General features: G+C 42.0%; 2 protein-coding genes across 4 annotated transcripts; both read right to left on the reverse strand.

The window, feature by feature from the left end:
• Window positions 1-4,195: 4,195 nt before the first annotated feature.
• On the reverse strand, window positions 4,196-72,303 carry EIF2AK3 (eukaryotic translation initiation factor 2 alpha kinase 3; the record flags this gene model as incomplete). Of its 3 annotated transcripts, XM_082672139.1 has the most annotated exons (17): window positions 4,196-5,326; window positions 6,646-6,708; window positions 13,623-13,724; window positions 17,640-17,807; window positions 20,023-20,800; window positions 22,449-22,598; window positions 25,209-25,331; window positions 28,663-28,775; window positions 29,154-29,374; window positions 30,627-30,749; window positions 31,719-31,859; window positions 32,844-33,006; window positions 33,591-33,825; window positions 35,469-35,602; window positions 37,666-37,860; window positions 57,219-57,348; window positions 71,975-72,303. In XM_082672139.1, the coding sequence occupies 17 exons, from the start codon at window positions 72,301-72,303 to the stop codon at window positions 5,126-5,128; spliced, it is 3,369 nt and encodes a 1,122-aa protein (XP_082528265.1). In that variant the 3' UTR covers window positions 4,196-5,125. The 3 variants fall into 3 exon arrangements, with proteins under 3 accessions (XP_082528265.1, XP_082528266.1, XP_082528267.1); XM_082672140.1 differs by lacking the exons at window positions 57,219-57,348; window positions 71,975-72,303 and adding an exon at window positions 55,425-55,453; XM_082672141.1 differs by lacking the exons at window positions 4,196-5,326; window positions 6,646-6,708; window positions 13,623-13,724; ... (2 more) ...; window positions 22,449-22,598; window positions 25,209-25,331 and adding an exon at window positions 26,674-26,719.
• A 58,473-nt stretch (window positions 72,304-130,776) lies between these two features.
• On the reverse strand, window positions 130,777-137,980 carry LOC309834145 (histone-lysine N-methyltransferase SETD2-like; the record flags this gene model as incomplete). The annotated part of the gene is given in 6 exon segments (XM_082672765.1): window positions 130,777-136,782; window positions 136,784-137,068; window positions 137,072-137,123; window positions 137,125-137,245; window positions 137,248-137,382; window positions 137,848-137,980. Coding segments are annotated over 6 exon segments (6,732 nt in total).
• Window positions 137,981-144,179: the final 6,199 nt, after the last annotated feature.

Raw genomic sequence — 144,179 nt, forward strand, 5'->3', positions numbered from 1 at the left:
TCTGGGCCAGCCAACTCTGCATTGTCCGGGTTCCTCTTCCTTGCCCACATTCTGGCTGCTAGCAAGAGATGGGCTGATCCCAACGTCACTGTCATCTTTCCTGACGTGCTCTCTAGGCGAGCTCTAAAAGCTCCTGTCTTTTCAGGAGGTAGGAGACGGGGAGGCTCGCACTGCAGCAGCCCCTGAAGAAATCCTTCCAAACTCAACACTAAAGAGAGCTCCTGGGGACCAGCACAGCTTTAGTCGCTGGACAGGGGGTGTTTTCTGGCCCCTACTGACCAGGCTCAGGCCCTCTGCCCCTCTGCTGGGTGAAGGCCTCTCTATCTCCAGCCACCTCTGCCTCACTTGCTGCAGAGATCCTAAAACCTCATCACATCCTTCCTCGGCTCAGAAACTTTCAATGGCTTCCCATTTTCTCCCGACTAAAGCCCCAGTTTTTTAACCACAGAGACCTAGGAAATTCATCATTTTTGAAGGGTAACATCTGTCCCCAAACCACACCCTCCTTCTTCTAGATTCTATGGAAGTTTCCACACCAGAAATTCAAGAGCTATCTTCTCCTTTACCTATTATTCACTTAATTCCAGTGTCCTGGCCTTCCTGCCTCAAACATACTTCTCAGGTTGCTCTAATTCTCTCCACTCCCACTACCGACAGCTCTCTTTCTCATTCCTACCCTTCCCCACCAAGCCTTCGCTAGGGCTGTTCCCACTGTCTTTCCAATCTTTGTCTTTTTTGTCTGTCGAAGATAATTTTATTTTTTCACCAGATGAATGTTGAGCCATATTGTCTGACAGTAAATAGCAAGACATACATCTATAGAACTACTTTTGGTCCATGCTGTCAATGCCTTAATATTTGCTATTACAGAAACACATGGATCCAATTAATTTAACTGCAGGAAATTGCAAAGAAGAACTGAAACAGTCTTATTTTATTCCACTAGAGATTATGATGTGGTTGATGAAAATATTCCTCATGACCTCCAAAGGGTTTACAAGTCCATCTTTTCTTAGCGCACCAGCCCGTGCAGGGGAATCAGAGAAGGAAGCTACTCTGCTGCTCTAAGAAGCGGCGCTGAGCCAGGGATGAGGGATGCTAAGGCTGTTGGAAGTAGCCAGGCGCAAAATGCCCTAGGTTTATTGGGTTTTGTTGTTGTTTTTTTTGCGGTACGCGGGCCTCTCACTGTCGTGGCCTCTCCCATTGCGGAGCACAGGCTCCGGACGTGCAGGCTCAGCGGCCATGGCTCACGGGCCCAGCCGCTCCGCGGTATGTGGGATCTTTCCGGACCGGGGCTCGAACCCGTGTCCCCTGCATTGGCAGGCGGACTCTTAACCACTGCGCCACCAGGTAAGTCCCACATGTAATTTATTGAATACAGTACTGAAGTGAAAAACAGGATGGCTGTCTGGGTACAGCACTGTTGTAAGTGTATCATCGTTTCCCTTCCTGATTGGCTGGCTGACTTCTGTCCAGCATCATGATAGTTTATCTACCACTCGCCCTGGAAAAGATCAAAATTTAAAATTCGACGTACAGTTTCTACCAAATGTGTATCGTTTTTGCACCACTGTAAATTTGGAAAATCATAGGTGGGGAACTTCCGTATTTACTTCTAGGGGAAAAGGTGAAAAGGAGCCTCCTGGTGGCAGCTGCAGTAGTTGCAGGGCTAGAACCTGAAGCGGGAAGTCTCCTTAAGCAGTCCCGTGCAAATCTAGTTCTAGAAAGAGTAAACGTCACCAGACATAAGCCAGAAAACGTCCAGAGTTCCTGCTTCGCCCTTGACTTACTCCAGGAGTAAGACTGAGTCGCTCTATGGCCGGTGGTTGGATTGAAAGCTTGTTCGGTCCCCATTTACTTGGAGAAATAGAATCACTTTCGGTGTAAATGCATCCAAAGTATCACTGAGAAACAATCTGGGAAAAGAAAACTGTCCGAACATCCTAAATGTCTGCTGTTCTCCTAGGAGGCAAAGGGCAGGCTTGGTTACTGACCTCTGGACCAGCACTCCCGTGCTGCTGCCTTCCTGAATGAGGGAACCTGGAAACTAGAAGCCCTGCGGGCTCCCGTGGCTCCCCCATCGGGATCTCTCCCCTGCAGGCCAGGCTGGCGGCCGGGGATGTAACGCACTCCAGTAAAAGATGGAGAGGGAGGTAGGCTAAAGCAGACAGCATCAGACAGAGCCACATGGATGCTAGTGTCCCAGCCCACTTCTCCTCTCATTTAAATTAAACCCTAAGGTCCTGTTCCTTTAGAAAACTTCCAGGATTTGAGATTTTTGTTTTTTTAAAATTTTTTTTTAAAAATTCAAACAAAGTCACAAAAATTATAATCATCCTCATCTGTTCACTCAGTCCCATGTAATTTTTTTTCATCTTGATCTTTTGTTAGCACTTTTATGAATTCATCAGTTTTCCATTAGAGTTCTGAAAATGCTTATTCATTCAGTTCAGCAGTATAGTCAGTTACCAGAAACCTGTGCTTGTCAGAGTCTTTTCCATGAATTCCTTGAAGATGAAACCCTTTTATAGGAACATTTTTGCAAAAGCATCAGAGTACACCCAGAACTGTCTGTAAATGACAAAAGACTTAAAAGCGGCCACGGTTAAAGATTTGATGAAAGTTCATAATAATTTATGTTTTTAACATCAGGATTGTTCAGCCATCTTTTCTCCTTCACTTTGCCAAATATTTATTGCAGTGACCGGTGCATTTCTTTTCCTCCTTACTTGGCTATTTCCTGAGGGCTGCAGCTATGTGAGTTACACGTTATGTTTTCCAAATTCAATTCGACAAATACGTAATCAAGTACCAGACATTATGATAGATGTTACTGGGCTTACAAGAAGGTGTGTCCCTACCCTCTGGGACCTCAGCTATTTAGGAGGTTGATTTGCACCAGTTACAGGCGCATCTGAGGACTGACAATGGTTAAGTGTTATTAAGTACAAAGCGTTAAAGGGAGAGGCAAGTGTGGAGGGAGGGGACTTGGAAAGATGCCAGAAAAGCAACAACTTGAAGGGAGGTAGGGTTTGGAGTCGGGAGAAAGGGCCCTGGGTGAGAACGCAGGAGACTCCATGCCGGCTGAGGAGTTGCTAGGTGCTGCTAGCCCAGCCCCTTAACTTCCCATGGCTGCTTTCATCCTAGTGGCCAGCAAAGGCACAGGCAGAATTAAAATGAAAGAAGGCCTGATTATATCATGTAAGATATTTGCAAACCTTTGGACAACTTGGTGCAAGGGAATAGACAAAACCCTGACTAGGAACTGGAATTCCTGGGATCTGATCCTAGTTCTGCTCTGATTGGCTTTGTGATCTTGGGCAAATTACACCTTTCTGGACCCGAGTTTCACCATAAGAAGAATGGCAATAGTAACACCCATCACGGCGTTATTATAACATTTTCATAGCTAGCTCTCAGGGTGGTCGTGAGGGTCAAAGGGTCCACAGCTGGGACTGAGTGGGCAGACTGGGAAGAAATCAACAGGATCCCTCGCTGGGGTGAAGAGGAAAAAGGTAACTGAAGCAGGCCGACCAAGAGATGAAGCAGAGAGATGGGCTGGCCAGGAGCCAAGCAGGATGGGGAAGAAAGACGAAGTTAGAGACTCACTGCGAAGTGAGAGTGAGGACAGAGCACACAAAGATCTGCGACATGCGTGTCCAGCTTAAAAATGGCTCAAACTTTGTGGGTCAGACATTACGTACCTGTAAGATGGAAATAATCATGCATCTGACCCTTAAAGGTTGTGTCTAGCTGGTTTGTGCCCTCATGACACACGCCTCCTCATGGTACACGTCAGACACACTGTGATCCCAACACAACTGGCATCGCCAGAGCCTTTGCTCTTCGAGGTCTCCCTTTAGGGCAGGGTGCTCTTTATGCCCCTGGCACTGAGTAGGAACTGAGCTAATGTCTCTGGATTATGAGTCCAGTGAACTGTGAAAAGGACTTGGTCCTGTCAAGTCCTTGGGAAATGACAAGAAGATGCCTGTTTAGAACAGGTTAGGAGTAAGCTTTCTTGAGCGTAGGGTTATGACTGTTCTTAGACCTATGATCCCATTTTATAAACCTGAAAAACTACCATTTCAGGGCTAGTTCCCCCCAAAATAACAATCAACCATAAATCATTTTTTAAAGTTTTATTAAATCATTTAGACTTGAAAGAAGTCACAATAGTTAACACACTTAAGTGCGTTCTATACACCACCAACCCAAATGGATTGAGTTCAGAATTTTTATAAATAAAAAATAAACATATTTACAGTGGAAAATAAAAACATGTTAGCAAGTTAGATGATTAAACTGTTATCTACAGTCAGTTTTGGGAAAAAACCAACCTACAGTATTATATTTAAGACACTTAAGATTTCGTTAGATTTTAAAAGTCCATAATTGAAGAAGTTAGTTGTAATATATGATTCATTTCTTACTACGGCTTTTCTCCTCCCCAAACCAGAACTTTTGACCAATTTACACAAAAAGCTTCATTTTCCCTTTACTGGAGGTAAAAGTACAAAAAGCTCTTAAACGCTCCCTAGAACCATCTAAGGAATAAAGCTATTTAATGCTACAAACGTCACTAGAAAACTAGCTATGGACATAAACCACTGTACAATTTGTGCCACTTGTCCTCCAAAATAATGCAGATTCCTTTTACCCACCAGGGACAAAAACGGAGTCAGCTTTTTTGGAAATCAGTTTCAAAATCACCACTGTCATCTCTAGAAAGTGTACTTCTAGAACAGTATAGTTACTACATGTAGGGACTTTCATTTTTCTGTACTACAAAAATATTTCCATTTTATAATTCTCTCTATACATTTTAGGGGTTGCTTCCACCTCCTTAGACAAAACGTGAGGGCTAGGATGCTTGGCTGGCCGATTTCAAGAGACCAACGAAGGAAAAGGACCACGTGTGATCTAGTGACAGCCCTCTCCTTGAGCAGAGCAAAAATCAAAGAGTTGGCTCAAAGGTTTGAGCTCCAAAATCCAGTTTAAATTTGATTTAGAAAAATGAAATCGAGCAAAGAACAAAATTTTCAAGGTCACGATTTTGGAAAAATCAACATTCCTTCGAAGTGGGCTATTCCGTGTCACCTGTTAGGGAGGCGAGCAGAGCTTAAGGCTAATTGCTTGGCAAAGGGCTGTGGGAGCTGCTGGAGTGTCTTGACTGTTTTGTTCCTGATGAGCTCATGGAGCGAGACCTCTGTCTGAGAACTGTTTTTCCTGGAAACTCCAAGTCCTCGAATATAGCATTTTCAATAATGTTTGCAGCTTCAGGCCGTTCCGTAGGGGATGGGGAGAGCATGTCTTGCACCATTACATACTGAAAGATAAAAACTGTTTTGTAATAAAAGGGCCACTAACCAGCTGCCTAATTCAGAAGTCAGCCAGATGTTTCTATAACTATACTAAGTTTGCGAGCCAGTTTCTGACACAACTTCTCAACTCTGCTACTGAAATACAAAAGCAGCCACAGACCCTATATAAACAGGTGGGCCTGGCTGTGTTCCCATAAAACTTTATTACCAAAATAGGCAGCAGGCTGGATTTGGTCTGTGGGTCATAGTTTGCCCAACCCCTGCTCCAAATACACATGGACCATTTTGGGGTAATTGGTTGTTTTCTAACATATAATAAAAGGTCTTCAGTCACATCTTTGAAACGCAGGCATACTCTGACTTTTAAAATAAATTCATCTTACAATTGTATGTGAATGTACAATTATCTCAAAGATTTCAATTAAAAAATAACCATGCCAGTGATCAGTACCTAGCCCTTTTTACTGATTTTTTGAACCCCTTTAATATAACATGGATTCTGATGAGCCCCCCCCCCGCCCCGGGATTGAATCATCGACTTTGCAAAATACACAACAGAATAGTTTTTGTAAAATAGATTTCACTTTAGGCCGGTATATCTCTATATTGTTATAAAGTTCATTTTTAATGCAACCCTTCGTTATACTTATAATACTGAAAGATCAATTAGACTTTTTCCAACTTGATGACTAGCCACACAGTCTAATTTACCTAAACTTCATTTACTAAGAAAATTCAAGATTTATCAACACATAAATTTAAAGCGATATGTTTGTGGACATATAATGAAATAAACAAAAGCTGCAAAAAGAAACTTGAAAAATTCATTACACAGTTTTCACCATCAAGACCAGCTTAATTTTCCCTTCCCACTTCTTCTGGACCATTTACTGTGTCACCCTGAGGGGCATAACTCCAACACACAAAATCAGTGGAAATTAGTGACTTTTTTAAAAAAAGAAGCCAGTTTTTAAGATCTCTCCCAAATTCACTAAGATAAAGAAATTAATGGCATGATCATAATGGCAACTCTACGGCTGTGAGGGTGAGCTAGGAGCTCAGCCTTATCGAAACACAAGGTTGCTACAGTTCCCAGATGGGGTGTCATGCAGCTTGGAGCACAGGGCACTGGGCCCAGGACCTGGGACCGAGTCACAGCCTTTGGTTTTAACAAGTTGTGTGTTCTTCGGATCAGGTCCTTTTCCTCTCTAGACCTTAGGCTTCCTCATCTGTAAAACGGGGAAACTGATGAGCTGACTGCTAAGGACGCTTCACGTTCTAAGTAAGATTCTAAAGAAAATAAAAGATGAGAATTAATACCAACCTCACAAGGATATTTCTGAGTAAATAGTGGTGGAAATTTGAGATCTCTTACATCAGTTAAGATCTGAAAAGAAAGAAAAGTGTTACTTATCTTTAAGTCTATTTTGATATGTGAATCTATTTAAACATAGAGAGATTTTTTTAAAATTTATTTATTTTATTTATTTTTGGCTGTGTTGGGTCTTATTTGCTGCTCACGGGCTTTCTCTAGTTGTGGCGAGCAGTACTCTTCGTTGCTGCGCGCTGTCTTTCTCTAGTTGCGGCGAGTGGGGGCTACTCTTTGTTGCGGTGCGCGGGCTGCTCACTGCAGTGGCTTCTCCTGTTGCGGAGCACGGGCTCTAGGAACGTGGGCTTCAGTAGTTGTGGCACACGGGCTCAGTAGTTGTGGCTCACGGGCTCTAGAGCGCAGGCTCAGTAGTTGCGGTGCACGGGCTTAGTTGCTCTGCAGCATGTGGGATCTTCCTGGACCAGGGCTCAAGCCCGGGTCCCCTGCACTGGCAGGTGGATTCTTAACCTCTGCCACCAGGGAAGCCCACATTTGTGTTCTTAAGCGGGTAACTTTTTCTACTAGTCACTAACCTCTTGTATTTGATATAAAAAGACATAGTCTTTTTTTTTTTTTTGCGGTACGCGGGCCTATCACTGTTGGGGCCCCTCCCATTGCAGAGCACAGGCTCCGGACGTGCAGGCTCAGCGGCCATGGCTCACGGGCCCAGCCGCTCTGCGGCATGTGGGATCTTCCCGGACCGGGGCACGAACCCGTGTCCCCTGCATTGGCAGGCAGACTCTCAACCACTGCGCCACCAGGCAAGCCCTCTCTTTTTTTTTTTTTTTTTAGTGAAGAAAACCAAGTCAATTATGCTAAATTCTGAATATAAAATTAAACTAGTTATTTGAGAAATTTTCATACAAACAGGACAACAGGGCCCACCGTGTGTGATTGCTCTGAGACTTAAATGAGGTAATTCAGGCAAACTACTTAGCACAGTGCCTGATGTTCCTTCTGTAATGATGATAAAAACCAGTTTTGAGAAATGAAATAAATTAAATATGTCTTCATATTTCTTGAGAAATAAGCTGGAGTGTACTTGAACAAAAATATGAACTGGGTTGGCATTTGTCACTTCCCACTAAAGGGAAACAGATACTTCACTAGAAGAATCTATGCTGCAGGCCCTAGAAGGGAGGGTTTCACCTGCTAATAGGTAGGTCGTACCAAACTAAGTGCAGATAAATGCTTGAGTCTGGACTCATGGAATTAATTTTTAATCACATAACATTCTTAAAGTTTTTATTTTATAACTTAGAATTTAAAAGAGACCTTGGCCATAACTCAATGGGGGAACAGAGAGTCTTTTCAACAAAAAGCATACGCACAAAAGAAAAGAATGGTAGGCTGAACTTTAAAATTAAAATCTGCTACCCTGCGAAAGACACCATTAGGAAAATGAAATGGCAAGCCACAGACTGGAATAAACTAGTCACAATACATATACTTGGCAAAGGACTTGAAAAGACTGTCAAGGTCATTAGTTATCAGAGCAATGCAAGCTTAAACCACAGTATGACTCCATTATACCCCAACAGAATGTCTAAAAATGGAAACACTGAAACATAAGTGTGGAGTATGTGGAGGACCTAGGTCTCTCCTACGCTGCTGGTGAGGATATGAAATGACACTTTCTTATAAAGTTAAACCACTTACCACAGAGCTTATCAATCCTACCTCATAATTACCCGAGACTAAAGATACATATGTATGTCTACAAAGAGACCTGTTCACAAATGTTCACAGCAACTTTAGTCGTAAATGTTTCTCAACAGGTAACTGGACACATGAACTGTGGTATATATACCATGGAATATTAATAAAAAGGAAGGAACTACTGACTTCATAGTGAGTCAAAGAAGGCAGACACAAAAGAGGATAGACATGTATGATTCAATTTATACGAAACTTTAGAAAAGACAGAGAACAGATCAGCAGTTGCCTGGGATCCAGGTGGAGCCTGGAAAGACAGGGGACTGACTGGGAAGGAGCCAAAAGGCAACTTTCTGGGGTGATACAAATGTTCTATATTTTGAATGTAGTGGTGATTATGTGGATGTATAAATGTGTCAAAACTCATAAAAATGTACAAAGTGGGTATGTTGTATGTATGTAAATTATGTCTCAATACAATTAATTTAAAAAAAAGATCTTGGTCAAATCATTGAATAGTCTCTTTTACATTTACTAATGGAATTTCAGAGGGGTTCTGGCTAAACATGGCAGATTTTCTACTATATTTCTAGTAAGCATTTTCACTAAAACAAGTGCCAAGGAAGGTAAAATGTACTGTAAGGATGTAAAATGTACTATAAGGATGACTGCAGTGGAAGAATAGATTACATTTTTGAAAGAGAGAAAGCAGTGGAAGCATAGCAGCTTCTTTAGCAGAACAGGAAGGTAAACCAGGCTGCCTGTGAGGGATAAAGCCAACAAAGAGGGAACTGCTTAGCTGAGCAGAACCTGCTGGGCATGGGGGTGAGGCTCAAGGATGGCAGCAGGAGAGCCGTCGAAAGGTCTGTATACGGACGGAGTGACATATCCCCAGATAACACATAAGGTTTGCTCTCTGGAGAAACGGAACCCAGGCATTCCAGACTTAGGGTTGACAGAACGAGGATGAGTCGGGGGTGGGCATGGAACACAGAAGGATGCAGTGAAGATCTGCATGTGGAACAGTAAGAACTCTCCACACCCCATCCCGACTCTTTCTCAGACAGGAGAATGAGAGCTTCTTCTCTGGAGAAAATGAGGAAAGGCCTATAGATGCTGACATGTGGGAGTTCGGCGCCCCGCACCCCAAAGTACGAACTGGATCGTTACCCCTACAGTGATGTCCACTTCTAGTCACCATTTTAGAGCCCTATTCTTCTTCCATTTTTTTTTTTTTTTCTGTTCTTTTTGGCTGTGCTGCACGGCTTGCAGGAATCTTGGTTCCCGGACCAGGGATCGAACCCGGGACACGGGAGGGAAAGTGCCGAGTCCTAACCACTGGACCACGAGGGAATTCTCCAAGAGCCCTATTCTTAAATATGAATGGACAGCTAAGGATTACCAGCATGAGAAACACACACACACAAATCATTAAAAGACTCAGAGATGCTGGTAGGGAGGGAAGTAAGTGTGACTATAAGGGGGTAGCAAGACGGTGTTTTCTGTGTTGATGTGACAGTTCTGTATCTGGACTGCAGTGGTGGTTACACAAACCTGTACTGAAATAAAATAACATGGAACTACATACATACACTGTACCAATGCCAAGTTTGTGTTGTACTGTAATTATGTCAAATGTAACTGTCAGCAGAAAGTGGGTGGAGGGTATCTCTCTGTCTTTGCAACTTCCTGTGGATCTATAATAATTTCAAAACAGAAAGTTAAAAAAAATATACCCAGAGGAAAGAGACAATATAGGGGGAAGAAAACTTAAAATATATACATACATGTAACTGAGATTCTCAGCAATGTGAAGATACTGAATTCATGTAAACAGAGCGAAATACTATAAAAACGGTACAATCTTGGACAATAAAAATTGGATTGTCACAATAAAGGACTTAGGAAAGTCAGAATAACAAGTTAAGGAACTCCTGCAAAAAACAGTACAGTGCTTCCTTGGTGGCGAAGTGATTAAGAATCCACCTGCCAATGCAGGGGACACGGGTTCAAGCCCTGGTCCGGGAAGATCCCACATGCCACGGAGCAACTAAGCCCGTACGCCACAACTACTGAGCCTGCGCTCTAGAGCCCGCGAGCCACAACTACCGAGCACTGATAAAACTAAAGCCCTAAAGATTCCAGAAACGAAAATGTAACAGGTCCAAGATACCCTATATTAAAAAATCAGGCATCAGAATGGTATCTGCTTTTCAACAGCAGCGCTGGAAGCTGTAAGGAAATGGGGCAATGCTCTCAAGGTTCTGAAGGAAAGTTATTTTCCATCTAGAATTGGAACCTGGCCAATTTATCAGTTACGTATGACAATGGAAAAAAAGGTACATTTTCAGATACCTGAGGACTCTAAAAATTTCTTTCTCATACATTGTTTCTGAGGAATTTACTGCAGAATGTGCTCCAGCAAAATAAAAGAATAGTGCAAGAAAATAAAACAAAGCAAAACATGGAAGCTAGGAAACAAGGGATCCAAGCCAGGAGAGTAGGGAAGTGCATCCTTGGATGACAGCTCACAGAAGGTCTAGGGGGCAACTGGTCCAGACTGGAGAACAAAGCTTTGAGAAGAAAGACTCCAGGGGAAAACAAATTCAATCAATCATCAATCAATCATCAATCAATCTATCTATCTATCTATCTATCTATCTATCTATCTATCTATCTAGGTAAGCTATACTGAAGCACAGAGAAAATATTGTTTGATATGTGACAGACTTTTGCACATTTGTTAAAAATTACGGCAAAGGTTCATAGAAAACTAAGCAATTGAGAAAAGGCAATTCTGAAAAAAAGGATTGTATCAGAAAGAAAAGAAAGTCAGGGTACATTATTTGGTCTAGCATAGAACAATATTTGCATGGCTTAATTTAACCAAAAAATTTTTACATAACTACATATTTTCGAAAATGTGTTTATTGAAATAAAATTCACATAAATAAAATTCACCCTTTTAACCATTTTAAAGTGTATGAGTCTGTGATTTTTATTCTACTCACAATGTTGTACAACCATCACCACTCTCTAATTCCGGAACATTTTCATCACCCAAAGAAAAACCTTGTACTCATCAAGCAATCACTCTCCATCCCCTTCTACCCCCAGCTCCTGGCAACTACTAATCTACCTTGTCTCTATGCATTTGCCTATTCCGGACATTTTGCATAAATGGAATCATACAGTATGTGGTCTTTTATGTCCGCTTCTTTCACTTAGTGTGATGTTTCCAAGGTTCACCTGTGCTGTAGTATGTATCAGTATTTCATTCCTTTTTCATGGCTGAATAATATTTCACTGTATGGGTAAACCACATTTGCTTTGCCATTCATCAGCTGATTGACATTTCGATTGTTTCTACTTTCTGGCTATTATGAAAATGCTACTATGAACATTTGTGTACAAGTTTTTGTGTGGACCTATGTTTTCATTTCTCTTGGGTATATACTTAGGAGTAGAACTGCTGGGTCATATGGTAATTCCATGTTTAACTTTTTGAGGAACTGTCAAACTGTTTTCCACAGTGGCTGCATCATTTTACATTCTTACCAGCAATGCATGAGGGTTCTAATTTCTCCATCTCCTCGCCAACACTTCTTTTCCGTTTTTGTTTTGTTTTGTTTTATTCTAGCCATCCTAGATGGTGTGAAGTGGTATCTCACTGTGATTTTGATTGGCATTTCCCTGATGAATAATGGTGTTGTGCTTACTGGTCATTTGTAATCTTCTGCAGAGAAATGTCTGTTCAAGTCCTTTGCCCATTTTTTAATGGGGTTGTCTTTTTGTTGTTGAACTGTAACAGTTCTGTATATATTCTGGATACTAGAACCTTATCAGATACATGATTCACAAATGTTTTCTGTGGGTTGTATTTTCACTTTCTTTTTTTAAATAAATATATTTATTTTAATTATTTATTTTTGGCTGCATTGGGTCTTCGTTGCTGAGCGCAGTCTTTCTCTAGTTGTGGTGAGCGGGGGCTACTCTTTGTTCCGGTGTGCGGGCTTCTCATTGCAGTGGCTTCTCTTGTTGCGGAGCATGGGCTCTAGGCGCACAGGCTTCAGTAGTTGTGGCTCGCGGGCTCTAGAGTGCAGGCTCAGTAGTTGTGGCACATGGGCTTAGCTGCTCCGTGGCATGTGGGATCTTCCCAGACCAGGGCTCGAACCCATGTCCCCTGCATTGGCAGGCGGATTCTTTTTTTTTTTTTTGGCAGGCGGATTCTTAACCACTGCACCACCAGGGCAACCCTATTTTCACTTTCTGCATAGTGTCTTTTGATGTCCTTACAACTACACAATTTTTTTAAAAAATACTTTGTTTTTTTAAATTTATTTATTTTTGGCCACACCGTGAGGCATGTGGGATCTCAGTTCCCTGACCAGGGATCGAAATCGAACCCGTGTCCCCTACAGTGGAAGCGCGGAGTCCTAACCACTGGACCACCAGGGAATTCCCCATAACTACTTAAATTTTGATGCCATATGATTCCTGATCCTTTAACATACGTTGGGCCTGTTTTATTTTCCTTTCTGGAAGCTTTTAGTGCCTTTACCTCTGGTATTCTGAAATTTAGCCACTTTGACTTTTAAATTATTTTCTTTTTTTCCTATTTATTGTATAGAACACTTGGTAGGTCCTTTTGGTTCTATGTGAGAACTACATCCTGTTCTACCGTGGCCAGGAGTCAACAGATAAGGTCTAACACTGATAAATTAAGAAATGGTGATAAGGACATAAACTTTGGAAATACAGAAGTAAGTACAGGCACAACAGCTGGAAAAGTGGAGGGTAACCGCTTATGAAGTACGGGGAAGAATGTGACAGAGGTCTACTTTTAAAAGACTTTCAGTACTGTTTTCCTTAAATGCCATCATCTTGGTTTATTTTGAGACGGGGGAAAAAAAAACCTAATCATGCTTTAGTTTGCCACCTTTTAAGTATGCGAGTGTATGGCCACTTGTCCTCTGGAAAATTCTTCTGTAACCAACCAACACCGTCACCCTCCCTCGCTTACCCTGTGCTTTGCACTTATTACAAATTTAAGCAACAACAAGGAACAGACAACTCGACTCAACAATTGTTGAAGACTGAGCTTTCTGTGGACGCAAACAGTCTACAAATCCTTTCTGCGTCACTCATGTGACCTCTTCTACGTCAACCAGTCTGCTGGTATTAGGAGTAAGTTACTCTTCTTCTAAAACCTTTCTTTTGTGAATTTAAGATTTAATGTTTTCTTTTTCTACCTTTTTTGAGGGGGGAACACTTACCCTGACCCTCTCCATATGAGTGCCGAACGGGTACAGCAATTCAAACAGAATGAGGCCTAAAGAAAAGATGTCCACTTTATGAGAGTAGTTGTTGCCATGAATCTGAAATCCCAAATAAAGAAGAAATATCAGGAAAACATTCACGGAGATAGTACAACGGATAATACGGCATCAGTGAATCTAAGTGTACGTAGAAATGTTAGCAAAGAGTTAATCATCTCTCAAGCCTCTTTTCTTCAATTCACCACAGCAAGAGTAATTAAAGTACTCAGCATTACAGAAGGAAGCCCAGGTATAGCTCTGAGATATGCATCAGTAAAATAGGCCCAGCGGAAACCTGGAGCCAGGAGCCCGGAAGAGCTGCTCCCCCTTCCCCTGGGGTGAAGCTTTTCAAAGCAAGCACTATCTAAAGCGAATCTCTCATTTCTAACCATCTTAGTCCTCACCTATTTTTATGAGAAAATCTTCATTACTCCAAACCACTAATCAACCGTGGTTAGCCCTCATTACGGCACTTAATTATGGACTTCACTGCATTCTTGGTTGTATTTTTCATGTGTGTTATTTCTTATGCTTCACAACTAGATTATAAAGTCCTGGAGGGAAGGGAACTGCTTCTTTTGAATTCTCACCATCCAGCACTGGGCTAAGTACAGAGAAGGCCCTCAATAAATACTTACTTGTTAAAATGAACAAATGAATTACAACCCAACTACTCTATTAAACAAAGCCTCATTCAAATTAAAAGTGACCTCCTGTGGACTCAGAAGAACTCTTTTATTTGAGAAAATGACTCTAGGCACATAAGGACACTTGGCAAAGGCCAAGGAAGCCCTCCCTTTGGGGGATCACAAGGTATTTGTCAGGGATGAGGAACCCTTTACAACCTCCTCTCTAAACTACACTTGATACCTGTCTCCCTGGTTCCTTCTGAGACCCAGCCTGCCTTTCTGCTTATAGACTATCAGGTGGGAAGTTCCAGTGACTGCAACAGGCTACACCATCTTCCTCCCTTCCCTTAGCTGTTACTGGGGTCTGGGAAGCATTCAAAGAAAATATGTTCAAAACAGAGTTTGCAGGGGTACAGTGAAAAGGACACCTCATACACTATCTGGAGAATATTAATTAACACAACTTCATGAAAGCAACCTGGCAATAAGTGGTTACTACCACTTAATGGTTCTATTTAAATTTCATCCACCCCAGGGTAGATGGAAATGCAGACAGAGATTTGTACACAGGGATGGTTATCACAGTGATATTCCTAACAGCAAAATGTCTAAGTCACTAAAACATCCAAAACAAATGTTTCCCTTCTTAAACTCGCTTTTAATAGGTAACACATTCACATGATTCAAAAAGAAGTATACAGTCAAGCTTCCCTCCTGTCCATCCCTTATCTGCCCAGTTCCCACGTCACTTCCCCTCTACCTACCGCCCCCAAAACTATTTGTTTCCTGTACATCCTTCCAGAGCTCTTTATATAAACATAAGCAAATATATAGCTATCTTTCCCCCCTTTACACACTATACACACATTTCTGCCCCTGGCTTTTTTCACTTAGGAGATTCTTTTTTAACTCTTACCTATCTAAAAATGCCTAATTTCTTTTATATGAATAACTTTATGGCCAGAAACATGATTTGTGGGTCACAGCTGTTTTTCATCCAAACTGTAAATGTTGATTTATTGTCCTCCAGGGTTGAGTGTTATAGAAAACAAGCTCTTTAAGCTGTAACGTGCTTTTTTATCGTACCTAAATACTTACACTATTTTTCCCTTATCTTGAAATTCCAGATGTCTAAGTATAGGGTTCTGTTAAAAAATTTCTTTAATTAAATAAAAAAATAAAATTTATGCATAAAAAAGAAAACACTTGAATAATGCAAACAACTCAAGAAGTCTAACAGGATACTGTACAACAGTAAAATAAAGGCCAGTTCCTATGACTGGTCTCTGATATGACCTTCCAAAGATAAACTAATCCATCAGTTCTCAAAGTGTGGTCTGTGGATCCCTGGGGACTCCAACACCATTTCAGGAGGTCTACAAAGTCAAGACTGTTTTCATAATAATTCTAAGACATGATTTGTCTTTTCACTGTGTTGACATTTGCACTGCTGAACCTTAGCAGGAACCAAGGCAGCAGCACCAAACCATACTACTAGTAATTATGTTCTTCAATGAAAGGAAGGAAGAAAGGGAGGGAGGGAGGGAGGCAGGAAGGAAGGGAAAAAGGAAGGGAGGAAGGAAGACAGTGTCACTTAAAATGTCCTTGCTGAAGCAGTAAAAATTATTAATTTTATTATATCTTCCCCCTTAGGTATGCATTTCTTTAATATTCTGTGTGACAAAATGGGCAGTATTCATAAAGCATTTCTGCTCCACACCGAAGTACAATGGTTGTCTCAAGAGAAAGCATTTGTGCAATTGTTTGAGTTACTATATGAACCAGATGCTCTTTTCATCGAGCTCCATTTTGACTTGAAAGAACAACTGGTAGACAAACTGTGGTTATTCATACTTGGATACCTGACAGATATTTTCTTAAAGATGAACAAAGTGAGAATGGAACTTCAAGGAAGACTGACAGCATTTGTTGCCAAAAATAAAAGTTGAGCTTGGAAGTGAATGTCAGAATTTTGGAAAATTTTTGTCCATCACTGGGAACCTGACAGCTTCCTAATACTTAAAGCCTTTTCTGGTGAGACTGGTGGTGATATTAACCAGAGTGATTTTTTTAATACTGTATAGTGAATTGTGACAACTTTTGGAAAAGATGCATAACTTAGGGAACCAATAGTTTCCAAATGACCAATGCACAATTTTATAAAATCATGCGTGGGTCAAAGGTCCATTCAATGTGCAAAGTGGACCAACGGATGTTAAAGCAACAGAATACAAAATGTTCACTGCTATAGTTTTAGATTCAGGGCAAATGACTCTTCAGAAACTTTTGCTTATTGTATTTTGATATGCTGTCAAAGAAGAATCCCCACAACTACCTGAAAATGGTATTAAAATATTCCTCCTTTTCCAACTGCCTACCTATGCGAAGTCAGATTTTCTTCATATACTTCAACCAAAATAACATAGTGCAAGGGATTAAATGGAAAAGCAGATATGAAATCTCTTTTAAGTCAGACAGTAAAGAGCTTTACAAAAATGTAAGTAAATGCCACTCTTCTCACTAGTTTTCTTTCGGAAAATATTTATTTTTCAGAAAATATCTTGAAGATGTGATAGATTTAATACTGTCATTTTTAACTGAATTAAAAATTTTACAAATTTCTATTTTAATCTCTAATATGGCAAATACTGATGGATAAAATTCCTTAAGAAAAATTCTGAGCTCTCTATCATGTTTACAAGTATGAACAGGCATTGATCAGAAAGTCTGAGAACCGCCGATCTAAGCATATGTAAGCCTGTGAATACCATCAGCGTAGTGGTGGCCAGGGATGCTGTGCTGAAGCTCCCAGGATGCCTTGCTCCCACCACTCTTCCAGTCTCTGTTCAGTTTATGGAGCTTTTCCTTGGAAGACTAAGCATCCCACAAGGCAACATAGCTCAGCCTGTCCATGGTATTTCCTACCATGGTACGTTCTGGAAGCTGCCTGTGGATTATTGTAGAGAATAGCTTAGAACACTACCTCCAGCTGGCTCTGAAAACAGTTCCTGCATAGTTCACACAGGGTGAATGACAATTAAGTTTGGGAGGAGGACATTCAAAATCTCATTCTAAGTTTCTGGTTGCTGTCAGGTTCCGGTTCAGAGGGTGAGCACATTTGATGCATTTTTAGTATTTTTCTTCCTCCACACCCCAATTCACGTTGTGGAATTGTACCCTAGCTGTGTTGCCTGTGGAACACTTCTGCCAGTTTTCATCATTTTCAGCTTTTATTTTATTGGGTATTTTAAACACAGCATGGATGGAGATTCATGGCACACATCTAGCTTGCTGCCACCCTAATTAAAAATCTATTTATTCCTCAGAAGGAAAACGAAAGGCTCACCTGTTCTGGGCTCATATACAGCTTGGTCCCCACTTGTCCTGTGTGTCTGGCGTACCCTGGCATTGGGGTCAGAACCAGCTGGTCTTCTTCATCCTGGTCCATTGCAGTCACCAATCCAAAGTCTCCAACCTTGACCACATCATCCATTGTAAAGAATATGTTGGAAGGCTGGAAAAAAATGAAACAGACAAAAGCGTGGTGGGTGTGTATGGAGAAGGAAAGTGAAGAGAATTATTTAAATGACTACAGAAAATAAATACAAGACACTAGATATTCTCAAGCATGTTTCTCTTTACAATGCGCTAATATGAAAATAAAAACAATCCTTCGATGCTAGACAAGTACTGTGAGTAAAGAAGAGGCAAGGGTAGCAAAGGGAGTGAATATTTATTGAACATCTATTTATTTATTTAAATTTTATTTATTAATTTTTTGGCTGTGTTGGGTCTTTGTTGTGGTGCCAGGCTTCTCACTGCGGTGGCTTCTCTCGTTGCAGCTCTAGGCTCTAGGCACAAGGGCTTCAGTAGCTGCAGCTCGCGGGATCTAGAGCGCAGGCTCAGTAGTTGTGGCGCACGGGCTTAGCTGCTCCACGGCATGTGGGATCTTCCCGGACCAGGGCTCGAAGCCGTGTCCCCTGCATTGGCAGGTGAATTCTTAATCACTGCGCCACCAGGGGAGTCCCTGAACATCTATTTAAATAAATCCTTAGAGATTCACATTCCCTAGGGTCTACGGTACTTAAACCTCAATCTCATTATTCTATATACTCTCCCTTGGCAAGCTCCTCTACACTTATGACCTAAGCCATGATAATAATAATAATAATAATAATAATAATAGCAAATGCATATATAGCACTTGCAAAGAGCCAGAAGCTAAGTAGTTCATTACTATTAACTCAAGTAATACAATGCTTTTAGTCCTATTGGTCCCTCATTTCACAGATGTGAAAACTGAGGCCCAGAGAAGTTAAGTAAGTTGCCCAAGGTTACCCAGCTAGTAAGGGGTGGAGCAGGGATTCAAACCCAGGCTGTCTGGCTCTGTGAGAAAAGGACTTCTGCTCCACTGCCATGTGTCCAATTCTTGCCCTGCTGTAGCTAATCACTACTATTTGGTGAATGAACGAAACAGACTGATCTTCGGGCTTGTGTCTGAGAGGGGAATGTAGGCTGTCAAGGAGAATAAGAGCTCTTAACTACAATCTTGTGTTGCCTCTTCTAATACAGGCTCCCATATACCCCACAACCCCCGTCCCGAGTTCTAAACTCTCATATGCAACTGTTCATAAGATACATCTAACCACGGGCTCCTCAAACCCAAAATCCCCTACATGAAATACATCGTCTTTCCCTAGAGCCTACTCTCAGCCCACATGACCACCATTCATAGCCCTTGAAATAAGGGAAAAGGAAGCCATTTAGCTCACAAAATTGACTTTCACTGGGCTTCAAATACTGCCAGACAAAAAACATTTTATTGCAAAACTCCAAAGTACCATCATACAGTACGGACTTTGAAACAATGAAGTGATTGCATATAATCAACATCTACGGTGATACCCTCCTACTTTCCCTCAAATAACCTTGTAAGAGAGACAGGATTAGACTGCCTTAAATTTCATCTCTCCTCCCTTCTCCGTGCTCTGCTGTCAGCTGTTATCTACCCAACACTAACAGACTTTTTTTTTTTTTTTTTTTTTGGTTCTCCAGCATCTTTCCATTGCCCTATGCTTCCACCAGAAGTATCCTGATGTGACTTTGGGAACTCTCTTCTTCTGGGCAGCAAGTCCATGGCTCATATGGGATGTTACCTGGAGGTTGCATCCAGAACTTGCATGCACCAATGAGCATAATCCCAGCCTCTGGCCAGGCGACTGGTTTAGGGACGCATATGTGTTCCTGGCTTATCGATTAGAAGAAAACCAGGTAAATCAACTATACTCCAATAAAAATTAATATAAAAAAAAGCTCATTTAAATGAAAAAAAAAAAAAGAAAACCCAGGACTTCTGATCAATAGCAGGGGAAAGTGACACTTTTCTCCCCAACACCTCCGAAAGACTTAATACATGGAGCCCTGAGAAATTCTGGCAGCTATGCTGAGACTGATACGTGACAAACACGTGACCAAAATACAAAAAGGTTGGAGGGCCTAGGAGGTTTAACATTAGGCTCAATGATAGGTCAGAATGAGCACAATACATAGTTTTTCAACTGGGAATATGTATATATATAAAAAACTCAATCACTTTGCTGTTCACCTGAAGCTAACACAACATTGTAAATCAACTGTACTTCAATAAAAAGTAAATAAATAAAATAAATGACTTTAATAGGAAAAAAAACCACATTGAAACCCTTGGGTGATGTTCCACAAAAACAGACCTTGAGGTCCCTGTGCATGAGCCCTTTGCTGTGCAGAAACTCCACCGCCTCCGCGATCTGCAGGAAGATGTGCAGACACACGCTCCTCTCTCTTTCCTCAATGGTGCAGCGGCTGTTCAGCCAGTCTTTGAGGTTTTCCTTTCTGCACAGCTGCATCTGGATGTAAAGATACACCTTCGGTGAACTGGGTTGGAGTTTTTCCACAGAGTTTTTAGTGAGATCTAAACTTAAAGTGGTTGGTCTTGAAGGAGAAATAGACAAAGTAGGTTCCGAGGAAGACTTGCTACTGGAATGCTGGACTGCAGTTAGTTTATCAGCACAATGGTTGCCAATAGGCGGTCGGTTCGTTTTGGGCTCTTTGCTGGATGCGTTATCACAGCCGGAATCTTCAAATACTATAGAAGAGGAGGTTCGCTCCCTTGACCTTACATAAGGGGAAGCTTCAGAAGGACAAAGTTCAAAAGAGTGTCCCTCATCATTGCCATCCCTAGTACCGTCTTCCCCCTTGCAGTCTGTAAGGCAGCTGTCCTGGAGGTTGCACACCGCGTCCACCGACTCACTCGTGTCTCTGTGGTCCATTCCGGAAAATTCCAGTGGAGAGAACTGGCTCTTGGATGAACCTGTCTGGCCACAGGAAATCCCGACCGAAAAAGACCTACTGCTTCTTGGAGAAGGGGCTATGATTTCAACGCGTTCCTTTGTAGAGAAAGGATCCATTCTGCATATTTTAACGGATGGTGCATCCGCGGGACTAGGAGAGGTGAGCGGCCAGTCTGTGCTAAGAGTGGGAGAAGTACAAAGGGATGAGAGTGAATACGTGTTGATTAAATTATGTGAACTACATCCTTTGTTTGCTTATTTATTGATTAATGTATTTTTAATGAAGTACAGTTGACTTACAGTGTTGTAACTACATGTTTTGTCTCCAAAGCTTCAACTATAATAAAGCCAGTTACCAAGTGACAACATGGAAATTCAATGAAAACATGCCACACGAGACAAAGAACATCACAGCCCATCCATTCCTGAACTGGAAATCTTGGTTTTAAACTGGAAACAGTTCTCTGGGACTGTCATGCCCAGAACAGCCAAGGTCTATGTGCAAAACACAAAGCACAGAGGAAGACCAAGGCCAGACCCCTTGGTGGCTGTGATTCGGAAGCCCCCATCCCAATTAGGGCTTGAGACACAGGGTCACTTCACCTGGTCCTTCTGTGGTTTGGCTACTGGCTGTGTATATAAGTGTCACTGTAACTAGGTACCTCATGTGGATCTAGGGCTGTGTTTGGTACTTTTAGGCAGGAATTTTACTCCAGCTCTTTACTAAATAGTCTATTTGTAGCCTGCTTTCTTTTTGTTCTCATTGAGTAGTTTTTAAAAACACCTTCCTTCCTAGAGAATAGCATATTTAACATGGGAATTATCTTCAGGTTGCCCAAGTTCATGGGTTTTTTTGCTTTTTGGTTTTTGGCCTCGCTGTGCAGCTTGCGAGATCTTAGTTTCCCGACCAGGGATCGAACCTGTGCCCTTGGCAGTGAAAGTGAGGAGTCCTAACCACTGGACCACCAGGGAATTCCCATAAGTTCATGTATTTTTTTTTTTTTTGATGTGGACCATTTTTGAAAGTCTTTATTGAATTTGTTACAATATTGCTTCTGTTTTATGTTTTTTGGGGTTTCTTTTTTTGACTGCGAGGCATGTGGAATCTTAGTTCCCGGACCAGGGATTGAACCCACACCTCCTGCATTGGAAGGCAAAGTCTTAACCACTGGGCCACCAGGGAAGTCCCAAGTTCTTGTGGTTTTAACTGCAAATAGTTTAAAACTACTTTAGAAAGGAGTTGGAAATTGCTAACTACTAAGAAAGTAAATGAAAATTTAAAATAAAAAATGGAGGGCTTCCCTGGTGGCGCACTGGTTGAGAGTCCGCCTGCCGATGCAGGGGACACGGGTTCGTGCCCCGGTCCGGGAAGATCCCACATGCCGCAGAGCGGCTGGGCCCATGAGCCATGGCCGCTGAGCCTGCGCTCCGCAACGGGAGAGGCCACAACAGAGAGAGGCCCAGGTACCGCAACAACAACAACAACAAAAATGGAGACAAAAGCAGACAATATCTCTTATTGAGAAAGGCTACTGTAAATCCTTCAGTGAATTATAAGTCATAGAGCTCTATCTACCAATGATTTTAGAAATTCATGTTCTGGACAAAAAAGAAAAAAAAGTTCATGTTCTAAAAACTAAATCAACTTTTCACTTAACAAGTGACTAGAGAATGTTCCAAAACACGATGACAGAAACAGTAATCTGCTGTTATTTTTCTTTTAAAAAAATCATCTCTAAAGTTATAGAAAGGATATTTTGTTCATGTAAGCCAAAAACTAGCCTGAAATAAATACTAGTTTTGAAGTCTATGTCTAACCAAGTTACCTTTCATCTTTCAGCCAAATTTCATCCATTTTTTCTTGCCACTTCTCTGGTGGTGCTTCCAACCAAGCATTGAAATATCTAACAATTCCTGGGTGTTCAAGCTTGGCTAAGGCTTTAACTTCTCGCATGACCTTTTCCCGAGCCAATTCCCTGAAACAGAGAAACAATGAAGACCCTGAAGGTTGCTCGAATCTGAAGAAGCAATCATACCAAAGACAGTACAAAACAATAAAATAAAATTCTCCCTTGTTCTAAAACGGGGAACAGACGAGTCAGCCTAGTGGCATAATTCTAAGAAGCCAAAGAGTAAATAAGTCTTTATTAGAAAAAAATGTGTATTTATACTATTTCTTGTTTCTTCCAGAAATAAATGCTTACAAGTACATCTATCCATTCAAATAAAGAGTTCTTAGCTGACTCAAAATGAATGACTAAAGACCCTTGAAGATAATTGCTTAACGCTTGTTAATTAATAGGGGGATGAATAGGTGCAAGTGAAGTATTCAGAAAAGAGAGCTCAGCCTGGCAGCTCCGGAGGATGGAGAAGGACCAGCCCGACAAGGTACAGACAACAATCCGAAAGGCTTGTACGAGCACCTTTGTCTGTTTAAACTCAACTACTGAATATCATAGGCAATGATGTTTAACCAGAAAAGCATCTGGATTTGATCTTCTGCTTTGACAGCTTTTCTGATGGATCTAAGCTCACATTCTAGGGATCCCACCATCACCTGAAACAACATAATAAATAGAAGTTATATCCTCTTCCGTCCCCAAGAGACAGTCAGCTACTCCCACTTTTCTCTCTGTGTTTCATGACTGTTAATGGTCCCACCCTGAGAATCCTGGTAGGTTTCTGAATTTTCCATATTCAGTGACCAAATCCTATCAGCTCCTCCTTTGTAATTCCTGATACTCATTCCTTCCTCATCCATCTCCACTTCTGATGCACTAATGCTCTGTATCTTAGGACTGAACTTCCGCAAAAAAAAAAATCTCCTAATGAACACGCTTGTCTCTTACTACATACCACCTCCACTTTGATCACGTCATTCTTCTGCTCAAAGGCACAACTGTCTATGGAATAAAATCTAAACTCCTCTGCTTGGCATTTAAGGTGCTGGAACCCATCTTTGCCATCTTTCTTCCATACTCCCCTTCATTCTCTCTTTTTTTTTTTGGCTGCACAGTGTGGCTTGTGGGATCTTAGTTCCCTAACCAGGGACTGAACCCATGTCCGCTGTGCTGGAAGGGCAGTCTTAACCACTGGACCGCCAGGGAAGTCCCTCCCCTCCATTCTTACCCTTGCTCCACTTGTGGCAGAATCCTCAACTAACCTCTACATCCCCTGCAAATGTTTCCCTAGAGCCTATGCTCAGGCCATTTCATGTACTTGGCCATCCCTCCCCTACATGTGTGTCCACCAAGGGACAGGTTACCCCTGAACACGGCGCAGACAACACTACCACCACAAGGCTGGCTTTCCTTGACTGCCTTCGGCTACCTCTGCACTTTCTTCATGAGAAGCTACTTACTAAATTAAACCACAAGTCACAGTCTTCCTGGCTTTGCAGTTATTTGAGTATATATACAAAGGTCTCAAATAGTTATAGATTCTTGAGGGCAGAAGCCTTTCTTAATTTTATATCCTATGTGGTACTTTGTACATTTCAACTACTCAAAAATTATACACCAAAGAAAAGAATTAGTCCCATAGTACTCAGACTGTCCCATTCCTATGTCCCTATCTGTTGGACAGCATGTTTAACTGCTAATTAGGAAGACAGTCCAGAAATTAGTGCACATTTAATCAAGAATCCACAGGAGGCTTCCACAATAGATGAAAAGGACGGTGTTACTGAAAGCCCATCATCTTAAGCGTCACACTGTTCTGAGCCCAAAATTCCACTTCTAGGAATCTATCCTAAGGAAACAGACGTGATCAAAATTTTATATAACGGATGAGCAATGTCAAGTTGTTTTTTTTTTTTTTGGCCGTGCCGAGAGGCATGAGGGATCTTAGTTCCCTGACTAGGGATCAAACCCATGCCCCCGGCAGTGGAAGCATGGAGTCCTAACTAATGGACTGCCAGGGAAGTCCCCAAAGTTATTTTTAATTGCAACAAGTTGGAAACCTAAATATTTAAAAATAAGAAATGGTTAAATGAGACATGGCACAAGTATTAATTGGACTATTTTCCAGTCATAAAACACTTTCAGTATATTTTAGCATTTCAGTAACATACTCTTAATAGGAAGGAAAACACTGAGAATACAATGAAGGAAGCAATAAATAAAACTGTATTGTACTGATAAGTGTGCTAAGAACTAGGTAAATTTATGACCAGAAAAAAAAAAAAAAAGAAAATAACTTAAAATGTTAAAAGTGTTTATTACTAGGTAGAGTAGACACGGATTGTTTTTTGTTTTAATACTATTCCTTATTTTCCACAATAAATATAGATTATTTTTAAATGGTGCTATGTATTAAAGTCTATAGTTATTAAAATTCACTATGGGAATGCCCTGAGTTGTTAAGAATCAAAAACAAGGGCATATTTTTTAAGTAGATACAAAGCAGTCAAAGTAGATGACATTTTTAAAAGATAGCTAGTTACCTGGTAGTACTGAGAATATAAGATTCAGAAGGTCAGAAACTCTGTTTTCTATAGTCTCTATGGAGTATAGTAAGGACATATTGCCTATGAGATTAGATAACACAGTCCTAACTCCAAGTTTACTAAAAGTACTATCCATTACCTGTTTGGGAGGCGGATTCTCTTGATAGCATAATTGCAGTCATCAACTTTGTTTCTAGCTTCAAAGACAACTCCAAACCCTCCACGACCCATGCACTGAATCGGTTCAAAATCTGTTAGATAGCTTAAAAAAAAAAAAAAAAAAAAAAAAGTAAATTTTACAAAGTTTGTAATAGTTTTAAATTTTGTACTAATAGTTCAATCTTATTTTATGATATGTAAAAATGTATAAACTAAGTTTCCTAGAACTTATTTTAATAGAGTGCAGTTTAAATTCTAATAGCATTCTTTGCTTTCCTGTCTGTATAAATGAAGCAAAGACATTTTAATTTTGCCCCTGGGAATTTTATAAAAAATTTTAAAACTTCTGCTTAATGGGGAATCACTTGTTAATCACTTATTCTTACAGCAATTTTAGTACTGTTCTGTCCTATCCAATACTTTCCATCATCCATCAAAACAGTTTATCCTTAATTCTCTAACCTTTTACCTCTTGTGGCATTCTGTATTCAAGCAGAAAATGTATTTTCATCTTATGCCAGTGCCTGTATATTTTATGGAAAAGATTTAATCAGTTCCATTACATTTATGTACGTTTTTAGCCAGAAACCTTCTCTAGGAACCAAAGCTATCTGAAATTCGCTGGGGTGCCTCAGGAGTCAGTGTGCTCATCACCAAAGGTATGTGGACAGAAGCTAACTCACCATCTGGCACTTACAGATGGACCTCCACTTTGTAGCCTATGTCCCCTGGTGACCTCTCTGATCTGCTCTGTATATTCCAGCCAACTTGCACCAGGCTCTCTCACAACTTCAGAGCTTTTGCTTCTGCTATTTGCTCCAGTGGGATGCCCTACTTCTTTGGACTTAATAAAAAAACTCTATTTTTCTTTCATTCTGCTCATCTCACCACCTCTATAAGGCCTTCCTAGACCCCTATCTTAATGTTCTTATAGCACTTTGCACATACTACTTGGAACTGTTTAAACTTGGTCTCAATATTTTGCAGTTATTTATAAGCAGCTTTCTCTCTCCACTACTACCGAATTGTAGGGACCTTGACTGCAGGAGAGAATTCTTTTTCCTCTTTGTATTTCCAAAGCCTGGGCTCACCTGGCAAATAGAAGGTCTAACAAATATCTATCGAATAATGCATGAATTAATAAATGAATGAATGCACGCATGCGTGCTGTGGAAGACATTCTTCCAGCCGTGTGAGAGGGAGTTGAATTAGATGATCTTTGGTGTCCCTTAGAAGGCTAACTTTATTACTTTATGACTTGCACACTCATATTAATTTAGCGGTTCGCTCAGCTTTAGAGCATGGTGTTAAGGAGGAGAGACAATAGATCCCAACCCTCCATGGGCCAATTACCTTCACAGAGAATGAAGAGTAATGATCTGTATCCCTAAGAATAGCTAGGCAAGGTACTTGAGTACAAATCCATCTCCCCAACTGCAAAAGCCCATGAAGTTCTTGTCCTACTCCTGGAGAGCCAACTGAATTATCTTCCTACATTAAAGAAAACACTCATATGAAAATGGATATATCTTTGGAAAGGAGAAACATCTTATATATGATTACAGCTTTTATAAATATAAGTATCATCTTGCCTCAGGTCCCAACTTAGGACTTAAATTCATGACTGAATCCAGAGCTTATGTTCTTAATAATGCCTAGAACATAGTAGGCACTCAATAGACGTCAGGTATTATACAGAGCTCCTGTATTTTTAAAAACAATCAGCTGTTCTCTTCATAGTGAATAAAATGGAAGGAAAATTGAGTCTAACTCAGTTTTAGAGTACATTATTCCAATTCTCTTCACAACAGCCTTACCAATATATGCTTAATCACCATACCCCACTCACCCTCCCATCTCCACCTGTCTCTTACTCATGATTTATTATGACGCCCTCTTGAATCATCACAGCCAGAGTTAGTTACTTACAGCTCATGGCTTTTTTCCTTATATGTTTATGTTTTCTCTAGTATCACCTTCCCCGGTAGACTTTAAGCTCCTGCAGGGGGTAGGACCAGTCTTTTTATTTCTCCCAAAGCCTGAGATACTGCACAGAGTTGTTCAGAAAGATGTTGAATGAACGATGAATGGCTTGGGTACTGAACTCCATGGAGTTGACAGGCCCCTCTCCTCTCCCTCACTATAAGTCAGCATTTTTATTAGCAAGGGTATTAAAGCCCTTACCACTTGCTAGTCACCTAGTACGTTTTGCTAAAACATACGGATTACAGCCAATTCTCAACTTTTGAGAAGATGGTATGAATGCAGCTTAGATTAAGTCCATAGATAATCAAAATAACCCACATTTTAGCTGTAATTTTCCATCTTTTCTGTCATAAAGCCATTTCCCTAGATATTTATTAAGCAGTAAGTTTCATATAGAGCTTCTCCTTGTCCCTGTATCATGAAAGTGCTAATAAGCATGATATCAAAACGAAGGGGAAAAGTAGCAATAATCCATTTAAGAAAATTGAACCGCAGCACCATTCCTTGTCCCACAAAGCATGAAAATCTGTACACCTGACAGATCTGCTTACAGATTTTCTACTTTTATTTTACTTTCAAATTATTTGAATTGGCTGATTTTTAAGTAACCCAACTCCCTCTTCTGTTTTTAAAAATGATCTATTCTATTGGTGTATTTCTCCCCAGTTTTCTGCTTCTTATTTTAGACAGAATAAGGATGAAATAAATAACTGAGGATTAAGTAACATAGGAGATTTATGCCATATTCCAATAACATAAAAATTATTGTTTGGTATTAATGCCAAGCCCAGTACATGGTAGACCCTCAATAACTATGTCATCTGAATAACAACTCAATTCGGTGGCTGTAATTCTTTTTTTTCTTTTCCTTCCAGTTTTATTGAGAAATAATTGACATACATGGTGGCTATAATTCTAAACTTTTATAATGCTCTACTTCTATCCCTCTTCTATACCACCTTGAATCAGTTTAAGTAACTTGAGGGATATGTCTGTTTTATTTACCTAGTCATACATTTTTTTTAAAAAAAATTAAACAATATCTTAGTTTAGAGGTTGTTTCTTCTTTCTTAAGTGAAATACAGTCGGCATACAGTATTATGTAAGTTTCAGGTGTACTACATAATGATTTGACATTTGTATACATTATGAAATGATCACCACGACAAGTCTAGTCATCATCTGTCCCCACAGAAAGTTACTGCAATATTATTAACCGTATTCCTTATGTTGTATATTACAATCCCTGTGATTTATCATATAACTGGAGGTTTAGAAGCAGATGTTGAATGAACAACTATTCTATTCTTCATCTATGTCACTCACCACTCCCCCTCTCCCTTCCGAACCATCCATTCGTTCTCTGTATCTAAGGCCATTTCTTCCTGGATTTGAACAGTCAGCATCAGAAACTACAGCACACATACATTTTATGAAAAGACTCATACCGTGATACGTATCCAGAATTTTTTATGTCATTCCAGCTACTGTCATTCGCTTCTCCACTGACAGAATCGTATTTATTTTCAGTTTGACACTGAGTTTCAGATTCTTTCCTTTGCTGATAAGGTGGGGGAGACAAAAAGTCACTCTCAGTACAAAGCTGAATGGAAGTTAGCTAACAATATTAGGCTATAAAACACTGAAGAATAAATAATACTGAGAAAAATAAATGTATTATAAGAACATAAAACAACAGCATTTCCTTTGTCAAAGGGAAAGGGCATGATCAGGGTGGAGCCAGACTGCAATGGGTAGAGGAGTGAAGGGGACAAGGACGTGGAGGCAAGAGTATGGGCAACAATGATTTTAGGGTAAAACTTAAGGAAATGGACCCCTTGCTCCTCACATGCACACACGCACATGCGCACACCCCCCCCCCTAAGTTTTCTATAGTCCCAACACTTTGAAAAGGATGAGATTCTAAAAAATGTCTTACTCTGTGAGGATGAGGATGGAAGAGTCTGCGCACAATGAAAGTTGTTGCTACGATACAAAACAGAATGGTTCCAACTATTTCTTTCCACCAGTGTAAGAGGAGCACGGGATCCTTTTTGCGGATACTCTTGCTGTAATTCGGGTTGTCGAGAAATCGGACTGTGATCTGTGTGCTCCGTTTGTTCCTTTCCCTCTTGTAGTATGGCAGGTAATAACCATTATCTTCAACAACAAACATTAAAAGTGGTTTTTTTTAAAAAGATAAACCAATATAGTTCCACCTTTAATTGCTAAAAATTATCTAATTTCCTATGACTTTTAACACTAATTCCTTTTTCTAAAGTTTCATCTCCTCTTTAACACATCTTTCTATTGAATAATAAGACTAAAAACAACCCTTAAGGGATACTCCGTTCATTATCTCATTAATAATTCAATCCTTTAAATGCAAAAAAGAAAAAAAAATTAGATAGTACTCAAACCTCCTTTGCGGATTTGAAACTTTACTTTCATTTAGCATCAACAAAATATCAAAATTTTACCATGACGAGGAAAACATCTCCACCGTGCCTCTCTGGTTCCTTTCAGGCTGTCAAAATGAATTTGTCCTAGAAAGCAGCCTGTCCTTTTCACCTTCTATTTTATACCACATGGGCAGATTACACAATTCTCTTTTACCTTGTATTCTCATCAATATCAGATAGACAGCTGTCTGTAGTTCAGAGCTCTCTGATTTTCGTTAAATCAATTTAAATTCTACAGTAATTTCCCAGTTTTATCATCTAGGGTAACTGATGAGGAGTCTATGTTTTTGCCTAATGCAGATCTGAGCAATTTTCTTTTTTATATCCAACTGTTCAAAAAATTTTCATAACTGAATATATCCTAACTTTAAATACACAGGAATGTGTTTCACGTCAAATGTCACCTATTCTTGACTTTTGTACTAATTTTCCTCGTCTGAAAACAAAATTAAAATAACCCCATTTTATAGCATTTTCACATAGCTCTATGGGAAACACCTATCTTCTTCATTATGCAGACTGATATTATATAGACTATATTATATAAGCTCATAACTAAATAAGAGCTAATAACAAGAACTAATGCTTATTGAACACTATTATTTGCCAGGCATGGAGCTAATTAAGACTGTGCATTATCTCATTTGACCTTACCACAACCCAATAAATAGATATTAGGATTACTATACCTTTGTTTTACAGATGAAGAAACAGAGACACAGGTAAGTTAGGTGTGCCCAGCCTAGCATGTGGCAAAACCCTGGCAATCTGTCTTTTGAAGCCTTGTACCCTTGGCCACCATTCACAATACCTGCCTCCCAAGATATTTATTTTCTGCCCTCCAACTGGCTACTTTGCATTTGAATTCTATTAATTAATTTCAAATTAGTAAATTAAAATAAACAGAAAAATAAAAACAGCATTTTCAATCCAAGTGGAATCACACTTACCATATGGATACTGCAAGATTGAAAGTGCACCATTACTGTACTCTTCGTGAGAAAACTTATCATTACTAAGACATTTGTCAAATTCATCAGACCCCACCAAGACAGGAGTTCTGGAAGGAGAATCTAAAAGAAAATGGTAAAATCTTAACTGTTATGACTTTAATGAAAATGTGTGTGCCTCATTCATCCAAAAAAAAGATATTCAAATAGCACAGCTCAGTTCAAATATGTAAGTCAAAAAAACGGCCCAATGTTCTTTCCCTTGAAAAGCACAGTCTTGTAGAGAGATGAGTCATTTAAACGAGCAATTAAAATATGATGTGATATATGTGATAAAAAACATATACAAGGTACAGAAAGATGGCTGAAGGAAATAGATGGCTTAGTATTTGAATTCAACTCAATTTGAGTATCTCAAAGAACATGATGTGATAACCAGATGTTTCATAAATATTCTTTTTTTTTAAAAAATAAAGTTATTTATTTTAGGCTGCTTTTGGTCTGCATTGCTGCGTGCAGGCTTTCTCTAGTTGCGGTGAGCGGGGGCTACTCTTCACTGCAGTGCACGAGCTTCTCATTGTGGTGGCTTCTCTTGTTACTGAGCATGGACTCTAGGCGCACAGGCTTTAATAGCTGTGGCACGTGGGCTCAGTAGCTGTGGCTCATGGGCTTAGTTGCTCCATGGCACGTGGGACCTTCCCGGACCAGGGCTCAAACCTGTGTCCCCTGAATTGGCAGGCAGATTCTTAACCACTGCGCCATCAGGGAAGTCCCATAAATATTCTTAATATAAATATGTTAAGAGCTAAATGATATCAAGGCGTGGTCAGAGAATGGTTAAAGAGTTTTTCTAAGCTGTCTAGAGGAATACTTTACTGACATTGATTTCTATAGAAGTAGCTGCTGTTTCAATGAAATCATGTTCTAAAGGATAATTAAAATTCATTAACGTCTGAAATACCTTCCCAGTTTATCAGAAAATATAGCGTATATAATAGTTGTGATCTCTGTGATATTCAAAACTAGGGCAAAGCCCATGATTAGGCCTCTGAACATCTTAATAACATTTATAAAAGTTCATAATTCACTTACGAATTAAGGGTTTCCATTTGATTGTTGGCAAAGGAATAATTGCATTTTCACTGTTGACAGATTCCAAGGCCTTGGGACTCGTAGGAAACTTTTCTGAAATTCTGACTGATGACTGCAGATACAGCTGGCCTCTGTACATTCCTGAATCAACCAGAACACTGTCAGTTAGGTTTAGAATCAAGCACTGATGATTTTTTTTTTATAAAAAGGTTCACTTTGATTTAATAAAATTAGATGAATTCCAGTTATTTATTCATGTGCTACATAGCTCTTTTCAAAGAATCATGCCTGAAGCACTCAAATTTGACCCAAAGGTTATTCAACAACAACAGGGGAGGAAAGTTACACACAAGTTTCAGTGTTTCTCACTATATAATTTTTGGTAATTACTGAAAAACTCTTCCAGTAGGAAAATTCAAACAAAAGAAATCGTTGTAGTCTTATGAAAGTAACAGCTTAGATGAGGTAACCTTTTCCTTAAGAAAACCTAAACACCTATCATTCAAGAGATACTGCTAACAATTCAATTAAATACTATCATAACACGTGTGATATGTTATTTCAAATTCTTGCATTTCACTGAGATTGAGGGGCGGGTAGCGCATTGACGGGGCTTAAAGAATCTTATAAGTATCTGACCACAAAACTAGTTCAAATAATTAAATTTGAGGGTTTTCAAAATGTAGAACATTGAAGGCTTTCAACCGCCAAGCAGCACACCAGAATTTTGTTTTAATTTTTCAGATAAGTTGTATAGATGCACAGAAAAAAATAAACATACCTTTAAGGGGGAGCAAACTGATACAGATGCAAATACAAATGTAGAAAGTTTTAGACTCTGAAGATACATAAGTAATGTGAAATCATGCTATGTAATGGCAACATTTTTAAGCCTTTCAAATATAGGTCTCAGAGAAAAAGAACCCGCTATAGTAATTAAAAGTTTCAGAATTGGATAAATGAAAGAAAATTGCAGGAATAGAGATCAAAGTACAAATCTTAAGGCCAGAGAATGTACTTAGGAATTGAAACTACTACAGGCACACCTGAAGTAGAGAGAGACAACGTAGGAATAAAATCTAGATGTCAACATGTACTACTGCTAGATAAGAGATACCCACTCACCCAAGTAAACACTGTTTTCTGTGGCTCCTCGGGCGGCTTCTACGATGTCTTCTTCATCCTCTAAAACCCCGTCATTAGTGGTGTAACTTGTATCATCAAAAAGACTGATGGGAATGACTTTGCCATCCTTAACCAACCAGGCAGATGCAATGGGAGTACAAAACTAAACAAAAATGGAAAGGAAATTTTAAACAATTTCAAGCAGTATTTCTATGTATCCCAACTCCTGAAATACCCTTTAAAACCACATATTTCTTTACAAATTTTCACTTTTCCAGCTTTACTGAGGTATAATTGACGAATAAAAAATGTATTTATGGTGTACAGTGTGATATTTTGATATATGTATACACTGTGAAATAATCAGCACAATCAGGCTAATTCATATATCCATCATCTCACGGTTATTTTGTATGTATGTGTTTTAAGAACATTTAAGATCTATTCTCTTCATTTCTGTTTAATATTCTGAGGAAACTCCATGATGTTTTCCATAACATCTATGCCAATTTACATTCTCGCCAACACTGCACGAAGATACACTGTTGTACACTGTTCACCAACATCTTCACCAACCTTTTGACTTTTTCTTAATAGTCATTCTAACACATCTAAAATCACAAATTTCTTAGAGCACAGAGAACAAGCTGAAAATCCAAAATGGCAGTCACTTCCTTCTACCCAACATGTTTGGTCAAAGTGAGAAGGAAAGAAACATATTTATAAATTCTCAGTGGTTCTAGGTACCTGGTATTCCCACTCCAGATGTCCTCCTTTCTTACTAAAGGCCATAACTTTCCAATCAGCAACGGAGACCTTTATCACTGTGTCCATCACGGCAGCTTCCTGTTCTTCCACGTCTGAAATAATTTTAGACTGTTCTTTGTTTCCACTGGGCTTTAAGGTGCTTTCAATAAATCCGGCTCTAGTTTCCATGTCTGGAATATACCGAAGTTCAAAGTGGCCAACACTGAAATTCCACCTTAAATTTACAAAGGTGTGTTTTAGAAATTTACATTTAAATAAAGGACCAAATAATTAAGAACTCTTCTAGAGTGAAGAAGCAAACACTAAAATTTGGTGATGAGAAAAGGAACAACTCAACACAATCTTCTGGAAAGGAGCATGCTTGCTGATTTATGCCACAAGAGGGCGTAACTTGGTTCTGACCCTTTAGAAACAGTGGTTCTGAGAGTTGTGACCTGACAACGGCTACAGGACAGATTTTTCTCTTGAAATTAACAAATGTTCACATTTCTAAATCAGGGTAATTTTCTCAAAACACATCAGTCACCCTAAAATAAGGTAGCTTGCAGTCTGCCTTACTTCTTAATTAAAGTCTGACACATTTTGTTCAAGTGCAGAGAAATGAACACATCCCAATAAACCAATGCAAAAGACAAGACGAAAGCTACTGATTTTAGATTTTTATGAAAATACAGCCTCGAAAGGCAATGTGACCCAGTATACCAAGCCTGAAGGTCATACCACCTCAGCTTCAATCTCAAATCTCTACTGACTGAGATCTGGCCAGTCATTTAACCTTTTCTGAGTTTCAGTGTCCATATCCATAAAGTGGTATTAGCAATGTTTCCTCTATAACTAATACACAGGAAAATCACTTATCTGTTGACACTATAATGGTCTTGACACTAAGATATAAAATGGCCCCAGAATTCCGACATCTGTTAAAAAATAGATACTTAAGGAATATGGATCTTAGATGCCAGACTCTTCCCATTCTGATAACTCAAATTCTGTTAAGTTGAACATCTGCTCCTATGCCAGCTGAGCACCCAGCAAGCACTCAAACACTTAAGGAAACAAAATCCCATCAGGATAAAGAAGGTTGGGTCACCAGCAGATACAAAGTCCAGGGAGTGTAGAAAGAATACATTCTTCACTGAATTTGAGAAAACAGTTTTCAGGAAAGGAAACTGAATTATACTGCATCAGATTAGACAACATCTGAAAGTCTGATTCACTTTCAAAAGATAAAGATGGGATCTCAAATTCTCTTTACTGCGCAGCAATTTAAAATTTAAATATTAGGTTTTGAAAAGTCAAGCATGAGATTTACCACCAGCATATCTAATTCAATCACATTACTTTAAATGTAAAAATTTACATTATTTGAAAAAGGAAACAAAACAGTATTTGACCAAATAAATTAGGCTTTAACACTTTAAGAAAATACACTAAAATATTATTTTATAATTGAGGTGGTGGTCACACAAACCATGAAACTACCTACTAGAGAGAACTGCAGGGTCAAACAGACCCAAAGCACATCAGCTTTGTCTTAAGAGTTTTCTGCATTCTGCAAAGAACTTGGATCAGTGAGATTGCTATGAAAAATATCATTAACCTAAGACTAAGCTAATATAGAGTCACTGTATGGGACTCCTCTTCATTACCATATCCTGAAGCACATGGTGAGAAGTTCACTTCAGGATCTGTTAATAATCACGAAGCTGTTTTAAATTTAGGGGCTTCATTTCTCTTAAAAGAGTAGTATGCTTTTGGGGAAACAAAATAGTTCAGAAAATCTCCACAAAGAAAAAAGCTGATGAATTCTGGTCTTGTACTTCTAAACACCAACAGCAACATTATCTGAATACACACTTCTCACTGCCACTACGAGGGCCGACGGCTCTAACGGTTTTCTGGGTGCGCTGCAGAAGCAGGATATCTTCTTCTTGTTCCATTTCATCATTATCCCATTGGCGACAACCCAAAGCTGAACAGATGTACCTCACCTGAAAAGACAGATGTAAAATTAGTAAAGAGAACAAGTTACAGGAGATCAGAGACAGTAATTAAAAGACTCTCAACAGTTTTATAAAAAGTAAAAGGAAATTGAGGAAATGTGTAAAAAGTAGCCAAGCATTAAGAAGCAACAGCTAGGGGGCTTCCCTGGTGGCTCAGTGGTTAAGAATCCACCTGCCAATGCAGGGGACACGGGTTGGAGCCCTGGTCCAGGAAGATCACACTTGCCGCAGAGCAACTAAGCCCGTGAGCCACAACTACTGAGCCCGTGCTCTAGAGCCCGCGAGCCACAACTACTGAGCCTGCGTGCTGCAACTACTGAAGCCCACGTGCCTAGAGCCCGTGCTCCACAACAAGAGAAGCCACCGCAATGAGAAGCCCGTGCACTGCAACAAAGAGCAGCCCCCGCTCGCCGCAACTAGAGAAAGCCCACGTGCAGCAAGCAACAAAGACCCAACACAGCCAAAAATAAATAAATAAATAAATAAAATAAAAAATACACAGTTTCTGTTAAAAAAAAAAGGAAGCAACAGCTATACTATATAGCACAGGGAACGCCACTCAATACTCTGTAATGGTCTATGTGGGAAAAGAATCTAAAAAAGAGTGGATATATGTGTATATATCACTGATTCACTTTGCTGTACACCAGAAACTAACAAAACATTGTAAATCAACTGTACTGCAAAGAAATTTTTTAAAATAAATAACCTGAAAAAGAAAAAAAAGCAACAGCTAGATTACCACCAACTCCTAAAAATGAAACATTTAGAACCATAAAAGTACCAATGAATATTTATTTCGGGGAATAAGTCTTACTTTGAGCATTTCCATGGAAGAAATGGATAACTAGTTGTGATCTCTTAGTAATAAATATCATTAATAAAATTCTAGGTGAATTAAAAAAAAAACACCTCAGAATTTCCATATGACGGAAATATTTAGTTTTTAAAAATCTGAAACTTTTCTAACAGCTGCAGTATTTTCAAGTACTGCTTTGAAAACTTCACTCAAAGGAAAAGGAAGATTCTTTGGAATGATGTGACCAAATCCTCACAGAAAGAAGCATACCTGCTAGAATACCAGAATTTTGGAGCAGCACATCAAATCAGAGACCCAGGTGACGGGGTTCAATCCCATTGTTTTACAGATGAGAATACTGAAGGAAACAAAGGATCACAAGGCCGCCTCAATACAATACACATGCAGGTGGCTGGAGAGGGCAGAGACGATGGCAAAGGGCCTATGGGCCTAACACTCAGACAAGGGATCCTTAAAGTTTGAAAAACTTGAGGGCCAAGGATCTTTTTTCTATTCTTCCTTATTTTCGTCTTAAGTCTATATACAAATATTCAAGTATCAACGTATTAAGGGGTTAAAAAGAGATTTTTACCTTTCCAAAAGGCATGGTTTTAATTAGTTATTCCCCATAATGGAGTTTTAAGACCCAATCTTAGAAGCAGATCATCTCCTAAGAGCTAATAATGGAGAAAGTCTAGGTCATTAACAGTATGACTTTTTCTTCACACAGATCTAAGTCAAATCTGACCTTGAAGTTTCTGAACTTTTGAAAGTCTTGGTTTTCTCATCTGTAAAATGAGTACAAACTTGCCTCTTGCACCGTCTTACGATAGGCTCAAATAAGTAGAGAAATAAGTAGTAGCAATTAGTCTTATCATCAGGGTTATTATTATTCTTTGGAGGGTTCCTCATCTATCCATATGAAAATTGTACAATGTAACCATTAGAAATATTGTGATGATTTCAAAATAAGGCATGAAGAATGCACCTGACATACAGTAGACCACAGTTATTCATTCTCTTCCCCCTGCTATTCCTGGCTCTGCTGTTCATTCTGTTATCTTGGATAAATTTAGTTTCTCTTAATAATATTCCCCCTTTCTACTTCACAGTTCTTTTATCAAAAGAAATGATATCCTCAGGGGAAAATTATTACAAAGCTCAACCAGTAATAGTATAGTTAAAGAAATTATCTCTTCTATTCCTATTTATTTTGAATTTCTCCCCAAACAAACTGAACATTTTTACTCACCTTTCCACTATATGCACTGAGTCCATATGTAGTGAGAGACTTTCCTCCAACCAAGACAACATCATCTCCAAATTTATAAGAAGATTCAAGAAGCGATTCAACTGTAAACGGAACTGTTTCCATGCTCTCACGGTCCCGGTCCCACTGGAAGAGGTCTCCATCCAGGGAAGGAATGATCATCTTATTCCCAAATACCTAAAATAAAAAGCTAACTTTTAAAAGGATTTTATGAATGGATAAAAAAGATGTGGGTCATGTAAACAATAGAATACTACTCAGCCATAAAAAGAATGAAATATTGCCATACTAGAGATTATCATACTAAGCAAAGTAAGACAGAAAGAGAAAGACAAATATCATATAATATCGCTTATATGTGGAATCGAAAACACGACACAAATGAACTTATCTACGAAACAGAAACAGACTCACAGACATAGAGAATAGACCTGTGGTTGCCAAGGGGGAGAGTGGGTGGGGAGGAATGGTTTTGGGAGTTTGGAATTAGCAAATGCAAACTAGTATATATAGGATGGATAAACAACAAGGTCCCACTGTATAACACAGGGAACTATATTCAATATCCTGTGATAAACCACAGTGGAAGAGAATATGAAAAAGAATATATATATGTATAACTGAATCACTTGGCTGTATAGTAGAAATTAACACAACATTGTAAATCAACTATACTTCAATAAAATAAATCTTAAAAAATAAATTAATAAAAGGATCTGAACTGTAAGAGTAGGAACTAAAAGCCGTAGTCTCTCACCGGAGGTACTCAGGCCTCCTGAGCAGCATACGAAACGGCACAGTTCATCCACCAAAAGCAACTTAAAAGAACCACCCATCTCTCCTGGGACCCACAGGTACACTCCAGTCTGGTTTTCCTCGAACTCTGTTTGCCACGAGCCAAGCGTGTTCCATAACAATAAGGGAATTACTAAGGAGAGTTCTGTGACCAAGTGAGTTCAAGAAGAGGTTACTACTGGGCTTCCCTGGTGGCGCAGTGGTTGAGAGTCCGCCTGCCGATGCAGGGGACACGGGTTCGTGCCCCGGTCTGGAAGGATCCCACATGCCGCGGAGCGGCTGGGCCCGTGAGCCATGGCCGCTGAGCCTGCGCGTCCGGAGCCTGTGCTCCGCAACGGGAGAGGCCACAACAGTGAGAAGCCCGTGTACCAAAAAAAAAAAAAAGAAGAGGTTACTGTGGGAGTTCTTACAGTGATTACTATGTTAACATATAATATGATTTTCTAGTAAAGGGAGAGTTTATGCAGCACTTTCCAAGTCTATTTTATCCAGGCCAATTACCATCATAGGTTCAGATCCAAGGAACACAGGTTGATTTACCCAGCATCCCGTTCTTTCTTTTATTCACTTTCTCAGATCTGCTATGAGCTAGAAGCCTGGTAACCAAGCTTACTGATTTAATGCTCTTAGCTGTCCTTCCTTCTTTTATCAATGTTAACTGAGGGCCTACTACATGCTAGGGACTCTTCTGTTGCTGAGGATACACCAGGGAGCAAAACAAATTAAAAAAACAAAACAAACCCTGCCATTGTGGAGCTCAAACTCTGGTATCGGGAGATAAACAACGTAATAAATAATTACAGAGTATGTTGGGTGTTAAATGCCATAGTGAAAAAAATAGAACAAGATAAAGGGGGAATGGATAAATGTGTGCATGGGAGGGGACAGGACTTGTCAGTAACGGTTAAGTTCAGGGTAGGCCCCATTGAGAAAGTAATATTTGAGCAAAATCTAAACATAAGCATTAACCCTGCTGATACCTGCGGAACAGCCTTTGCAAAGGCCTTAAGGGGGAAGTGCACTGTGAGGAGGAAAGGGAACAGGTTGCAGAGGCAAGGATGGAGATGGGGAGAGCAAGTAGAAGGCCGGAGATGATAATGGTGGTGCTGGTGGTGGGCTACAGTGCAGCTGTTGCCTGCGGTTAGATTTGGGATATAACTGGAAGGTAAAGCCAACAGGATTTCTTGGTGGATTCCCTGTACGGAATGAGCGGAAGAAAAGCGCTCAGGATGACTCTGAAGATTTTGGCCAAGAAAATCTTGTTTCTTGAGAAAGAGTTAAATTAGTACATGACTTTGTAACACTGGCCTTCTGGCATTTCAAAATAGACACAACTCGGGAATTCCCTAGTGATCCAGTGGTTAGGGCTCGGCACTGTCACTGCGGTGGCCCGGGTTCAATCCCTGGTCGAGGAACTAAGATCCCGCAAGCCGCACAGCGCGCCAAAAAAACACAAAAAAACAAAACAGACACAACTTGACTTATTTCAGCTAATGACACGATTATTTTCCTGATCGTCAAGGCTCAAAAATCTGGAAAAAGAGACTATGAAAGAAGCATGAGTTTAAAAACCAGAAAACCTCCAGACAAATGTCGATTTGCTTTTTTAAACAAAATTTCTCTATGGACTTCTTTGTTCCTTAAGCAGCAGAATTCCTTTCTTTAAAGGGATACTTACGGGGATATTTTAAAGAGATCCTTTTCAGTCACAAAGTGTTCTCCGTTGATGCTCAGCTAATATATCCCTCCCCCTCCCCCACCCCAGCTGTGCCCCACACCCCTGGGGTTCTAGAAGACAGGATGAAAAACACGACTCTAATCCACGTCTTTCCTTCATTTTGTAGTTCAAATCCTCGTATCTCCTGCCTGAACTATTATAACAGCCTCTTTACAGTTCTTAACTGGAAATTCCCTCAATCTAATCTCTGCATATCTTCTAGATTAATCCCTGAATCAGAGTTAAGCTTGTTATGACACTATTCAAAAATCCTCGACAGCTCTCCATTATCTTCTTACTAAAGACCCCAATTCCTAACTCGGACATACATTCAAAGTCCTCTAAACGTGACCTCAAACAACCTTTTCCTTGTTGTCTTTCACTTTTCCCCACGTGGGTGGAAATCAGGTGTCATTACTTAAGCAGGATGTTTAATGTTTTTACTGTTATTGTTCAGTTATGTCACTGTCAATGTCATTTCTTCTCCCTGGAACATCCTCCTGTACCAACCCTGCCCACTGAAACACTATCTAGCCTTCAAGCTAGCATCACTTATGTTTTTGCTGTGAAATCCAAGAAAATTGTAGCAGCGTAAGTTCGCTGACAAAAGTCTTAATACTGCACTTTTTGCTGTAACTGTAAACTGAGACACCATTACAGTCTCAAAAATTGTTTATTGTACCTCTAACAAATATTTATCAGGTATACTAATGTGTATACACTGATGTTTATTCAGTGGCTGTAAAAGTAATGCACTCAAACCTAGTGCCCAGATTTTGTTATCTAATTCCATTCCCTGCCGAAAGAACAAAGGCTCCTGAGAGAAACGGCTGCCTCCAGGGCTGGGGCAGGGCAGGTACAAGATGAGCCTTTAACATCTTATTAGTCTAAAAAGTAAAGATATGCACAAAAAAAGACGGAAACATGTCACTGACCACATCTGGAATTTAAGCACCAGAATGATTAAGTACTGAATTATAAAACATTGAAAAAAAATAAGGAATTTATGCACCCGCACTGATAACAAATAGATAAAATAAACAACATATGGGGGAGAAGAGAGGGCTTTTACTGCAATGAAATGCCAAATGTCTACTGGTAAATATGAAGGGAGGACTGGAGTTGGAAAAATTAGCATCTTGCAGACATCACAGTAAAGACTGCAACAGGCAAAAATCAGCCACGGTGTTAAATCTAGGTGAAAATGTGGATGAGGAGCAGGATATCTGCACTGTCTTAAAGTATCTTCCCACAGGGCTTCCCTGGTGGTGCAGTGGTTGAGAGTCCGCCTGCCGATGCAGGGGACACGGGTTCGTGCCCCGGTCCGGGAAGATCCCACATGCCACGGAGCGGCTGGGCCCGTGGGCCATGGCCGCTGAGCCTGCGCGTCCGCAACGGGAGAGGCCACGACAGTGAGAGGCCCGCATACTGCAAAAAAAAAAAAAAAAAAAGTATCTTCCCACAGACTGCTTATTAGTTACAAAAAGTTAAGAAAAACAAAACAGAAACAGTCACTATATAGTGGAGAATTCAGACAATACCTTGACTGGATGATCAAATGAGTGACAGACGTGATACTCTGAGAGAGGATGCAACACCAGCCATGCAGAGTTCTGAGCCAAGCATACACAGCCTGGATCTAATCACCGGGAAACATCAGACAAGCACAAAATGAGGAAAGTTCTATTTTTTTTAAATATCAGTAAAAGATAAGAGAGACTATATTCTTCAAAAATGTCCATGTCCCTATATACACTACCAAATGTAAAATAGATAGCTAGTGGGAAGCAGCCACATAGCACAGGGAGATCAGCTCGGTGCTTTGTGACGACCTAGAGGGGTGGGATAGGGAGGGTGGGAGGGAGGCTCAAGAGGGAGGGGATATGGGGATATATATATACACACATATAGCTGATTCACTTTGTTATACAGCAGAAACTAACACAGCATTGTAAAGCAATTATACTCCAATAAAGATGTTAAAAAAAATGTCAACGTCATACAAGATAAAGTCTGTGGGGAAAAAAATCCAGATTAAAAGAGGTTAATGTAACAAGTAAATGTATTACCTGACCCTAGACTAGATGCTGTACTGGGAGTGGAGAAAGCTATAAAAGACATTATTTAGGTCAACTGATGAAACTGGAATATGGACGGTAAAGTGTCCATATAAATTTATGAAGCTGATAACTGTACTGTGATTATATAAGAGAATAGAGAAATTTCCTATTTCTATTAGGAAATGCACACTGAAGCGTTAGGAGTAAAGGGCTACGTGGATATTTACCTTTAGATGTTTCAAGGAAAAAAGAGTATGTATGGGGGATCTGGAGATGAGAGAGAGAGGCACAACTCAAATGATAAAGGAAACACGTTTTGAGCAGATAAATCTGGGTATATAAGGGTTGGGTTTTTTAATACCAAAAAGAGTGCAACTTTTTGTAGTGTGAAATTATTTCCAAATAAGAGGTTAAAAAGAAAAGAAAGATACTCAAGAGCCTTGAAGGGGCTCTGTAACTAAACTCAGAAGGCTAGACCATTAAACTGAAGGCTCATCATAATTCTGGATATTTAAAGATCTCCAACTACTACTTTTATTAAAAAAACATTTGATTTTTAGTAAGCTCTCAAATGACATCAGTATGTATGTATACCATACATACATATGTATACCACCTCATATTATCTTAGAATTCTAACATTACTATTTTATTCTTTGCTTTCTTATATTTCTTGATAACAACAAATAAAAGATTATATTTTCAAAAATTAAAACTTTTTATTTTTATCTTTTGTAGAATGTCCAACTTGAGGCTGTCATTAAGAACAGATTTAGGTCATCGTTTATATACCCTACAGTAACAGTATTTGTAGTATTTAGCCAATGTGATCTCCCATTTTAAGTTACATATCAGTTAGAAAATCAAGTGTTTACTGTTCTCTACCTCCCATATTATGTTAGGCATTCTCTATTCCATTTACTAGAACAATAAATTCAAATTGTGATAAAATTAAAAAATAGGTATTGTCTGGTAATGTCAACAGTACTACTGGTTGAGTACAAATAGGGAGAGCAGGTGTGTGTCACTACAAGAAAGAGGAAGAGGGGTTAGTGGGTCTCTAGTAAACAAATAACATTTATTTTTACTTGTTTCCTTTTCCATTAAACAACTTCTTTTCCCCTAAAGAAGTAGCAGGTCCTTAGGGAACACAATGGCTTCTAAGTGCAACCGCCCCCAATCCCCCCAACAAAAAAACAAACCGGAAAATCCATCAAACAAATAGGAGCTAAAATTCATCATTGCTTCCAAATGTAAAAGAAAGCAAACTTATTTGCAATTAAAAATATGGCTTAAACAACCTAAAAGATTTCACGTGATTGACCATGTTGAGAAAAACTGCCTTATTTTAAAAGAAGAGTGCAAAACCCAAAACAGAAAAGCATTATGATTCAATACTCAATCATGCCATATTGCTGGACTGTGATTTTAAAGTTCACTTTTAAATAGCTGCTCTTCACTAATTGGCTGCTTATGACTCATACCCACGGCTGCTAACCTCTGCACCAATCGCTGTGAAGTCTTTCAGGCTGCATCTGTGAAAGCAGATGGTGTGTTTTCCTTGAGAGCCACAAGAAGAGATATATGCCTGCAGTTCAGGTAGAGAGATGACATCACCCCTCAGAAGAGCATTACCTCACCCTCCCAGCATAGGAATGAGTCACCCGGAGAGTCAACTGCAAATCTCTTGGTATAAAAAAATGTGGGTTATGGTGATGCATTTTCCCATTCCACTGATTTGCCTCTGGAAGCAGCTATTTGTTCTGATTCGCTGCTCTGCATCTCAAACTAATTATGTGACTTGCTTCCCACTTCAGTCATTTTTAAAAATACAAATGCTTGTCATCTGGGGTTTTTTCCTCTATTTGTTTTTCCCTATTAATAATTTCAAAATAAAAGGTTTGTCAAATCAGCTGGCAAACTCGCTACCTAAGATCCAATCAAGGTCTTCAACCACGCAATCACAAAGCAGTTTAGTAAAGTAATTCAATTACCTTTTCTGAACAATCTCTAACTGGCATAATGAATACCAGTGGCACATGTAATCAAGGACTCTATTTGAAATCAGAATGTGAGATAAGAACTCTATTTTCAAGTGGCAGAAGGAACTTCAACTGAGAAAATAAAGGAAGTACTACTACTAAAATGAATATAACCAGCAATAAAAACAAAAATTCTTCTAATATGCAAAAATATATTTTCATTCAGTTCTTCCTTCTTTTTCTATGCAACTACCTCCCCACCCACCCATCCGCAACCTCCCACCATCAACACATACACTTTTGGGGGTACATTCAACTTTATTTTAACTTAATATGAAAGTTTTAAAACATAAAATGTAAAGAGATGCATATAATAAACCCCCATGTATCTGTCACCCAGTTTCAACCATCATCGACATTTTGCTACTCTCCACCCATCCACTACATATATTTGTTAATGAAAGTATTTTAAAGTCAATCACAGGCATCATGTCATTTCACCTATACATACTTCAGTATTCTTTGCTGAGAAGCAACTACCATGCCAATGTTACATCTAACAGAAATAAGAGTAGTTCCTTAAAATCATCTAATATTCAAATTTCCCTGATATTGCAAGACATACTACATAATTGGTTTGCTTCAACAAGGGACTTAAACTCCACATATTATATTTGATTCTTTTTTTCTCCCTATAAGGGCCCCTTTCATTCCTTTTTCCGTGCATTGATTTACTTGAGAAACCAGATTATTCACCCTACAGAATGTCCCACAGTTTGGATTTTGCATGTCACTTAACTTGTTCCTTTATTCCCTGTATTTTCTAAAGAAGTGTAATTAGGACTGGAGCTCTGATCTGACACAGGTTTGATTCTTTTGGACAAGACTACTTCACAGGTGGTGCTATATACTTCCTATTATAACAGAGGTCAGCAAACGACAGCTCACACGCCAAATCTGACCCAGTGCGTGTTTCTGTAAGCAAAGTTTTATTGGAACACAGGCATGCTCATTCATTTCTGTATTGTCTATGACTGCTTTCCCACTACAACTACAGAGACCGTATGGCCTGCAAAGCCCAAGATATTTACTATCTAGCCCTTTACAGAAAAAGTTTGCCAACCCGAGTTGTCGCATTTGTTACTATTAATCAGTGGATTTAAGGGAGTCAGCCTGACCCCTCCATTTTAAAGTGTCCCACCAACTTTTCACCATTTTAGTATCAATTGATGATCTACTACTTCAGTAAAATAATAAAATAATGACTTCTAATTCTATCATTCTTTCCACATTTATTAGCTAGAATTTTTCTATGAAGAAGAACTTTCCTCATTCAGCTGTGGAAGCTGGATTTGTATACACTAGCATTTTCTCAAGTAATGACTCACATTAAACACTTTCCAATCCACAAAGTTGTATCCAGTGTGTACCCTAACCAAGAAAGAGGGAAAACGATCACACTGGCCCTGACGGTTATAAAAGCCAAGTCCCAAATACAAGCTCAGCAGCAGTAAGAGTTAAAAGGGAGGAAGGGGGAAGAAACCGAGTGAAAAAGCATGTGGAGAGATGCAGATTCGTGAGACAGAGATAAGGAACAATGGAGATAGACTATCTGGGAAAAGGATGGAAAAAAACCAACTACTCTAGAATATTCATGAAAGGGACACCCTTCTCCCTCCTACCTCAGGAACTCCAAGCATCCCTGGTATAATACAACAAATGATACTTCCAATGATGAGCTCAGGACTTAGTTAAAAGATAAAAGTCACCGAGATTGGGAAGATGTAAAATACATGAAAAACATTTCATTGAAAGTGTTAAATTGTTGACTTTTTTTTGATACCTGGAAATCCCCTTTGCCCAGAACAATTACTTTCCTTGCCATGCTAGCTGTTTCAGAAACCGAGGTAGGGCGAGGCAACAGCAGGCACCCAACGTAGGAAATGGAAACGTGTCCACGGGGAGGTGACTGCGGCTCATCCAGCCCCATCCCTGACTCCACCAGCCACTCACTGATGTGACCTTGGACAAAAACTAACACTCTACTCTTTTACAAAATGCCTCAAATTAACTTACTGCACTGGAGCCTCAAAAGCACTCTCCACAGCTTTTTGAAAAGGTATGTCTTCTGATCCCTAAACTACCAATGACTGTTTCTACCACTCTGAGGATCCACAGGCCTCCTGCTTTCCTCACTCCTTCCCCTGTCCCCTCAATCCTTCCAGAGTCAAAACAGAAAGGGTTTTTAACATTTTCTTTTGCTGTAAGACTTTCATTGAGACTTTGATGAATCACAGGGTTCTCTTTATGAGGCATCTGCATTGTTAAGTATCTACGTTTAGTAAATATTTATAAAGAATTCACACCAACTAACCATTGGGGAAATGTGGAAGAAGGCAGGAAAATCCCTAACATCCTACTAAAGCCAATCTCTCCTTGAAACCCTTTCTTCTCTCTGACTCATCACTCTCTACCTGAATTTTAAAATGTTATGGAGGGACGTCCCTGGTGGTGCAGTGGTCAAGAATCCGCCTGCCAATGCAGGAGACATGGGTTCGAGCCCTGATCTGGGAAGATCCCACGTGCTGCGGAGCAACTAAGCCCGTGCGCCACAACTACTGAAGCCCGCGCGCCTAGAGCCCGTGCTCTGCGACAAGAGAAGCCACCGCAATGAGAAGCCCGCGCACCACAACGAAGAGTAGCCCCGCTCACCACAACTAGAGAAAGCCCACGCGGCAACCAAGAACCAACGCAGCCATAAATAAATAAATAGACAGATAGATAAATATCCTTCTAAAAAATTTTTTTTTAAATGTTAGGGAGTCTGAAAATTTGGCTGGAGGTCATCTCCTCACCCTGCTCTCCTTCCAGGTGATTGCTCCTCTCAGCTCCCAGGACACGAACACTTCTAACTTTTCTCTTCAGCCCAGACTTTTCCTCTGAGAGCACCAGACCCACATATGCACAGGCTTTCTTAACATCTCTGTTAAGGTCACTCAAGGTCAAGGTCACTCGGCACTCAACGCATGTAAACAAATTTATTTTCTCCCTCTCTATATCTGTTCCTTTTCTTTTTTCTTTTTTTTAAAGGGGCCGGGGAGCAGTCTCGGAGGACACTTTTATTTTTATTTATTTATATATTTTTGGCCGCACCAGCGGCTTGTGGGATCTTAGTTGCCTGACCAGGGATTGAACCCGGGGCCCTCGGCAGTGAAAGCATGGAGTCCCAACCACTGGACTTCCAGGGAATTCCCCCACCTGTTCTTAATTTACTACTAATTTCTCCTTTGGTCTTTTCATTTCATAAAGACGTCCCTCCTTAAACTTCTCTTCAATCCATCACTTCACTTCCCTCACTTCCCGGTCACCTTATCATCCCCATCTGTACTAGACCTGGTCTCTTAACTAGTCTTCCCACTTCTGCTCTTCTTCCTCTTCCAGTCCATTCTCTACGGTCAGTAGAGACTGACTATATAAGTGGTCAGTAGTCAGCAGACTACAGGAGAGATTGATTCTAGAAGGATTTTAGGGATTCACCTGCTTTCTCCCAGATTGATCATTCCTGCTGCAAGGCCTTGATGCCAGCCGTTCCCTCTCCCAGAGCAGTCCTTCCCAGCCTCTCTACCCATTTCTTGCAGCTCTTGCTTCTCATAGGATCTCAGTCGTAAACATAATTTCTTCTGAGAAGCCTTCTCTGACTTCTCTGACTTCCCAGCTGGGAGGTCAGGTAACCTTGCTAAGTCTCTCTTAGTTCTACCTGTCCTTGTGACAGTTACCACAACTCAATTATGATACTGACATTATAATCATTTCATATCCGGCTCCACAGAGTGTCATGTAAGTTCCATGATGGCAAGGATCTCATCTGTCCTGGGCATTGTTGTACCCCAGCGCACAGCCCTGCAGGATCCCCTGTCCCCTTAAACACCAGTTCAGTTTTGGATGTGGTAAGTTCAAGTACCTTTGAGTCTCTCACTAGGGTTAAGAAGCAGTTAAGCGCTCACAATGAGCTGAGCGCCGTGCTAAAGTCTGCTCTCTATATGAGGTCTTTGAGTGATTATTCCTGATAAAGCACATTAAGAATGATAATGATAAGAGCAGAAAATGCAAACACATTGGTAAGTATTGAGGCATTTCAAAAGGCATGAAATATTGGAAAGGGGGCAAGAAATAAGCACAAGGATCTAGGGTTGAGTCTCCGTTTTACTCCATCAGACAAACCTCTGAACCATTTTGAGCCCCAATTTTCTCATCTGGAAAATGGGGGTTAATAAGAGTATTTTATAAGGCTATGTTAGGGAATAAATAAGAATGGATTTGATGTCACTTTGCAAACTATAAAGTGCTACTCAAGCAATACTTGTCAAGTAGATGTAATGATCCAGGGCTGCTATTTTGAACCTCTAAGGTAATTCGTGTGTGAGTGCATATATACGTATACTTGTTAAAGAAAAAAGTTAAAAACGAAAATACAAACTCTTAATCTGACTATCTATAAATTCATCATGAGCCTTCTTTTATCCTCAATAAGGAAACTTCAGAAATGACTATGGTTCGTTAACACTAAATTTCACATATTGCAAAAAAGCTTTTAGAATTCAAACAGTCGCTCCAAAAGTAAATTCAAGGAGAGAGCAGAAAGCTTAATTATGCCATGTCAGTAACAGTAGGCCCTTGAATGTGCGTTTGCACTGCATGAATCCACTTACAAGTGAATTTTTGTCACTAAGTACATACTCCAGTACTCCACGATCCACGGTTGAATTTGCGAACATGGAACCGTGGATACAGAGGCCCACGGAGAAGTTATGTAGGATCTTCCACTGCATGAAGGGTTGGCACCCCTATCCCCAAAGCTGTCCAAGAGCCAACTGTATCTCTTTCCCAATCCTGAATTCACAACACCCATCTAAAAACAAAGTCTTAAAACTATATAAAGATGAGTTTGATATAAGAATTAAATACATCAAACTGTGACCAGTCTTTGACTCACCAGAAATCTCTTATCAGCCCTAAAATTCTCCTTTGAATATAGAAGTTCTGAAGGTTCATAAAGTACTTTATTGGCCAAAAAGATAAACAATATTAAAGAGAAGTTAACAGGCATATTTTTGTATATTTTAATTCTTCAAAAATGTTGCACTATATATCGAACACAAAATGGTAACTCTTAAAGTAAAATGAACAACTGACCAGACTACTAGTTGACAAAATTGACTATTTGTAACTTTATGAGAAAAAAAAAAAAGATGTTCCAACACTGTTGTGTTGAGGAAACAATTTTTTAAACATTTCCCTAGATTTCAAGGAAAACATTGAAATTACCATGACGGGGAAAGTAAAGGAAGCTTATCTGCTGAAAGTAAAGCGTTCCCAGGAATCATACCTCAAAGACTAAGGAGGAGGCATCATGGTTTACAACTAGTTACGTGATCTAAACGTGAGGGATTATGAGATCTTTCAGTAGATCTGGATATTAGTCGAAGAAGGCATCCCATGTGACATGCTTAAAAGGAAATGTAGGTTAAAAAAAAAAAAAAAGAAAGAAAATGCAGAATAAAAAAGAAATCCTGAAGTGAGTTGGTATTTATGATCATCAAAGATTGTGAATTATTGACCAAGAGCAGTGAGATACCAAGTAGATAGTTATTATTTCATTCTTTCTTTCCTTAACCTATAGTCAACCTACAAAACAAAATACCTCCAGGAAAACAACCAGGTTAATTTTTGAAGTATACTTTTTGCATTCACGGTGAAAAATACAGATTTAAGTACCTATCTTTGCCTTCACTTAGATTATTATTCATTCGTAAAGGAGATAAATAATGTGCACAAGAAGTCAATTTCCTACAAAACAGAGTCAAATCAATGTCTCACTTGGCAACATGTGTGCTGGAATAAATCGATTTAGTTCACAGCACTGTTTTCAGCCATGCTAAGGGATTAATAAAACAAAATTAAATCAAAAAACGGTTTCATTTCTATCATTAAAAGAAAAGCAATTAACCTAAGCAATTATTTAAATATTGGCTTGCTCCGTGATTGACAGTGACTTTTCCAAATAAACCACCATCTGAGAGGGTGCTCATCTGAGGCTCAAATTGTGCTAGTTTATGTACAGATGAAAGACTGCCAGATGAGCAGACATCTTTCAGTACAGACAATCTTTAAAACAGATTACAGATCCTCTTCTAATAAAGCAATACTCAAAACGGTCTACTGACGGACCCTCGGTGAACAAATCAGGTAGCCATTAAAAATGTGCTCTTTTCAAAAGATCCCCCCCAACCTACGAAGGCCCTTCTTCATGACTGCAGCCTGACTCTGCAGTGCGCAGGCTGGAAAGCTTCCGCATCATAGCTGTCTGTTTCTGCACCTGTCTGAAACAGAAAGGCGGTGTGTCCCTTGGGGAGAAAAATGCCTAAAATAAAATAAAACAAAACCCCAAACTCTAACTATAGACTTATAAGAGAGTTGTTTGTTCTTTTTAAGAGGGAAAAAAAAAAAAAAAAGGACATTTTAACAGAAAACTGAAACAAAAAACAAATATGGTATCTCTAAATAAGGAAAAGGTAAAGGTATTGTCTAAGGACAGACTAGTTATATATACACAATTATAATATGCATTCTAAATACAGATAAGGAAGAAGGTCTTTGTATTTACAAATATGCTCCAAAACACAGACAAGTAGACAGTTCAAGGATATTATGTCTACTTAGATTTGGTGAACTGTGATCCAAATGCCACCCAGAGGGCTTCCCTGGTGGCGCAGTGGTTGAGGGTCCGCCTGCCGATGCAGGGGACGCGGGTTCGTGCCCCGGTCCGGGAAGACCCCACATGCCGCAGAGTGGCTGGGCCCGTGAGCCATGGCCACTGGGCCTGCGCGTCCGGAGCCTGTGCTCCGCAATGGGAGAGGCCATAACAGTGAGAGGCCCGAGTACCGCAAAAACAAAACAAACAAACAAACAAATGCCACCCAGAGACCCCAAAGAAAAACTATGCTGATATGTCACAAAACAGAATTTTAAGACAATCAATGAGGAACCGCTGCCAAATCTCCTCAGTGCTTTTTCAAGGCTGAATCTGCATATAGATTAACAGTGGAAAGCAAATCAGATTCTACCTCAGGTGGCCCTTCTGAAAGTTAAAAACAAAATTCTTAGCTATGATCAAAAGTATTAGATGTAGAACCTAGGGGCACATGTTAAAGGTAGCAGAGTAAACCTTAGGTTCATCATTTACTCTAACACACACACACACACACACACACACACACACACACACACACACACACACAGTTTTAGCTCGGTTTGTTCAGTATTCTTTTGAGGAAGCTTATAAATACCTAGTCAAGAGGAAAGAGGGGCAAGTCAGGTCTGTGTCCCATGGCGCCTCAACCTTCCGGCAGCATACATGCATAATGCAACTGTCAATCTCTCTTATCCTTTGGGAACTTATTTTTTTTCCTTAACATAATCAAAACATGACTAAAGCAAAATAATAAACTATTTTATATGCTTTTGGATCAGAAAAGGTTAAGGACATCATGAAAGCAGGCTGACAGGCAATGAGATATGTACCTAACGGTAATGGTTTTGTGCCATTTTTAAAAGAATCCTTAAATGCAGTAAAAGGGGAAGTTAAAAAATTCCTCTAGATAATTTATATGGGTGTGTCATGTGTTCGATGGTACCTGAGTCCTGAAGTTAGGACAATCTTTAGAAATTTAGTCCCTGGTGGTCAGTGATTAAAACTCCGTGCTTCCGCTGTAGGGGGCGTGGGTTCGATTCCTGGTCAAGGAACTAGGATCCCACATGCTGCACAGCACAGCCAAAAAATCTTAAAAAACAACAAGAAGAAATGTAGTCCAATCCATAATTTTACAGAGAAGGAAATTAAAGCTCTACTGAAATAATGAGCCGGGTCACAGAGCCAGTTAACAGCAGCATCAATACTAGAACTGCAGCCTCTGAATCCCAGTGCCTCCTCCACACCCCACGGCCTACAAGGTTCCTGTGATGCTCTTACTTTATTATTCTAGCAAAAGTACGTGTGATCCATAACCAATTCCTCTATCATTAATAACTTAAAAATTATTATACAGTCTATCAAATCCTTTAGCCTTCAGCTTCTCATTAGATAAGTCACTTTAAGAATCAATGCACAGAGAATACATCTTCCCTGGCCTTCTGAGTTTAGTTGGTTTCATCCTTGTACCACTCTTGATGAAAGGGTGGAGAAACTGACATTCTAATAGAGGAGTCTCCAAACGGAGCCTCCAATTGTCACCTGGGTGGTTCCCGCTACATCTCCCCACCAGTTCCTGCCTGCTGTACCCAGCTCTCCTCTGCACACTACCTGTCCTCGCAAACGCTGAGCTTCAGACAGAGAAAATTAACTATTTCTCCCAAAAAGTTAGGGACCATCATAAAATTGTCTATCAGATGCATTTAGAAGGGTACTGCATCCAATCCGGGGCATTTCAAATAGCAGTTTTTGTTCCTCTTTTGGTGGTGTTTTGTCCAGCTTCTGAACATAACTTCTAGATACTGAGCGATACATACCTTGCTGAATAACAGGTGACCCAAGCTCGAAATACAGTCCTCTCTCCTTGTTAATGTTTATAACCTTACGAATACTCTCATAATGGTGATATTTCTATTATATACTAGATCAGTCGTTCTCAAAATGCGGTCTGTGGATTCTGTTTGAGGTGCAGAGAGTCAAATGGTTTTCATAAGAAGGTGCTATTTGCCTTTCCCTGGGGTGCTATTTGCATTGATGGTATAAAAGCAACGGTGACTAAAGCATGAATAAGGTAACAGACTCAGTCCTCACATCTTCACTGTCACACACTCGCAGCAAAAAAAAAAAGAAGAAAAAAGTTTCACTCGAGAATGTTCTGATGAAACAATAAAAGTTAAACTGTGACCTGAGTACATATATTTTTACTATTCTGCCCGACTAACCAGGAGGTGTGCATTAAGGACTTCTGCCACAAACTGAAGCATGTTTTGAGGAAAAGCACTTGCGTGACTGAGTTTTGAGCTGAAACTAGTGGCATTGCTCACAAAGCTCCATTTGCACTTGAAAAATTGAGAGAAAAGCTACAGTGATGAGACTTGCGTATTTGGCAGACGTTTTCTCGAAAATAAAGTGAACCTCTCACTTCAAGGAAAACAACTGACTGTGTTAATGATAAAATCCAAGTTTTCAAGCGAAAATTAGAATTTTGGAATAGCTGTATCTACCCATGTGAGCTTGACAGCTTTCCAGTACTGGAAGACTTTTCTGATGAGATCAGTGGTGACAGTAAAAAATTTGAGTTTACAAAGTATTCTATAAGGAAATACGTCAACATTTGGAAGATCTGTGTAACTCAATGAATCAATATTTTCCAAATGATGTTAGAAAACCATGCACGAGTAAAAGGCAAGACAGAACAATGGATGTTACTGGTACAGAGTACAACAGTTCATTAATATGGTTTCACATTCCGCGGTGCAACTAACCTTTCAGAAACTTCCACTTTTTCTCGTGTAGAACCAAAAAAGAATGATCACAATCAACTGAAAAGGCTACTAAAACACTCCCTTTCTCCCCCTACATACGGATTTTATTCTTCATACAGTTCAACCAAAACAACATATCGAACGCAGAAGCATATAGGAAAATCAAGTTGTCTTCTATTAAACTGGAAATTAAAGAGATTTGCAAAAATATAAAACAACGCCACTTTTCTCATTGAATTATTTTTTGGGGAAATACACTTTTTCTTTCTTTTCTTTCTAAAGATTTTTTGATGTGGACCATTTTTAAAGTCTTCATTGAATTTGTTACAATATTGCTTCTGTTCTGGTTTTCTGGTCCCAAGGCATGTGGGATCTTAGCTCCCTGACCAGAGATCGAACCCACACTCCCTGCACTGGAAGGTGAATTCTTAACCACTGGACCACCAAGGAAGTCCCCACTTATTCTTCATAAAAATATATTATTTATGCTACGTGCAATGCAATGGGGTTCTTTTATTTTTTTTTTTTGCAGTACGCGGGCCTCTCACTGTTGTGGCCTCTCCCATTGCAGAGCACAGGCTCCAGATGTGCAGGCTCTGTGGCCATGGCTCACGGGCCCAGCCGCTCCACGGCATGTGGGATCTTCCTGGACCGGGGCCCGAACCCGTGTCCCCTGCATCGGCAGGCGGACTCTCAACCACTGTGCCACCAGGGAAGCCCTGTTTTAATTTTTAATATGGCTTAAGTTTAGATAGATATAACCCATGGGGAAGAAAGCTCTTTGGATCTCTTCGTAATTTTTAAGAATGTAAAGGGTCCTGAAACCATAAAGTTTGAGATCCACTGTACTGGATGAACAGCCTGAGTTGTAAAAGGGAGGAACATACAAGATGTAGAAAGAGCTCCAGAGCAGGTGGAGTGGAGTACAGTCAGGCAAGCCTGGTTTAATCCCAGCTCTACCATGTAGTCGGTCTGTGACTTCAAGCAAATAACTTCTCTGAGCTTTGTATTCCTCTTCTGTAAAATGACACCAGCATATCAATCTCAGGAGGATGGCTGTGAGGATTACACGGTGTGTAAAGTACATTGTGTGTATATTACAGCTCTGGGAACAATGCTGTCATTAGCATATCTACACAGTAAACACACAGTCTCAAGAAATGGTCCCAAGAACATAGGGCAGTAGTGATCTAGTCCATTTTTTTGTGTGTAAAGTAGGAAATTAAAACCTAGATAATGCAAAGAGGTCTCAGAATTCTTTCCCTGAAATGGAAAGCGGTCAGTGAGCTTTGCATTTATTGTGTAAAGGTGACACAAACTTTTAAAATATGCTTGCAATTCAACATTTCAAAGCATTCTACCCAAAGGATCAAGGGTTGGGGGTGAGTGGGAAGAAGGATACTTAAAACAAGAGAGACCTAACAAACCACAGAAAATGGTAAGGACTGGGGATGGTGAGAATATTCAACTGTAGTTTAAAAAACAGCTAATGTAATTGCTATTGTAAGAAAATCTTCAAGCTCGACTAGCTGCTTATAATTTAAACACGCTCAATGGCACTCAGGTTATTACGACTACTTGTCATATCATGCAGTGTATGTTTTTGTGAGTGTGCATACTTTAGTTTATAGAAACACACATGCTTTGCACCACTACAACACACTATAATGTTACCTCAGATGTAAACAGCTTACAATCTTCCGATTTTGCTCATCACCTTTCATGTCTAGTTTGAAAATAAAGCACAATGTGCATACCCAAGCATAACCTCAGGAGGACATAAATAAATGAATATTCAGGTCTGAGTAATAATTCATTTGACTATGACATCCAATTCAAACTTTTGAAGGCAATTTACAATCAAAGTGTTATTTATATTAATAATTCACAAGTTCACAATTCTCAACAGATGTTTCCGGTATACTGTCCGGTAAGCAACAGGCACTCTGAAAGTCTAGTCAAGGCTTAGCACACAGCGAGTGTGGAGGCTAGGCAGTGCCACCGCCCTAAGTACCTGCCCGGGTACCCCAGAAAGGAATCCAGGCTGGATTTTCTAGAGAGCAGCGGGGTCACTGGGAGCAGTTTTCCCATCAGAAAATTTCTTCACCACTCATCAGGTCATTCTCAAGCCCCTCGTGTTAGGTTCTGTCTTTTCCAAACTTGATACCAGCTAAGAAGCTTTTTGAAAGGGAAAGATTGATGATGAAAGGGAAAAAAAAAAGAGTACCCTAGGGAGTATCCCATAGGGACACGGTAGAAGGCTGAGGGTATTCTGGAAAACAGGTGACTGCTTCCACGTCAGCAGTCGTAACTCAAAAGAGGGACTTATTTTAAATGATTTAAACAAGAGGGTAAAGCTCCAGAAAAGGAGAGAGATTTAATCTATTAGAGTCTAGACAAAAGGTCAGGTTGGGGGCTGTGCTTAAATGAGGGGAGTCTAGACTTCCCTCATTTAAACACAGCCCCGGACTTCCCTGGTGGCGCAGTGGTTAAGAATCCGCCTGCCAATGCAGGGGACGCGGCTTCGAGCCCTGGTCTGGGAAGATCCCACAGGCCGCAGAGCAGCTAAGCCCGTGCGCCACAAATACTGAGCCTGCGCTCTGGAGCCCGCGTGCCTAGAGCCCGTGCTCCACAACAAAGAGAGGCCACTGCAATGAGAAGCCTGTGCACTGCAGCGAAGAGTGGTCCCCGCTCGCTGCAACTGGAGAAAGCCTGTGCGCAGCAACGAAGACCCAACACAGCCTAAAATAAATTAATTAATTAATTTAAAATAAATAAATAAACACAGCCCCCAACCTGCCCCTCATCAAGGTGGGCAGTGTCCTTACTTTACTGATGGTGACACTAAAGCTCTGAGGGGCTAAGTCACCTGTCCAAGTTTTGGAGTCATATGCCAGAGTAGTTTTGGAAGCAAGGTCTCTTTTTTTGCAAATAATCCATTTTGTCTAAAATTACACGCCAAGAAAACTTCAGATGAATTATGTCTACAATTAGGATGTACAACTGAGGGAAAAATGTAGTGAATAATTTATGGGATTTTGCAGCATGCATTCCTAACTATTAAAACACAGTTATTTATATTTGTTTTATGATGTCTAGGGACCCTGTGATGATGATGACAATAGGAAGAAGAAGAAATTATGATCATGTTAGAGCTCAGATAATGAGATTTACTGATATAGCAGATAGTATCCTCAATTACTCATTTATAAAATTAACTCATTCCATGCCCAAAACAATCCTAAGAAGTAGGTGACATTACCCACCTCATTTTACAGGAGGGAAACTGAGGAATACAAAAGCTAAGTAAATGCCCCAAGGGGACATAGCTTGTCAGAGACAGACATGCCCTACACTTAGGCAATCGGACCCTGAGCCACAGCTCTCTAAGCAAATACCTACTATTAATAGCAGCAATGGATGATTTTACCTAAGTTTTCCGGTCAACATATAACAGAAAATTCTCACCTCCGGTTTGCTAAGGCTGGACGACACCAAGGAACCGGATCCCACGTCCAAATCCCACTGCTTTTGACCATGGTTCTCAGGATCCAGGGCAGCAATTCGGCCGTCTAAAGTGCTGATAATCACTAAGGATCTGTAAATTTAAAAAATCATAGGACAGAGTTAAAAAGATATCGAAGACATACACTCAAAAGGAACCAGCCTCTCCCCAGGCCTCTATCTGTAAGGGGGTGAGCACCTCCTCACGACACTTGTAGCCTTTCCGCCGCTCTCTGTCTTGAGCCCTCCAAGACAACTGCACTATGCCCTTTATGGGTTTGTTCCACTTATGAAAAGCCCCAGTCTCCGAGGTCACCCCTCCTTCCCACACTCTAATCCCCACATGGAATTCGACATGCCCTGCTCTGTCCTCTTCCATTTCCCCACCTCCTAAAGCCTTCGCCCTGAAACAGCGTCCCCTGAATGTTCACTTACCTCCTTGCTCTGACAGAAACCTGGGTCTCCCTGAGCACACTGCTTCAGAAGCTATGAGAATTTTCTTCTCCATAACCCTTACCAGGCCCAGTGATGGCGTAGGCACACTCCTTGCGCCTCGTTACCATTTCTGAACTATTTACTTTCTCTCCGCTCTAAAAATCCTCAGGTTCAGGTCATTCCATCCATTACTCCTCCTAATAATTGTCTACTGACCCTTGGGTCACTAGCCCCGTCCCTTGAGGTTTTTGGCTCCTGGTTCACTGTCACTATTAACATGTTCTGTGGGTTTTCATTATCTGTCTACCTCACCTCGGTCCCTAAGCCCTCGTCATTACCAATCACAACTTCCCTGTCCCACTGAAATTTCAAGCATTCCAACCCCAGTCACCAACCCCTCTTTTCCAGCTCACCTCCTCTACTTCCTTGACTCCAAAAAACCTCTGACCCCACCAGAACCCTATCAGCCACTGATCCTCCCGCTGTTCCCCTGAACCTGACTACCATTATGCCTTCACTTCTTTCTTATCCAGTTTAAATTCCATAGTCCTTCTTTTTTTTTTTTACTTTTTGGCGGCACCGTGCAGCATGCAGGATCTTAGTTCCCCGACCAGGGATCGAACTCGTGCCCCCTGCAGTGGAAACCCGGAGCGTTAACCGCTGGACCACCAGGGAAGTTCCCATAGTCCTTCATTTTAAGCACTTCCTTGCTCACGCCCTCAACTCCCTACCCGCTCTCTTACATCTCACACTGAACTAGCAGAACTCCAACCCTGGTTCAATGAAACTTTCTGCCTTCGCTCAATCTTGCATCTGTGCGGTTGAAGAAAAATATAACCATGCTGACTGGTGTCACTCTACTCATGACCATCATCATCTAAAGGGCTCGAATGATGCTCCACAATCATGACACGTTTCCCTAGTCTATTCACTCTCCCACTGTCCCAGGTCAACTATTTCATTTTGCCTTTGCCCTCAAACTTCCTACCCTAGCTCTTCCAAGCTCGTGCATCTCAGGGACTATGCTTCCTAGATAGGTGTTTACTAAGGAAAACAAATAATCAAAAGAGATCCCACCATCCCATCTCTCCATGTAACAGCACCTGGACCCATGAAATACCTCCCCTCTTACTGCAGGTGAATTGTCCAGGACTCCATCCACTACCAACACTCCCCTTAGGCAGTAGGTATCTCCCTGTGCATACATAGGGACTCACTCCTCAAAAACCTCTCCTCTTGCTCTCCCATCAATTATTCCCCCTCCACCACAGCATTCCTCTCAGCCCTCAAACCTGCCATTATATCCCCCAACTTAAAAACCAAACCAGATTAAATAGAATGATCCATTCTCCCCGCTCCAGCTTCCAATCCATTTCTCGGCCCCCTTTGGAACAAAACTCCTTGAAAGAGTTGTTATGTAGTCTGGGTCTCCAAATCCTCTCCCCCTTTCTGTGCTGAACTATTTCTAGTCAAGTTCTTCCCTCCACCCCTTCATGGACAGGCTCCTGTGATACACTGACCTTCACACTGACAAATCCCATTCACTTGACCATCCAGTGACATGTGATCAGCTACTTCTCCTGCTCTCCATCAACTACTCTTTTTTTTCTATTTTATTGATGTTTTTTCACTTAAGTTTTTTTTTTTTTTTTTTTTTTTTTGCGGTACGCGGGCCTCTCACTGTTGTGGCCTCTCCCGTTGCGGAGCATAGGCTCCAGACACGCAGGCTCAGCAGCCACGGCCCACGGGCCCAGCCACTCTGTGGCATGTGGGATCTTCCTGGACTGGGGCACGAACCCGCGTCCCCTGCATCGGCAGGCGGACTCTCAACCACTGCGCCACCAGGGAAGCCCCTAAGTTTTTTTTTTTTTAAATTTAAGTACAGTTGATTTACAGTGTTGTGTTAGTCTCTAGCGTACACCAAAGTGATTCAGTTATACATACGTGTGTGTCTGTGTATGTTCTTTTTCATATTGTTTTCCAATATGGTTTATTACAGGATATTGAATATAGTTCCCTGTGCTCTACAGTAGGACCTTGTTGTTTATCCTCTATCAACCACTCTTCACGCGGCTTCCAGGGCACCATCTTCTCCTGATTATTTGTTCTTAGTTCTATGCTTCCTTGTAGCAGTTTCATTTCCTGCTCCCTCCTCACCTCTCCTATCTCTGAAAATATTCTCTACCTACACGTACTTTTCTTTGGTGGTCTCATAGATGAAAATATCATCTATATACTGGCAACTTCCAAATTTCTATCTCTGGTTCCAGGCCCCTTCCCTGAACTCTGGGCATACATATGTAACTGCCTGCCAGATTTTTTTTTCTAATAAATTTATTTATTTTATTTATTTATTTCTGGCTGCGTTGGGTCTTCGTTGCTGCACGCGGGCTTTCTCTATTTGTGACGAGCGGGGGCTACTCTTCATTGCAGTGCGCAGGCTTCTCATTGCGGTGGCTTCTCTTGTTGTGGAGCACGGGCTCTAGGTGCATGGGCTTCGGTAGTTGTGGCACGTGGGCTCAGTAGTTGTGGCGCATGGGCTTAGCTGCTCCACGGCATGTGGGATCTTCACGGACCAGGGCTCGAACCCATGTCCCCTGCATTGACAGGCAGATTCTTAACCACTGTGCCACCAGGGAAGTCCCACTGCCTGCCAGATTCAGATTGTCCTACAGGCTTCTCAAAGTGCACATATCCAAAATCAATATCCCCAGACTGATACCCCCAATTCCTCAAACACATCATGCATGATTTTTCCTCAGGGACTTTGCAGCTACTGTTCCTTTGCATCCTGCAACATATACCCCAGATACACGACAAGCTCTCAATAAATATTTGTGGAATGAAAGGGTTTGTTGAATAATTGTTCTAGGAATTTGTTAGGTATACCGGTCTGCTTCTGAAAGACCATGCAAATTCCAAGCACATACAGTTATGTTCCTGGTTCAGCTTATAAAATGTAACTTTTATCTATCCTACTTCATATACAATACATACAAATTCAAAGTAAAGCTACAAGTCGACAAACCAGTTCAAGTACACTCATGTGAAACCTTTCAAAGAACTTAATTGTTTAGCAAATGAATACACTTATCAAGTGAATAAAAGTGTTAATTTAGTTCCCCAACTATACACTAATTCTCACTTTGAATTTTTCAAATGGTAACTCAGTCTCAACTGTGAAAATAAAGATTTTTTGCCACACTACAAACTAGTAATTTTCAATAACACAACAAAAGAAAAGTAACAATTCAACTCCTTTCCCCATGCATTACCCTGCATTCTCAAGAGATCTACTGGGAGTTGGATGAGGAGAATATGAGCCAAAAAATTATGTTATGATGAAGGTATAAAAAAATTCATACCTGACAAGCCAGAATGGAAAAGAATATGAAAAGAATATATATGTGTGTGTGTGTACATATACATATATATATGTACACACACACACATCTGAGTCATTTTGGTATACAGAAGAAATTAATATAGCATTGTATATCAACTATACTTCAATAAAATTTCCAAAGAAAAGCCTCATACCTTAGATGTGTCAATTTACAAATAAAAGCAATAGACTCTAATTCAGTTAGAGATCAAGGGTTCAGAGCCAAGTCAACTCTTTCCTAGTCCTACTGCAGAAAGATCCGATTTTTCTGTTCAATAATCATTAACCATAAATAAATGGTAGAATGAAAAACCCTCTAATTGAGACAAAACTTAGTATACGCAAAGTGTAACCCATGAAGAATTAAGGAGACCACCGGAACACTTCAGACGCTATTTCTTTAAAATTCAGAACCAATGTTGTTCATTTAATCATGCTAGGCATTCCACTGTTAACAACAACGAAAAAGCTACACTTTTTCCGAATGTGTAGTTATTTGTGCTAGAGGTTTATACAGAGAAAAATGGTAAAATTTTAACTTTCATTTTCAAAACAAAGAAAAACCCAACAATAAAGTATGCATATGTCTTATGTATATATAAAACACATTTTAATAAGTAATTTGGAGTTTAATATCTAACTATCACTGAAAACCTGTAATGTGAGGTGTGTTGAACTGAGTCAAAGATTCTGCTTTTTAAAATAAACAAGAAATTTTCAGATGATGAACTACTATATTTAGAGAATATGTGTGAATTCTAGCAATAACTGAAAGAAAGACAAACACGTGGGCAGGAACAATTAAGTACATCACCCTCTTAACTGCTATTGATATTTAGTATAATCTGATTCTTTGACTTGGATGGCACATCCGTAATTCTTTTCACCTCTCTTAATGGGAACAATAGAAACTCCCATAACAAACCCTGTCAGGTATCAAAAAAAAAATTCTTCATTCTCCTCTGCTACAAGTTATGGGTTCTGTCCCAAGCACATCCCTGGAAGGGAGTTTCCCCCTCTGCCATGGCTGGAACTGGGCAGCACCACTCGGCCAAGGAGATATGTAACGATTTAGACTGTCAGACCGTATCACATTCTTGGAGAGAGAAGCATGAAGGAGACAGGCTCTGTTGAAAAACAAAGTCCTCAGGGTGTATGCAGGACAGTCAGAGGTGGCAATAAGATATGGCATTTAGAACAAACATCAGTGAGAGCTGAATAATGAGCCTGCCACCGCCCCCCACCCAAAATCAGGGAGAATCTAAGGCCCTTTATCTCCCCACGATCCACTCACCCTATTTGGAGGTTTCTATGAGCAAGATGAAAAACTCTTAACGTATTTAAAGATCAAAGGAACTGCAGAAGCAGCATTTCCTGTGGAAAGAATCAGAGCTTTGAAGTCAGCCCTGTGTGCCCAGCCCCATGGCTCTGCTCTTGTTCTGCTCACGGCTCCATTCGAATTGCTTTTTCATGGGTAAAACAGGACTATTTCACTCAGCTCAGCATAACTCAAATTTGCCTGATTATCAAAATAATCTGGAGTGCTTGTTAAAAACCAGTAAAGGTAGGGCTTCCCTGGTGGCGCAGTGGTTGAGAGTCCGCCTGCCGATGCAGGGGACGCGGGTTCGTGCCCCGGTCCGGGAGGATCCCACATGCCGCGGAGTGACTGGGCCCGTGAGCCATGGCCGCTGAGCCTGCGCATCCGGAGCCTGTGCTCCGCAACGGGAGAGGCCACAACAGTGAGAGGCCCACATACCGCAAAAAAAAAAAACAAAAAAGAAACAACCAGTAAAGGTTCACAGGTCCCCTCCCCAGAACAGGGTTGGGAGACGACAGCTTAACAAGTACCTGAGGTGAGTCTCAGGATAAGGTCAGTCTGGCAAAGAGTGATTTATCTCAAAGGGCTATTGCCTAGGAGTAAAAAAAATAATCCATTACCTGGATGAAGACGGTCTATTGATCAACTCTGTCAGCAAACCCTTTTGAAACTTCTCTCACTTAACACATTGCTTCGGTTTACAAAGGCATTTGTTTCAATGATTCAACAGCAAGCACCCTTCTCTCACCCATAACCCCATTCTTCAAAGATCCTCTCAAGAAAGGTTTGCAATGACCTTATCCGATGGCCAGGTTCATCCCTTCGTCAGGCATCCCTGCAGTGGCAGCTGGGACACTGCTGCCTCCCATTCTGGCCCAGTCCTTGCCCCTCCTCACCTGCCATCCCGACAGCTCTCAATCTCTAACAAGCGGGCCGAGGAGTTCCAGCTTTATCCAAAGCCCGCTGCTTACTCTATGTGTAATCTGACAGCTACTTATAACCAAATACAAAAGCTGTATTTTTTCTGAATATGTTGTAACTTGTGCTAGAGGTATATACAGAGAAGAACAGTAAACTTCTTTCATTTTCAAAACAAAGAAAAAATCCAACAGTAAAATATGCGTATGTCTTATGTATATATAAGAACACTATCTCTGCATTTTCAGCAAGACATCACCACAAAGCCTTCAGAAAACTTCCCTTCCCTCTCCCAGCTTTCTGCATCCATCCCATCACTGAACATCTAAATCAGAAATCAGATCCACCCTTGCTCTACATTTAGACAACAGTCATGTACTCTGGGCTCTACTTCTATAGCTTCCTTTAAATCTTTTCATTCTTCTTCAGTCTCACTGCCCTTGTCCTACAACAGATTCACATGTCTCATTAGAATATCTTCAGAAAGACTTTCTGCCAGGCTTCCCTGGTGTCTCAGTGGTTGGGAATCCGCCTGCCAATGCAGGGGACACGGTTTCGATCCCTGGTCCGGGAAGATCCCACGTGCCGCAGAGCAACTAAGCCCGTGCGCCACAACTACTAAGCCTGCGCTCTAGAGCCCATGCTCCACAACAAGAGAAGCCACCACAATGAGAAGCCTGCACGCCATAACAAAGAGTAGCCCCCGCTCGCCGCAACTACAGAAAGCCCGCGTGCAGCAATGAAGACCCAATGCAGCCAAAAATAATAAATAAATAAATTAATTAATTAAAAAAAAAAAAAGACTTTCTGCCCCTGGTCTCGTCCCCCTTGCTCTCCCGACTGCTTTTTTGTTTTTTTCCCAACAGCTTTGTTTCTATAATAGAGATCTGATAAACTTCCGAAGTTCCCTGCGCCCAGTGAATAAGGCCACACTGCTTGGTATAGCACTAATCTGGCATAACCTAGGTTTCTAACCTTTTGAACAAAGTTCCCTTGTTAATTTGGTTTTTGTCGCATGTCTTCAATGATTTCATGTGCCCCTAAAACATCACTTCTAATGAATTCCCCCCATCTTTAGAGGAACTATTTAAGTACCAATCAAAATATTCAAGGCTTCTGGAAAGAAGTAGCTAAAATTACTAATTAAGTTTGGTATAATTCCAGTTCAAAACTGAGAAACTTGACTTTTTAATTAGCCTTCTCCTCAGTGAATGTCCAGTTTCCATTAGGTTATTTGGAAAATAAGGGCGATCTCATGGATCCCGCATAGGCAGGTGCATAGGGGTCTAGGAGCCCTGGCTCAGAAACCACTACTCTGAGCCCTTGCTCACGTCATCCCTGCAGCTGAGACTGTCCTTGACACTTCACTTTCAAGGACTCACTCACTTGACGTCTCCATTCTCTTCACTCTCAAACTCTTCTTATGTCACTTTTCATCCATTCTAGTACAGCTAATTCTCTAACACATGTATCTCCCTCTCAGACCTGGAACTCCAGGACAGCCCAGGGGCCCATTTATCTACCCTCAGCACCTAACAGTGCAGAGCCCCTAATCAAATGCAATAAATGTTGGTTGAATGAATAACTCTTGCTAGGGCAGATACTACTATTCACATAAAACAAAAACAAAAAAGAAGCTAAGAAAGATGTGAAAAGATGCACTTGCCTAAGGCACCAGAAGAAGAGGTTCTGGACAGAATTCTGAAGCCTAAACTTCAGGGTTTTTAACTCTATCGTTCTGTTAGCCATATGTCTGCGTAAGTGGCAACTCCTATATTACTATAATGTGCAGCTTTTATTCCTCCCAGGAGTCTCATCAAGATGCCACATATCCTGCTACTGCTTTGATTTTGCCCTTAACCGAGCAGAAATGACCTTAGGCCACAATGGATACCCAATTTTAAAAAAAATTTTGTTTGCTCTGACTTCTGTCACCCAGAATACCTGGCTGTTTACAATTAAGTTTATCCGAGTCTGATAAGTAAATGCTGAATTCCTTCATACAGTAACTTTGAAGGGGTCTTAATGCCTGTATAAATTTCCCAGGTGAAACAGACGCAGGTGACAGTAGAACATTGTATCAATTAAATGGTTTCTACAGTAACAACTGCTTATTTTAAAATTGTACATTTCCTGTTGTGGGGAAAAAGAAGTCACAAAGTTAAAAATGTGATTGGGTTAAATCTGCTCTTTTGATGTAACCAAGAATCCTCTTCCTAAAATACATGCTGTCACTCAAGGAAGCACAGATTCTTGTTGAAAAACAAACGTACTAATTGTACTTTACTTCTTAGTCCTCACCTACTAAGTAAATCTTCCAATCAAACTTCCTTTATTTAAACCTGTCACAAGACTAGCCATGCCCCAAATCCAAACATAGTGCCGAAACGTACTAACTATATAACTTTGACATATCACCTAAACCTTAAAGAAATACAATCTAAGTTTTCAATGTTATAAACCACATGAGAGCGGCAGATATCATTTTCCAGTTAGATTAAAACATTTTTCAAAGCACTTTTTCTGCTTTATCCTAGGAAACCTTTTAAATAAAATGGTTAGTGACAGAGCAGCGTGAAAAAAATTAAAAATTAATCTCCCCTCTCACATTTAGTTCTGAAACCTACCAGCTCTCCTTTCTGTATTTTAAAACGTTTTGTAATAAAAATGTACAGGCAGCTCCTCTCTTACAAAAAAAGGAAAAAAAGCAGATGGAGTTTCCAGGCAGTATTTAGGAAATGAAGGAACATGTGGAAGCCACAGCTCACAGCAGCTGATAAAGACAGGTCGCCTTCTGCGCCCAGGAGTGTGAATACAGAACCATTTCCTCAATCCTGTCACATATCATATCCAGAGTCCAGGTGTCAGTTAAGCTAAAAAGACAATTATAGGGGCTTCCCTGGTGGCGCAGTGGTTAAGAATCTGCCTACCAATGCAGGGGACATGAGTTCGATCCCTGGTCCAGGAAGAGCCCACATGCCGCGGAGCAGCTAAGCCCATGTGCCACAACTACTGAACCTGCGCTCTAGAGCCCGTGAGCCACAACTACTGAGCCTGTGCTCTAGAGCCCGCAAGCCACAACTACTGAAGCCCGTGCACCTAGAGCCCGTGCTCCGCAACAAGAGAAGCCACGGCACCGCAACAAAGAGTAGACCCCACTCGCAGCAACTAGAGAAGAGCCCATGCACAGCAATGGAGACCCAACGCAGCCAAAAACTTAAAAAAATTTTTTAAAAAAAGACAATTATAGACAGGTAGGCTAATCCATTACTCACCTAAAGCATGTTTATTTTGGCTTACAGCCTGCCTTGATACTTATGCACAAATTCTTTCTTCAGTGTGATTTGTAGTCAAATTTAAAAGTCTGGGGTCAGAAAAGTGAGCAGATAACTGAGTTCCCCTTCAACAGTGTATCCTAAGACTCTATTATTCAATAGTCATTTTAGTTTAAAAAAAAAAAGACTTGATTATGAATCTGAAGATCTGAGGAAGACCACAGATTTCTGTACCACTGATTCAGATCAGATCAATTTGTAAAAGGACAGAGAGGAGAAAGAAATAAAAGGGAATTCTATGGAGAACAGTATGGAGGTTCCTTAAAAAACTAAAAATAGAATTACCATATGACCCAGCAATCTCACTACTGGGCATATACCCTGAGAAAATCATAGTTCAAAAAGACACATGCAGGGCTTCCCTGGTGGCGCAGTGGTTGAGAGTCCGCCTGCCGATGCAGGGGACACGGGTTTGTGCCCCGGTCTGGGAAGATCCCACATGCCGCGGAGCAGCTGGGCCCCTGAGCCATGGCCGCTGAGCCTGCGCATCCGGAGCCTGTGCTCCACAACGGGAGAGGCCACAACAGTGAGAGGCCCACGTACCACAAACAAAAAAAAAAAGACACACGCACCCCAATGTTCACTGCAGCACTATTTACAATAGCCAGGTCATGGAAGCATGCTCTATGCCCATCGACAGATGAATGGATAAAGAAGATGTGGTATATATATACAATGGAATATTACTCAGCCATAAAAAGGAACGAAACTTGGTCATTTGTAGAGACGTGGATGGACCTAGAGACTGTCATACAGAGTGAAGTCAGAAAGAGAAAAACAAATATCATATATTAACGCATATATGTGGAATCTAGAAATATGGTACAGATGAACTGGTTTGCAAGGCAGAAATAGAGACACCGATGTAGAGAACAAACGTCTGGACACCAAGGGGGGGAAAGTGGCAGGGGGCAGGGGCGGGGGCGGGTGGTGGGATGAACTGACATATATACACTAATATGTATAATATAGATAACTAATAAGAACCTGCTGTATAAAAAATAAATAAAGGGGCTTCCCTGGTGGGGCAGTGGTTGAGAGTCTGCCTGCTGATGCGGGGGACGCGGGTTCGTGCCCCGGTCCGGGAGGATCCCACATGCCACGGAGCGGCTGGGCCCGTGAGCCATGGCTGCTGAGCCTGTGCGTCCGGAGCCTGTGCTCTGCAACGGGAGAGGCCACAGCAGTGAGAGGCCCGTGTACCCCCCCCGCAAAATAAATAAATAAATAAATAAATAAATAAATAAATAAATAAAATTAAATCATCTTACATTTGCAAAGTATTTTCAGGTTACAACTCATTAAATCCAAAAATTTCAGTTTACAGGTGCACAAATTAAAGAAGCACCATTAGATGAATGTCAAATTTAGTAATACTTTTGTTAGAGGGAACTCAGAGGCAAAAGGAACACATATTTTACAAATTAGTGTCATAGTTAAAACTAGTGCTTTACAACTTCCGGGGCTGTCAGATGTCAATATGAAGATGCTCATCCCATCACAAGAACCCCAAGTGACACCTTGCAGCTTGTTATTTGTGCTGAAGTCGGAAAACTGGTAACTCACAACTTATGCCAATGTGCGTGCATAAAACCGAACAGTGAGGTGAGATTTTGACTTTCTTCCCAATTTTCTGCACTGACCATCTCATTTAAATTTCAACTAAACGTAATATTTAACAGGACAAGCACTGACAAGACTGCTACCAGAAAAACAAGTTTATTTTAGCTACTTTTTAAAGGGGAAAAAAGTAGTTTACTCACTCATTCAACATGTTTGAGATGCAGAGTAAGCATTTAGACTGAAACCAATGAAAATTTCAACAAGATAAAAAAAAAAATAAACTAGCGAGACTCATTCTGCTTCTTGGCATCAAAAGACAACATGCAAAAACAAAGACCTTCATTCCCCATCTCCCTCTTTTAAAAAGTTTTGCAAGGACCATGGTTTTTCACAGCTGTTTGCAATAAAGGCTTGGTTAATCCAAATTTGTTCCCCTAATCTTCCTTCTTTAAATAAACAGGATATTGGTCTATTATTATAGAACTGATATTCTCTTTTTTTTACTTTTTTCTGAAGAGCACTTAACAACAAAAGTTTTACAAACATTGCATACTTATCTCTTGTTGATTCTGCCAATCTACTTACTCAAGATTTCTCGGGCTTCCCTGGTGGTGCAGTGAAAGAGTCTGCCTGCCGATGCAGGGGACACGGGTTCGTGCCCCGGTCCGGGAAGATCCCACATGCTGCGGAGCGGCTGGGCCCGTGAGCCATGGCCGCTGAGCCTGCGCGTCCGGAGCCTGTGCCCCGCAACGGGAGAGGCCACAGCAGTGAGAGGCCCACGTACCGCAAAAAAAAAAAAAAAAAAAGATTTCTCAAACTTTCCACACTATCTTAAGTTACCAGGAAGACCCTTAAACCCTGGCCTATCTCTTCCCAGCCAATTCTGTTTGCCAAAGATCACTTACTCTCTGGCAGGCAAAATTCCTCTATTTTCACTCTTCTTTCTGAGAAAGAAGTGGTCCTCTTGCTTGCCAACTACCTTCGCCTCCTCTTCTATTCCTTTCTTTTTCAGCCTGTCTGTATAGGCTCCCACCCTCTGAATGTATAAAGATCAGAGGCAGAGGTCCCATCAGGTTTAACAGTGAGGGACTAAGGAAGTGGAGCCAAAAAGGATGAATCTTTTTTTTTTTTTTTTTTTTTGCTGCAGAGCGTGGCTTGGGCAGTGGAAGCGCAGAGTCCTAACCACTGGACCACCAGGGAATTCCCCAAAAGGATGACTCTTTAACTCCTATAACTGTGCTCATCCCAAATCCCTCATCTTCTCAGTCCTCACCCTACGCCTCCAGCCTAGCCAGCTGTATCTTTGTCTCCTTTGCTGGCTCATCTTCTCTAAAACATAAGGCATTTCGTGATCTTTTTATCATGAGTCTCCTCTTCACACAGTTTCAACCATTTGCCCTGACATCTCTCCAACTGCAGTCGCTTGTTTCCTACCTAATCTCTCCCTCTGGATGTCCTGCCAGCACCTCCAAGTCACCACGTCCAACACCAAACCCCTTACCTTTTCCTCCCTGCTCCCCTAAATCTTTCCACTTTCCCACCTGTGCTCTCACCTTTTAGCCACCCTGTTCTCCATCTTCAGACGGCGGTACCCAGGGAGGAGGAATCAATTCATTTGCCAGGAACCAAGGTTCTGCTTCCGATCTCTCAAATCTACCCCTTCTGTTCTATATCCACTGGACAGTAGTACACCTCTCATCGGCACCGCTATAACACGCTCCTTTTGGTATCCTTTCCTCAAGTTTTCAGTACACAGCATTGCTGGAGAAATATTCCTTAAGCACAAACTTCAATCAGGTCTGGCATTCGAGATACTCTACACCAAGACTTCTCAAACTGTAGTGTGTATGTGAATTGACGCTGATCTTGTTAAAACGCAGATACTCTTTCAGTGGATCTGGGCGGTGCCTGATTCTGGATTTCTAACATGTTCCCAAGTGATGACGATGTTACTAGCATATGGCTGTATACACACAATGTGCCCCAACCTATTTTTCTAGCCTTATCTTCTATCCCTCGCTGCCCAGCACACATATGTCTGTATCTCTCTCGTACGCACAGGTCTCACACACACACACACACACACACACACACACACACACACACGCACACAGATGCATACAAACAAAATAATGTTCCCTAAACATACTTCCCAGCTTTTGCACCTCTTGCTGTCTCCTCAAGTCCAGCCTCTGCCCATCACAGTTCTACCCACTTTTCAGGAAACAACTCATTCTGCCACAACATTTTCTCATCTTCTCTTCTACCTCACCTGGGTACCCCACCCACTGAACACTACAAAAACCCTGGGACACTGATGGCACGTAATTTGCATGGCTTCTGCCCTGTACAGTCATTATGGGTCCCCTTATTTAATCCTCACTGCTGAACTGCACTTCCTCTTGGAGGACAGGGGCTATCTGCCTAACCTCTGTAACCCCAGGGCATCCTGGGGGCCTCTTAAGTGCCAATAAATACCTGCTGCAGTGGATGTGTATTTTAAGAAAAATGAAACATGTTTCTCTACTTCATGTAACTTACTTTGAGCAAGTGCTTCAGAAGTTTCTTTAAGAGAAACAAAAACACTCTTTCTGAATAGCTAACTCATTAGCAAAACCTATGAAAATTTTGCCAGACGTTTGCCACTTTAAAAACATCTGCATATAAACATTCAAGGGGTGCTTCTAGAATTTTAGTACGTATCCTAGTTATGGTAGTCTCCAGGCAAAATCTCAAGGTTCTGATATTTAACTGAAAAATTAAACCTCATTTGTCATAATCTAGTAATTACCACATTGTAAATTTACAATACATTCTAATCCAGATTCTGGATTAATTTATCTGATGCTCCTGTTATCATTCCATTTATTAAATCACTTTCCCCCTGGGTGTGCTAAGATTAGTCATCTGCAAAATATTTTACCATTAAAATGCCTTACATTTGTGTCCAGACTTTGAAAAGTGCTTTAAAACATGTATCTTGAAATAACGTTTTTAAGGAGATGAAGCAACTCAACCAAGACAGCCCTATATTAAATGTTTATATAGTAAACCCTATAAATATCAAAGAACTACCAAAATTCAAGAACACACCCATAGCTCCTAAACTTTAGTGTGTTCAAGAATTGTCTGGAGTGCGTGTTAAATTTGCAGATTCCAGGTTCTTACCCTGAGAAAGTCTAATTCAGTAAATCTGGAGTCGGACTTAGAAAACTGTACAGTTAACCAGCATCCCCAGGTGCTTCTGATGCAGGTGTTCCGCAGAACTCAATTACAGAAATACTGACCTCAACCCTGGTCCGTGGGCACTACAGGGATATGTTTAAAGGGAAACGTTGAAATCTCTTTGTGAAGTCCTTTCCCCAAACAGCTGTCACACCAGCACAGACATAAGGTTATTCACGAAAGAAAAAAAATGGGGTCTGTAAGTCCCTTGGGGTACTAGTAAAGCTCGAAAGCAATGCAAGAGGGAAAGTGACGTTTCTCTCCCACCTCGACCTCCATTCTCCGAGCATCCTCCAGGTACCTTGGAGGATGCTGCTTGCGCCTGGGAGCTAGAATCGGGCGCCGGGGAGCGGAGCGAGGCCAGTCTCCGGTCCAGGGGCTGGCAAGGCGGCCCCGCGTTCTCCCCCAGGTTAGCAGCAGTCCTCCGCCAGCGAGAGGCCGTGGCCGAGGGGGGACCGCGGCCACCAGATCCTCCGCGGCGCACGCGCATAAACAAGTAGACTCCCGGGGTCAGCGGTCCGGGTGCTCTGCCCGCGCCCCTCACCTGCGGCACGGCCGAAGATCGGCCTCGTCATCCGGTTCCGGCTCCCGCGGCTCCTGCTCCCCCGCGGCCGCCGGCAGCGCCTCGGCGTCCTCTACCGTCACCTCCGCCGCAGTCACGGCGCCCGCCGCCTGCACCCGCACGGCCGAAGTTGGAGCGGCCGCGGCCCCCAGGCCGAACGCCGCCTCCACTGTCGATGCGGGGAAGTCGGAAGCGCGCCGCGCGGCCACCGTCCCCGTCACGAGCCCCAGCTGCAGCGGTGGTAGCAGCAGCAGCAGGAGCAGCAGCAGCAGCGCCCGTGCCAGCGACCCCGGGCGGGCGGCGCGCTCCATCAGCGGCCCGCCCCGCGCGCGGGCATGGAGGTGCAGCCGCCGGCGCCCGCCTCTCCCGCCGCTCGGAGCCCCGGACAAGGGCGAGGACGTGCTAGGGACCTCAGCCGCCGCTCCGACGGTCAGGACGTCCAGCCGCGTTTCTCAGGCCACGTCTTAGCCCGGCCTCAGCCACCGCCACCTGAGTGACAGCCTCCCTCGGACATCGCCCATTGAGCAAACGTTCCGCGCATCTGCTCTTTGATTGGCTGCGGCCTCTGCCACTCTGGGCTCCCAGGCTAGTCCTGTTGGAGAAGGTGGGCTTTCCCTGGTTGTCAACAGCACGCCTGCCAATCAAATTGTATTTCCTTAGCCCGAGGCCCGGCCCTCTTCCGGACGCGGTTACCAATGAGAAACGCGCCTCCCGGCAACCTTCTTACCTGATTGATGAGCTCCGCAGTTCCCAGAATACCTTTCCCCAGAGCAGATTGGCCATTGTGCTGGTTGGCCTCGCCCCTCAAAGCGAGGCGCTAGAGAACACTTGAAGATCAGTGGTGGAAGCCGATGCCCCTCAAAAGTCTGAGATAACTTCTTCTTGATTGGTTGGAAGCGGCACTTAATACGTGGCGGATTCTGAATGTGGAGAGGAAAGTCCCGAGTGAAAGGAAGAGTGGGAGGCTAGTCCCTGGTGGCGGGGAGGCGGCCGACCTTCAAGGGGTTACCGCTGTAAAACCTGGTTCTTTTGGATAGGCAAAAGAAGAGCAGGGAAAATGAGTGACCGCACAAAACGTGTAGTTCCTGAAAGTGGAAGGGGTAACGTGAGTTGAGGAGACGATCCTGCGTTTTCCGCGACGGTGTTGAGAATTACGGCTGGTTAGAGATGCCGGTGACCTACGTGATCCAGTCTATCCGACACGCCCCTTCCTCATTATAAAGGAGAAGGAGCCCTGGGCCGGTGCACTTACGTCATTTTTCTAAAGTCACATAGCTAGTTATTTACAGAACCGTGACTTTCATCCAAGCCTTCTGATCCTGGTCTGCCATGCTTTGTACCTCACTATAGAGCAAAGAAAGAGTTAAAACCGCAAAAGGCCAAACTGGAGAAGATTTGAATGTTCGGCTAAGGCTTTCGAACTTTTCATGCAGTTAAGGACACCGTGAAGATTTTTGAGTGAAGTGATAAGAGTTGTGGTTTAGGAACAACCAACTTCTGTGGATTCTTCAGCAGTGTTTTCAAAAGAAGAGCACCAAAGATTAGAAGACTGGTTGGGCAGCTATAGCTGGGAGGCTATGACCCCATCAGAATTCTGAAGTTTTTTTTTTTTAAGATACCGGCATACAGACATGCTCTTAATTTCTTGTGTCCAAAAGCAAAAGAAGCAAAACCCCCCACTTCGCCTTCCACCTCCCACATTTCATTGTTGCTCAGTACAGCGAAACTCTGAACTCCTTGTCTTTAATTCCTCTTCTCTCCTTGTCAAACACACTACAGTCGGGCTTTGGGGCACACAACTCCACCAAACTGCTCTAGCTGTGGCCACCGTTGCTAAATTCAAAACACAATTCTCCATCTTCATTTTATCAGCTATAGTTAACCCAGCACATCAGTCTTTCCTATATAAAAACACTTTTCACTGGTTTTCCTGCTTCCACGTGGGCCAAATCATAACCCTCATTACCACCCCCATTTCAACTTAATCTCTTTGAAAGTCTTCTCTCCAAATAAGGTTACATTCGGAGGTACTGGGGGTAAGGACTTGAACATATGAATTTGAGGGGGGACACAATTCAGCCCGTAACACCCAGATACTCGTGAGACTTGTTCCCTCACTTCCTTCAAGGCTCTGTTACCTTCCGAGTGAAGACTCTCAGGACCACCCTTCCTAAACTCCTCCCCTGGTTTATTTCTCTCCTTAAATCTTAAAAACTCTACATACGTGTTTGCTGTCTGTCTCCCTCCACTCCTATATAAATTCCATGAACATTTACTCATTGATGTATTCAAAGAGCCTAAAAACAATACAAAGTGTTTAGTAAGTGTTTAATAAATATTTCTTGAATGAATGAATATCTGAGGACAGAAGGGAAAGGGATAAATGGAAGAGATTATAGTTGCTATAGATAGAAGGGGGCAATTAAGGAAGCAAGATCCCAGAGTATCTGGGGAAAACAGAGACTGCTATGCCTTCCATGTTGAAAGTGGAGATTAGAGAGTACCCCTAGAGAATAAATTACTTTGCAATGAAGAGAAAATAGATGAGAGAGCTCAAACTAGTTGATCACTATCTACTCAACAAAACAGGAGATAAGATCTCCTAAGTAAGAGGTTATAAGAGGGATGTGTCAGAAAATTAACCTGAGGTGAAAAATGATTGTTGACTACTTGTAATGGCTCATTTGAAATTAGCTAGTATTGATATATATATTTTAGTGGACCTAGTCCTCACGGTTTTGTAACTTTTTCAAAAAATGATCATGTCACGAGCAATAATCTGAGCTAATGAATTAGGGATCTGCTTGCCACCTGTAAATGATGTGGAAGTTTTGTTCATTCATGTGTTCACTTACCATTCAGGGAGTACCATGTAGCCACCTGCATGTAATGGGAATAAAGATGTGAACAAAACAGGCATGGTCCTTGCCCTTCTGAAGCTTAATATCTATCTAGTTAGGGAGACAGACACTAATAATATATTATTAAAACCAAGACAAGTGCTATGATGAAAAGGGCACAGGCAGAAGGGCAGTGGTGGAAAATGTCAGGAGAGTCAAGCTTCATACTCAGACAAAAAAAAAAACCATGCAAATATTTCCATTTTGGAAAAAGAAGAAAGTCCTGAGTCATCGTCATCCGAGTGGGAAAAAAATAACTGGGAGGGGAAAGAGAGTCTGCCAGTTTTAGAACAGCGAGCAGAGCCGCAGTGACTGCATGGGAGCTCTGGAAAGTGAGTCTGAGCACCTCAGGGAAGTGTATGAAAAGTTGGGACCAGGCGTGATGCTGATCAATGAGTCTGAGCCAGGAAAAGAAGCTGGTGGTTCCGTCCCTGAGCCAGGGCTGCCCAGAACAATTAAGATTCTAAAACAGCTTGGTCAAGAAGGTCAGGAAAACAGGTTAGAGCTTTAGTATCATAAGCTCAGTCCATGAACAGAGAATGTCTGTATCTGTTGAGATTGTATCTGGTTGTAATTAATAAAAAAAAAAAGGCCACATAATGGCTGAAACAAGGAAGGGATTTATTTTTCTTAGTGACACGGCAGTGCCACATTGGTTTATTTAGTCTTACGCTCCTTCTGTTTTTCCACTCTTCATGTATGACTTTTGTTCCTCGTGCTTGTCATCTCATGATTTCAGGATGGCATGCCCAATATCATTTCTTTACTATGGGTAGGAAAAGGGGAACAACAGAAGACATTTACCACCTGAATTTGCCCTCTTTTAAAGAACTTCCCTGGAAGCCCCAAGTAGAGGACTTCCACTTACAATTCAAAGGTCAAGACTATGTCACATAGTCTGCTAGGATAGCATACTGCCACTCTGAACAAAACTGGGGTTCTGCTAGTGATGATGAGGAGGGAATTTGTAATCTGCTTTATCGAAGTATAGTACATGTACGATAAAGTCTTCCTATTGAAAGCGCATGCTTGGATAAGTTTCGACAAATGCATACACCACAGTCAAGATAACAGAATATTTCATCACCCCCAAGGGCATCCTCACATCCCTCTGCGGTTAGTCCCTCCTTTCACTCCCCAGCCCCCAGGTAATCACTGATCTGTTTTCAGTCACAATGGATTTTCTAGAATTTTTAATAAATGTCATCATACAGTATAGACTCTTTTGTGTCTGGCTTCTCTCACTCCTTATACTTTTAACTTCATGCATGTTGTTGCATGCAGCCATACTTTGTTCATTTTTACTGCCGAGGAGTGTTCTATTGTATCTAGGCCACGTTTGTTTATCCATTCACCTAGTGGTGTACATTGGGATATTTCCAATTGTTGGCTATTACAAATAAAGCTACTGGGACTTCCCTGGTGGTCCAGTGGTTAAGGCTCTGCGCTCCCGATGCAGGGGGCCCGTGTTCAATCCCTGGTCAGGGAACTAGATCCCACATGGTGCAACTAAGAACCTGCATGCTGCCACTAGAAGATCCCGTGTGCCGCAACTAAGACCCGGCACAGCCAGATAAATAAATATTATTAAAAATAAATAAATAAAGCTGCTATGAACTTTCATGTACAACTCTTTTGTGGAAACATAGGTTTTTATAACCCTTGAGTAAATACCTAGAAGTAAACTTACTGGCTCATGTGATTGATGTATTTTTAACTCTATGACAATTTGCCAAATAGTTTTCCAAAGTGGTCGTACCATTTTACACTCCACTAGCCATGTGTGAGAGTTCAAGTTGTTCCAAATCCTCACCAACACTTGATATTGTCAGTCTTTTAACATCTGCTATTCTAGTGGATATGCAATGGCATCTCATTGTGGTTTTGGTTTGCATTTCCCTGATAACGAATGATTTTGAACATCTTTTAATGTACTTATTGGACATTTATATATCTTCTTTTGTGAAATATCTGTTCAAAGCATTTATAAATGAAAGAATTTATATAGGTAGGCACCCAGCAGTTTGCCATACAGTGAAATATGCTGTGTCCGTGGGCTATTGCCATAAAAATAATAAGGAGCCATCCCAACAATGAAGTGGCTTTAAAAAAATTTATGCTTTCACACCCTGTGCCTGAGGATTGAATGATGTAGCCAAAACACTTTATTCTTATGGCAATGGCAGAAACACAAAAAAAGATGAGTGGAAACTTACAGGCTAGAGTCAGAACCAGAGTACTGAAAAAGAAATAAAAGGAATCCAAATTGGAAAAGAAGAAGTTAAACTGTCACTGTTTGCAGATGACATGACACTATACATAGAAGATCCTAAAGATGCTACCAGAAAACTACTAGAGCCCATCAGTGAATCTGGTAAAGTTGCAGTTTACAAAATTAATACACAGAAATCTGTCACATTTCTATACACTAACAATGAAAGATCAGAAGGAGAAATTCAAGAAACAATCCCATTTACCACCACATCAAAAAGAATAAAATACCTAGGAATAAACCTACCTAAGGAGACAAAAGACATATACTCCAAAAACTATAAGATGCTGATGAAAAAAATTGAAGAAGATACAAACATATGGAAAGATATACCATGTTCGTGGATTGGAAGAATCAATATCATCAAAATGACTATAGTACCCAAGGCAATCTACAGGTTCAATGCAACCCCTATCAAATTACCAATGTCATTTTTCACAGAACTAGAACGAAAACATCTTAAAATTTGTATGGAGACACAAAAGACCCTGAATAGCCAAAACAATCTTGAGAAAGAAAAAACAGAGCTGGAGGAAGCAGGATCCCTGACTTCAGACTATACTACAAAGCTATAGTCATCAAAACAGTATGGTACTGGCACAAAAATAGAAATATAGATCAATGGAACAGGATAGAAAGCCCAGAGATAAACCCACACACTTGTGGTCAATTAATCTACGACAAAGGAGGCAAGACTACACAATGGTGGAAAGACAGTCTCTTCAACAAATGGTGTTGGGCAAAGTGGACCAACAAAAAAAAAGAAAAAAAATGAAATTAGATCATTCTTTAACACCATACACAAAAATAAGCTCAAAATGGATTAAAGACCTAAATGTGAGACCAGACACTAAAAAACTCCTAGAGGAAAACATAGGCAGAACACTCTCTGACATAAATCTCAGCAATATCTTCTTCAATCTGTCTCCCAGAATAATGGAAATAAAAACAAAAATAAACAAATGGGGGGCTTCCCTGGTGGCGCAGTGGTTGAGAGTCTGCCTGCCGATACAGGGGACACGGGTTCGTGCCCCAGTCCGGGAAGATCCCACATGCCGTGGAGCGGCTGGGCCCGTGAGCCATGGCCGCTGAGCCTGCGCATCTGGAGGCTGTGCTCCGCAACACGAGAGGCCACAACAGTGAGAGGCCCGCGTACAGCAAAAAAAAAAAAAAAAAAAAAAACCATAGGAAAAAATACACATTGCCTTCAAAGAAACAATAGTAAGATTGACAGATTACTTAGACGAAGACATGACAATGTTAAAGTGGTGTAAGAAATGAACTGACAACTTATAATACTGTACTCAGTGAAAACGTCTTTTAAAAAATGAAAGCAATACAAAAACTTTAAAAACAATAAAAGAACCTGGCTGTCAGCAAACTTAGAGTAAAGTAAATACTGAAGGGAGTTTTTCAGATAGAGAGAAAATGATCCAAGATGGAAATCTGAAAATGAAGGGCACAAGAACTAATGATTATTGAAAAGGGTAAATTTGAGGATAAATATAAATGAAAATTATTGTTTTGTAGAATAATGCTAATGCCTTTTGGAGCTTTAAGTAATACATAGAATTTAAATGTACATAATATTAAAATACATGGGCTTCCCTGGTGGCACAGTGGTTAAGAATGTGCCTGCCAATGCAGGGGACATGGGTTCGAGCTCTGGTCCCGGAGGATCCCACATGCCACAGAGCAACAAAGCCCGTGCACCACAACTACTGAGCCTGTGCTCTAGAGCCCGTGAGCCACAGCTACTGAGCCTTCGTGCCACAACTACCAAAGCCTGTGCACCTAGAGCCCGTGCTCTGCAACAAGAGAAGCCACCGCAATGAGAGGCCCGCACACCACAACAAAGAGTAGCCCCCGCTCGCTGCTACTAGAGAAAGCCCCGTGCACAGCAACGAAGACACAACACAGCCAAAAATAAAAATAAGTAAAATAAATAAATTAAAAATAAATAAATAAAATAAAATCCTTAACAATAGCACAAAATGTGGGAGTAAGCAAATGCAGTTAATGTAGTCAAAGATCTTTGCATTGTCTGGGAAAGTAAAGTACTAATTTATGTTATACTGTATTAGGTCAAGGATGCATGTTACAATCTTAGGGTTATCACTTAAAGAATAGTAAAGGTTGTATAACTAACAGAGAGAGGAAATGGAATAATAAAAATATGTGATTTATCCAAAGTGGGCAGGAAAATAGGAAAAAGAGGACAAGAAACAGGTGGGACAGTTAGAGAAAAAAAAACAGTAAGTGGTAGTTATAAATGCCCGTATATCAGTATCTACATTAAACATGTATGGGATAAGTCCTCCTGCTATAACACAAAGCTTATCAGACTAGATAAACGGTAAGAGACACACCTTACCTGTAAGGTGTACACGCAAAACTTGTACATGCAAACAGTAGCAAAAAGAAAGCTGATGTAATCATAATTATATCTGGAAAAGCTGATTTTTAAAATGACTTAAAATTTTTAAAAAGTAGACTTTAGTACTCTAGGTTTACAGCAAAACTGAGCAGAAAGTACAGAGTTCCCAAATACCTCCTCTCCCCACATACCCACAGCCACCCCCTCTATCAAAATCCGCACCCTCCCAGAGTGGTACATTTGCTACAATCAACGAACCTGCATTGATTCATCATTGTCACCCCAAGTCCAATGCATTTACCCCGTGAACCCAGCAAGGAGGTTGAAAGGTTTTGGTTATACTGAGTTTGAGGACCTGAGTTTGGATTCCTTGCTCAGTATGCTGAGCAACAGTGAAGTGTTTCTAGGGAACAGGGGATTTCAAATGGACATTGCTGATCAAGTACAGGATGAATACAGGAAGGATCATTCTTTTGGCCAAGATAGAAATCAGTATTCTGACAAAACATGTATACACCGTAGGGCCCATCCTGCTGCAGACAGCTTTGATGACTACCTGCCCAGAAGAAGTGACGATAGCTTTGGACACAAATGTTGAGATCATTGTGATTCACACTGATACCATGATGGGTGTCAGGATGAGTAGTAGGATGGTTCACACTGGGATATGGATTGATATGGGGGCTGGGATTGCTATGATGACTGAGGCAGTAGAGACTATGACAGAGGCTATGATTACAGGACAGGCAGTGGCAGGAAGACCATTTGATCATGCACCGTAGGGATGATAACTACAGAGAAAGAGGGGACCACTATGAAGACAGATATGACAGACGAGATGACCGGTCCTGGAGCTCCCGAGATGAAAATAGGCATGATGATAGAGGTCCTCCCACCCACAGACCCAACGTGAATGTAAAGCCTCAGGGTACTCCCAAGGAAGATGATTCCTCTGCTAGCACCTTGCAGTCCAGACGAGCAGCCTCTGTCTGTAGAGGGGCAAAGCCTAACTGACACAGTCGCTAGACACGTTCCCCCAAACAAGAACTTCAACCTCGGGAGAGACACAAAAGCTGCCCAAGTAAAGAGACTCAGGAAAGGGAAGGGTTGAGGAGAGGAAGTAAGTCATCACAGACGGACCTCAGCCGCATCTGGCAGAAATGCACGAAGAAAAGAGAAAGAAGTCTTTAGAAAAGGAAACATTCAATAAGGAGGAAGATTGTCGCTCTCCAACTTCCAAGCCTCCCATACCTGAGCAGCCTCCAAAGGTAATGCCAGCCCCTCCACCAAAGAAGAATGCTTGGGGGAAGCTGATCTCAGAGCTCAGACATAGAGCAACAACAGTAGTTCCGGCTCAGCCATCTGAGGAAGGACCCGCAGGGAAGGTGAAAAGAAAATAGATGGGTGAATGTCCCAAGAGGTCAGCGTGCCAACTCCAGCCCTAATCCAGTACGGGGAGGGAACAAAGACGACCAGAGGAGTAAGGTGGGAAGGATGGTAAAAAAGGCGCCTGAGCCAAAGAAACCTGAAGAAAATCCAGGCTTCAGGTTCAGTTCTGCAAGCAGTCATGCTACTCTCTCCTTTGATAGAGAACATGAAAATGAGGGCGATGATTACAACGAATAGACCTCTACATCCTCTGCATTCTCCTAGTCTCTCTCTGCCCTGGAACATTCGAGAGCAAATCAAACCTCTATTCTGGCAAGATAAAATAAAACTCACCATCTCCTAGTGGGGAGCGGGGGAGGATCAACCCGCTAGGATGATTGAACAGTTCTGTGATTGAGGGATTTTCCGGGATCTTCTGTTTTAAAACAGGTAAAGTTCTGGGCAAACTAGGGTATATTGGTCCCCTTTTATGGCAGCAAAAGACCAGGGATCTTGTGTGTCACAGATAAGCCCTAGGCTTCCTTGTAGTCTCTGTTTTGCTGTATTTCTCACCTTTCAACACGGCCCCAACTCCACTCACTGTCTGATAACCCAATTTACAGCTCTCCTGCCTGCCTGCGCCTCCTTTCTAGGACCACAGCGGCTGTTACTCTCTGTCCCGGTAGTCGGACCCAATCTCTCTCCTAGGCTATGGCCCCTAATTCTTTTAGGACTCTGCCCTAGGATTTTGTATTAAAAAGAGGGTGATTATCTATCTATCTATCTATCTATCTATCTATCTATCTATCTATCTAGATATAGATATATTCATTCTATATATGTAAATGTATTTCTATATAAATAAATATATATTTCTATACCTATCTATATCTGTATCTCTCTGGAAGAAGAAAACAGGTCCCAAGGTTGCTTCTGGAAGAACAAACAGGTTGGCCAAGGCACCAGGGTGGGAGGATAGGAGGAAGACTGTTTGCTTCTTTTAGCAGCTTTATTGAGATATAATTCACATAACATACAATTCACCTATTTAAAGTGTAGCATTCAATGGTTGAATATATCGACAGAGTTGTGCAACCAGGAAGGAGGGTTTAAACTGTGTATCCTTTTGTATCTGTTAAAGTAGGTGCCCAGGAACAGTCCTCGGAGCTTTCTGAAAGACTGTCTCCCAGATTGTAATCCTCAGGTTGGCTTGAAAAGAACTTTACATTTCTTGGTTAAAAAATAAAAATAAAATAAAATAAGGCCTAAGGCACACTTCAGGCCAAAGGACCCCTCAGGATTTTCACTGGTTGGTAACTTTTGTTGTCAGAGGATGGAGGGGGACTCCTCAAAAGACCACAGCCTGGGATCCAGATCTCGCCCCTCTCGTCTCCCCAGGGAACTTGCCTCTTTGCAGAGCACTGATTTCAGCACAGCACTCTGTCAGCATTTTCAGGCACCTGTCACCAAGCATGGCATCCCAGGACAGGGTGTGTGATCACAAGTTTAGTCTCATAACTCCCTTCAACTTTGCCCAAGCTAGAGCATTTTTAAAAAGGTGTTTATGATTATCTTCAGTGTCATTTCTTAATTCACTCTAATTTTCTACAGTGAACCTATGTTACCTCTATATTTTTTAAGTTAAAAATAAAACACCGTCCTCATGGTGCCTCCTACAGGAAGCCTTCCTTGACTACTCCCTCATTTCCCATGGTAGGTTTGGTACCCTTAAAACCCTATTAGTTTCCATAATACCCATGCTCACTTCTAGCACAGCACTTACTATAAGGTATTTTAATCACCTGTCCAATTACTTGCCTGCCCCTTAGACTGTGATTTCCTTAGAGCAGGTACTGTGCCTTTCAAAACTGGGTCCCTAGGGCCTCTAATGGGGCCTGGTGCACAGAAGGAGCTTTCCCATTTCTACCCCCCTTAATAGTCCTGCCTTTAACACCCACCCAACCCAGGCAACAACTAACCCCACACACATTTACAGAGAGCCCAAAGAAGACTTCTTCCCTGTCGTCAACTGGTTGAGTAAACTTTGCTGCCAACAATGAGAGGATGGAGGGGAACTCCTCAAAAGATCAAGGCCCTGGTGTAGAGGTCTTCACCCTCATATCCCCAGGGAATTTGCCTCCTACATATGGACGTGTTTTACTAAGCCCTGAGTACCCAACACTATGGAATAAATATGAGAAAATGAGGATTCCAGAAGGACTTGGTGGGCACGGCCATCTCAGGAATACTGGAAATCAAGGGAAGTCCTCAGGCATATTATTTGGATGAGAGCTCTATTCCTCCGGAATGAAAGGTAAAGGAGAGGGGGCAGGAAGTTAGGAACTAGACCTAGAACTTGAGACAAGATACAGACTGGAGGTGGGAAGGCAGTGAAAGCGTGAATCTCTGTTTTGGAAGACAAATTGATAGAGGAGGAACAGAGCATCATATAAAAACTGAATTTACACAAATTATACTTGGCAGAAAGGAAGAGAAAGAGGGAAAGAGGAAAAGAGGGAAAGAGGGAAAGAAGCAAGAGTGGGAGGGAGTGGAGAAAGATGATACAAGAGGATAACCCCGTAAATAATATAGATTTTTATATTTTATTAATGTACAGGTGGTCCTAATGAATATTCCACTCAGTGTTGTTCCAGAAAAGTTTGAGAAGGGAGAAGTGACGTATACTTTACCTTTAGTGTACTAGGATACTGCTTTAACCGCTTTTGGGTTACCAGGGGAGCTTTAAAAAAATATATATAGCTGCCTGGATCCCACCCTCAGAGAATCTAATGTAATTAATGAGTCAGAGATGCAGCCTGGGCATCAGACTGGTTAAAAGCTCCCAAGAGATTTTTTCCCAATTTTGTTTATTATGCTAAAATACACATAACATAAAATTTACTGTTCTAACCATTTTTAAGGATGAAGTTCAATGTTATTAAACACATTCATAATGTTGTGTAGCCATCACCACCATTCATGTCCAGACCCCTTTTCATTTTGTAAAACTGAAACCCTACACTCATTAAACAATAACCTTGGCAACCACCATTCTACTTTCTGTCTCCAAGATTTTGACTGTTCTAAGTACGTCCTATAAGTGGACTCATACCATATTGTCTTTTTGGGCCTGGTTTATTTCACCTAGCATAGTCTCCTCAAGGTTCAACCATGTTGTAGCATACGTCACAATTTCCTTCCTTTTTAAGCCAAGTAATATTCCATTGTATGTATCTAACATATTTTGCTTATCCATTCATCCATTTATGGACACCGGGGTTGCTTCCACATTTTAACAATTGTAAATAATGCTGCTATGAAGATGGGTGCTTTCAGTGCTTTTGTGTATGGACGCAGAAGCGGGATTGCTAGATCATATGGTAATCTGGGGGAAGGGAATGATCCTACAGGAAATCAGTGTTCCTCTACCAGCCAAGGAGGGGATGGAGGCTGGGCAGACAAAAACAACAAACGTCTAGTACTGAGGAGAGGAAGAACTCTAGGGTGGGGCCTTAGCATGGCCAACTGTGGAGCTAGAGTTCCAGGAAGACTTAGTGGGCCTTAGAGGATCAATCTCTGGGGTTATGACTTGGGCCCTGGATTTTCTCTTCATTGGTGAAGCCTGAGAAACAAGAGCTGCACTAGAGAAATAGAGGCCCCATGACTGTCCTGCCTCTTCCTGTTCAATGGAGGTTTTAAAATTACCTGGACATTCCGTGTACAGATGAATGGGTAAAAAAGATGCAGTATAGGGACTTCCCTGGTGGTGTAGTGGTTAAGAATCTGCCTGCCAATGCAGGGTATGCGGATTCAAGCCCTACTCTGGGAAGATCCCACATGCCTTGGAGCAACTAAGCCCGTGTGCCACAACTACTGAGCCTGTGCTCTAGAGCCCGTGAGCCACAACTACTCAGCCTCCGTGCCTAGATCCCGTGCTCTGCAGCCAAGAGAAGCCACCGCAATGAGAAGCCCTTCTTGCTGCAACTAGAGAAAGCCTGTGCACAGCAACGAAGACCAAATGCTGCCAAAAATTAAATAAATAAATTTATTTTAAAAAAAGATGTGTATACACACACACACACACACACACACACACACAAAACGGAATACTACTCAGTCATAAAAAAGAATTAAATACTGCTATTTGCAGCAACATGGATGGACCTAAAGTTTACCATACTAAGTTAAGTAAATCAGAAAGAGAAAGACAAATAGCATATGATACCTCTTATATGTGGAATCTAAAATATGATACAGATGAACTTACTTACAAAGCAGAAACAGACTCACAGACATGAAAAAAAAACATATGGTTACCAAAGAGGAAAGAGGGGGAGGGATAATTAGGAAATTGGGATTAGCAGATACAAACTACTACTATATATAAAATAAACAACAGAGTACTATTGTATAACAAAGGGAACTATGTTCAATATCCTATAATACACCATAATGGAAAAGAATCTGAGAAAGAATGTGTGTGTGTGTGTGTGTGTGTGTGTGTGTGTGTATAACTGAATTACTTTGCTGTACAGCAGAAACTGTAACCGAAAGTTGGGTCTGGCTGCTCGCTGCTCAAAAGCCAATAGAGAGGCAAGGTTGGTGGAAAGGAAGGTTTGCTTTATTTTAGATGCTGGCAACATGGGAAGGGGGTGGGGAGGGTGGACTCCTGTCCAAAGGCCAACTCCTCCCCCCACCCGACAATCAGGGAGCAAGAGCTTCTATAGATGGAGGCAGGGTGCTACAGGCAGAAACAGCACAGTCAGCTCTGACAGTCATCTTGAAGTTGGCCACGCGGTGGTCTGATCAGCATCCTCTTGATTGTTTTGCAGTATGCGGGCCTCTCACTGCCGTGGCCTCTCCCGCTGCGGAGCACAGGCTCCGGACGCGCAGGCTCAGCGGCCATGGCTCACGGGCCCAGCCGCTCCGCGGCATGTGGGATCTTCCCGGACCGGGGCACGAACCCGCGTCCCCTGCATCGGCAGGCGGACTCTCAACCACTGCGCCACCAGGAAAGCCCTCTCTTGATTGTTTTAAGTACGGTTAATCTTCAGTTCCAGGGTCGGTTTATTCCCATTTCCTTGAGGCCAATTCTCGGAATTGCAGCCGCTTGTGTCATGGCTACAGTCTGGTCATCATGTAGTTAACTTCTTCCACCTGATGGGGGTTTTAGTATCTGTAAGACAGCTCAGAGGATATGGCTCAGAATATTATCTATAGCCCTTAAGAAGGAACTAAAGGGCCTTGACTTTGCTTACTGACTAACCTATTATTATTTTGTCCTGTTTGCTTTTCTTTGCTTCTGCATTTTCTCACTTCTCTGACTAAACTTATTCTTTGGCTAAAGTTTTTCCATAGACAAAAGGCAGACTGAGGACGTCGGGGGCAAGGACCAGAGGGTCCTGCTCCATTTCAAAACTCACACAACATTGTAAATCAATTGTACTTCAATTAAAATAAATAAACAAACAAACAAATAAATAAATAAATAAATAATAAATACCTGGACATTAAAAAGCAGATTTCAAAGTAAAAACAGAGAATGAACAACACGAAAGATTCCTGGACAGGAGGACATGCAGTGACTCATGGTAGCTCAAGGCAAGAGCTCTGCTACCTGCTCACGACAAAGAAGGTTCCATCCATTGGCCCAGTGGACGAGGGTTGTGTTTTCAGTCCCCCCAGTTCACCTGAGCCCACCGACTCACATAAATCCCCCTGTTTGAGAGGCTTATATGGCTTGTTGAGGGTTGTTGCACGGTGATGTTGAATTGTGAAAATGTAGAATAATAACACTCCTGATCGCCAAACCAGAGCGTCTTAGATAAACTCAGGAGACTAGATGTAGGTGAAAGCTAAGGAAGTTATTCAACGCCAGAGTGATTCATCCAGGAAGCAATGACATTTTCTTCCTTAGATATCGGTAAATATACAATAAATTTGCAGCTAAAGATCAACTTCAAGATGTCTTTTCTGGGTGCCTCCAGTCCTAAGGCTTTTTTTTCTCTCAAGAGCCAAAAAGTAAAAATAGAAACCAGAATGTGTCTTTCAATTATAATTTTGATGCCTCTGTCACATGTTGTGTAATTCTTGGCTTTCACCTTCTAAAGCTTTGATGCTGAGATTTGAAGAACGGGTGGCTGTTATCTTTATTCATCGGGTTTTTTTAAATTTTTAAAAATGTATTTGGCTGGACTTCCCTGGTGCCGCAGTGGTTAAGAATCCGCCTGCCAGTGCAGGGGACATGGGTTCGAGCCCTGGTCCGGGAAGATCCCGCATGCCACGGAGCAACGAACCCATGCGCCACAACTACTGAGCCTGTGTGACACAACTACTGAGCCCACGTGCCTAGAGCCCGTGCTCCACAAGAGACGCTGCTGCGATGAGAAGCCTGCACACCACAACAAAGCCCCTGCTCGCCGCAACCAGAGAGAGCTGTGCACAGCAACAAAGAGCCAACGCGGCCAAAAATAATAAAGAAATAAATATATATATAATAAATAAATGATAAATATTGGTGAAATGACCAATGATTAAATGAATGACTAGAAAGAGTGGTGTTTTCCTGCACTTGTTCTGGAATTGAGACCGTGGGGGCCTCCACCCTTCCCTTAGTGCTGAGTTCAGAGACCCCCCCGCCCCCAGGAACAGGAGTCACAGCCAGTACTGCCCCGCACCTTACAGCCTTCCCCTCACAACCACATTCTGAGACAAATGATCAACAACGGCTGAGCAAAGTGGATGGCTGTCAGCCCGCTAAGTCTGCTCTTCTTGTCCATCTGTAGAAACTCAGGCTTCCTCTCTCGCAGCTGTGCTTTGAGGTAAGGAGATGTTTCCATATTCTTCCTTTCCCAGCAGCCTGCAGCATCCTGGAATCCTCCTTTCACTTTGAAAGCAGCTTCCTTGCAGCTCTTGAACTCCAGAAGCAGGGAACGTGTGCTTGTAATAAACTCCTCCTATTGGCTCGGTGATTACGTTTTCAGTAGTGTGACAATCACCTGACCCTGGAGGCCAGCCCCTGTTTCACTCAGAGAGGCCAACAGTGACTCAGATATGGATCTGTTTTTCTGAAACCCCAAGGCAGATGGGGCTGTGGCCAGGCTGCCAGTGGGTGGGGCGCGGAGGATCTGTGCTTCCTTTGCCAGTTTATTTTGGTAGAATTGGCAGAAGCTAAAAAGTGGAGATCAGAGAGAGGCTGTAAGGTGGGAGACTGTCCTCTCCACCCTATCCCTTTGACCACCTCTCCGATGACCATCTCCCTCTTTGCTAAATCGGGGGAAAACTGCCCTTTCATAAGAAAACCTTTTTTCTTTTTTTTTTGCCTGAGAGGCATGTGGGATCTCAGTTCCCCGAAACCTTCACCCATGCCCCCTGCAGTGGAAGCACGGAGTCTTAACCACTGGGAAGGTTAAGGGAAGTCCCCCTTTCATAAGAAAGGGGGGGACTAAGTTCTTGATCTTAGTTCTGAAAAGAAGGCAGGAAGGGTGGTTTCCACACAGAGCTCAGGCCTCCCACATTTCCTCAGAATTTTCTCTAAGTCAAAAGGCCAAGCACGTCATGAACTTGAATGTGTACCAGGTAGCCAGCCATAAGCAGCTCAGCGGGGAGCAGAGATAACCCCCAACTAAAGGTTCTTTCAGGGTGGGAGAGCGAATCTTCTCTCTGAAGGGAAACTTTTCAAGCACAGCAAACTTCTGCCGTGGAAGGGCGTCTACAGGCGCCTACTCAACTCTGGTCCAGCCTTGACTACGGTATGGTATCACTGCAGGCATTTGGGTGTATTTCTTAGCTTGTGGTAACACCAGAGACTTTGTTTTTTCCTTCTGCTTGTCTGTGATGGTTAAAGGAGGAAACTCTAATTGGTCCTCTGCAAAACCAAAGCATATAAATAACCAAAACCACGAAGACAGAAGCTTTCAGAAAAGCCCTTTGAATGTAAACCCCAGCTCTTATGCCTGGTTCTTAGTTCATATTACGTTTCCCAGAGCTGTAAGGGCCTCACGGAACTGGTAGCCTTACTTATTTCTTTTTTAAATGCAAAAGGCCCTTTGTGCCCACATACGAGGATAGGACTTTGTACATATGCCTTTCTTGTCATACAAACCAAATAAATCCTTCTTCCGTGAACAAAATATGGGCATGGACTTGATGGGTTCCAGGAGTGGTGAATTGGGCTGCATCACTGATCAGAAATTGTGGGAGATGCAGCTATAGAGCAGGGGACAGAGCGTGAAGGGCCTCTCATGTCAGACTGAGAGCTTTGTTCTGCAAGCAAAAAGAACAGAAAACTGGGGATTCATAGGAAAAGCGTCTTTTATACAAGATTACTTTATAGTTATTTCATGTGTCCCATGAAACACTAATCTCAAGAATTGCTTCTTGAAAAAAAGGGTCACATAGATAAATAAGTTTCCGAAAGCCAGTCCACTCTAGTCCTGGAATCTCCTGGAGGTTCATTAAGCACAATTATTTTAAAGTCTCTGAGATGTCACAAGAAACTGATCGGATTCTGCTTAATCCAGGGGGAGAGAAAAAAAAGGGGAGTATATGGATGAGAAACTGATTCAATTTTTCGAGTCCATCTCACAGCAATGAATCTATAGGTAGCTTTTTTATCTGTACCAGAATATTGTCCAACCAATTTAGTATCAGGCAAATATAACTCACATGTTCAAACCCTACAGCAAGTGACCTCAAAATAAAGTTCCATGATGGTAATATTTTAAATACTCAATGCTCAGCGCCTCTTAAGAGGAATCTTGGGTTTCTGGAGATTCTTCCATGCAAATATTCCTGGGATGTTTACAGGTATAGTCCCAGAGCTCCCTAGGCTTGGCCAGTTTGTGGTTCTAGTTAAGCTCCTTTTCCTCTCTTTTAGGAGAACAAAAGGGCTAGAGGGACCATGCTCAGACCCACGCCCAACTCACATGGTCCCGCTCTGCAGGCTGCCTGCCCTCATTCACGAGACCTTATAGATGACTCTTGGTCATATTTGTCTCCTTTCTGGCCATCAGGGAAGCTCATTTCAGAGGGGTTGCTCCTAAGAGAACTGCAGGGTGCCCAGGTCATAATTTTCCCCTTTTTTATACCTTTTCCCCTTCTCAGAGCATTAAACACACTAGCATCCTGTTTTGTTTTGTTTTTTTTTGCAGTACGTGGGCCTCTCACTGCTGTGGCCTCTCCCGTTGCGGAGCACAGGCTCCGGACGCGCAGGCTCAGCGGCCATGGCTCACGGGCCCAGCCGCTCCGCCGCATGTGGGATCTTCCCAGACCGGGGCACGAACCCGTGTCCCCTGCATCGGCAGGCGGACTCTCAACCACTGTGCCACCAGGGAAGCCCAAGAAAGAGTTATTTTAAGGAATTGGTTCATGTGGTTTGGGAAACTAAGTTTGAAATTTTCAGAGTAGGATGGCAGGCTGGAGACCCAGGTAAGATTTGATGTTGCAGTCTCAAGTCCAAAGGCAGTTTGGAAGCAGAATTCCTTCTTCCTCTGGAGACCTCAGTCTTTTCTCTTAAGGCCTTCAACTGATTGAATGAGGCCCACCCGCATTATGGAGGGTAACCTGCTTTATTCAAAGTCTACTGATTTAAATATTAATTTCATCTAAAATATACCTTCACTGTGATATCTCGACTGGTGTTTGACAAAACAAACAAACAAAAAAACCCTGGGTACAATGGCGTAGCCGAGTTGACACACAAAGTGAACCAACACAATCAGTTGTGATGTGGAGTTGGGTTCACTCTGCCAGGCTCCTGGGTCACTTGCAGTGACTTTCGGGCTGCCTGTCCCTCTCTGCCATCTGACATCCAAGGGGCCAGACCCCAACTAAACTCTTAACTCAGGTACAGCCGAGGTAGTGTATAAAGTAGACAGAGCCCTTCTCTTCAACCCATCAAACCAGCTTTGGTTTGCATGATCTGTTGTAATTTTGTATTAAAACCCCTTTTCCAAAGAGTTTCTTCATTCTTCAAACACTGAAAGCTTTATGTTTATTTATTTAAAAACTCAATAGAATGACAACATGGAAATGGAAAGTAAGTTTCTCACTACCAGACAATAAAGGAAGACAACCACACCATCCAACAGCCTTGATGTTCAAAAAACTGAGATCAGGGCATGACAGGAGATTTTGGGGACATCAATGTATAATGGGAAAAAATAGGCCATACACAGCCAGGGAACATGTGTGATGCTCTGTGGGTCCCAATGTGACAGAGAATATTTTCAGCCATAGTGATTTGGTTAGACCTACCTAGATTGTTAACCTCGGATTCATTCAAGCTATTTTTTTTTTTTTTTTGCGGTACGCGGACCTCTCACTGTTGTGGCCTCTCCCGTTGCGGAGCACAGGTTGCGGAGCACAGGCTCCGGACGCGCAGGCTCAGCGGCCATGGCTCACGGGGCCAGCCGCTCCGTGGCATGCAGGATCCTCCCGGACCGGGGCACGAACCCGTGTCCCCTGCATCGGCAGGCGGACTCTCAGCCAGTGCGCCACCAGGGAAGCCCCATTCAAACTATTTTTGGGGGTGAGGTTTTATGATTTAATCTACTAAATATTCTCTAAAATTCACTTCTCGCTTCCCATTCTAAAACCTTACCCTTTTCTTTTCTTTCTCTTTTTATTTCTTGCATTTTTTTTCTTTCAGTCTTTCCTCTTCAGAGATGCCAATGTTAGAACTTTTTTGGAAGCCAGGCCTCTGTCACTAAATAGTGCCTGGTGACGTCACCCAAACTGATTTTGATAATTGCTTGTTTATTTTACACAGTGAACTAGCTCAGGCATCATAGATCCATTGTGAAATGTTAACTTTTCTAATTCTGGTTACTAACAGTGTAGATACAGGGAATTAAGGAGGGTGGGACCACTTAAATCTTATATCATCTAACTTAAAATGGTCTCACTATAGACTAAAGAAGGCCACGGTGAGGTTAATGCCAGGGAGGTGGGGGAGGGGCGGTGTAGATACACTTTGGGAAATGAACAACATTGTTCACTTACGTGGTTCATCTTCAAGTCTTTTCAGGTGGGATCTGTCCAGCTCTCAATGAAATACCAGTTGTACAAACATTTCTGGAGAAGACACTGTATTGATGTATGTACCCTGTAACCCAGAACACCACTTTTTTTCTTCTAGCTTTATTAAGAGAGAATTCACAGATAGCACTGTGAAAGTTTAGGAATACAGCATCATGATTTGACTTACATACATTTTGAAATGATGATAGCAGTAAGTTTAGTGAACACCCATCATCTCATAAAGAGACAAAATTAAAGAAGTAGAAAACACCTCCTTTTCCTTGTGATGAGAATTTAGGGTTTACTCTCTTAGCAACATTCATATGTAACGTACAGCAGTTATATATGTGTATACATATATTTACACATTCTATACATATACACATTCTATACATATATACACACATTCTATACACATATATACACACATTCTATACATACATATATATATATATACACACACATTCTTTTTCCTATTCTTTTCCATTATGATTTATCACAGGATATTGAATATGGTTCCCTGTGCTAGCCAGTAGGACCTGTTGTTTATCCATTCTGTATATAATAGTTTGCAACTGCTAATCCCAAACTCCCAATCCAGCCCTCCCGCACCCCAGGCACTGGTAGTTTTTAAATCTTCCTCCGTAATTCCAACATGAAGTCAAATTTGAGAACCAGTGTCTGACCAGTCCTTCTCAAGCTCTAATATTCATACAAACCACCTAGGGACCTTGTTAAAATGTAGATTCTAATTAAGTAGGGGTGAGACCTGAGAGTCTGCATTTCTAAAAGCTCACAGGCGGTGCTGATTATGTTGGTCCATAGCTCACATTAGATTTACAAGGTCCCAGGGACTTCCCTGCTGGCTCAGTGGATAAGACTCTGTGCTCCCAATGCAGGGGGCCTGGGTTCGATCCGTGGTCAGGGAACTAGATCCCACATGCATGCTGCAACCATAGTTCACATGCCACAACTAAGGAGCCTGCATGCCGCAACTAAGGAGCCAGCGAACAGCAAGTAAGAAGCCCACCTGCTGCAACTAAGACCCGGCACAACCAAATAAATAACAAACAAACAAACAAATAAAACAAGGTCCCAGAGAATCTGGGTGGGATATCAGATTTCCAATGGGGGTAAAAGCCAAGATGAAGTGTGGCCAGGTGCAGGGGGTACTGTGAATTGTGTCCCTCCCCAACAGTTCCAGCCTCTTCTAGGGTGCCTTCCTGTATGGTAGAGACAAGAAACCTAAAAACCACATTTCCCATTGCATCTACGGCTCTGAATCTGATTCCCATTCCTCTGATCCTAAGTACTCAGGTGACATTTGAACTCAGGACTGAGTTAAGTGGGAGAGGTGACAAGATAAGAGGCACCCATCTTGCTCTGTGGATGGTAGCAAGTGTTCTAGAGCAGGGGGGCGAGGAAGGCTACCAACGCGGCAGAGTCTCTGGTGGTCCATTTCCTCAGCATGGATTTGGGAGCTGTTCCTGAAAGTCCAACCTTCTAGACCCTGAGCCTTCAAGCCTTGTAACAATGCTGTAGGCTTTAAAATATTCCAAATTAAATCCTTTTTGCATAAGCCAGTTCTGTTCTTTGAGCTTACACCTTGACCCAGACACCAGGTATCCAAATTATAATAAGAGATAGCAAACCAGTAACACTGAATGAGCCAAGGGTAACATCTGGAACACAGGCAAAGTGGGGTCAAAACAGATGCAGGAGACGAGTGGCGGAGCCATAGGACGTCCATGGACAGGCCCGATGGGTATCCAGGATCCTTGTAAGGACATGGACTTCCCCTATATGTGAAAGTCCCCCACCTTTTGTTTCTTGTTTTTCAAAGTCAAAGACCTTTGAACTGGCATCTAGCCCTTAAGAACTCCTGGAGGTATCAAATGTTTCTTTGGGGGATCCTGAAGGAACATCTTTCTAGAAGGGTGGGGAGACTCATAACTGGTATCAACGAAGGAAGCATTAAGAGATTAAGAAGGGGAAACTCCCTTATTTTCCCAGGATCCTATGTGAATGGGGGAGTCTCTTGAGTTTGGGGTCAAGCTGTAACTTGGATCCAAGCTACCTCCTCTTTCTTCACATGTTGACCCCAACCTTAGGAACCAAGGAATTACTGCCAGACTTCTGAAAACCCATGCCATCACCAAGCCTTTGGCTGTAGGTAGAATAAACAATGTATCACACACATATGACAATCCAATAAATGTAGAAATGGCATCTTTAATAAAATTCAAAGATATTTAAAATCACTGAAGAATTTATAGCAGATATTTCATTGTGAGTTTCATTTGGTTCACAAATACTGGAAAAAACAACTGCTAACTAGTAGAGATCTACAAGCTTTTTTTTTTTTACATAAGTTAAAAAAATGAGCCCTCGTACTTAAGTATTGATATCATTGCCCACTCCTTCTTGAAGTAGGGATTGTTTGCTCACAGCTCTTTCAGAAGGTCTAATAGGAAGAGTTTTTTCACAGCTGGGCAAGCGAGGAAAAAGACCAAGGAGTCTGAACAAGGGTGCAACCTCAGGGCCCAGCTGCCTGCACTTCACATGGAGATTCTTGGTCTATATCCAGTTTGGAACCTGGGTTTTGGTTTTATTAAGAAGGCTCCAGGGCTTCCCTGGTGGTGCACTGGTTAGGAATCCTCCTGCCAATGCAGGGGACACGGGTTCGATCCCTGGTCCAGGAAGATCCCACATGCCACGGAGCAACTAAGCCTGTGCGCCACAACTACTGAGCCTGTGTTCTAGAGCCCGCGAGCCGTAACTACTGAGCTGCGTGCCACGACTACTGAAGCTTGCAGGCCTAGAGCCTGTGCTCTGCAACAAGAGAAGCCACCGCAATGAGAAGCCCACGCACCACAATGAAGAGTAGCCCCCGCTTGCCACAACTAGAGAAAGCCCGCGTGCAGCAACGAAGACCCAACGCAGCCAAAAATAAATAAGTAAAATAAATAAATTTTTAAAAAAACGGATCTTTAAAAAAAAAAAGAAGGCTCCATTCTATCTCTAATTCAAGGTCAGAGAAGTACGAGAGAAGTCCCACTTGGAAGGTATCTGAGGTAGCAGCATAAAGGTAAAAACACAGACAAAATCCTGGACTAGAATACAGTCATTCACTCATTCAACAAACAGTCTTGGCTATCAATTATATGTCAGGTAGAGAACTAGAATCTCTGGGGATGATTGATACCACTCTTACCCCCAGGAAGCTTGCAGTTGAGTGAGGGAGAAATGCAAATATATTGGTGACCAAATACAAGGGTAAAAGTATCAGGATGGGGCATTGTCAATTAGGACCATGTTGAAAGCGACAGTGACCTATAAAAAAAGAGGATTCGGTCATTTATCTTTCATTTCATATACAAACGTTACTTCAGGCTAACCAAAGAGTAGACAAAGGAAGACTTATCTTTATAAACACCTGTATTTGTTCTATCAGAGCCTAAGTATGACACAGGAAATGACTGCATCCCACTGAGGTTAGAGGAAGGGATGACGCTGGTGACAGTGCCTCGTGATTCACCCGGACTAGACTTAGGTTCTCCTGAGGGTGGCTGGATGGTTGCTGCCCGCCCTCCCCAGGTGCTGCCGTTCTCAGGTGCTGTGAGTCATCATCACGGGATGCCTGTCTGCTCCAGCTCTGGTTCCCTGCGAGATCAAACACACTAGCCACAGAGGCAATTGTCCACAGAGCCCTGAGCCTTGTTTCCCTTGAAAACCCGTCACAGTCACTGCAGCGTATCCATTACTGAGGTACAGGCTGTGCGCACTTGTCTACCCCGTTCCATTTTGCCTGGAACTGAGGGCTTTCATGGGATGTGGGATTTTCAGATCTAAAGCTGGGAAAGTCCTGGAAAACTGGGACAGATTGTCTACCTTACGACCCCAGATATTTTGAGAAGGTACAGTAGTTGGTTTGAAATCCAACTGAATCACTTTCGCCCACTTGGTCTTATTCTTTCTACCTTGTCCCAGGCCACAGCAGTTTGGGTGCAAAGTAGAATAAATGCTTTTTGCAATACCTTGTGTGATTTATATAGGAGGATTTGATGGAAAAGCACCTTGCAATAAACACACACACACACACACACACACACACACACACACACAATCTAAAAGCAACAGTGCCATACAGCCTACGGCTCTGGTCCCTCAGCCCTTCGCACAGTTATCTGTCATGTGAGCTTGATAAATATTTGATATACTGTTGAACCAAGTTTAACTGAGTACAGGGTTGGATCATATTCAAAATCTCAGGGCCAGAAAATCTGGAGAAATTGGGCTGTTCCAGAAATTCTTCACAGCAGTAAATACAACAAGACTTCATAGTGGAAATATAGCGGGTTATCATCACCTCTGGTGACCAAATTGATCTTTCAGTAGAGAGGATGGTCTGCCACCTGGTGGTAACTCTTAGCATTGTTCCCTGGTAAACCACAATTCCTGTGTTGGGTGAATTTATTGGGCATAGAATTCCTGAAGGAAAGGTAAGGGCTGGGCGAGTCCCAACGCTATGACTATATTTCTAACCGCTAAAATAGAGAAACCTGACAGATGTTTTAATGATTTTTGAGTTCTTTTAGGTAATAAATCTCATAATGGGATAAAGGAAAAGATAAAGAAAACTAAAATCTGTGGAATACTGAACGTGAACTAAACATTCTATATAAATTTCTTCACCTCACAACAACCTTGTAATATGGGTAGTATTATATCTATTTTACACGTGATGAAACGGATACTCAGAGAGGTTAAGACATTACTCCGAGATTAAACAAGAAAATAATGGGTACAGCACAATTCTTCCTGGCTCCAAAGCATGAATTCAGGCTGTTACGCTGCATTTTGCCAAACAATTAAAAGATCACTTAAAAATTAACTTTATTGTAGTGTAGTTTACATAGTATATCTGTTTAACATTTTATGTTGTAATACTTATAGACTCACAGGAAGTTGCAAACATTTTATACCTTACCTAACGACAGTAACAGTAGCAAAACCAGGAAATTGATATTGCTACAGTACATGTGTGTGCACTTTTTATTTTATCACGTAAAAATTCACGTAAGCACTACTGCAATCAAGAGACAGAACTGTTCCATCACCACAAATACCCCTGAAAATCATGCCGTTTTGTGTACCTCTCAGCCTACAGGTAGTGATGCTGTGGGCTAGAAATGCCAAGGCTATAATGTTCTGGACAAGCCCCCTCAGACGTTTCCCCTTTTGGAACCAGTGTCGTGGCTGGACCGGCCCTTGTGGTTCTTATTATGATTACAAGACACACCTTGTCAACAACCATCAGGGAACTTTGTAAAAACAAGGTTTATTACCCACAAGTCCTGGAAGGCACACGGCATGTCTGGGGCCACACAGCAAGGTCACAGGGAGAGAGAGAGAGAGAGAGAAAGAGAGTACGGACCTGGGGTTCTGCCTTTACTGGGCTCGAGGATGGGTTGCCTAGGGTTTCTCAGGTTTACTCTTTTCGGAATTAAAGTGTGGGAAGGGAAAACGGGGTCGCTCACTCAAATGGTCAGTTGTTGAGGTCAGCCAGGGGTTTCCAAAAGGGGAACTTCATGGTTGGGGCAGCCTGGCTCCTTAACTGCTTGTGTAATAAGCAGTGTGTTTGCTCAAGATGAATGACTTTGAAGTAGATGCCGCAGCAATCGAAAGCTTAATGTCAGACGCGTACATTTTACAATCAAAAAAGCTGTGTAATTGTCAGTTACTTACACTACACGCACTCAAAACTCTCCCTCCCAACACTCCTAAACCTCGGCAACCGTTAATCTGCTCTCCATCTCTATGATGGCATTTGACAATGTTATTTAATCGGAATCATACAGTATGTGACCTTTTGAGATTGGCTTTTTTTCACTCAGTGTAATGCTCTGAGGTCCATCCATGTTGTCGTATATATCAATAGTTCATTCTTTTCATTGATGAGTGAAGTTCCATGGAAACGATGTGTCACATTTGTTTAACCAGTCACCCACTGAAGGACGTTTTAGTTGTTTCCAGTTTTTAGTATTTTAGTTTAGTTTAGTTTCCAGTTTTTAGTATTACAAATAAAGCTTTGATGCACAGTCACACATAGGTTTTTGTGTGATCGTGGGTTTCCATTTTTCTGAACTAAATGTCCAGGATTGCAATTGCTGGGTCATATTTTAGTTGCATGTTTAGTTTTTTTAACTAAAGTAAGTTTGCCAAGCTGCTTTCCAGCGGGTATACCATTTTACATTCCCACCAGCAATGTAAGAGAGATTCACTTTCTCCACATCCTTGCCATCATTTGGTATTGTCACCCATTTTTATTTTAGCTGTTTTAGTAAGTGTGAAGTGATATCTCAATATGGTCGTTACCTGTGTCAAGCCAAAAGACACAACCAAGATAAAAAGCGAGAGAAGGTGGGCTTCCCTGGTGGCGCAGTGGTTGAGAGTCCGCCTGCCGATGCAGGGGACATGGGTTCGTGCCCCGGTCCGGGAAGATCCCACATGCCGCGGAGCGGCTGGGCCTGTGAGCCACGGCCGCTGAGCCTGTGCGTCTGGAGCCTATGCTCCGCAACGGGAGAGGCCACAACAGTAAGAGGCCTATGTACCGCAAAAAACAAAACAAAAAAAAGCGAGAGAAGGAAGGATTTATTACTTTCATCAAGTAAGCAGAACACCAGAGGTCTTTTCCAAAGCAGTGTTGATGCCGAAAACTCGGCCTCTGTGCACCAGCGCTGAATTGAATCCCGGAGACGGTTTTGGGTGAAGTAGAAAAGAATAATTTTATTGCTTTGCCAGGCGAAGGGGGACACAGTGGGCTCCCACCCTTGAAACTGTGTGGCCCAACCCAGGGGAGTTTGGTGAGGAGTTTGATAGCAATGGTTCAAGGGTGGCGCTGCTCATAAGGATCAGGGTGTGTGCAGGGCCTCAGGTGGTCTCCTGATCTTCTCTGAAGAATGCTTCATCCAGGGGTTCCACCTTCCGTTTGTTGGGGGTTTTCTTTCTGTAAAGAGCTCAAAGATATTGCTATGTGTATCCCTTGAGGTGGAACCAGGACCCTGCTCCAAGGCTGCACTATTGTTTCTCAGCTGATCCTCCCTTGTCTCTGCATCCCCTCCCTTCCCTAATTAGCAACTGTTTGAACCTGCCCTTTGGGACTCAGGGAAGGTCAAGGAGGCTGAACAGAAAGGCTCCTGGGCACAGGAGCCCCACAGGGTCCTGCTCAGTTTCACTGTCTCCTCAAACAGCAAAACTGGGGAAGTTTTAAGCTTCATGAAGGGGCTTGAGCAGGAGAGAATTCAGCACAGAACTGGGGCAAAGGATGACAGTGTCCAAACTTTAGTTGATTGAAGTCATGAGGGTCAGAAAAGGTCAACATCATCATTCCATCCTCCACCTAGGTGGGGGCCGAGTTCCTGTAGAACTCAAATATAAGTATCAGATTGTGATGTATATCCCTTACGGAGGGTGAGAAAGGCCTGTCGAACGGCAGAAGGAGAGGTGAGGGGTCCTTGAGGGGTTTCTTTAGAGGCTAGATATAAGGGTTTAGTGAGGAGAGCAAAGTTAGGGATCCAGTGTTGGAAAAATCCTATAAGGCCCAAAAAGGAGAGAATTTGTTCCGCTGTTTCCGGAGGCTGGAGTTCACAGATAATCGGGGTGCGATCGGCTGTTAGACCTTTTGCGGTAGGGGTAAGGTGGAGCCCCAGGTAGGTTACAGAAGATACAGATAACTGAGCCTTGGCTGGGGAGACCTGATAACCGCGAGAGCCAAGGTAATTGAGGAGATCTGCAGTATGTTGTCTTGAGAGGCTGAGAGATGGGCTACAGAGGAGGAGGTCATCTACATATTGGAGGAGTGTGCTGGGGGTAAGGGAGCAGGAAGTGAGGTCCCGTGCCAGCGCCTGACCGAAGAGGCGAGGACTGTCGCGGAAGCCCTGGGGAAGAACTGTCCAGGTGAGCTGACTGGAAGTATGAGTATCCGGATCTGTCCAGGTAAAGGCAAAGAGGAAATAGGAGTCGGGATGTAGGGGGATAGTGAAAAAGGCATCTTTGAGATCCAGAACCGTAAAGTGGGTTGTGGATGGGGGGATATGGGAGAGCAAGGTGTATGGGTTTGGTACTACTGGGTGGAGAGGAATTATGGCCTCATTGATTAGTCGCAGGTCCTGGACCAGGCGATAATCCCCAGAGGCCTTGCGGACAGCTAGGATGGGGGTGTTGCAGGGAGAGTCAGTGGGGATAAGAAGTCCCTGGTTTAGGAGTCTGGTGATAATAGGTTGTAGGTCCCTAAGGTGAGTCTCAGAGATGGGAAATTGGGGCCCTGATGGAAATTTGGAGGGGTCCTTCAGGCGGATGAGGGCGGGAGAATGGTGGGTTGCTATTATGGGCTTTGATGTATCCCAGGCCTGGGGGTCTATCAGGTTGGGGGAGATGGGAGGAGGGAAAGAGGAGGGAGGGGGTTCTGCTACCAGACCGAGGAGGGGGAGCAGGAGTTGAGAGGAGGGGGCCTTAGGATCAAGCCTGGCCAGTTGGAGAGAGGCCCCTAATTGGAAGAGAACATCACGACCTAGCAGAGGAACCGGGCAGGACGGTATGACTAAGAAAGAATGAGTGAAAGGGAGCCTCTCGATGTAACATGAGAGGGGGCTGGTCTGGAGTCCGAAGGACGGTTTGCCATCAATACCCATGACCGAGATCTGGGAAGGAGAAACTGGCCCGGAGTAGGTAGGCAGGACCGAATAGGTAGCCCCCGTGTCCACCAGAAATGAGATGGACTTACCCGCTACCTGTAGCGTTACCCTGGGCTCGGCGAGGGTGATGGGGGTCTTCGAGTCCAGGCGCCGTCAGTCGTCAGCCAATCCCAGCAGTTCGAGTGGTAATGCCGTTGGGTCGGCCTGCCCCCCGCGTGGAGACGCTGAGGGAGGGCCAGTCGTAGGGCAGTCACTCTTCCAGTGGCCCGTTAGCCCGCAGCTGGGACAGGGCTTAGAAGGAGGTCGGGGATTGGGACATTGGCGAGCCCAGCGGCCTTCTTTTCCGCATTTGAAGCAGGCCCCCGGCGGGGTTGCCTTTTGCGGACCCCGTGGATGCTGTGATCCATGGGAGATGGCCGGCCTTAGGGCGGCTACAAGAGCTTGGGCTTGGAGGGCTACCTTCTGGTGCATCCGAGCCTGTCGGCTGGATTCTGCCAAATCCTCACGGCCGTTATAGACTTTAAAGGTCATCTTTACCAGATCTCGAATAGGGGTCTGAGGGCCGTCTTCTGCCCGTTTTAATTTCTTTCGGATGTCCGGGGCTGACTGGGTAATAAAATGGGTGGCTAGGACCGCTGCCCCTGCCGGGGTGTCGGGGTCCAGCCGGGTGTAGAGAGTTAAGGCCTCTGTAAGGCGATTGAGAAAGATAGCTGGATTTTCGTTAGGTTCTTGGGTTATCTCTTTTAGTTTTTCAAAATTGACTACCTTATGAGCGGCGGCCTGCATGCCAGCCAGGAGGCACTGGATCATGAGGTCGCGTTTACGACGGCCATCTTGGCCATCCTGATAAGTCCAGCCTGGATCGGTGCCGGGTACGGCAGTCGCTCCGACAGGCATGGAGTTGTCGGTAAGGTGAACCTGATCTGCGTGGTTTCGGGCAGCAGTTTGAATTCTTTCCCTCTCGTCAGGGGTCAGAGTAGAAGATAGGATCACAAAGATATCGTGCCAGGTTAGATCGTAAGCTTGAGAGAGGTAGCGAAATTCTTTGATGTAGCGGGAAGAGTCGGCAGAAAAGGAGCCTAATCGCTTTTCAATTTGAGAGAGGTCCTGGAGAGAGAAAGGGACATGGACTCTGACCAGTCCTTCAGCTCCTGCTACCTCCCTCAGAGGGCAGAGGAGATTTGCATCTTGGGAGTCGTGAGCGCGTGTATGTGCACTAATTGGCGAAGCAAGGGGCGTGGGAGGAGAAACCGTTGAGGGAGGCGGGGGAGCGGTTGGAGGGGCCGGAGCGGGTTCGGGAGGAGGAGGGACCGCTTCAGGGTAGGGTGGAGGATGGAGAGGAGTTCTGGAGGGGGGAGAGGCGAGAGATTCGGGTGGGTCGGCTAGTGGAGAGGGGTCATCGTCAAAGGAAATTAGGGGCTTGGGTGTAGGAGATGTACAGGGAAGGGCGGGAGCGTAAATACCAGAAGGCCTGGACATAGGGGACCTCAGACCATTTATTTGCCCGTCCTGCGGCAGTAATTATCTAGATCACGGAGGATGTTAAAATCGAAAGTTCCTTCAGGAGGCCATTTGGATTGACTGTCTAGAGGATAAGGCGTCGGCTACGGAGATCTTGGGAGAAACCGAGGGCTGTAAAATTGGCTAGGAGACACCCCAGGGGCGTCTTAGGATCTGGTTTCGATTGTGAGGTTCCCATGACCCCCAGTCTGTCCCTGAGTGAATGGAGAGGGAGAGAGGCGTCCCTGGTCTCAGTCTCCAATTCACGGCAGGTCGGAGGGCGGTCAGGCGATTGGGACGTCTCCACAGTTGCCCGAGGCCCGGAGAGAGGACGGAGGAATCCCTTACGTGGCCGCGATTAAGGACAGGGAGTCCGGTGGGCAGGGACTCTGGGGGTCGGAGGGAACAAGGGAAGGGGACTTACCCCGTTTTCTGCCGGATCGGGTGGATGAGTAGAGGTTCCCTGGTTGTCTCCTGGGGAAGGGGAGGAGCGGCCCGCGCGGTAACCCGCGGGGCTTGGTACCCCTCCCGGGTTTCGGCACCAAATGTAAGGAACGGCACCAAGAAACGGGGGAGAGCTTAAACAAGCTTTATTTGGGAGCGCCCCCGGGCGAGGTTCACTGGTCCGAGAGAAAGGGGCCAGAGAAGTCCGCCCGGGCGAGGGTTTGGGCAGAATTTACAGGGGAAGAAGGGAAAGGGGTGTGGTGAATCCGGGAGGGCGCAGGGTATTCCTTATTTGGTGGTCTTTTCGGGTATCCTGGGGGACCGTTAGTCCCGCCCCTCGATAGGCGGGAAGGCTGGGCCGGGTGGAAAGTCTCCAGGTCAGTTTCTGGAACTGGGTGGTACGGAAAGTTTCAGTCTGATGCAACCTGTGAGTCTGATTGCGTTCGCCTGCCTCGGGCCAGTTGGCCTTACAATTCTTTTAAAGGTTGTGCCCTGCCCCTTTCCTGTCTGAGTCATCAATATTAAATATAATACTTTTACTGTACCTAGTTTTACTAGAAATCAAATAAGACCTTATTACTGTTAAAGTTTGTCAGCAAGAAAAATAATGGTATGAAAACGTTTTAAGTAAATAAAGTAGAAGTAAATGAGATAAGAGCTTTAGGTAAACTCTTTAGGAATAACTGTTTTGGGAATGTCTACTTTAAGGATAATATCTCCAGATTTTGGTAACCTGAAACAAAACTAAGTTAAACTACGAGAATTTCTTCACTATCTGGGTCATTACAAGTAGGATAAAATACTAGAACATTAATTGCTGGGCAGGCTTAAGCTTACCTACTTTTGTCTTAAGAGAAACTGAAGCTGTTTATTAGATACATGTCTTGTATCACACTGAAGAAAGAAATTCTTTAAGAAGGTGTATGTTTCTAGCGGTTATAAAATACGTTCATAATTGTCAATCAGGAAATGCTGGTATGACAGTTTACTTGCTTCTTGGTTTTTGCTAGAGATTAAGATTCTAAGGTTAAGCATTATAAGGGAAACATTTCAGTATGCAAGGAAAGTAGGATGTGTGTTTTCAGACAAAAAAAGAGGAATGAAAATACATTTTGTTAAAAAAAAGGTCATTTTGTCCTAGAGCTGGTTGTTTCTAAATGGATACATAAAGTTGTCAAATGTTTGTGGCAAGGGAACACTGAGAGTTTTGTACATGATCAGGATTGGCCTAAATTAGATAAGATTGAACTTAATTAAGAAAGTGAATTTTAAAAGTAAAGTGGTACAGGGCTTCCCTGGTGGCGCAGTGGTTGGAAGTCCGCCTGCCGTTGCAGGGGACGCGGGTTCGTGCCCCCGTCCGGGAAGATCCCACATGCCGCGGAGCGGCTGGGCCCGTGAGCCATGGCCGCTGAGCCTGCGCGTCCGGAGCCTGTGCTCCGCAACGGGAGAAGCCACAACAGTGAGAGGCCCGCGTACCGCAAAAAAAAAAAAAAGTAAAGTGGTACAAAACCTGAATTTGGTTCTCTGAAAGGACAAAGTTTTCTTAAAATATTGAACTGTTTTTGATAATAGATTGTGAGTTTCTTTGTGTTGAAGTGATCTGTATTTGCCAGTGAGATCTTCTATTGTCACTTTAGTTAAGTGAATGGGTATTGTTTCACAGTGACCTGTGATTCTATTTGACCAAGTGTTGTAAAACTTCTTGATATTTTTGACAACCTTCCCAAAGATAAAATCCTAAATGAAGCTCATTTGACCTCTAGCTAATTTTGAAGTTTTCCAAAGGGTCCCTAGAATACCTCAAAATATTTGTTTTCTCTCCATCTCAGAGAGAGGAATATTAAACTACTTAGGCTTCTTTGGTATGTTAAATTACATGGGAAGCACTGTCAAATAGGTGGTGATAAAACTTCTTAGATTGTACCCTATGGGTAAATGTTACCAACATACATATTCTAGAAATTATATGGAACTCCTAAAATTCTGGTAGGTCCTGGTAAAAATTATATCAGTCATAATTTTAGTAATTATCTTAAATTGTTGTGTGTCACAGCAGTAACCAAGTTTTCCAATTGCATTATAATCAGGTCTTTAACCTTGACTTTTTAAGTCTTTTGACGTTTATAGGCAGTTATTATTGTACTCTTTTTGCAAAATGCTTCATCTTCAAGAAGATCCACAGAAAGTACTTTTTGCCGTGAACAGATTTCTGATAATTTGCACATCATACTGCTGAACTGGGTAAGAACTTAGAATTCTAATAAACTGGATGGCTTCGTGTAACTGTTACTGAGATCAAGGACTAGTCACAGACTAGTGAACAGACTATGGTTATAATTTTTGGTTTTTGTCTGAAATATTGCTGGGTTTTAATCTGTTTTCCAGATATAAGGAAACCTTTAAAATATACCTCTGTAAGTAGAACTGAAACCTTATCTTTTCTCTCTACCAGATGCCTCCAGAATTTGGAACCACTTAGGCTCCCAGCAACTTTATCAGGCCTGTAAGGAAGGCCACCTCCTAAAAGGTACAGGAACCTCACTGTATTTTGGGGACCTCGAGAAGAGAGGAATTCGCCTAAAGCCATCACCCAAATCTATAGATATCACAGGTTGAATCTATGACATACCTTTGGTATGGGTTTCCTATCCCTGAGGTTTTTTTTTTTTTTTTTTTTTTTTGCGGTACGCGGGCCTGTCACTGCTGTGGCCTGTCCCGTTGCGGAGCACAGGCTCCGGACGCGCAGGCTCAGCGGCCATGGCTCACGGGCCCAGCCGCTCCGTGGCATGTGGGATCTTCCCGGACCGGGGCACGAACCCGTGTCCCCTGCATCGGCAGGCGGACTCTCAACCACTGCGCCACCAGGGAAGCCCTCCCTGAGGTTTTTAAAGTTCAATCTGAGATTCTTTATGAAAAGTTCCAGCACAGCCAATTTAAAAGTCTATGTGGTCAATTACCCAGACTTACTTTGCAAACAAATAAGTCTTAATTTGGCTATATTTGGTAGAAATGAGGGTATTTTAGAGAGAAAAAGATTGTTTCAGTGACTACAGAATTCTAGTTTTGTTAATTGATGTCTGTATTTACTGGCGCAGACTCACTTCCCAGATAACTCCTTGTTAAGTTTAGTCATTAAAAAGACACTGTTTCTGAAGTTTATCACAGTAATCTAACTTTGGAAGAAGATCAAGATGCATCATGACCTGCAACCAGGTTATGCATATTGGAAAAGACATCAGATAAAGGACTCTTTTGGGCCACTTCGGAAGGGACCTTATCAGACCTCTACAACTGAATGAACTGCAACTCCCATTTCTGACACCTGACTTAGACTAAGACCAGCACTACCAGACCAGGATGAGAATATTACATCAGAAGTAGACAGCTGACCCAAGATGACAGAGCAGGTCTGTATACTGATTACTTTGACAATTGCTCACGCTTTTGCAAATGAACCAAATGTACTTCTTGGGCTCAATCCCATGCAAGTTTCAAAAAAAAATCAATCCAATTGCTGGGTTTGTGGCCAATTACCAGTACTCCCAGGTTGCCTTAGTGGATCTCTCCTCTCCAAAGCTCTAACTGGATGGTTCTTAGAAATTTTATTTCAAACGAAACTCTAGCACCATGCAAGCTAACATTGCCACCAATATCACTAAGTGATACCCTCTTACCTGGGCAATTAACGGTGCATGTTCTGAACCTGGCCATAATACTCCTTTTTTATTAGATGTTGAATATTGGGTAGCTCCTAACAGGACCCAATGGATTTACTGAACAAGTTTATGACCTTGGCTCTCCCCAGGTTGGTTAAGAAGATAAAAAATTGGTTTCCCTTGGGCTCAAGGTCACCTATGGCTACCGTGGAAACAGCCCGTGTCAATCTGTAATGTGAGTACTCTGGTTACTATCAGTTTTCCAAATGGCATGACCATTTAGCCATGATATTTGTTTACTCATCTTATGACCCATGAAGTGTCAGATTTCTGCTCTGAACAATCCTCTTCCTAGTTTAGGGGAAATACTAGGAAAATGGTTTTGTTCAGGAGGATTTTGGCTTAAATCTTTGCTCATGATATTGCTACTACTACCAATTTAGTTTGTGGAACTTATAAGTTGATACTTTCCTGCCTTTCATGCTGTGTCACCTACTCGTACTAAGATAATGTCTAAATGACTTGAAACTATAGATCACATCTGTAGTTCTATATAAAATAATGGACATACCCCACACACATGTGAGGAAAATTGGCTTAAGTCTTACTGGACAACTTAGAACTGAATGTCAGTCCTTGCCAAACATCCTGCTAGTACAACTCCCCCGAAAGGAGAGAATCAGGCCGTTAAGGCCAAGCATCAAGGGACAGGCAAGCAGCCACCCTTGTTTTGAGGGACCAAATATTTGATCACCTAACACTTTCTACTGAAAGGTTATTTCACAGTTTCCCCCCATTGATCATTAAAGTTCATATTTTATGGCAAGACAAGAAAAACTTAAACTTTTCCCTGCCCTTTGGTGGCCTCTCTCCCCACTACTGTACATTGTGTATCTGCATTATGCATGGGCCAAACCTTCCCCATTGGCAGAGATACCTGCTCAACCATAGAGAGCAACACTCTCCTAGCATCAGAAAGACAACTCCTTAAAAGACAGTATTCCTTCTTGATCTTGTAAGGGGCCAAGATGATGCTTAGACTTGGATTGTGTAAACTGTCAACAACACGTCATCTAAAGGTATAGCCTTCTGTCTCAACAAACTTCTATAACTGAGCCTTTACTTCACTTCTCAGAGCTTTCTGAGATGCTCTTCCTGGGTCGTAATATCCAAATTTGGCTCGAATAAGTTTCCATTCCTTAGGCTGACTGATTTTTGTCAACATGTCATAGTGGCTTGCTTCCTCACTTATGTCAAAATGTTTCAAATACTACCTCCTCAGAGACCTTTCCTGACCCCAACGGTCCTACCTAGCATAGCAACACTATTCCCAACTCCTTAGTTTTACTTCTAGCATTTAATATTTGAAATTATATTATGCATATTTATGTTTTGTCACTTCACACTAAAATGAAAATTCCCTGAGGGCAGGAATGTTTTGTAGCTCATTTACTGCCATATCCTCAATGCTTGGTAACATACATGGCACAGCGCAGGAAGGAGTGCTGTAACCGTTGATCGAGTGGAATGAATTCTCTTCTCAAAACTCGTGCAGCGCTTGTAGAAATCTTCTTGCATGTTCTTAACCTAGAACTGTAGTTATTTAATGCTTATTCATCCCGCAAGCCTGTATGCTCTCAGAGGACACGAATTATGCCTTATTAATTTAGGGGTACACAGGAGGCATTCAAATAATGGCACTACCTCTAAAACTCCAAATATCAACTGTAAAACTTGGCTTTCCATACAGGGACTACTATCAGGATTTCATATGAATAATAGTATTATTCAGAAGGAGGAAAATACATCACATTTAATTTATAATGCACTCCTCTGCATGTAACGAGATACAGTAAATACAATTAGGTACCTGTCTTTATTTTTAAAACAAAGCCATTTTCAAAATATAAAAAAATGGGCCTCTTTTCAAAGAACCATTTAAATATGGCTTTGAGAGCCACAGTATTTTATTTATAAGAAATAGATGGTACAGGAAAAAGCATTCATAGATGTTTACGTAAATAAAAATGTTAGTATCCTTCTGGCACCCTTCTGGGGCAGACCTTTATATTTATAGAAAAGTTACCGTAACTCAAAAGTAAAATCAATAATGGCCTTTAGTGGAATTTGTATTTAAACCTGAATTTGAGCAAGCGATGTAGACTGGTAACTTATGTGGGATCTGGACCCACATATCTGAAATCTGAGGTAGAAAGCTAAAGCTTCTCGTGTCCATACAGTTTGTCAACAAACGTACCCCAGTCATTCTAGTATCTCTATAAGGTGATCTACTAGCAACACCAGTAAAGTGAGTTATAGACATATGCTAAGCAAGGGCTGACACAGCTGGATCCTCGTTCAGATTCTATAAAAAGACGCTAACTACCTATGCCAAAAGATAATAATGTGATCCAGGATTACATTTTAAATGATGAAAGAGCTTCTGGGAAAAAAATTCGTGATGGAATGACAACAGATATCAGGTACTTCTCAAATTAAGAGAAGTACATAACTGCATTCCAAATGAATTAAAACAAAAGCACATTTACAGTGGAGTTTTTTCCCCACCAAACTTACCCGTTTCAAAAGTGGTCAGGATTTGGGCAACATCTTTCCCAGCAAACACTTGAAACAGCAATGACATCTTTTAAGAAGGTTTTTGTTTGCTATTGCACAGAGGTTGATTTTTTTTTTTTTTGCGGTACGCGGGCCTCTCATTGTTGTGGCCTCTCCCGTTGCGAAGCACAGGTTCTGAACACGCAGGCTCAGCGGCCATGGCTCACGGGCCTAGCTGCTCCGCGGCATGTGGGATCTTCCCAGACCGGGGCACGAACATGTGTCCCCTGCATCGGCAAGCGGCCTCTCAACCACTGCGCCACCAGGGAAGCCCACAGAGGTTGATTTTAAAGCCAATACAGACAAACGAGTTCAGAAAAAGGAGCGGTCTTCAAATCCATTCAGCAAATGCTGCAAGTCAGCTTCTACTTGGACAATGAAATGGAGAAAATCTGTGAAACTCTCCATTCGGTGTCAGTTTTACTGTTGTGTTGCTAGCAACCATTTCAGGTAGAGGAAGCCAAGTCCCATACGTATGGGGAAAGCAAAAGCAGAAAAACATTGTGAAGGCTTAGCAGTTCTGTGACTTCTAATGATTATAGACCGAGTTCAATTATGAGCCATGTTGCTGTGCAGTATTCTTCTGAGTTTCATGTCTCAAATACAAAGGAGCACATGGCTGCCTTGGGCAGATGTACTGGAATTATCTTCTTTTAGTTTACTTTTTCTTTTCTCTAAGGCCAAGTAAAAAATGTGAGATATTTTCATATACCACAAAGGTAATACAGCAGGCTGGAGTCACTCTAATCAAATTGGGGGCAATTCCTTTGTAAAATCCACCGATGCCTTCTTTCCTTTAGAGAGAGAAAAGAAGATATATACATATATATACATATATACACATATATACTTAATTTCCTACAGAGCTAGCCTGAAGATAAAATCATAACCATCTTTCAAATGCCTTTAAATGTGTGAACATGTAGGAGTATTAGCTGATCTAATGTAGGCATTAAACATCTCATAACTAATAAAAATGCTAGACAACACTAAACATAGCACACAAAAATAAAACTTTATTTTCTTAATGCCTAGAATTGGAATAAAGCCTTGAAACTTTTCACTTACATTCTCAATATATATATTTACTAAAGTGAACTGAATTTAAATGTTTAAATACTCTGTCCTGGCCTTTTAGAATTAAAAAGAAACGTGGGGATGTATACTATAACAATTTAAACATTCCCACACTGAAGACATGCATGTCTTCCATACGTGGAAACAAGTGTTTGCAAAAGTTCTGCTACCAGTAGCAGATGTGGGGCCTTTTTTTCTTTTCTTTTTTTAAATTGGAGTATAATTGCTTTACAATGTTGTGTTAGTTTCTGCTATGCAATGAAGTGAATCAGCTATATGCATACATATACCCCTCCCTCTTGGACCTCCCACCCCCTCATCCCACCCATCTACGTCAACACAGAGCAAGGAGCTGAGGTCCGTGAGCTATGCAGCAGGGTCCCATGAGCTAGCTATTTTACACATGGTAGTGTATTTATGTCAAACCTAATTTCCCAATTCATTCCATCCTCCCCTTCCCCCCGCCAACATGTCCACACGTCCGTTCTCTACATCTGTGTCTCTATTCCTGCCCTGGAAATAGGTTTACCTATGATTCCACATGCACTCATTAATATATGATATCGGGTTTTCTCTGACTTACTTCACTCCGTATGACAGACTCTAGGTCCATCCACATCTCTACAAATGACCCAATTTTTTTCCTTTTTATGGCTGAGTAATATTCCATAGTATATATGTACCACATCTTCTTTATCCATTCATCTGTCCATAGACATTTAGGTTTTTTCCATGTCCTGGTTATTTACAAATAGTGCTACAATGAACATTGGGTTACATGTGCCTTTTTGCATTGTGGTTTTCTCAGGGTATATGCCCAGTAGTAGAATTGCTGGGTCATAGGGTAGTTCTATTTTTAGTTTTTAAAGGAACCTCCAGACTTTTCTTCACAGTGGCTGTATCAATTCACATTCCCACCAACAGTGCAAGAGGGATTCCTTTTCTCCACACCCTCTCCAGCATTTATTGTTTGTAGATTTTTTGATGATGGCCATTCTGACTGGTGTGAGGTGATACCTCATTGTAGTTTTGATTTGCATTTCTCTAATAATTAGTGATGTTGAGCAGCTTTTCATGTGCCTCTTGGCCATCTGTATGTCTCCTTTGGTGAAATGTCTATTTAGGTCTTCTGCCCATTTTTTGATTTTTTTTTTTGTTTTTTGATATTGAGCTGCATGAGCTGTTTGTATATTTTGGAGACTAATCCTCTGTCAGTTGTTTCATTGGCAAATATTTTCTCCCATTCTGAGGGTTGCCTTTTTGTCTTGTTTACGGTTTCCTTTGCTGTGCAAAAGTTTTAAGTATCATTAGGTCCCATTTGCTTATTTTGTTTCTATTTTCATTACTCTAGGTGGTGGGTCATAAAAGATCTTGCTGTGATTTATGTCAAAGAGTGTTTTTCCTATATTTTCCTCTAAAAGTTCTATAATGTCTGGGCTTACATTTAGGTCTTTAATCCATTTTGAGTTTATTTTTGTGTATGGTGTTAGGAAGTGTTCTAATCTCATTCTTTTCCATGTAGCTGTCCAGTTTTCCCAGCACCACTTATTGAAGAGGCTGTCTTTTCTCCACTGTATATTCTTGCCTCCTTTGTCATAGATTAGGTGACCATATGTGCGTGGGTTTATCTCTGGGCTTTCTATCCTGTTCCATTGATCTATCTTTCTGTTTTTGTGCCAGTACCATACTGTCTTGATTACTGTAGCTTTGTAATATAGTCTGAAGTCAGGGAGCCTGATTGCTCCAGCTCTGTTTTTCTTTCTAAAGATTGCTTTGGCTATTAGGGGTCTTTTGTGTTTCTATACAAACTATAAAACTTTTGGTTCTAATTCTGTGAAAAAAAAACGCCATTGGTAGTTTGATAGGGATTGCACTGAATCTGTAGATTGCTTTGGGTAGTATAGTCATTTTCACAATGTTGATTCTTCCAATCCAAGAACATGGTATATCTCCCCATCTGTTTGTATCATCTTTGATTTCTTTCATTAGTGTCTTTTTTTTTGTTTTTAAGACTGTTTGGAATTTATTCTCTTAAATAAGAATGGTAGCATTTGTTAAAAAAAATTAAAAGTACAACACCTTACTTTCACAGTAATGGAAAAACAAAGTTACACAATTAAATAAAAACTCACAAAGAAACACACCAAAACTCGCAACAGCACAGGTTAAAAACAAAGGCAAACGCAAGGCTTCATGGCAGGAAGCCTGGAGGTGGACAGGCGCACCACTCTGGCACAGCTCTGGCCTCTGTACCACGCCTGGGGACCCGCCTGCCGCCCTCTACCCCAAGCTTAACGGACCAGGAAAAGTGGGGTGCAGAATCCCTTAATTCACTGGTCACGCCTTCAAGTCCATGCTGAGGCCCCTTTCTGGAGAGACTAAGGATTCCACTGTCCTACAGACATACTAAACACCAAGAGACACCAGGGAGTTGTGGTAACAGACCTGGGGTGGGGGGAAGGGGCAAACACAGGCCTGAAAGCAAAGCGGTCCCCTGGGGTTCCTGAGCAAGAGCCCTGCTCCCCTGGTTTGTCTAAGTCGCCTTTCTTGGGTTGGGAGTGTGCACTGCTCACTTCCTGAGACACTTGTCCCTGCGGTCCCCACCTCCCCCAGGGTGCCTGGCTACTCTGCTCTCCCCAAACCCCGACCGGAACACTAAGCCAGGTCAGTGACACAGTCCCCAATGTAAGCCAGAACGAAGGAACAAGAAGCTTGGGAAAAACCTTCCCTAGTATTGTTATTATTATTTAGGGCACAATACATAAACGTGTACTTGTATATATGAAACTAAACCAGAGCAAACATATGTGTGTATATATATAAATGTTCACAACACCATCTACTTTGACTCTTGGGGTAGGGTTGGGGAGGGAAGCTGGATTCGGATTCTCTTTGCTTTTCTAATAGGCTTTCCAGAAATGCCTATAAGAGAAGAGGGCTTGGGAAGCAGTGGGAAGATCTCGTAACTTCCTCCTGCTGGCAGGAACCCAGGATCGTACCGCGTGGCTATTCTAGCTGGTGTGGGAAATGCCTTCATTTCCTAATGGCTCATTCAGCATCCAAACCATGGAACCCAAAGGTGACCATGCAAGTGACCACGGGCATGCACCAACCACAGCGAGGCAGCCTTTTATGCTAAGATCCTCTTTCCATAAGACGACAGACAACGAAGCCTTTCTCCCGTCCCATGTCTGTGACCTGTACTGGAAGCAATGCTTTTCTGTTCCCTATGATACCCCAAGCCGGTACACTTCAGTTTTGGTTACCCACTATGTGAGGTGTAAAGGGGATTCCTCTGGATGAAAAGAGGATCTAAAAACCTTCAACCGAGGGTCTTGTATTCAATGAGAAAACATCCCACTGGGGGTTTTCTTTCTCTGTCTGTTGTTATCCAAATGTTTCCTCAAGTCGGGGAAGGTACGATGAGGCCAGGGTAAGAAAATCTGTGCCAGGTCCACTGACCTGCAGCAGAAATATAAGAAGCTTTTGAAACAAAGCATTTACTGATTTTGAGAACAGAAAAGAGGGTTTCTATATTAAAAGATGCTAAACCAGGCAGCAGCTGGAGGCCAGGTTGCCAGAGACAGATGATGCTGGACTAGATTCTAACTCGCAGGTTGTGTTTTTGGCAACAGCAGTCATTTTGGTATAAGACGAGAAGAACATAAGGGAAAAGAGGGAAATGCCCACCAGTGTCTTCGTTTTCTGAGTTCAGGTCTTTTTGTCTCCTTAGGTAGGTTAATTCCTAGGTATTTTATTCTTTTCGTTGCAATAGTAAATGCGACTGTTACCTTAATTTCTCTTTCTGATCTTTTGTTGTTAGTGTATAGGAATTCAAGAGATTTCTGTGCATTAATTTTGTATCCTGCAACCTTACCAAATTTATTGATTAGTTCTAGTAGTTTTCTGGTGGCATCTTTAGGATTATCTATGTATAGTATCATGTCATCTGCAAACAATGACAATTTCACTTCTTTTCCAATTTGTATTCCTTTTCTTTCTTTTTCTTCTATGATTCCGTGGCTAGGACTTCCAATACTATGTTGAATAATAGTGGTGAGAGTGCATATCCTTGTCCTCTTCCTGATTGTAGAGGAAATGCTTTGTTTTTCACCACTGAGAATGATGTCTGCTGTGGGTTTGTTGTATATGGCCTTTATTATGTTGAGGTAGGTTCCCTCCATGCCCACTTTCTGGAGAGTTTTTAAATCATAAATGGGTGTTGAATTTTGTCAGAAGCTTTTTCTGCATCTGTTGAGATGGTCATGTGGTTTCTACCCTTTAATCTGTTCATATGGTGTATCACAATGACTTGCTGATACTGAAGAATCCTTGCATCCCTGGGGTAAATCCCACTTGATCATGGTGTATGATCCTGTTAATGTACTGTTGGATTTGAATTGCTAGTATTTTGTTGAGGATTTCTGCATCTATGTTCATCAGTGATACTGGTCTGTAATTTTCTTTCTTTGTGATATCTTTGTCTGGTTTTGGGATCAGGGTGATGGTGGCCTCATTGAACGAGTTTGGGAGTGTTCCTCCCTCTGCAGTTTTTTGGAAGAGTTTGAGAAGGATAGGTGTTAGCTCTTCTCTAAATGTTTGATAGAATTTGCCTGTGAAGCCATCTGGTCCTGGACTTTTGTTTGCTGGAAGATTTTTAATCACAGTTTCAATTTCATTACTTGTGATTGATCTGTTTGTATTTTCTAATTCTTCCTAGTTCAGTCTTGGAAAGTTGTACCTTTCCAAGAATGTGTCCATTTCTTCCAGGTTGTCCATTTTATTGGCATAAAGTTGCTTGTAATAGTTTCTTATGATCCTTTGTATTTCTGTGGTGCCTGTTGTAACTTCTCCTTTTTCATTTCTAATTTTATTGGTTTGAGTCCTCTCCCTTTTTTTCTTGATGAGTCTGGCTAAAGGTTTATCAATTTTGTTTATCTTCTCAAAGAACCAACTTTTAGTTTTATTGATCTTTGCTATGGTTTGCTACATTCCTATTTCATTTGTTTCTGCTCTGATCTTTATGATTTCTTTCCTTCTACTAACTGGGTTTTCTTTGTTCTTCTTTTTCTAGTTGCTTTGGGCATAAGGTTAGATTGAGATTTTTCTTGTTTCTTGAGGTGATACTGAATTGCTATAAACTTCCCTCTTAGAACTGCTTTTGCTGTGTCCCGCAGGTTTTGGGTCATCGTGTAAGAAGTACAGGTGTAAGACTGATAAAGTTAAGTAAATCCTGGGCTTGACTTGGAAGAGTCGATATGAGCTCATAAGTTACTTTATCTTAAATAAAGCTATAAAACAATTAACAACAGAATCTCCTAGCTTTGTTTACTGAAAAGACCTAGAAATAATGACCAAACTAGTAATGACTGGATTGTGATCTCTATATACCATTTCCCACTAAAAGGAACTAAGGCTCCTTGAAGAAATGGGTGATTTCACCTCTGGGGCAGGAAATGTACAAGGTGAGCCTGGAACATCTTGGCAACTATGAAAGACAACTCAACAGGATCCAAGAGCCAATGTGGATTGGTTCTCACTGGCAGAGATGATACGATTTAAGCATCAATGAAGATAACAACTGGAATGGTTTGAAACACATCAGGTATGTTTAAATGCATGAGTTCATAATGATATTAAAATAAAATTCATTGATCAACTTAGAGGATGCCAAGAAATCAACTTGTTACTTTGAAATTTGGGGAAAAAAACAAAGCATTTGTTCTGCTTTCTCTACATGAACTGTATTTCTGGGTAACCAACTTGCTGATGAAGGAAAATTTCTCTATAGAATGTGTGTGTGTGTGTGTGTGTGAGTGTGTGTGTGTGTGTGTGTATTTTATAGCAATATATATTGGTATAGATAACAAATGAAGAAAGTGATAGGATATCCCTCTTTTCAACCCTGCATGATTTTAGGGCTCTAGCAATGGCCATCAATGACCGATAACATTCCAGCATGAGAAGAACACTATGTGCCCCCTAAGGAAAGCACATAACACTCCCCAAGAAGTTGTTTTGCAAGAAAGAATCAAACCTGGATCTGGGAGATTTAGGGGTAAGATGGCAGAAGAGTAAGACGCGGAGATCACCTTCCTCCTGACAGATACACCAGAACTACATCTACACGTGGAACAGCTCCTACAGAACACCTACTGAACGCTGGCAGAAGACCTCAGACCTACCAAAAGGCAAGAAACTCCCCATGTACCTGGGTAGGGCAAAAGAAAAAAGAATAAACAGAGACAAAAGGATAGGGACGGGAGGGAGTGGGAGGGAGCTGTGAAGGAGGAAAGGTTTCCACATACTAGGAAGCCCCTTCGCGGGCAGAGACTGCGGGTGGCGGAGGGGAAAGCTTCGGAGCCACGGAGGAGAGCGCAGCCACAGGGATGCAGAGGGCAAAGCGGAGAGATTCCCGCACAGAGGATCAGGGCCGACTGGCACTCACCAGCCCGAGAGACTTGTCTGCTCACCCGCTGGGCCAGGCGGGGCTGGGAGTTGAGGCTCAGGCTTCCGTCGGAGCGCAGGGAGAGGACTGGGGTTGGCGGCGTGAACACAGCCTGAAGGGACTAGTGCACCACAGCTATCCGGGAAGGAGTCTGGGGAAAAGTGTGGAGCTGCCGAAGAGGCAAGAGACTTTTTCTTCCCTCTTTGTTTCCTGGTGCGTGAGGAGAGGGGATTCAGAGCTCCCCTTAAAGGAGTTCCAGAGACGGGCGCGAGCCGCGGCTAAAAGCGCGGACCCCAGAGATAGACATGAGATGCTAAGGCTGCTGCTGCCGCCACCAAGAAGCCTGTGTGCGAGCACAGGTCACTATCCACACCCCCCTTCCGGGGAGACTGTGCAGCCCGCCACTGCCAGGTTCCCGGGATCTAGGGACACCTTCCCCGGGAGAACACGCGACGCGCCTCAAGCTTGTGCAATGTCATGCTGGCCTCTGCCACCGCAGGCTCGCCCCGCATCTGCACCCCTCCCTCCCCCCCCACCGGCCTGAGTGAGCCAGAGCCCCTGAATCAGCGGCTCCTTTAACCCCGTCCTGGCTGAGCGAAGAACAGACGCCCTCCAGCGACCTACACGCAGAGGCGGGGTCAAATCCAAAGCTGAACCCCTGGAGCTGTGCAAACAAAGAAGTGAAAGGGAAATCTCTCCCAGCAGCCTCAGAAGCAGCAGATTAAAGCTCCACAATCAACTTGATGTACCTGCATCTGTGGAATATCTGAATAGACAACGAATCATCCCAAATTGAGGAGGTGGACTTTGAGAGCAAGATTTATGATTGTTTCCCCTTTTCCTCTTTTTGTGGGTGTGTATGTGTATGCTTCTGTATGAGATTTTGTCTGTATAGCTTTGCTTCCACCATTTGTCCTAGGGTTCTATCCGTCCGTTTTTTTTTCTTTAATTTGTTTTTCTTAATAATTATTTTTTATTTTAATAACTTTATTTTATCTTACTTTACTTTATCTTCTTTTTTTTTCCTTCCTTCCCTCCTTCCTTCCTTCCTTCCTCCCTCCCTCCTTTCTTTCTTTCCTTCTTTCTTTCTTTCTTTCTTTCTTTCTTTCTTTCTTTCTACGTCTACTAATTCTTTCTTTCTACTTTTTCTCCCTTTTATTCTGAGCCGTGTTAATGAAAGGCTCTTGGTGCTGCAGCCAGGAGTCAGTGCTGTGCCTCTGAGGTGGGAGAGCCAACTTCAGCACACCGGTCCACAAGAGACCTCCCAGCTCCACATAATATCAAACAGTGAAAATCTCCCAGAGATTTCCATCTCAACACCAGCACCCAGCTTCACTCAACGACCAGCAAGCTACAGTGCTGGACACCCTATGCCAAACAACTAGCAAGACAGGAACACAACCCCACCCATTAGCAGAGAGGCTGCCTAAAGTCAAAATAAGTCCCAGACACTCCAAAACACACCACCAGACGTGGACCTGCCCACCAGAAAGACAAGATCCAGCCTCATCTACCAGAACACAGGCACTAGTCCCCTCCACCAGGAAGCCCACACAACCCACTGAACCAACTTTAGCCACTGGGGACACACACCAAAAACAATGGGAACTACAAACCGGCAGCCTGCAAAAAGGAGACCCCAAACACAGTAAGATAAGCAAAATGAGAAGACAGAAAAACACACAGCAGATGAAGGAGCAAGATAAAAACCCACCAGACCTAACAAATGAAGAGAAAATAGTCAGTCTACCTGAAAAAGAATTCAGAATAATGATAGTAAAGATGATCCAAAATCTTGGAAATAGAATAGACAAAATGCAAGAAACATTTAGCAAGGACCTAGAAGAACTAAAGATGAAACAAACAACGAAGAACAACACAATAAATGAAATTAAAAATACTCTAGATGGGATCAATAGCAGAATAACTGAGGCAGAAGAACGGATAAGTGACCTGGAAGATAAAATAGTGGAAATAACTACTGCAGAGCAGAATAAAGAAAGAAGAATGAAAAGAACTGAGGACAGTCTCAGAGACCTCTGGGACAACATTAAATGCACCAATATTCACATTATGGGGTCCCAGAAGAAGAAGAGGAAAAGAAAGGGACTGAGAAAATATTAGAAGAGATTATAGTTGAAAACTTCCCTAATATGGGAAAGGAAATAGTTAATCAAGTCCAAGAAGCACAGAGAGTCCCATACAGGATAAATCCAAGGAGAAATACGCCAAGACACATATTAATCAAACTGTCAAAAATTAAATACAAAGAAAACATATTAAAAGCAGCAAGGGAAAAACAACAAATAACACACAAGGGAATCCCCATAAGGTTAACAGCTGATCTTTCAGCAGACACTCTGCAAGCCAGAAGGGAGTGGCAGGACATAGTTAAAGTAATGAAGGGGAAAAAGCTACAACCAAGATTACTCTACCCAGCAAGGGTCTCATTCAGATTTGACAGAGAAATTGAAACCTTTACAGACAAGCAAAAGTTGACAGAGTTCAGCACCACCAAACCAGCTTTACGACAAATACTAAAGGAACTTCTCTAGGCAAGAAACACAAGAGAAGGAAAAGACCTACAATAACGAACACAAAACAGTTAAGAAAATGGGAATAGGAACATACATATCGATAATTACCTTAAATGTAAATGGACTAAATGCTCCCACCAAAAGACACAGATTGGCTGAATGGATACAAAAACAAGACCCATATATATGCTGTCTACAAGAGACCCACTTCAGACCTAGAGACACATACAGACTGAAAGTAAGGGGATGGAAAAAGATATTCCATGCAAATGGAAACCAAAAGAAAGCTGGAGTAGCAATTCTCATATCAGACAAAATAGACTTTAAAATAAAGACTATTAGGAGAGACAAAGAAAGACACTACATAATGATCAAGGGACCGATCCAAGAAGAAGATATAACAATTGTAAATATTTATGCACCCAACATAAGAGCAACTCAATACATAAGGCAAATATTAACAGCCATAAAAGGGGAAATCGACAGTAACACATTCATAGTAGGGGACTTTAACACCCCACTTTCACCAATGGACAGATGATCCAAAATGAAAATAAATAAGGAAATACAAGCTTTAAATTATACATTAAACAAGATGGACTTAATTGATATAAGACATTCCATCCAAAAACAACAGAATACACATTCTTTTCAAGTGCTCATGGAACATTCTCCAGGAGAGATCATATCTTGGGTCACAAATCAAGCCTTGGTAAATTTTAGAAAATTGAAATCGTATCAAGTATCTTTTCCAACCACAACGCTATGAGAGTAGATATCAATTACAGGAAAAGATCTGAAAAAATACGAACACATGGAGGCTAAACAATGCACTACTTAATAACGAAGTGGTCACTGAAGAAATCAAAGAGGAAATAAAAAAATACCTAGAAACAAATGACAATGGAGACACGACGACCCAAAACCTATGGGATGCAGCAAAAGCAGTTCTAAGAGGGAAGTTTATAGCAATACTATCCTACCTTAAGAAACAGGAAACATCTCGAATAAACAACCTAACCTTGCACCTAAAGCAATTAGAGAAAGAAGAACAAAAAAGACCCCCAAAGTTAGCAGAAGGAAAGAAATCATTAAAATCAGATCAGAAATAAATGAAAAAGAAATGAAAGAAACGATAGCAAAGATCAATAAAACTAAAAACTGGTTCATTGAGAAGATAAACAAAATTGATAAACCATTAGCCAGACTCATCAAGAAAAAAAGAGAAGACTCAAATCAATAGAATTAGAAATGAAAAAAGAGAAGTAACAACTAACACTGCAGAAATACAAAAGATCATGAGAGATTACTACAAGCAACTCTCTGGCAGTAAAATGGACAACCTGGAAGAAATGGACAAATTCTTAGAAATGCACAACCTGCCAAGACTGAATCAGGAAGAAATAGAAAATATGAACAGACCAATCACAAGAACTAAAATTGAAACTGTGATTCAAAATCTTCCAACAAACAAAAGCCCAGGACCAGATGGCTTCACAGGCGAATTCTATCAAACATTTAGAGAAGAAAGAACACCTATCCTCAAACTCTGCCAAAATATAGCAGAGGGAGGAACACACCCAAACTCATTCTACGAGGCCACCATCACCTTGATACCAAAACCAGACAAGGATGCCACAAAGAAAGAAAACTACAGGCCAATATCACTGATGAACATAGATGCAAAAATCCTCAACAAAATACTAGCAAACAGAATCCAACAGCACATTAAAAGGATCATACACCATGATCAAGTGGGGTTTATTCCAGGAATGCAAGGATTCTTCAGTATACGCAAATCAATCCATGTGATAAACCATATTAAAAAATTGAAGGAGAAAAACCATATGATCATCTCAATAGATGCAGAGAAAGCTTTTGACAAAATTCAACACCCATTTATGATAAAAACCCTGCAGAAAGTAGGCGTAGAGGGAATTTTCCTCAACATAATAAAGGCCATATATGACAAACCGACAGCCAACATTGTCCTCAATGGTGAAAAACTGAAAGCATTTCCACTAAGATCAGGAACAAGACAAGGTTGCTCACTCTCACCACTCTTATTCAACATAGTTTTGGAAGTTTTAGCCACAGCAATCAGAGAAGAGAAGGAAATAAAAGGAATCCAAATTGGAAAAGAAGAAGTAAAGCTGTCACTGTTTGCAGATGACATGATACTATACATAAAGAATCCTAAAGATGCTACCATAAAACTGCTAGAGCTAATCAATGAATTTGGTAAAGTAGCAAGATACAAAATTAATGCACAGAAATCTCTTGCATTCCTATACACTAATGATGAAAAATCTGAAAGAGAAGTTAAAGAAACACTCCCATTTACTATTGCAACAACAACAAAAAATAACTAGGAATAAACCTACCTAAGGAGACAAAGGACCTGTATGCAGAAAACTATTATATTAACTCTTTTTGGTGTTTGGACTTTAATTGGATGCTTGAGGTAGTTCGGGACATTTAAACATTGATAGATATTTGATATAAAATGATTTGGGGTTGTGGTGTGAAGTAGTATTGTGGTTATTTTAAAATAGCACTTATATTTTAGAGATACGGAAATATTCAAGATAAAGTGATATGATGTCTGGAATTTGCTTCAGAGTAACCTGGAAAGGAAAAGTGGGTGAGAGGGGGTCTAGATGAAATAATGTTGAAGATAGGTAGAAGTTAACCAAGATGGGTAAAACTTGTGACACATGGGGACTGGGATGAAGGACATATTGAGTGGAGACCAGAACATTAGTTAAGACCTCTTTGAATTGGCACAGACCAGAACATTAGTTAAGACCTCTTTGAATTGGCACAGACCGTGAATGCCCACCAAAGACCATCAACTGCACAGGAGGTTCTTAATGATGAGGTGGACAAGGTAACTCGCTGTGGAGGTGAGTCAGCTTCTTTCCCTGGCACTCCAGTGCTAGTTCAATAGACCCCTGAACAAAGAGGCTGAGGTGGCAAGGATGGAGGTTATGTATGGATTCAACAACATGTAATTTCCCTTACTAAGGCTGGCCTGGCTAGTGCTTCTGCTGAGTGCCTAATGGGCCAACAGAGAGTCCAGCCTGGAGTTTCTAATATGGCATCATTCCCAGGGGGACAAGCCAGTCACCTCATGGCAGGCTGATTACCCTGGAATTCTATCATGGAGGGGCAGAGATCTGTTCTCATGGAAATAGACATATATTCTGGATACAGATTTGTCTTCCCTGCCCTTAATGCTTCTGCTAGCACTACCATTCATGGACTCACAAGAATGCCTTATCCACCACCTTACATTCTAAACAGGATGGTTTCTTTTATACATAAATAAATAAATAAATAAATAAATAAATAAATATAATTTTTTGTTTTTAATTTGACTGTGCTGGTTCTTAGTTGCAGCATGTGGGATCTTCATTGCCGCGTGCGGGATCTTTAGTTGCGACATGCAGGATCTAGTTCCCTGACCAGGGATTGAACCCAGGCCCCCCTGCATCGGAATCGCGGAGTCTTAACTGCTGGACCAACAGGTAAGTCTCTAAACAGCATTGTTTCTGATCAAGAAACTTCATGTCACAGCGAAGAAGTGCAGCGATAGGGCTTGTCCCATGGAATTAACTCGTCTTTCCACATCCCCCATCACCTGGGAGTGACTGGCCTAAATGAGAGGGGAAATGGCTTACTGAGGACTCATTGACGGTACCAGTTGGTAGACAACATCCTGAAAGAATGAGGTTCTGTCTTACAGGTGCAGTATATGCTTTGGATCAGAAAGCATTACATGGTGTTCTCGCTCCTATAGCCAGAATGCAAGTGGCAGAAGTGCAAGTGGCTTCTCTCACTATTACATCTTATAACCCATTTGCAGATATTTGCTTCCTGTCCTAACAACTTTGAGCTCTGCTGGTTTGGATATCTAAGTATCCAATAAGGGAATGCTTCTGCCAGGTGATACAACAATGTTTCCGCTGAATTGGAAGATGAGACTGTGTTTAAAATAACAGAAATGTCTTTATCCCATGGTTTCTGTGGGTCAAGGATCTAGGCGCAGGTTAGCTGAGTCCTCTGCTCAGGGTGTCACCGTGCTGAAATCAAAGTGTTGGCTGAAGCTGCAATCTCATTCGGGGCTCAGGGTCCTCTGCACAGGTCATGTGGTTGTTAGCAGGACTCGGTGCCTTGCAGCTGTGTGATTAACGTCCCTGTTCTCTTGCTGTCAGCTGGGGATGGCTCTCAGCACCTGGAGGTCATTCTCAGGGCCTTGCCACGCGGCCCCTCCTATCTCAACATGGCTGTTTTGCTTCCAGACTAGCAAGAGAACTCTTCTGCTTTTTTATTGTTCTGAAACAATGTTTTTATCTTTCATTTAACATTAAGAACATCTTTTTTGTTGTTGTTTTGGTGGGATTTATTTTGTTTTATTTTTATTTTTTTTTGGCCGTTAGTGCAGCATGCAGGATCTTAGTTCCCCGACCAGGGATCGAACCCGTTCCCCCCTGCAGTGGCAGCACAGAGTATTAACCACTGGATCACCAGGGAAGTCCCAAGAATGTCTTCTCATGTAGACAAATGTATGTTTACCTCACCCTCGTAAACAGCTGCACAGCATTCCATTGTGGTAATAGATCATCATTTATTTAGCTAGACTCTAGTGACGGACTGACTGTTCACATTGCTTTCTATTCCCGCTGTTTCAAACAATGCTGCAGTGAAATTTCCTTGCACACACAGTATGTCCTGGGGCATTTCTGCAAGAGTGCCTGTAGGGCAAATTATCCCTGGGTCCAAGAGGAAGCATGTTGCAAATTTTGATGTATTACTGACTTACCCTCAATTATTATGACAGTTTTCACTCCTGCCAATAGTGTTGGAGAATTTCTGTTCTCCCTACCCTAGCCAGCATGGGATCTTATGAAACATTTTTTTCCTTCCTGTTTCCTTGAGATATAACTGACATACAGCACTGTATAAGTTTAAGGTGCATGGCATAATGATTTGGCTTAAGTACATCTTGAAATGATTATCACAATAAGTTTAGTGAACCTCCATCATCTCATATAGATACGAAATAAAAGAAAGAGAAAAAAATTTTTTTCTCCTTCTGATGAGAACTTAGAACTTAGTTTCTTAACAGCATTCACAGATAACATACAGCAGTGTCAATTACATTTATCATGTACATTACATCCCTAGTACTTATTTCTATAACTGGAAGTTTGTACCTTTTGACTATTTTCATCCACTTCCCCCTCCCCTCAGTCCCCACCTCTAGTAACCCCAAATCTGATCTCTTTTTCCATAAGTTTGTCTGTTTCTTTTTGAAACCTCATTGACCTACAAGGCTCTGTTAGTTCCTTTTGTACAATATAGTGATTCGATATTTCTATACATTTCAAAATAATCGCCATGATAAGTCTGGTTGGCAACCAGCTGTTTGTTTTCTGAATCTATGACTCTGTTTCTGTTTTGTTGTGCTTGTTCATTTGTTTTGTTTTTTAGATTCCACATATAAGTGAAACAAAACAATATTTGTCTTTGTAAATATCTTCTTTCATTCAGTAGGTGGCCTTTTTTTTTTCGTGAATAGATGTTGTATTTTGTCAAAAGATTTTTCTTCATCTGTTGAGCTGATCATATGATTTCTGTTCTTCAGTTTGTTAATGTGGTGTGTCACACTGATGGGTTGGTAGATATTGAATCTCTTTCATCCCTGGAATAAATCCCACTTGCTCATGGTGTATGATCCTCTTAATGTGCTGTTGAATTCAGTTTGCTAATATTTTGTTGAGGATTTTTGCATCTGTGTTCATCAGTGATATTGGCCTGTAATTTTGTTTTCTTGTGTTCTCTTTGTCTAGTTTTGGTATCAGGGTGATGCTGGCCTCGTAGAATAAGTTCGGAAGAGTTCCTTCCTCTCCAGTTTTTTGCACTAGTTTGAGAAGGGTAGATGTTAACTCTTCTTTAAATGTTTGGTAGAATTCACCTGTGAAGCCATCTGGTCTGGGATTTTTTGTTTGTTGGGAGATCTTTTACTACAGACTCAATTTCATTCCTGGCCATTCATCTGTTCATATTTTCTACTTCTTCCTGATTCAGTCAAGGAGATTGTACCTTTACTGGAATTTGTCCTCTTCTTCTAGTTTGTCCACTTTATTGACATATAGTTGTTCATTGTAATCTCTTATGATCCTTTGTACTTCTGTAGTGTTTGTTGTAACTGCCCCTTTTTGTTTATGATTTTATTTTGGGGGGCCTTCTCTTTTTTCTTGATGAGTCTGGCTAAAGGTTTATCGATTTTGTTTATCTTTTCAAAGAACCAGGTCTTAATTTCATTGATCTTTTCTATTTTTTTTTTTAGTCACTATTTCATTTATTTCTGCTCTGATCTTGATATCTTTCCTTAACTAACTTTGGGTATTGTTTGTTGTTCCTTTAGATGTAAGGTTAGATTGTTGATTTGATATTTTTCTTGCTTTCTGAGGTAGACTTGTATCACTATAAAATTCTCTCTTAGAACAGCTTTTGCTGCATTCCATAAATTTTGGATTGTGTTTTCATTTTCATTTGTCTCCAGGTATTTTCTTATTTCCTCTTTGATGTCTTCAATGGCCGATTGGTTGTTTAGTAGCATATTGTTTAGCTTCCACGTGTTTGTGTTTCGGGTAGTTTTTTCCTTGTAGTTCATTTCTAGTCTCATAGCACTGGGTCAGAAAAGCTGCTTGCTATGATGTATGGTCAGGCCCTCAAGATGGCTGTTCTCTTGCTCTCTGTACCTGCCCTGATCAACCAGTCCCTGCTTTACTCACATGACTCTCTAATCCTCTTAATTATGGGGCTTAATTATAACTGCCTCCTACTTGCCCCCTGCCCCAGCTGCTGGTTTCCCTGGTAATTGATGAGCTAATCTGGCCAATTCACCCTATAAATGGTAGCCACCTTCTCCCCGGAGTGGTGAAGACGGCTGCCATGTCCCGCCTGCTGTCTGCCACGCACAGTGAGGTGTTGCTCCAGGACCTTGCTTCATGTGTAGGTTTCTCTTGTCCAATAAATCCCTGATGTCTCTGTTGCTGTCTCTAGGTGAGAAAACTCCTGGGAGCTGAGATGTCAGGACATAAGGACGGGAAACAGAAAGTTGTGGAGGTGATCGGGAGGAGGCCGTCTACTAGCATGTGGGGCCTTGTGGTAGCTGTGTTCCATGAGAGATGTCTTTTTCTTCCATTATGTTGATGATATCCTGTTAACCTCAGTCTTTTCCCAGTTTAAAAGTAGCAGCCCAGTGCTCCTCATTCATCTGACTGCACGGGGGTGGCTGGTGAATAGAGACAAAACTCAAGGACCTGGATTATCTACAAAATACAAGCATACCCCTGACCTACCACCCCTAAACAATTAGAGACACAGGCTTTAGGGATATGAATTCAGAGACAGACTTGTGAATTAACATGGCCCGTTACCCGGGAGTGTTTGGTTGAGGTCTGTGGCAACAGCAAAATAATAAGAGTGCCCTTGGGCTTCTGGTCCCAACTATGGAAGGGGGCAGAGCAATGATAGAGTGTGACGGAACAACAACTATAGGCAGTCTACGAAACATTACAACAGGTGGAAGACATTACAAAAAACCTACCCGATTCTTTGAGCATGCAAAAAACCACTATTCATTTGTATGCAACATATAGGATCCCCGTGGACATCGATAGTGACCAAGGAATCTACTTTATTGCCCATGAAGTTCAGGAATGGGCCGATACAAAGGACATACAGGGGCATTTCCACCTGCCTTACAACCCCACTGCTACCGGGCTACGAAGAGACTACTTAAACAACAGTTGAGGTGGGAAACTCACTCTTAACACGTGGACACATCCCAGGAGCAGTTATCCCAGTGCCGACGCCATGTTAACCCAGAGGTAACTAGTCAACACCGTTCGAGTTGAACTGTTGACCACCGAAGGACTGTTGCCAACTACAGGTCAGGACAGCAACTCATTTTTGCCCTTCACAGGATCTACCCCCAGGGGAACATGTTATAAATAGCCCTTAGGACTGGTAGGTAAGTCCTCAGTGGTTTGGGTTTGCTGTCCCATTGGGGAATAGGATCAGAAAGGGATGTACAGATTTTACCTGTCTTCTACCCAGCCCCACCTCAGATTACTAAGGTAATGAATCCAGGCCTCTACTGTAGAGAGGCACCATTATACTAACCCTGTGTACTGTTACACCACCTCTCCAGTTTTCGGCACTGGCTGTGGAGACTGAGGGTGGGCAGGTGGTATGGTATTGCAGGCCAGGACAAAACGCGTAGACAGGGGTGGCATTACCCCAGAATGATGTTACTGCTTGTATTTTTTTTTTTTTTTTTTTGGCGGTACGCGGGCCTCTCCCTGTCGTGGCCTCTCCCGTTGCGGAGCACAGGCTCCGGACGTGCAGGCTCAGCGGCCATGGCTCACGGGCCCAGCCGCTCCGCGGCATGTGGGATCTTCCCGGACCGGGGCACGAACCCGCGTCCCCTGCATCGGCAGGCGGACTCCCAACCACCGCGCCACCAGGGAAGCCCTACTGCTTGTATTTTGCTTAATGGTCATGATCTTCCCTATATTGTGCCTATTAGATACCTTGCAGCTTGTCCTACTCTGAGTGAAGGGAATCTGTTTGTGGACTGGGTGACGATGGTGGCCTCACTGAGAAATGAGTTTGATTGCTGGCTCTACAGCGAAATACCATTGTCAACCTCTGAGAGTCCATGAAGAATTGACTTGATAAGCTCCTGGTTCCAAAGCTTGCCCACCTGTTGGACTGTCTGTATGGCAGTTGTGGTGTTTGGTTGCATCTGCACTTCTACGTACCTGTCCTTGGGGATATAGCAGAAGAAGTACGGGCCAAGATTATAGAGGTCGTACAGGGTATGTAAGGGTGGAGTGTTTGACCACGCCGTTCAAGATGACTGTCCTCTTGCTCTGTATATCCCCTGTTCAGCCAGTACCTGCTTCACTCACATGACTATCCAATCTTCTTAATTATAGGCCTTAATTAGTAACCGCCTATGTGCTTGCTTCCTGCCCCAGCTGCTGGTCTCTCTGGTGATTTTATGAGCCAACCTGACCATTAATTCCCCCTATAAATGGTAGCCTCCTCCACCCCCGGGTAGCAAAGACTGCTGCCATGTCCTGCTTGCTGTCTGCCACAAACCCTGAGGTGTTGCTCCAGGACCTTGCTTCAGGTGTGTAAGATCCCTTGTCCAATAAGTCACTGATGTCTCTGTTGCTGTCTCTAGGCTCTTTCTTCAGTCTTGAGGCTGGCAACTACAAGCCTTGCAGGCCTGTGGGGTGCAGCCCAACATATGATTTTAGTCTTCAATTTACTGCGACTTGTCTTGTGGCCTAGCATGTGATCTATCCTGGAGAATAGAACTTTTGCTTTTAAAAGACTTGCCTGATTAGATAGGTTGGACCCACCCAGGATAATCTCCCTTTGAATTATAGTCAGCTGATTAGGGACCCTAATTTCATCTGCAAAATTCCTTTTGCCATATTGTTTATAATCATGAAGGTGATATCCAATTGTATTTACAGGTCTCTACAGTGCTCAAAGGAAATTACACTGGTGTTTACCCCAGGGGGCAGGAATTGTGGGATCCATCTTAGAATTCTGCCTACCACAGACTGCCCCCTGGCCATCTTACACTCCTTATACCACTGAACCAACAGGTGAAAAATGTTAATCTATTGATGTTATGATCTCAGTTACCGCAGGAAATTGGTTGCCTTTATTATGGAAGCAAGGAGGATTTTTTCTGGAACCCAGGAGATTTTCTCTGGAACCCAGGAGATTTTCTGAGTTTCCCTTCAATACTTCCATGCCAACAGTAAAGATCAATGTAAAGCTACAGGAACTGGAAAAAGGCAGGACAATTGAGGATTCAGACCATTCAGAAGGGAAGGATTGAATCATTCTACCAGTAAAGAATCTGGATGGAGCTGTGGGTTCTGGCTGTGGGCAAGGAAAACAAGGAATAAGTGGGTGAAGGTGGAAGCTATAGACGTCAACTCTGACCTCATGAATAACTACAGAAACCAGGACTGGTAGCTTTGCATATTTTCTGCTATATGTATGTGTTTATTCTAACTTCTCCTTCCCATTTTAATTTTATATAACACTAGGTGGAGGTCAACTTTACAATGTAGTCTTTAGTGGGACCTAAGACTGAAATTGAGGCCTAATTAATATAGGCAGCAATGGATTCAATGACCGCTGGGGCTTTGTGTTTTACCTGGGGGAAGGGCAAGAACTTCACTTATCAGAGGGTTAGCTGTTTCTTGCTAAAATGTAGTTTCTTTGCTGGGCAGGCGTTGAAATGTGTGTAGAATGGTGCATATGAAAGTTGAGAAGTCAAAGGGGTCGACTGAGCTGCTTATGAACTTATTGCTTCCCAGCTCCAAATTCATTCTCCAATTGCACACCCAGAGTGCTCAGTCCTTTGACTACCTTGTAGCTCCAGCCCAGGAGCCTTGGTGATCACCTTGCTGCGGTCTTAAGAGGCACACCACGTGCTTCTGGCTTCATGCTGTAGCAACCCACAGCTCTCACCACGCACACTCCCAGGCATGACCAGGCCTGACTTTGCTGCCCCCTGCAGGGCTGTTCCTGAGACCTTTCCAAGGTGGGCAGTGTCCGCTCTGGCTTGGCACCGCAGAAACATCCCAGCTTCCTCAGCAACCTGCTTACATGCCTTGGCTTGCCTGTGTCCTAGGTGATTGTTTCCTGTTTATCAGATGACCCTAAACCAGTTCTGGGACAGGCAACCCAGCAAACGTTCTCACCAGCCAGTGGTTGTCTGCAACCGCACCTTCTCCAAAATTCAATTAACTATAAAGTTAAGAAAAAGAGAATTCTTTTGGAGCCAAACTGAGTATTATAACCTGGGAAGCAGATTCTCAGAGAGCACTGAGAACTCTTCCACCTGTTAGAAGTTGAAGGCATAGACTTATGCTTTTTTTTTCTTTGATTCTATTTTTTATATAAAAAGTTCAGTAAAAATTGGATAAAGTAAGTGATTTTTTTTTTTTTTTTTTTTTTTGGCGGTACACGGGCCTCTCACTGCTGTAGCCTCTCCCGCTGCGGAGCACAGGCTCTGGACGCGCAGGCTCAGCAGCCATGGCTCACAGGCCCAGCCGCTCCGCAACATGTGGGATCCTCCCGGACCGGGGCACGAACCCGTGTCCCCTGCATCGGCAGGCGGACTCTCAACCACTGTGCCACCAGGGAAGCCCAAGTAAAGTGATTTTAAGCAGTAAATCAATCTTATCAACATAGCACAAGGCTGGCCGGAACCACAAGGCAGCCTGCTCTGGAATATTTACATGATAACACATTAAACCTTGCAGGAGAACTTAAACCATCCTTACAAAGTCTTCTGTGATCCTAGCACGCAGAGGCTTAAAAGCAAAACAAAAGCCAAAAACCAGGAAAGACAAATTATTTTCAATATATTCACATATACATTAAAATATAATACAGATCGTCAGGGTAAGGGGTCATGGGTGGGGATGCGCATGAGTCTGTGCGCTGACAGCACGGCCAAGGAGGAGACCCAGCCTTGAGAGTGGGGTCAGGCCTGGCCGGGGTCTCGGAAGGGAAGGACTCAAGGGCCTAAACCCTTGCCTCAGATGGCCTCTACCGACAGCTCACAACCAAGGACCGCTTGTTGTAGATGGACCTCATTTTTGTGAGCTCATTCTGCAGGTTTGAATTCCTCAGTGTGATGTGTCATCAGTAGCACAGCCCTGACAGTGGGGTGGGGAGAGAGGGCCCACGGGACTTCTTCTCCCCAGAGTCTCTCCTACCAGCTTGCCCGTCCTCCCACCCTGGCCCTGATGGTCACTCTAATTCAGTGTCCCGTTTGGGTTTGTAAACAGCCCCAAACCTCTGCATGTACTTCTTAATGTACTCCTTGGTTTTGTGTCTCACATCCTCATTGCACTCCAGGTCCTTGGGGTTCTTACAGTACTTCAGCTCCTTATTCATAACGCCGTGAGTCAGCTTGCGAGCTAGGTGTTTGAAATCTTCAGTTGTGGTAATTCTTCCCACTTTGCAGTCAGGTTTCCAGTAAGGGTTCAGGCACTGGACGATGAACTGGGACATCTCTTTTCTGAATACTTGTTTGCTTTTCTCAGCCAGCTCACTGGAGGCATCTGCTTCTGCTGTCTTAGGCTTTTTTGAGGTCTTCATGGGATTTTCATCATATGTTGGGGTTCCCAGGTCCATCTCAGCTTCATGGTCAAGGCTGGCATCCTCTCCTGGGCTTTCCCAAGTAGGAGGGTCCCACTGAATCTGCCTTGTGATCACATGGGAGTAGTAAAGCTTCCCTTCTGGGTCTCGGGCTGTCTTCCAGTTGGGAGGTAAGACAATGGTTTTTGGTTTGGGAGGAGATGGGGGTGGTAAATCCAAGAGGTTATTTGTCACGACCTTTTCAGGTGGCTGTAAGGGCTGAGGCTGCCCTGGTGCAACTGTTGTAGTCACGGCTGTGGCTGGCTGTACCACCACTCCTTGTGGGTGAGCTGTGAGAATCTGTTGTCCCTGGATGTACTGAAGACTTGGCTGGGCATAACTCTGTACAGTTGGTGGAGTTGTCTGTGAATAGGGTGACGTCACACCATAGACAGTTGGAGCAGCCTGTCCTTGATGATATAAGGTTGCTTGAGACTGTGCAGGAGAGTACTGCTGCTGTACACTCACGGACTGTTGGTTTGAATCCCAAACACCATACTTCTGTCCCTGGACTGGGCCTGGGGCTGGCACTGGCAGGACGGTGACCCTGGAGTCTTGGTGTACCACACCATCACTTTGGGTCACATACTGTGAACTGGAAACTTCCACAGGGGCTGCCACATGTGGCACCACTGGCACAGGTGGAGGGGCAGCAAGGGGTTCTGTAGAATGCCCCACCAAGGGCTGAGAATGATCATAAGGAGAAGGAGAACACACAGGATCCATGCTGGGTGTGGGGAGGAGCACCTTTCCAGCATTAAGATTGCTGGGATCCACACAGGCCTGCATGGGGTAACCTGGTGGGTAGCCAGCAAAGGGGTGATGAGGGGCATGGTAGCCAAGAGAGTCACAGGGCAGTGGAGACGTCACTCCCAGGTTCTGCATCTGCTGCTGTTTTTTTTGAACCTCCCGCTGAGCTACCTCCTGCTCAAACAACTTTCGATGCTCCTCTGTAGAAAGTTGATTGTGATCTTGAATTCGTACTTTCTTTTTAGAAGTTGGTGTATCATATCTGCCACCTGGCCTTTTTGTTCCCCGCTCGTAGGCAGAAGGTGGTGGGGAGAGGGAGCCCCTTCGTTTCCTTTTCTCTTTATTTTGAGTGTGTTTGTCTGGGTCTCTCTCTCTTGACCTGTTAGGAGTCTTTGGGGCAACTGTTTGATCTCTGAAGCCAATAGCATCCCTTCCTCGTTTGGTTATTGTGCTCTCCTTTTCAGTTCGCCTTTTCTTTGGAATTTGATATACCTCCTTTAGGTCTTTCCAACTGTCCAGGAGCTTGGTGGCCAAATCACTTATATCTACTGTTTTATGTAGCTGTTCCTGGCTCCTCTCACTCTCCACATCAGATACACCCTCCTCTTCATCTTGGGATGGTGTTTCCTCAGCAATAGGTTCGTCTAGTTTTGTGCCATTGGTCTCTTTAGGCTCTATTTCAGTGTCAGCCTCTGGTTCAGATGTGGGTAGCTTAATGGCCTCCACAGCAATGTCACTATCAACTTTAGATTCAGGCAGCTGTTGTGTGAGTAGCTGTTGTTCCTTTTCTTCTATAGGGACGTTTTCTAGCTGGTCAAGGTCCTCTTTGCCATCCTTGCCTTCTAGCTCGCTGGTAGCATCAGAGATCGCACTGTCCATGCCATTTTCACTTGTAATTTTAAGTCTGCGAAACATTAGCTTCTTGGGGGTGTCTGTGTCAGCTTCTATGCTCAGCTTGGTGGAAGGATCAGGTGTGTTGAGCGGTGTGTGAGCACGTGATGTATTCTCGCTAGAATACCCATCTCCTTCACTCAGCTGAGGGACAGCAGTCTTGGTTTGAGACCAACGTTGAATAATAGGAAGCACTTTGCTTTCCTCCAACATACTTTTAGCAGGAATGGGTAAATGTTCCAAAGTCTTTATAATCTCTTCCTGAAGCTTCTGGTTACTTTCCCGGCCATCACGTAGCTCTGCCATCCAGGTCCATAACAAAGGCAGCCCATGATGTTCCAGAAAGGACTTCAGGCAAGACTGTGAATGTGTGTTCTGTATGAGCTTGAGACAGGTAAGTTTCTGTTCCAAAGTCTCAATTCTAACCATTAGCCAGGATAAGCTGAGCACCTGGTTTTTATCAGAGAGACCCTCACCATTCTCCATCAGAGCTTCTAGCTCTCCATCCACCGAATCCTTCTTCCAAGATCGTTCTTTCTTCATTTTCCCTCCTGCTGCTCTGAGGCTGACTCTGTTCTCTCCTCCCAGGTAACCCCGGCAATTAGCCGACCCACAGAAACATCTCTGTGCTTCCTTGCCATATCTCTGGAACCGATAGTCAAATGTTAACTCTGAGCCTGAAGGAACCAGTTTGGTGGTAAAAATCCCAACTCTCAGTTGTCCGTTCACAGTCCATTTTTGAGTCTCACAGTTTGGTTCACAGCTGTGATTCATGAACCGGGAGCAATTTCCTTTCTGAGTGGCATCTATTATCTCATCATTCTTCAGGGCCATGAAATAGTAGTGGATGTTTCTGTTTCGTGCATACTCCTTTACCCGGGCCTTAAACTCTTTATGATCAAGTACCTCTCCACAATATTCCAGGACGAAGGTGTTTGAAGGAAGGTCTTTAACAGCTCTCAAGCCCCAGCCTTTCTTTTCTGTGAGTATGACTTCCACATCTGCATGCTGTTTTCTTTGAAACCGTCTATTGGAACAATAATCCCCATTTGGACAACGAGACGAACATTCAATCATGAGGAGACGATTAAGACAATCTTCCCCACATGCTATTTCACCTTGAGCTCTTTCATCTTTAGAAAGAGGTGTACACTCACACTGCATTCGCTTAAAATCCCGATGGGATTTATTCTTCTTTCTTTCTGTTAAATAAACATTTTCTTCAATCAGATCAAAGTAACAAGGCATCTTCCCTTGTTTGGCACATTCCTTCCACCGCTCCGGGTCCCTGAAGTCCTCCATGACACACGAAGGCCCAACCAATGCTGAGCCTAGAGGCACTGCTGTCTCTCCCTGCTCTACCTCCACTCTAACTTTCTTTCTGTCCTGAAGCTCACCATCACTCTCAGAATCACTCTCCAATTCCTGTCTCCTTTTTTTAAGAGGCCCTCTATCTTTCCTATCATTTTGTTCTAAGTTTTTTGAAAGATCTTTCTCCTCACTCACAGCTAAAGAGTCCTTAATGGAATTGCTGCTTATTTCAGGTGCTTGCACGGACCCCTTGTCCTTCTGAAGGGACAGAAAAAATTTATTGGACTGGTCTGAAAAGCGAGATCCTCCACGTTGATCCCAATTCTCCTCCTCTTCACGGTCATCTGTTAAGGAATCTGGTACCTGCCCTTGAATTAGATCATACACAACCCCAGTTCCAGGCGGTCTACCTGCTGATCTTGGATCCCAGTAGCCGTTGGCTTGCCAGTAATTACATGTCCCACTATACTGTTCTGCACTTTGCTGATACTTATGTCCACCACAGGCTCCATAGCTGCTGTCAGGTTGCTGATATGTGGTAGTAGGCTTTTCTTGTTGAGAGAAGTCCCACCCTAGGTTTCTGAGCTCTTCCGATGATGAACGGAAGCCATCCACTCGGGAGATCTCACAAGAAGAAAAATTTGACTGTGTTTTTCCCAGTCTACTATCTGGCCTGTTAGGGAAAGTGGTCTGTTGCCGAGACTTACTTGAGACATCTTCAGAATCATCAGGAGAATAAACTGGCAGCTCTTCTTGCTGCCTAGAAGTTATTTTGGCTTTCACTGCTTCCTCAGAATTTGGATGACCTAGAGGGTCAGATTTTATGTCTGTATGACTTGTACTATCAACCCCATCACTCTGAGGATAAGCAATTTCAGACATGTGATTATCTATCTGTTTTTGGATGGGCTGTGTAAAAGAGATTTCTGAATTCTTCTCTGTTGCTTTGTGAAAGAAGAACTTCTCAGTTTGAGGACAGGCTTTACTTGCTATGCTCTCAAATTTTTCCTCATATGAATGCCTCCTTGGCTCCAATCGCTCATCTTCCCTGTGGTCAGAATAGTGTCTGTAACTTTGACTGCTCTGAGAAGAACAAGGACTTGTTTCTTCCATGGGCAAAGTAGAATTCTTTGGCACAACCACCATAGACTGAAGATGGTTTCTTGGAATACTGCTATCATCAGAATCTGTATCTTCCGAATCACTTGAACTTTCGGAAGAACCAGAATAATCTTCATGGACAGTGGATACAATCTCTGAGGCATGACCACTACTGTCACATTTTAAGGTATTTGTTACACCATCACTGTCCTCCATGATTAAATTCAAAGCACAAGAAGAAAATACAACTTCTGAGTCATCAGAAGTATGTGCCTGTCCTCTTCCACCGTCTTCATCTAAAGAGATTTCTGGTCTTCCTCTTCTATCAGGCAGTATGGAGTTCCCTTCTTCTTGAGCCTTTTGCACACATTTCCCAGATAGTCCATTATTATGCCTGTTTTCCCAGGAAGCAAATCCTCTTCCTGAATCAGGAAGGCCACTAGCTACTTCTATTATTTCTTTCTCTGCATGCTTTAAAAACTCTGAGCTTTTACTCTTCAGCACAGCATCCAAAACTGGAGATGTATTCTCTCCACATTGCAAGAGAGTTAAACCGTCTACGTTTGTCCCTGGTGGAAGACTCTGAAGAGATGAAGCAATACATGAGCTCCCTGTAGGTGGATATAAATCATCAAAATGATTAATAGAAGCTGAACTAGTACTACCAACACTCTGCTTATATTCTCCACATGCAAATTCTGAGTGCTGATCTGTCAGACTTCCATTATCACATATAACTGTTTTTGATTTCAAATGCACGTCCATGAAGCTATTTGAAGAAATATTCGTTACTAAAGGCTCAGTATTTTCAGATCCAGAATGACACAAAGAAGGGGGGTTGTCGTTTGAAGTACAGTATATATCTGAATCTTTGGTTTTACAGCAAGAAACTCTCACATCAACTGGTTCTTTAACTATTGTTTTGGAATAATCTATAGTCATAACTGGCAAAGATATGAGTTGATCCTGGTGTGGCAACATTGGAGGTTCTCTTTCTCTAAATGGGCTTTCTGACTTACTGTGCTGCATGCGAGTATCATCCAAGTCTTTTTCTTTACATCTATTAATGTTTTGAAATCCATTTGATGAAAGCATGCACGTTTTGACCAAAGGGGATACCTCTGATCCAGTCACACTATCATAAGAAGACATCAAAACAGTGTCACGTTTAGAAGTGAAAAATGTTGCCAAATCAGATTCTGTCCCAGGAGATCCGTTTATATTAAATTCGGTGGGACAATAACTTCTTAATTGATCATTCTTCACTTTACATAAAGAGTCTAATTCCTTAATACTATCGTGGCTATCATGTCCTATAAATTCAGACTTAGAAACAGGTGATTCATCTAGCTTTTTAAAAGTAGGTGAATCATTTAATCGATTTGATGGAGATGGAGACCCAATCTTCTCTCTTTCAGGAACTTTACTAATCACTCTTAATTCACTACCTTTTGAACGAGGAGTCTGTAAACTAAAAGAATGAGACTGTTTGATTTCCTCATTCAATTCTGTACAACAGAAAGAATTTTTAAATTTATCAGACTTGGGTTCAGGTTTTGAAGGGGGCAGATTTATAACGGGAAGCACTCTTACCGTGCTTGGAATATGATGACCCGCGTCGGAATCCCTGTTCATTAGTGGGAGAATAACATCTTTTCGTTGCTTCATTTTCCGAAGTCCTTTTGGATTCTCCTTCTAATTTTGAAGAATCCTTTCCTCTTTCTTCCATCTCTAAGTAAGAGGACTCAGTTTTACAGTCTCCATCAGATTTAGAATGGGAGGATGGCGTCCTTAGGTCCCTGTAAGAGCAAGGAGGAGACGAGGTGCGCCTTGAGTGTGTCTTCTTGTACTAACCATCCAAGTCAGAACTTTGTCTTGACCTGTTATCTGTGTATGGCCGAGACTAGCGTGGCCTCTCGATAAGGGGAACTCCTATGGTAACGACCATCATAATGAGAGTCGTCATAATGGGATCGTTCTGACCGAGAATAGGATGAAATAGTTCTAGAACCTCTGTCAGATTTAAACGAGACCTGCTCTGCCTTCGCTCTCTCTCTGATCTACGGCGAGAAGATATATAACGAGTATCTCTTTCAAGTTTTGAGTAGCTAAAATACTTATCATCTCTCTCTGTTTTAGATCGTGAAGATTTGAGGAGGTCTGCTTAATGTGTAATGCAGATGCACACTGGGCATTAGGGAGGGAGAAGGCCCGAACAGAATTCTGTATTTAATTTTTTTTGTCCTGCCTTTACATTTTATTCCATCAAAGGTATGAATGCCAGAGGGGGATCCACTTCCAAGCTTGCCTTTCCTTGGGTACTGTCCCTCTGCCCTAGGGTTAAGAGTTCTCAACACGCAGTCATCCCTCAGCATGAGCAAGGAATTGGTTCTAAGGCTCCCCCTGCCCCCCCAGTCCCCTGCGATTGCTGAAGTCTCTTATATAAAATGGAGTAGTACAGTCTGCCCTCAGTACCCCGGGGCTCCACATTGGAGGATTCTGCATCCGAGGATTCAATCTACTGCAATTCAATTTATGGTTGGTTGAATCCGGGGTGCAGAACCCGTGGATACAGAGGGGTAATTGTATTTCACTCTATTATAGCTTAACAATTCTGGTTAAATTTACCGTGTTCCGTCTCCTGGTTGGACCTAGATTGGTAGAGGTGTGATGACTTGCTTGAGTTTGGGACAAAGAAGTGAGCATGAGTAGCACTTTCTCCCCTCTCTTTGGGAATAAGCTGCTCACAGAAAGCATGCATTGGGCCCCATTTCTCCATAAGTCTTACAAGGGCAGGTGGCAAAACAGTCTGGGTCCAGTGCTGTCTGCAGCTGGATGCGTATGTCTGTATCATTATGGGGCTCAGTGTAAGGAAGCCCTCTTTTACACAGATATAAGGCTGAAATTAGAGAATGAGAGTTATTAGTAATAAAGATAATACATCATGTTCCACATACCTCTTGTCTACTTATGAATTACTTTAGAACCTGGGTGGGGAAGAGGTTAACATGCTTCACTTAAGGGAATAAGCTTATTACTATTTCTTTTGACAAGTTGAATGTGAATTGGTTTTATCACTTTCTAGGCTTGTTCTATTCATAATTAACATATATTGAAACACATTAATATAAACAAACAATCCTGCAACATTTGCTATCAGAAAATAGATAAGGGACAACCTTCAAATCCAACTTTTGTGTAGTTGGGCCTTCAACTATAAGCAGGTCTTAGTTATTTTTCTAAGTCTCTTATGCTTTTCATGGTGAGTTGAATATCTTTATTATAAAAAAAAGTTTCCCTGTAAAACTAAACGTTTTAAAGAACCTATACAACATATATAAGGGTCCCAAAATGCTCACTTTTCATAAAAATGACATCTATTTCCATAGACGAGTTCACCAACATCCTGACAGCTGATGGAAAAGTGACACATAGGCTTTAGGGTCTAGATCACAGATTCTGTCACCTAGGAAGCTTTCAAGTACAGCAAGTAATAGAAAAACCCAACTGAGAATGGCTTACATAGAGTGAACCAATTAACTTCCTTTGAAACTACAGAGATACATGTTGCTAGGAGTGAGACTAGAAGCTCACATAATGTGACTTAGAACCTAGTTTCTTTCAGTTTTTAACTGTCACTTCCCTGGTGTTGACTGTTTTTGGACAAACTCACTCCCTCCCCTCCACCCCCCAGTTCATAATCCTAAACTGACTTTGAGGAACTCTAAGAATTACATGAATCCTTTTTGTGAAACAAAGAGAATCTATATCATATATTCAGCGAAAGTGTCTAAGAGTCACTGATTGGTCCAACTTAGGTAATCGTGCCAATTCCAAAACATTCAAAGATGGCACATTCAGATTGGCTCTATGAGTCAGGGCCTTTCTCTGGGGCAGGTGAGGCCCATTTTCTATCTAAATCACAACGGTGAGAATGGAGGGACGGGGTAGGTGTTGAAAAGAAATTCAGGCTATTACTCCAAGAAGGAAGAAAAATAGACACTGGGCAGCCATATAACAGGTATTCATTATAGCTACTTCCAGAGTCTATTTCCTATTTACTCAAAGAAATTTAAGACTCTAGGTAACCCCGAAGTTCACATATTTTCTGCATGTTACCTAACACATTTTTAGAAAATAAAAAGGTAAAATAATGTGAAACGATTTAATTTCTATAAGTGATCTTATAATCAAAGACACCTTGCTACAAAAGTGAAACTTTATCTAGAGGATTTTATATTCAGTAAAGTGTTCACATTCAAGAGCAAATTCTCATTCTGATGATTCATGAAGTCACTTGTGATATTCCTTCTTTAGTGTGGTGTTTATATAAAAACATGAGTCTCTAAAATTGCCATGGCAAAAACACATATTGAAGCTTGATAGCCTTCTTTTCACAAAGCATGGTTTCCATCATTGTCTTGGATCACACTGTACCTTATGTTCATTCTCTGGTACAGAGCTCCAGCAGCTTTTTTTTTTTTTTTTTCTCTTGCCCTGCATCTTAATCTTCAAGCATTCTCCTACAGTCATGTCCTGGTTTTCCCTTTGTCAGCCTCCGCCACTTCCACTCCCTCCTAGACTCCTAGTACTTTTTTCAAGCTAAAGTTCTTTACCTTTATCTGCTAAAATCCAAGAAAGAGCCTGTAGTGAAATGAAGACTTGCAGTTTTCCCCACCTGCTTAGTTGCTTGCAATCTGTCTTCAGCCGCTACAATTTGAATCTGCCTCAAGTTATCAGTGGCATTAATCTTCATCCTACCAGAATATTTACATGGTTGATAACCCCTTTTTCTTTGATCCTCTTATCTGATTGGTCTTCCTCTGTCACTCCTAAGACATAGCCATGTCTTTCTGTTCTATTAATTTCTCTCACTGCTCTTTTATGCATCAAATAGACAGGTGAAGTAAAGCTCTGAAAGTACTCACTTTTCTGGTCTCAATCTTTCAACTTCCTCTTCCATTTCTTGTTCCATTACCACATTGACTATTCACTGCTCAAGACATGTCATCTGTGCTTTTTTCCAAGGTTCCCTTGGAAATATCTTCCTTCAAGGCTAAGCTTAAATAATTTCCCTCCATGAACTCTGCTCTAGTTTCCTCCAAGCTTGAACTACCTCCAACTCCGTTAACCAGGTCCATGCTCTATCACCAGCTCTTGACGGAATATTTGCGAAAGCTCTCTAGCTAGTATCCCTGCTTCTTGCCTGTCTTCTACTTCTTTCTCCGTACTACCGCTAGAACTGTCTCTCATACAATCTGAACCCCTCATCATGGCCTATAAGATCTGGCTCCTGCTAATGTCTATTGGCCCAGGAACTGTGCTAAGAACTTTACTTGAATTAATCCATTTAATCTTATGAGCCACATACACTTTTAAATTTTTACATCTTTATTGGCGTATAATTGCTTTACAATGTTGCTTTAGTTTCTGCTGTATAACAAAGTGAATCAGCTATATGTATACATATATCCCCATATCCCTTCCCTCTTGAGCCTCCCTCCCCTCCCTATCCCACCCCTCTAGGTGGTCACAAAGCACCGAGCTGATCTCCCTGTGCTATGCGGCTGCTTCCCACTAGCTATATATTTTACATTTGGTCGTGTATTTATGTCCATGCCACTCTCTCACTTCGTCCCAGCTTCCCCTTCCCCCACCCCGTGTCCTCATGTCCATTCTCTACGTCTACGTATTTACTCCTGTCCTGCCCCTAGGTTCATCAGAACCTTTTTTTTTTTTTTTAAGATTCCATATATATGTGTTAGCATATGGTATTTGTTTTTCTCTTTCTCACTTCGCTCTGTATGACAGATTCTAGGTCCATCCACCTCACTGCAAATAACTCAATTTTGTTTCTTTTTATGGCTGTAATATTCCATTGTATATATGTGCTACATTTTCTTTATCCATTCATCTGTCGATGGACACTTAGGTTGCTTCCATGTCCTGGCTATTGTAAATAGTGCGGCAGTGAACATTGTGATACATGTCTCTTTTTGAATTACGGTTTCCTTAGGGTATATGCCCAGTAGTGGGATTGCTGGGTCGTATGATAGTTCTATTTTTAGTTTTTTAAGAAACCTCCATACTCTTCTCCATAGTGGTTGTATCAATTTACATTCCCACCAACAGTGCAAGAGTGTTCCCTTTTCTCCACACCCTCTCCGGCATTTATTGTTTGTAGATTTTTTGATGATGGCCGTGGTGACTGGTGTGAGGTGATACCTCATTGTTGTTTTGATTTGCATTTCCCTAATGATTAGTGATGTTGAGCATCCTTTCATGTGTTTGTTGGCAATCTGTATAACTTCTTCAGAGAAATGTGTATTTAGGTCTTGCACCCATTTTTGGGTTGGGTTGTTTGTTTTTTTGATATTGAGCTGCATGAGCTCCTTGTATATTTTGGAGATTAATCTTTTGTCAGCTGCTTCCTTTGCAAATGTTTTCTCCCATTCCGAGAGTTGTCTTTCTGTCTTGTTTATGGTTTCCTTTGCTGTGCAATAGCTTTAAAGTTTCATTCGGTCCCATTTGTATATTTTTGTTTTTATTTCCATTACTCTAGGAGGTGGGTCAAAAAGGATCTTGCTGTGATTTATGTCATAGAGTGTTCTGCCTATGTTTTCCTCTAAGCGTTTGATAGATTCTGGCCTTACATTTAGGTTTTTAATTCATTTTCAGCTTATTTTTGTGTATGGTGTTAAGGAGTGTTCTAATCTCATACTTTTATATGTACCTGTCCAGTTTTCCCAGCATCACTTATTGAAGAGGCTGTCCTTTCTCCACTGTACGTTCCTGCCTCCTTTATAAAAGATAAGGTGACCATATGTGCGTGGGTTTATCTCTGGGCTTTCTATCCTGTTCCATTGATCTTTCTGTTTTTGTGCCAGTACCATACTGTCTTGATTACTGTAGCTTTGTAGTATAGTCTGAAGTCAGGGAGCCTGATTCCTCCAGCTCCGTTTTTCATTCCCAAAATTGCTTTGGCTATTCGGGGTCTTTTGTGTTTCCATACAAATTGTGAAATTTTTTGTTCTAGTTCTGTGAAAAATGCCAGTGGTAGTTTTTTCTTTTTTTTTCGGTACGCAGGCCTCTCACTGTTGTGGCCTCTCCCGTTGCGGAGCACAGGCTCCGGACGCGCAGGCTCAGCGGCCATGGCTCACGGGCCCAGCCACTCCGTGGCATGTGGGATCCTCCCGGACCGGGGCATGAACCCGCGTCCCCTGCATCTGCAGGCGGACCCTCAACCACTGCGCCACCAGGGAAGCCCCGCCAGTGGTAGTTTGATAGGGATTACATTGAATCTGTAGATTGCTTTGGGTAGTAGAGTCATTTTCACAATGTTGATTCTTCCAATCCAAGAACATGGTATACCTCTCTATCTATTTATATCATCTTTAATTTCTTTCATCAGTGTCTTATAATTTTCTGCATACAGGTATTTTGTCTCCTCAGGTAGGTTTATCCCTAGGTATTTTATTCTTTTTGTTTCAATGGTAAATGGGAGTGTTTTCTTGATTTCACTTCCAGATTTTTCATCATTAGTGTATAGGAATGCCAGAGATTTCTGTGCATTAATTTTGTGTCCTGCTACTTTACCAAATTCATTGATTAGCTCTAGTAGTTTTCTGGTAGCATCTTTAAGGATTCTCTACATATAGTATCATGTCATCTGCAGACAGTGACAGCTTTACTACTTCTTTTCCGATTTGGACTCCTTTTATTTCCTTTTCTTCTCTGATTGCTGTGGCTAAAACTTCCAAAACTATGTTGAATAAGAGTGGTGAGAGTGGGCAACCTTGTCTTGTTCCTGATCTTAGTGGAAATGCTTTCAGTTTTTCACCATTGAGGACGATGTTGGCTGTGGGTTTGTCATATATGGCCTTTATTATGTTGAGGAAAGTTCCCTCTATGTCTACTTTCTGCAGGGTTTTTATCATAAATGGGTGTTGAATTTTGTCAAAAGCTTTCTCTGCATCTATTGAGATGATCATATGGTTTTTCTCCTTCAATTTGTTAATATGGTGTATCACATGGATTGATTTGCATATATTGAAGAATCCTTACATTCCTGGAATAAACCCCACTTGATCATGGTGTATGATCCTTTTAATGTGCTGTTGGATTCTGTTTGCTAGTATTTTGTTGAGGATTTTTGCATCTATGTTCATCAGTGATATTGGCCTGTAGTTTTCTTTCTTTGTGACATCCTTGTCTGGTTTTGGTATCAAGGTGATGGTGGCCTCGTAGAATGAGTTTGGGAGTGTTCTTCCTTCTGCTATGTTTTGGTAGAGTTTGAGGATAGGTGTTCTCTCTTCTCTAAATGTTTGATAGAATTCGCCTGTGAAGCCATCTGGTCCTGGGCTTTTGTTTGTTGGAAGATTTTGAATCACAGTTTCAATTTTAGTTCTTGTGATTGGTCTGTTCATATTTTCTATTTCTTCCTGATTCAGTCTTGGCAGGTTGTGCATTTCTAAGAATTTGTCCATTTCTTCCAGGTTGTCCATTTTACTGGCAGAGAGTTGCTTGTAGTAATCTCTCATGATCTTTTGTATTTCTGCAGTGTCAGTTGTTACTTCTCCTTTTTCATTTCTAAATCTATTGATTTGAGTCTTCTCTCTTTATTTTTGGTGAGTCTGGCTAATGTTTTTCAATTTTATCTTCTCAAAGAACCAGCTTTAATTTTATTGATCTTTGCTATCGTTTCCTTCATTTCTTTTTCATTTATTTCTGATCTGATCTTTGTGATTTCTTTCCTTCTGCTAACTTTGGGGGTTTTGTTGTTCTTCTTTCTCCAATTGCTCTAGGTGCAAGGTTAGGTTGTTTATTCAAGATGTTTCCTGTTTCTTAAGGTAGGATTGTATTGCTATAAACTTCCCTCTTAGAAGTGCTTTTGCTGCATCCCATAGGTTTCGGGTCGTCGTGTCTCCACTGGCATTTGTTTCTAGGTATTTTTTGATTTC

The sequence above is a fragment of the Grampus griseus genome (genome assembly GCF_964374135.1).
Source record: "Grampus griseus genome assembly, chromosome: 15".
Taxonomy (NCBI): Eukaryota; Metazoa; Chordata; class Mammalia; order Artiodactyla; family Delphinidae; genus Grampus; species Grampus griseus.